Raw genomic sequence first — 142,604 nt, 5'->3', positions numbered from 1 at the left:
AGAAAAAAAGAAAAGAGAGGTATGTTGTTCTGTGGTCTCTCTTCTCTCTCTCTCTCTCTCTCTCTCTCTCTCTCTCTCTCTCTCTCTCTCTCTCTCTCTCTGTGTGTGTGTGTGTGTATGTGTGTGTGTGTGTACAATGTATGCATGTACAATGTGTGTGTATGAGTGTATATAGCAGGCAAACTGACCCACAAACTTCAAGGGCTTCTCCTGTCACTGCCTCCCATTTCCCCATAGAAGCATTGGATGACAGATGCTCACATTACACATCCAGCTTTTACATGAGTTCTGGGGAATTAAAGTCAGGTCCTCATACTTGTACAGAAAGTTTCTACCCAGTGATCCATCCCCTCAGTCAGTCCCTTTTGAACTCTAGTGTTACGCAACTTTAATTTTTTTCTAATTTATTTATTTTTATTTTATGTGTATGAGTGTTTTGCCTACATGTATGTAAGTGCACCTATGTCACCCAATGCCTGCAGAGGCCAGAAGAGGGTGCCAGATCCTCTGGGACTGGAGTTATGAATGGTTCTTCGCTGCCATGTGGGTGCTGCGAATTGAACCCAGGTTCTCTGCAAGAGCAGCCAGTGCTCTGAACTGCTGAGTCATCTCTCTAGCCCCAGTGCTGTATGACTTTTCTGTGGAGATGTGAACAAACATCTGTTCACTCCACATAGAGCACTGTCAACAAACCAAAGAAACAACTTCTCCTAAGTCTAGCTTAATGAGCCAGTGAGTTTATTGGGATTGTTTACACGTGTTTCATGGGAGTATGGATAACTCAAAGGCAGCGCATCACCAAAAGACCCACGCAGCCCTCATCCAGTGAGGACTCACAAAAGCTTCATCCCCAGAGCTCTCTGGACAGCTTGCAGGCAACTCAACCTGTCAGAAAGTCTGCTCTCCCCAGCAACTGCTACCACTTATATATCCTCAGAGGGCTGAGGTGCTTCAGGTTCCTGAGTCTTGTGAGTGTCCCTGTGCCCGACCCCCTGAGAAAGGAACGTTTTAACTTGGCACATATAGGCGTGAGGAAGTCAATGAATGAGCCAGGTTTGGCCTATGAACAGTAGCTTGCCAACCCCTGCCTTATAGAATCATGGTAAAAATAGAAGTGGCTCACACAACATAAGTAAAGCACCGAGTAGATAACGGATGCATACTTTATTATGTGCTAGGCCTGTGAGGAAACACAATATCAAAACCAACATGACACCTCAAATCAGGTAGTGTGGGGAGATGGATCATAAATGATCACAGACTCTGTATAAATAAAGCCACCTACGCCTCTGCCATGTGCTCTGAGGTGAGGTAATCACTGTGATCACTGGTCCACACATGGCTGTTCTAATGTCTTTTTTTTGAGACAGGGTCTCTCTGTAGCCCCAGGTATCCTGGAACTCACTTTGTAGACCAGGCTGGCCTTGAACTCACAGAGATCCACCTGCCTCTGTCTCCCAAGTGCTGGGATTAAATGCCTGTGCCACCGCGCCCGGCCTAATGTCTTCTTTTATTGTGAGTTTTATGAAGAAAATATAGGTGTGTTGTGAGAATGTGCACTAATGCTCCAACAAAATTACACTGCACTTGAAGAAATAAGTTAACCAAAGAAAGAGAAGAGGGAGGGAAGGCTGTTCCAGGCAGACAGACTAGGAAGAGCCAAGTCTCTACCTACAAAAAACAGTTTGACTGGAATGCAAAACGAAGCAGGCAGAGCTTGGAGAGTGGAGATTCTGAAGGTCAGGTTGCATAGGAACAGAGGGTTGGAACCTTGAAGGACATGTCAAAGGTTTAGAGATTGACTCTACATTACAGAGGAAATGAATACTCTTCAGTGATCTCACGTGCCTACCCAACACAGAAAAAGTGTGATTTATTACTATGTAATTAATACGCATAAGGCCGCAAACATTCAGAAGGAATTTGTTTCCTGAACACTGTGTGGCCCACAAATGTTCTGTGAACTGATGCTGCTACCTCTGGAAACTCCCTCCTTCGAAGTCTCCCCAACTTCCTGGTGCCCCTGCATCCCCTCCCAGAAGCCTATCTGATGCCAGCACTCCGGTGTTGCTTTGGTTTTGGTATGCGGTTCAAGGTGGGGTACAGGGGAGTCTCCCTGTTCCTGAGGAGGACTCCACATGGCAGAAAACATGGGGTTATGTACCATGGGTGCTCACAGCCTCCATGGGTGGCACTGAAAAGCCTGGGACAAGGATGAGAAGGTACTAGATGTGATCTCCCAGGAGACATCACCTGTGCACTCTGATTTATGTTGTGCAGAAATCATTGGCTTGATAAGGAAGCTAGAGGTCATATGAAAGCAAGTGAAATGCGAGCTATGAAGCCATGATAACAATACCAAGAATACTTCAGTTGTATTAATGGGAAAAGACAATTAAATGTTGGAGATAAAGGATAGAGGAAGACAACGGATGAAAACAGATAAAGGGGAGGAGGGGGAAACTAGCAGGGAGCCCAAAAGAAAAGAGTGTAATTACACTAGGAGAGACTGTCACAGGAGCCCAGACAGTGACATGCAAACCCAGAAACCAAAACCAAAGAAAGGGCAAAAACAAATGAAAGGACAGATGAAGATGGACAGAGAACCTGAGGGAGACAAAATAAGCTCAACAGATTTCTAAAGCACATTTATCAAGATAAATTGCTTTTGTCACATCCTGCTGTTTTTAAACATGAGTAAGTTGTTGCCTGTTATCACTGACCTTTACAATTCTGATTAGCTGCTCAGCAATTAACCAGGATTCCCCAGACAATCTTAACTCTGCACCAGAAGATATAGCCACAACAGGTCCCTCGGACGGAGGAAGAAGGGAAGAGAGCCTGTGGAGAAGGAAATTACTGCAAGGCCTGCAGAACTATGGCACTTCACAGGGCCCTTGCCTCTGACCTGAAAAAGTAATAATCATGCCATGCAATTTTTAATTCAAAAAGTGCTTTTTATCATTTGCAACATAGCAAATGACCTAAGGCAGAGCTGTGGGGAGCTCCACACCAAACATCAAGACTGTAAGACACAGACTGGGATGTGGACATCAATGGTTGACACCAACTCTAGTCTCCTCCTCATCTGCCTTCTTTTCTCAGAAACGAGAGAAAAGGCCAAGCTTTGCCCCGACATCAGCCCAAATAAGCTTGTTCTTCTCAGGGATACCTTTTCTGATTCTGATTTCAGAAAGAGATCAGATGATTGCTCTACCACAAAGTTAAAACCCTAGTAACCCCTTCAGGCATGACTTTTTAGGTTATCTTATAAGAAGAAAAGGAATTAGAAGGAGAGAGCATAGACTTACACAAACAACTTCAGGGCCAGGATGAACGAAGAGCCCTTAAATGTCTCAGCACACTTCTGCGCCATCATACTCAAAACACCTGTAGGCCATACTGTTCTTCCAATCGCCAATGAGGCATGGTGATCCACAAAAATTAAGGCTACAGTCAATCATGCCAAGCGACAGTGCTAATATAATGGCTCTGACACTGGGACGGTTTTAGGATGGAGTATCATGAACTGCTGTACAAACTGGAATGGAGTTTCGGCCCAAAAGAGAGAGGTGTGTCAATGTAAGGTGTTAAGCTCCCTACTAGTCTACTGTCTCTTTCTACAACCAAGTACAGTCTTTGAATGCAGCTCTGATCAGTGTTCAGTCTGAAAGCTGTTTTCAACATTCAGAAAAGGACAATTTTTTTAATGTGATTGGTTACTGTCTAACATTCTTGAAAAGCCATGATACTCTTTTTATGCCTTGATCTCCCCCCACTATGGGGGTGGGCATGGAAATGACTGGCTGTGCAAAAGTGCTGAAGTCAGTAAGATCAGGTTGAGCCACAAGGCTGCGTCACGGACTTTTGAGGCCAAGCCAAAGGCTGCTTCTCAGCAAAAGCAAAGGTCCCAGAGACACCACCGTGCATTTCCCTGGCCCTCTTTACCTGTTTTCAAGTAGTAAAGGCCAAGAAGACATGTAAGATCCTCAAGATATATCACAAGGGAGGGATGGGTAGACTTAGTTCTCCTTACACACCTGTTAACTTACACAGGGCATGGGAAATCACCTGGATCCCTAGAGTTCAGAAAAGTGGTCAAGCCACTTGGGTATAAACACCTGAATGAATAGGAGCCAGCATGTATGGCAGAATACATAGGTTTTGGTGAGGGGAAAGAGGTAAGCATGGATGGGGAGGGGTCTGGATTTGAGTGGGAAATGTATGAAATTTAAAAAGCTCAATAAAAAAATATTTTACTAAAAAAAAAAAAAAAGCAAGAAAAAAAAAGTGGTCAAGGAGATCATTCTGCCCTGGGCCCAGTCACAGAAATGAGTGATGTCCCTCTGCATCAGGGAACTCTGGGTTTTACATGCTAGCCCCTTTCCACATAACAGTTGCATGAAGCCAGCACTGTTAACAACCCCGTGGCACAGAAAGGAAGGCTTGGGCTTGGAGAGCTTAAGCAGCTTACCCAGGAAGCAGATAACAGAACAGAATGCGCCTGCTCCCAGAGTCACGTTTCTTCATTTCTGCCCACATTGCCACACGGTGGCTGTTCCCCACCGTGGAACATCTATGTTTACTGGGGTGCATTTGATTTCTGAATTTTGGTCAACTTGACACTCAGTGTGTTTCCTGATTGCAATGAAAGGTTAGATTCTCTTGTAGCAAAGAACAACTGTCTGAAAACACATTTTATTAACTGTGATACCTAAATAGCTTAGTCTTATCATTACATAAATTACATTTCCACAAAGAGCATTTCTATGTGGGTCCTCTTGTGTAATAGAAGATTATTTTTGTTCGTGTCTGTTTTGTAGAAAAACCACAGTGCTGGTCTAAGTTAATTCATATTAAACTGTTTCTAAAAAAATAAGTCCTTGACCTAAGAGAGAGCCTCATGCTAAACACACAGTGGGCTTAGTCTATATGTGGCGTTCATCTCTGAGATTCATTCCCTTTGCAGGACACTGAGTCTAAAGACAGAAGTGACTTCCAGCAAAAGTCACACTGTGAACAATCCTATGAAGCCTTTGAAAATGGTCAAGTTAATTTACAGGATACAGATTTGCCAGATAGCTGCTCCTGGCAATGCACAATTCTGTTCAAGTGAGGCACGACAGGAACCACTAGAAACACTGTTTGTGGGAATGAAATTTGTTTAATGGACAAGGCCAACTTATTTAGGTAGCACAGTTAATAAAATGCACTTTCAGGCAGTTGCACCCTGTTATACTCTATTAGAAAGCAAATTGTTACCATTACCAGACAAACTCCAAAGGAAAAAGTGTGTTCTCACAGAACCATTGACACAACTTTAGCTTTAGCAGTCTGGGTAATGGTTTCTATTCACAATTACAGACTCTCAAGAGTCAGCCATGTACTCCACATCTATGTTTCTGGAAGGAAAAGCCTCTTCTTAAATTGATTTGCCCTTTGTCACTGTCACAGATATATTTTCCCTGTTTTGACAGGTAGTTGTAATTCTATTAGCAGCCCATCGACTTCCCTGTGAAATCGATCTGTGTTGGACTGGCTGGGTCTTCTTAAACTGGCTGATTTATTGCTTCTGCATGTCTTCAGAAAGGGAGAGCACGTGCATGGTCCGAAGTGAACTCAAGAGTCAGTGTTGGGGAGAAGAAATGAGACACTCAGTCTGTTGCCACAAAGTATCTTAACAACATTAGAAAATAAATTATTTTTAGCTTCCCTTGCTGTTTACTGTCTCTGTGGCAGGTGAGCTGTAACCTGCCAGCAACCTAGCACAGATGCTTGCTAATGTCCACAGTATAAATGACTGTCAGATCCTCTTAATTTATCCCATTGTCTCACGTATAAGCTAGAATTTGCATGACCCAAATGTCTTCAACATCAATCCATCATTTGCCTAATTTTGTTCTTGTACGTCACATCTGAGAGTAACCCAGACATGAGTGACTGCCTCCGGGTGCCCTGTTTCTGTCTGTGCTCCGGTCCACTGAATGGAGAGCATGCAAGTCAATTTACAGGAAGCCACAGTCTACCAGAGGTCAGAGACAGAAATCACCATTGAAAGAAAGACAGAGAAGGCCACGGAAGGGAAACAAGAAACACCGAGGTCTTCAAGTTCCATCCGAAGATTTATCATAAGCACAAACAAAGATAAATTATGTATGAGAACCGGGAAATCTGAATTTCAGTTGATTTTCTTGATACCAAAGAACAAATCACTGCACAGTTATATACCTTTTCCAACGGAAAATGACTCCAGTGCTAACTTCATAAACATAGATAGTAACTTCTCACACATACCATTTGTAACTTCATTGATATAAAGAAAATTACTTTTATTAGCTTACAAAATAGGTTTTATTATACCATTTTTCAACCAAAATATAATGTTCTTGTTTCTCCAGCCCCCTTTTCCCCAAACCTTCCCCCATCCTTTATGCCCTCCCACCCCCAGTAGCCTTCTTTCTACTTATATGGCTATGTGACCTTTAGCACCCCCTAGCCCTTTTACAGCACCCCCATTTTGTACTTTAGTCTTCTGCACATGCCCTCAATATCTTTAGGCCCTTCCATCAAGGTAGTCAACTCAACCTCATCCTCTGAAGCTCCTCTGGAGCTCTCACTTCTACACTTCACTCTTTGCTGTTAGACCATTGAAGTAATAATGTATTTAAAGAAATAACAAGCTAACCAGATTTAACATGCTGACTCTTTCAGTAAGAGTTTGCATTTTAACTAGAAATTTTTTATACATGTAATGCTTTAACTCAAAATAGATACTAGTGGTGTGAGCCTTGGACATCAACAAAGACTGGGTGGCAGATAGAGGAGATGTTGGTCAGAAGGTGACCACGTAACACCACTCAAATGACACTCCTGTAATGCTGCTGTTTCTAACCATAAACACTGTAGTGGTTTGAATGAGAATGTCCTCCATAGACTCCAAGTATTTGGACATTTATTTTGTCCCCAGTTGGTGGTGCTGTTTTGGGACGTCTTAGAAGGTGTGCCTATGCTGGAGGAAGCACATAACTGGGGGTGAGCTTAGAATGTTCTTAAGCCTTGCCACATCTCCAGTTGCTCTCTGCTTCCTGTGCCTGCTTGAATATGTGAGTGCTTAGCTTCTGCTCCTTATCCAGCCACCTCTGCCTCCATGCCTCCTGCCATGATGGACTTTTACCCCTCCGGAACCATAAGCTAAATAAATTCTTCCTTTTATAAGTTCTCCTGTCATGGTGTTTAATCACAGCAACAGAAAAGTAACTAATGCACACACTAACTTCTTTTTCTAGTTCCTGTTGGGAACTAATAATTCAGTGTTCTCCTGTGCTCTACCCATTTAGTTGAGGACTTAGAAGGTTTGGTGTTAGAGTTGAGCAAAAGAGAAACTAGTGCATATGTACTGCATTAAAGCAGCAGCCCTTGTTCCAGGAAGGCAGTCACAGTCAGACACGTAGCACAGTCAGAGATGCTGGTAGATCCTCAGTGGTCCACAGTCTGCTGTGCCTTCAGCTTGTTTTCCCAACTGCTGGCTCTGCTGGCCGACAGTAGCCCAGACACTACCTGCTGCTCAAGTGGCCACAGAGAGGCATCCTAGAGAAGCTTCACAGAGGTTCACCTGTGGTTCCACTTTAGCAGCTGGGGGTACGTGGCATCTCAAATAAGGCAATGCAGAACTCTCTCACCCGTTCTAACTTGCACAGCACAGACATCGCTTCAGCTACACAGGTTGACAGCTCTTTCCCTGCTCCTCCCACTTTTGCTTCAGCTCCTGCTTCCCAGTTCCCTCCACACTTGGGGGTTTAGGAAAGTACAATTGCTATAAGAAATCTTCTGCTCCCATAATGCTCAGAGTAGCTCTACTTCCTAACTGACAGTTGGCTCCAGAGTATGCTGCTAGGGGCCTTATCAGTGTATACGGAAAGTGTACATGTGCATGATTCACAACCACAAGCTGTTGCCTTTTATCGGGGGCTATAATTAAAACTTAAACCTATGGTAGCTGTGTGAGCTTCTGATTTGTGTTGTATACAAGATGTCATTTATAGTTCGTTTTAAAAGCTGAGTCTGATTTTCAGTATGTGTTCTCTATTACCAGGTAAAGTATTCAGATTACAGACTCAAGTTTAAAGAACAAGTCGTCAGTGCTCGCAGAGACTGAGGCACAGCTCACACTGTCACCCGCAGCAGCCTGAGGGGCTCCCTTAACTTCATGGAATCTTGATTCTGGGAGAACTGAACCCTTGGCCTTGTCACAGAGAAGAATTTCAAGAGTAGACAATATAAAGCAACGTTGGAGCTTATTTTAAAAGGTTCTAACATAGATTATAAGCATGAAAACTAATAGAGAGGCACTTGAAAGTAAGGCATGCCTAAGAACGCCGGTGAGGCTTCTCCAAGGAGCATGCACAGTGGTCTCAGCATGAGCCATATAGACAATTTTGGTGGCTCTCAAGTTACATCACAAAAGGTTGCTAAGGAGCTTTTTGTTCTTTTTCTCCCTCTTTGTTTTGTAAATTCTTAATTGAATTTTTGTGTATTTCATACAGAACATCATAATCAATCTTAATCATCATTATAACACCTTCCCCATTGATGCCCTCCCATAGTCCCCCACTCCCCTAGAATTCATACAGTCTGTCTTTTGTGTTAACACCTATCAGGTCAAGTTAGTGTTCCCAGACTTCCCTCAATGCACGTTCATCCACTGGTGTCTAGGCAGCCTGTCTAGTGTCCCTCCCTTTTAAGAAGATCAGCTTTTACTCACCCAGCAGTAATCAGGTGTCAATAATTCAATAAAGATTGGGGCCTGCTGCCCATTTCCACTGTTCTGGGCTGCAGTTTTGTCTGCTTGAGTTTTCATAGGCCTTATGCATCCCGACACCACTGCTGTAGGTGCATATGAGCAAAGTCCCAGGAGCCTGTACTACTCTATTTCAAAATGGTCATGCCCAGTCTCCCTGCCTCTTACCATCTTTCCACCCCCTTTTCTACAATGGTTCCTGAGCACTGAATGGGTGGGGTTTAATACAAGAGTCCTGTCCAAGGGCTACACTCTGCAGAATCTTACTCTACACACCTTGGATATTTGTGGCCTTCTATGTTCCTGGCCCACTGTTGTATGAGGAAGGTTCATTGATGAAAATTGAGAGGTTCATTAGTGTCCTCTTTACTATTTGTTCTATGTTCCATGAGCCCTAGGTGTAGAGTTTACACTGTAGATGTGCTACTTAGATTTGGGCAATTCACAGACAATGTCTGTGTGTAACCAGTTTCAGAACTCTGTAACAGTCTCCATCTGTTGCAAAAGAATCTTCTTTGATGAGTGGTGATTGGATACCTTGTCTGTAACTATAAGGATCCATATTTTGCACATAGTAAGAAAAAAAAGAAGTTTCTTTGATGAGTGGTGACTGGGATACTTGTCTGTAAACATAAGGATTCATATTTTGCACACAGTAAGAAGTTACATTTGTCCAGGGATGTGGTTTTCTCTAAGATCTAAGAACTCTTCAGTCATGTGTATTTGGCTGTGTTTATAGTACTATACATGAGTTTCCTCCCATTGATTGGACCTTAAATACAATTAGGTAGATGTTGATTACTCCCAAGATAAAAGATACTGCACCAGTGCTGTTTTCTGTGCCAGTGAATGATGTGGTTTTTAGGCATTGAAGCTGGGTTTGGACCATCGTTGATGTTCTCCCTTAGCAGTTTACATAGTATTCTCCAAAGCTATGAGAGCTAGCCCTCAGGGGAGGTGGTTTTCAGGCTAGTTCCAGCTCCATTGCTTCAAATCCTGTGTCCAAAGGATGTTCTGTCTTCAGCAATAGGGTCTTACCTTCAAGATCTGAGAGGCAACCAAGGGATGTGGCAATAGCCTGTGTAATTTTGGGAGTCTCTATAACTATCCTGGCCAACAACTCAAAGGAAGGTTTCTCCTGTCTGGCACTGTTTGTTGTTATGTAGTCTTGAGCTATGCACATGGAGTCATGTAGAGATACTGTATGTGTAATTTTTCAGTAGGTTTTTTCAGTAAGATGATTCCTTCTGGTTTTTTATACTAGCTAAGCATTATTTATCTCTCTTCTTTCTCTCCCTGGTTAACCCTCCCTCCAGACCCTCCCCATTTAAAATATCCCCATTTTCCCCATTTCACCTTTGATAATTACTGTCTCCCATGATCCCACCTCTCTTGAGCTATTTCTTCCCCTTTATCCCCATAGTTCCTTGTATAGCCCTCCCTCACTGCCTCCCATTTAACTATCCCCATTTTACACATTTCTCCCTCAGTAACACCTGTCTCCTACTGTTCTTCACTCTCGGGTTCCTTCTTTCCCCTTACCTCCCTGGTTCCCTTCCATTTTCCTGATTCCTGCAGTTACATCAGGATATATACTCACACATAAGGATTTAGTGCTAAGATCCACAAATGAGGGAGAACATACATCATTTGTTTTTCTGAGTCTGTGTTACTTCACTTAGTATAACAGTTTCTAGTTCTGTCCATTTACCTACATATTTCATGATTTTGTCTTACTTTACCCCTGAGTAGAACTTCATTGTGTGTACCACATTTTCATTATCAACTTGTCAGTTGAGGGACACTTAGGTTGCTTCCATCTCTTAGTTATTGTGAAAAGAGCAGCAACAAACATGGTTGTACAAGTGTCTCTGCAATAGGATGAGTCCTTTGGGTATATGCCAAGGGGTGGTATAACTGGGTCAAATGGTAGGTCCATTTTGCATTTTTTAAGATTTCTCCACACTGCTTTCCATAAGGGTTGCACCAGTTTGCAACCCCTCCAGCAGTGGATGAGTGTTCCCCTTTCTCCACATCCTCTCCAGAATTTGGTATCATTTGTTCTCTTGATCTTAGCCAGCCTGACTGGGGTAAGATGAAATCTTAAAGTGGTTTTAATTTCCATTTCCCTAATTACTAATGATTTAAACACCTTTTAAGATGTTTCTTAGCCATCTCTATTTCTTCTTTTGACAACTATCTGTTTAGTTCCTTAGCCCATCTTTTCATTGGGTCACTTGCATTCTGTCTCTCCGATTTTTGGAGTTCTTCATATATTCTGGATGTTAAACCTCTGTCAGATGTGTCACTGGTGAAAATTTTCTTCCACTGTGTGGGATTTCTCTTCACTTCCTTGGTTCTTTCTTTTGCTGCACAAAAGCTTTTAAGTTTAATGAGGTCCCACTTGTTGATTGTTGACCTTAATTCCTGAGCAAATGATGCCCAATTTAGATGGTCATTTCTTACACCTATATCTTGTAGGTTACTGCCATTGTTTCCTTCTAAGAATTTCAGAGTTTTGGGTTTCACATTGAGGTCTTTGATCCATTTGGAGTTGACTTTTGTGCAAGGTGAAAGATAAGTTTCATTCTTCTATAGGTGGAGATCCAGTTTTGCTGAAGATACTGTTTTTCCTCTAGTGAATGATCTTAGCCCCTTTGTTAAATATCAGGTGGCTGGAATTGTGTATGTTCATGCTCAGGTTTTCAGTTATGTTCCACTGACCTATGTGCCCATTTTTGTTCCAGTATCATGCTGTTTTTATGACATATGAATTTCAGGATTTTTTTTTCTAATTCTGTGAAGAATGTCATAGGGAGTTTGATTGGAATTGCATTGACTCTATATATTGCTTTTTGTAGGATGGTCATTTTCACAATATTAATTCTTCCAATCTATGAGCATGGGAGGTCCTTCCATCTTCTTATGTCTTCCTCAATCTCTTTCTTTAATGATTTAAATTTTTTATCATAGAGATCTTTAATCATATTTATTCCAAGATTTTTTTTGAGGCTATTGTGAATGGGAGGGCTTCTACTTACTTTTTCTCTGGCTGCTTATTGGTAGAAAGGGCTACTAATTTTTGTAGATTAATTTTGTAACCTGCCACTTTACTGAAAGTGATACAGGCTTTATAGAAGGAATTTGGGAGTTCTCCCTCTGTTTCTACCTTTTTGAATAATTTAAGTAGCTTTGGTTGTAGATCTTTAAATGTCTGGTGGAATTCTGCTGTAAATCTATCAGCTCCTGGGCTTTTTTTAGTCAGGTGGTTTCGGTATTACTGTTTCAATTACCTTATATGTTATAGGTCTGTTCAAACTATTGATCTCTTGGTTTAGCTTTGGTGAGTCCCATGATTTTAGATATACATCTATTTCTTTTAGGTTTTAAATTTAATGGAGTATAGGTTTTTAAGGTATTCCCTTATAATGTTCTGGATCTTTGGGGTGTCTGTTGTGATGTTTCCCCCTTTCATCTCTGATTTGTTGATTTGGAGTCGCTCTTTCTTTTGTTTAGCTGGGATAAAGGTCTGTCTATCTTGTTTAACTTTTCAAAGAAACAGCTGTTAGATTCATTGATTCTTTGTGTTGTTTTCTTTATTTCTATTTCATTAATTTCTGCTCTGGTTTTGTTACTTATTCTCCTCTGCTGGGTTTGGATTTCATTTTCTCTTGCCTTTCCAGAGTCTTGAGTTACAAAGTTAAGTCATTTATTTGTGTTCTTTCTGTTGTTTGTTTTTTTTTATGTAAACATGATAAGTTTAGAACTATAAACTTCCCTCTAAGGTCTGATTTTAAAGTGTCCCAGAGGCTTTGTTGTGTTGTGTTATCATTTTCATTTAGTTCCGGTAATACTTTCATTTCTTTCTTAATTTCTTCTTTGACCCATTCATCATTGAGGAGTGTATTGTTTAATCTCCATGATTTCTTGTCGTTATTAGGGCATCTTCATTGTTGTTTTTAAGCTCTGTTGCATTGTGGTCTGATAGAATGCATGGAATTATTTCAAGTTCTTTTTTATTTGTTGAGGTTTGTTTTGTGCCCCAGTATGTGGCCAATTTTAGAGAAAGTTCCATGGGGTGCAGAATAGAAAGTGTACTCTTTGGTGCTTTGGTAGAATATTCAGTAGATGTCATGTCTGTTAGGTCCATTTGATGTATGCTATAATTTAATTCCAATGTCTCTCTGTTTATTCTTTGTCTGGTTGACCTGTCTAATGGAGACAGTGAGATATTGAAGTCCCCTACTATTACTGTGTTTGGTATATGTGTCTTGAAGTCCTGTAGTGCTGTTTTTATGAAGTTGGGTGCACCAGTTTGGTGCATATATGTTCATGATTATAATATCTTCTTGGTCAATTGTTCCTTTGATCAGCATGAAATCACCCTCTTTATCTCTTCTGATTAGTTTTAGTTTGAAGTCTATTTTGTTGGATATTAGAATTGCAACCCCTGCTTCTTTCTTAGTACCACTTTCTTGGAATATTTTTTCCATCCTTTTATCTTAAAGTGATAGTGCCTGTCTTTGAAGGTGAGACAGGTTTCTTACAAACAACAAAAATATGGACTTTGTTTCTTAATACATCCAACTAGCCTGTATCTTTTGACTATGGAGTTCAGTCCATTGATATTTAAAGTTATTATTGAAAGATGTACATTGGTTGCCATCATTTTAATTTCTGTTTGCATTCTTTGTCTAACATTGTGTTTCCACAATTATACCTTCATTTAGTTTCTTTCTGTTGCCCCTGGGGTATAGTTGTTCCTTTCTTCAGCTCTTTGTATTGCTTCAAGTATTCTCTGAAGGGTTGCTTTTGTGGACATGATTTCTTTCAGCCTATATAATTTTTCTTTCCCTTTCAACTATAATAGACATTTTTTGCTGGGTAAAGCATTCTGGGTTGGCATCTGTGGTCATTTAGAGCTGGGAATACTTTGGTCCAGGCTCTTCTGGCTTTCATAGTTTGCATTGAAAAGTCAGATGTAATTCTGATGGGTTTCCTTTACATGTGATGTCTTATTTTTCTTTTGCAGCTTTCAATATTCTTTCTTTGTTCTCATTGTTAAACCACATTTAGTGGTTTTACAATGATATGCCATGGGGTTTCTCCCTCTTTTTCAATAAATGATATCAGAGGATGCTCCAGAAGTACCTTGAAGTGGATTACAATCAGACAGAAGTAGAAGCCAGTATGGCTGCACAAAGGGGTTGGGATGTGTCCTTTTACTGGAAATGGAGTGTCTTCATTTATTTTCCTGTTGCTGTGAACTGTTAAGTTCCCTGACAAAAGAAACTTAAAGGATAAAGGTTTATTTGGTTCACAATTCCAGGTTATAGTCTGTTGTTCTTTGAATGAAAAATGTGCCCCTTAAGCTCATGTGTTTGAACAGGTGGGCCCTAGCTGGGGGTGCTGTTTTTGAAAGTTATGGAACCTTTAGGAGGTATAGCCTTGCTGGAGGAAGTAAGTCACTGGAGTCCATATAAGCTGGCCCCACTTCCTGCCCCCCCTCTCTCTCTCTCCCTCCCTCCTTCTCTGCCCTCCTCCCTTTGTATGTGCTAGATGAATATGATCAGGCTGCTTCCTGACTGCCAGGCCAGCCTCATGCTTCTGCCACCATGTGCCTTCCTCTCCGTGATGGACTGTGTCCCCTTTGGAACTATAAGCCAAAATAAACCCTTTCTCTCCTAAGTTGTTTTACATGGAAGTATTCTCTCACAACAACAGAAAAGTATAAAGGGTCTGATTCCATCTTGGCAGGGAAGTCATAGCAGCAGGAGCTTGAAAGAACTGATCACATGACATCCACGGTAAAGAGCAGAGAGCAATGAATTAATGCCTGCTAAGGCTCAGCTTAACCTCTCCATTTCATATTGTATTGTCCAGGAAGGATCCTGTGCCTGGGAATCATTTCATCCACAATTAAGATGGGTCTTCCCACTTCAGTTAACTTAAGACAATCCTTCATAGGCATTTTCAGAGGCTAACCTAATCTAGACAATCCCTCACAGGTATGACTACAGACTTTCCTCCTAGATGTGGAGTTGGCAATTAATACTAACCTTGACAGGGGATTTCTACTGAGAGTCATAGACAATTACAGGTTTACAGCTGGGAGGGAGAAAGGCCTTGAACAAACATAATTATGTTGGAATTCTTGATACTCGGACTCTGAGATGAGGGGCTCCTCTCTGTTCCCATTTCCCTATAGTTTTCCCTATCTTTCTATCCTGCCTCAAAGTTACTGATGGAATGATCATTAACAACAACCTTGAAACTTCAGGCAGTATCAACCTGTTTTACCATGTATACTCTTAAGTAAGGCAACCCAGTTTATGAAGAGTTACAATTTCTGATTAAAGTCAATCCTGTGTCAAAAGCTGAAATGTTCTAGATCTCAGAACAAATGCAAACCCAGTGTGTCCTTGCTAAGATTTAGAACCAATGTTTTTAACTTAACTCCCTAGCACATATGAACTATAAGACAAAGGTATAATCATATTCCAACTAAAGCCAGTGTGTACCTTACAGCCCCTAGGTGTCATGACAGTATTTTGGATCTATTGTAATCTTGATGATGTTGATTAGAATTAACTAAATAATTTTGAGTTGTTCAAATCTAATTTGGCTAATGTGGTATCTGGAAACTCAAGTCTGATATAAGTTTATTAGTGTGCTATAGCCACCACCATAAAACACTACAGATTGGGTAGCTTAAACAACTGAAAGTTTTTATCACAGTTCTGGAGACTGAAAGTCCAAGGTCAGCATGACAGCATGGTGGTTTTCTTAAAGTCCCTGTCCATCCCCACCCTCATTCCCACCCCACCCCCAACCGCTGCTTTTAAATGACTTCCTTCCTGCTGTGTCCCCACATAGCCTTTTGTCTCTGTGTGCCTCTGATGGCTCGTGCATCTCTTATAATCCCAGTCCTGATGGACTAGGGATTCACCCTAATGGCTTCATTTGACCTAAATTATTTCTTGAATGATGCTTTCTATCTCCATGACTGACATCTGAGTGATATCTAGCATATGTATGCCAAGCAAAAGCATGCTCCTGTTACAAGTACTATTGAGCTTTGAGGTGACATACACACACTAATTTCTAATAATTTTTACAAAGCTTGCTTATCATGATCATATCAAAGATATGCTTATCATGGGTGGAAGAAGGAAATTGTGGGGGAGAGGGGGTCAAATGCAACAGGAGCCAAATGGAAGACTGACGAAGAAAAGAAGGAAATTAGTCACTGGATAATGAGTAGAGGATAAAGTTGTAAACAGGTGATAAGGAAAACCAAGACATGCAAAGAAATCGTTTGCTGCTTGTGTGTGTATGCGTGTGCATGAGTGTGTACATATGTCTACGTGTGTGTGCATGAGTGTACATGTATGTCTTTGTGCATGTGTGTACATGCATAGGAGTGTGTGAATAGGTACACATACATGCTGCTTATAAAGCATACTGATGTGGGGAATTTTGAGGTAAGCATTAAAAGGTATAGACTGGTCAACTGTACACAGTGCCTTTAGACCTGGTGGTCATAAATGGTCCATTTAGATTTGGTCAGGGGAGGGTCGTATGTACAGCGGGAAGGTAACCAGTCACAAGAAAGATGTGAAAGTGACAGTTCTTGAGGACCTCTCTTAAAACTATATCTGCTTCTCGCACTCAATATGCAGAATAACAAATTGGAATTTCTGCCATAATTTTACCCCATTTACTTTAGGGTTGAAGAAAAATATCATCGAGGAAAAGTACTGGCAGCATACCCCAGGGCACATCTGCTACGCACTTCCTTTACAATAGACTAATTGTTAAAATACTACCCTCAAAATCTTTGAAGCTAGAAAAATAATGCCAATATGCAGAATTTCTCTTGTTTGCTGTTAATATCAAGTGCTTATACAGACGAGCAAAATGTCTGCCTTTAAAACAGCAGAGCTGTGGAGAAGAACCGAATAGCACAAGTACAAGAAGCAACTTCTCCAGGGCAGCACAGGTGTCAGAAACATCTGCAAAGTCTAAATCATACCCTAATATTTTTATCTGATTTTTCATTTGCTTTAAGACAAATAAACATGAGTAATGAGAAAAAAAATCTCAGCCTTGGCATTGATGACATTGCTGACAATATGAAGGACACTTGGTTGATTTCTGTCATAAAATTCCATCATAAAATCACACCTGCATAGGAAAAGGTTTTTTTGCCAGTTTCTATCTTTTCTCCTCAAAATAGCCATGTCTGCCAAAGGACATTCAGTTCACTGTGTGGGACTATCGGTGATTAGGGCTTTTCAGCAGCAGCAATCCCTCAAACACATTTCCTACATTCTTCCAAAGCTACCAACGAAGATCTTACACCAGTACCTCCTGAACAAAGGGTTTGGGCTTAAATGGCAGCAGTTTGGATTTAGGTTAGATAGAAGTAAGTATGTTTGTGATGAGAAAATGAGAGAAGGCACTAGAAAGGATTATATTGAGAAAGACTAAGACACCCGCACATCCATTTGAAAACAAGGAGGTTTTCCCCTCTGGGATCTCATAAATCAAGACCTCAGATAATAGCACATTTGAGGACCTAGGTTTGATTCCCAGTGCAGACAAAGGAGAGAAAGAGAAGGAAGGTAGAGGGAACAGGAGGAGACAAGAGGGAAGAGGCGACAGACAACATATTTGGGTAATTTTGTGACTGTGTCTATAATACAAAAAAAATAAAATAAAATGAAGCTTCCTCAATTGTTTCATTGATTATCAATCCTACCATTCTATAATAAGATCAGAAAATCAACAGAAAGGAGTTCTCAGTCCTCATGTCCATCATTTCATAAAATACAGATCCTTTTACATCTTCATTTCCATTCATCAAAGTCACATACGAATGTCATTATTAACAAATATGACAAAAATTAAAGAATAATAGAAAAATTTCTTAGGTGAAAAGAGTTAGGTTCCACATCCAAGCTATGTGATCTGGGGGGAAACAAATAAATCAACTACTGTGATATGCATAAAATAACTTTTTTCCTACCTCTATCACAGGCTTTACCTCAAGAATCAGATACAATAATGTCTGAAAATGTCTTGTTAACAGAAGACTTTAACACACAATGATGTTATTAGCATTATAAGTGAGCTATACAATATATCCAACTCAGGAAGACGCAGCACGCCCAGTTAATAGGAATGTATAAAGCAGATGCCATGAGCAGTAAGCAAACATCACAAGCTGGGGCAAAGAATGGAAACCAACTAAAACATTTACCCAAGTCTTCTGTGAGCAGATGGGAACCACAAGGTCTCTGCCACATTTTACATTCTCTGGGCCTCCTGTGTTTTAGGAGACAGCTTTTCCCCTCATTTTTCAGTCCTTGATGTGGCTTTCTACCACTTCTGCTACACTGAGAATCGTCATGTTAAAACCTGCTGACATCCAGCTCTCAGGAGCCTAGACACTTGTTCCACCTTAGAGAACATAGAATACAAATCATGATTCTCCTTAGAATCCTGTCGTAAGCCCATGAGGGTATAAATTTAAATTCTGAATATAGGCTGACCTGAGACACAACTTTTAAAAGGTAGCAAAATAAACTTTCTCATATAAGAGATAACCAAAAACCCAGAGATACCAGAAGAAGTCCTACAGAAATTTGTGTGGAATCATATATTTCTGCAACATGTTTGTCATAATAATTAAAATTACTTCAAAGTGCCCATGAAACATGACAGTTCCAAATGATAATTGAAAAAAACAGGTAGGGAGAAAGTGGTACGTAGCAGAGAAGTTTGTTTTCTTGTGAAATCTAATGTAATAGAAATAAATTGTGAAGCCTAGAGACATTCAAATTTCAAAGCTGAACTAAATGTTACCTAGGGACAGAACCAAGTACGTTAAGGCCAACTTTGTGGCTGCTTTCTTCACAGATTCATGGCATCTGTTTTCAAACTTAGACCTGTTAAAACAATTTATGATTTGAAATTGCAGTAAATTTCTCCAGAAGTTAAAAACAGCATCGTTAAAACTGCAATACCTTTGTAATAGCACAGACAATTCAGTTCCTACATGCATAATTTATAATGAATGTTCTTGAACCTATAGTGGCAAATGTCAACTCTGTACAAATTTTCCAAGCATTTCAGAAGAAGTCTCTATTTAACGGACTATTTACACTCCTCAGGTTCCCATATCCATTCTGGGGTATAAACTTTATCCTCGTACACCTAACCCTTCCAACAGAGCATTGCCTCGGCTTTTCTGGTCTTGTTTCCTTCTGCAGACTTCAAATCAATGGGCATTTATACGATTATCTCAGCAATCTTTCTGGATTTCTGTCAGTATCTTTGACTGGGTGATTCTAATTGAAATACTCTTCTCTCCACATCTCTACAACTCATGATGTAGACTCCTAATTAGTGAACCTACATTTCAATACTGAACTTCAATAAATCTTCTTTGGACAATTTTTCCTGATACACATTCACCCGGCAGAGCTGATAAATCCTTGTTTATATATACCCAAGTACACTCGAATGGCCATAATCTCTTCCAAATTGGATGGTCATTGAGACCATATCCTATTGACCACTGTGTCTCCCAAATGAGACACTGTATCTCCAACGAGAACCCAGTTCACAGAAGCCTAAATTTAAAAGGTCAACATTTGGGCTGAGAAGAGGGCTCAGTCAGTAAACCGCTTGTTGCATAAGCATGAGGGCCTGAGCTCAGATTCTCAGCACCCACAGAAAAGTGTAGGAAAATGGAAACACAAAATTCCCACATAAATTGATTCAGAGACCTAGATGGCAGTTAAGATTCAAGGACAGCTAAAGAAGCCACTTAAAAAGACTGAGAACAAATAGTAACTTTTCAAACAATAAAAAGACAATGGGTTGGAAATATGGCACAGTCATTAAAGACTCCAGTTCATAACCAAACAATAAACCAAACAATGGAAAGATGAACAATTTCTTAAGAAGAAAATATTTTTAAACTTATGAAAAGAAGCCAGGTATAGCAGTGACTCTGACCTATAATCCCCATACTCGAGAGGCTAAAATGTAAGGCCCTGTCTCAAAAAAATAATTGCTAAAAAAGTTATATTAGCATGACTATTAACACTGAAAAACCACAAACAATCCAAACCCCTAAATGGATTCTGACTAATGATTTGGTAGACTCTTGGGATGCCAATAAAAAGGCAAATGTGAAATATGGGCAAATGGGTGCTCATATCAAATGATGGCAAACAAAAACAAGTAAAAGAAAAGGCCCAGCGTGGTAACACTGTGTGCAGTCCTAGAAGGAGAAGCAGAAGGCTTGCAAGTTGGTAGCCAGCATGAGCTACACAGAACCAGAACCAAACAATGAACAAAGAGCAGATGAGGACAGGAACTGAAGAAAGCACAGCCCATCTTTCACAGCCATAGAAAGACACAGGAGCTTACATTTGGAATAGATGCTGCCTTAAAGTAAGCAGGTTTTCCCTAAAATAGTTGTGTGTCATTTAAATGCTTGATTTTTGAAGTAAAAATGTTTAGTATTGAATTCAATTAAAAAAAAGTTCAGTAATAGTCATTTCTTACATGGTTTTGGTAGTTACTAGTAACTGACTCCTCTCAGCTCTGATTCCTGTAGTTTATTGGCACTGAGCCATCTGTGAAACACGTTATCAAGACATAACACCTTGCTTTTATAACTGCAGATGTTTATAGCTCTGTGTTTAACATAAGTGTTACTCAAGATTTGAAATAAGTGAGGGGCCTGTCTTCAAAACACAAACCAGACTTCTTTATGAATTTTGTATTCATTTGTTTGTTATGCTTTTGTCTTTTGCTTGTTTGTTTTTGAGACAGGGTCTTTTCATGAATTGTAGGCTGGCCTGGAGTTCACTATGTAGCCGAGCCCTTAAAACTCAGTATCCTCCTGCCTCTGCTTCCCAAGTGCTAGGATTATAGATGTGAGTCACCATGCCTGGCTACTAGTTTTTTATTGTTGTTGTTGTTGTTGTTTTCCTGAACTGAAACGTCCTAAAGTTCTTTGTCAGTCAGTCTCATGCTAAATCATCCCATAAACATAAATGAAACCACTACTTATTAGGAGCAGGTATGGTTAGAAGCCTGTGCTCCTAAGTACCTATCTGACCTGGGACATCAATACTTCCTCAGCCCTTTACCTCACATTAGGATAACATATGAAGATAAGAGGATCAAATTAAAATGTGCCAGGTATGTGCAATAAATTAATGAATTAGATCAAGTAGAGATCACACACCTGTTCACAGGGCACCGGAGCTGCTCAGTTCTGTAATGGGTGGCTCTGAAGAGCGTAGCATCGCAGGACCTACATATTAGGAAAAAGAATGAAAAATCCAGATTGATCCGTAAAAACATTTATTTAATAAATGATGGGCGCATGGAATAATTAGTTGGGCCTAATTACAACAGAGGCCACAGGCTGGCAGTCACAGCTTCGAGAAGCAAAGGTGCATGTGGTATTTTTTAATACTGAGCTTTTTCTGTATTCCACACACTGAGTTACATCAACAGCGAGGGGAGTTAAACACACACTAACCAAAAACTGTATCTCTCTGGTTGCTCTCCAGAGTAAAGTTCACAAGATAAAAATGGGGAGACCCAGTCAGAAAACCAAGAGGAAGACTTGTGTATACAATGGTGTAGAAGTCACAGAACCATGAAATTCCAGGGCCATAAGGAAAGAACAATGTCATGAGAATGGGAACTCAGAAATATAAGTGACATGAGGGAGACAAATTTTGATGAGGTCACAAATGCAAGATCAGAGAGTAGAGACATAAATAACTGGAATTAAGGCAGCAGATATGGATCACTCTTTTGAGAAGTTTGAACAAAAAGAGGGATAGATAGATTCGATAGTAGCTATAGGGCAAGGTGGGGGGAGGGTTGTCTAAAAGTCTTTTAAATTTTTTAAGTTTTTTGGGCGTGTGTGTGTGCGTGCGTGCGTGCGTGCGTGCGTGTGTGTGTACATGAGTACAGGGTCCTGTGGAGGCCAGAAGAGGGCATCAGATCCTGTGGAGCTGGAGTTACAGGTAGTTGTGAACCGCCTAAGGTGGGTGCTACGTCCTGTCTTCTGTGAGAGCAGCGAGTGCTCTTAACCACCAAGCCATCTCTTCAGGCCCTTCTGAACAATTTTTAAGGATGATAAAAACAACTTGAGCAGATTTGCAGGCCAAAGGAAAGGAGCCATGAAATGCAGGCAGTTGGTTTACAGTGTATGCTGCCAATTTAGGACAGTGAAGGAAGAGTGAGGAAAGAAGACTGCACGGGATGTAGAGCGGCTCTATTCAGGGCCCAGCTGGAAAGCCCTGGAGGTCAGCAGGAGGTTGGCATTGCTGTCTTCTAAGAAAAGAGGGAAACAGAGCTAACTGAGCAAGATGAAGACAAGCGTCTGCGGGGTCGCGGCAGCTGAGCAGAGCCGGAAAAGGGCCCGAAGTTTCTCTACACAAATTTCTTCTCCATGAGCCGATGGACCACATATGAGCCTCATAGACTCCTCTTCTCACCGCACTGAAGGCCAGTGCAAGTGGAGCCAGGCACGTGCACTCCTCCCCGACAAGCCCTCACTTACAGCTCACAATTTCTTCAGCAGAAGGAAAAAGAAAAGTAACAAATTTTCATTTCCTCTGATCCTAAAGTATAGTTCACACAAGATCGTGAGGCTGGGTTTTTTTATCTCATTTTCTGTCCGTGAGTCCTGACATCAGTGCAAGTCATTCCCAGATCCCCTATGCTGAATGCAATAGAAAACACAGAACACTTCCAGAAGAAAGTTTCCAAAGAGATCTAAAAGCTAAAGAAATATCCAATTCTAACTTCGCACAGCCTCTATATTACTTCTACTAAATAAAATCAGTAGTTCAGTAACAATTCAATAAACCCTCCTCCTCCCCCTCCTCCCTCTCCTCTTCCATCTTTTATTTTTTCCAGGCTAGCCTTGAACTTGTGATCCATCTGACTCAGGCTCACATGCGGAGATGACAGGTGTGTGCCACTCTATCTACCTAAAACATTAGAACAGATTTTTGTTTGGGGACCCTCTCCCCCGACACACATCCAAGCACTGGGGATTGAACCAGCTCGGCACATTCTAGGCAAGCACTCAACCACTGCAGCTACATCCCCAGCTAAAACCCAAGCTTCCAATGAAGTCTTACCAGAATTTTAATTTCTCTCTCATCCACCATCACAGCCCTGGGGAGGGGATGAGAAACACGGCCTAAGCATTTGAATTACTTAAGTTCAAAATATCTTCTGAGAGAAAAGTTTGCCAGATCTGGAGAATACAGTCACCCACACCCAAATATCTGTACATATGCTTCTTAAATATATAAAAATATTAAAATCAGCAAGGAACACGAGTAAAACCACCTATGACCTCCAACACTACTATGGACACGGAACTTAAAACCACCATAAATAAAAAACTAACTGCATTCCACTGCCACAGTCACCATGATCTTACACACTTGAAGAGTGAAGAGTGGTGGCATAAATCACCCAGTGAAAGAAAGAAGAGAGGAACAGAGGCCTTAAACCAAGCACAGGCAGGACTATCTCCTAGACAGAATCACTCCAGTACTAAGTGTGAAAATTTTGGAAACAAAACTTGGTAATTCATTGCACCAGCTAGAGGAAAGGGGCTGAAAAGTGCCTGGAATAAAAATGACATTCTCTAAGCCAGGCATGGTGGTGCACACCTTTAATTCCAGCACTCAAGAGTCAGAGGCATGGGGATGTCTATGAGATCAAGGCCAGCCTTGTCTACATAGTGAGTTCCAGGCCAGCTGAAGCTACAAAAAGACCCTGTCTCAAAAAGACTGCCCCCCCAAAAGACACTGCCCGATAACACTTGCTTCTAGGAAAGAATCACATGTAGAGAGAGAGAATGGAGCCTCTGGGAGATGTAGCACCTTATTTCTTGAGGGGAAATAAAGGAGGAAGCAGTACATACCGATCTCTCTCTCTCTCTCTCTCTCTCTCTCTCTCTCTCTCTCTCTTGCTTGCTCACTCTAGAAGAGAATTATTAAAAAGTCCTCTCAGCTAGATTTTTTAAAATTTTATTAACCTCAAAAAAGTAAAAAGATGGGCGGCATTAATTGGATTCAGTGAGACTGAAAAAAAACCAAACCATAGAATAAGACTGAAGCTGGGGGAGGAGGGGGGGCTGGAGAGATGGCTCACTGATTAAGAGCACTGGCTGCTCTTGCTAAGGACTCAGGTTCGATTCCCAGCACCCACGTGGCAGCTAACAACAGTCTGTAACCCCAGTTCCAGGGGATCCAGTGCCCTCTTCTGACCTTTGTGGGCATTGCACAACACAGGTGCACTTACATACAGACAGGCAATACACTCATACACATAAAATAAAGTATTTCTTTAAAAAAACATGAAGTTGGGAGAAGGACACGAGGAGGTAAGAGTTGGAGAGAGGAAATGTGGTGTAAATAAGACGAAAATAAGTTGCATACATGTGTGAGTCTCAAAAATAAATTAAAACATTATTTTTAAGAGGTAAAAAGAAATATAAACAGAAGATATGACTGTTTGAATAATGTTAATAACAAATATCAGGTGGTAATCAAAGGCAAATTCATAACCTTAAACATTTATATTGATTAAGGTAAAGGGATGGAAATGAGTAAACTGAAATCCCAGTTCAAAATCTTACCCAAAAAAAGCCACAAAGCAATCAGAAATAAGCACTAGAAAAGAAAATAATCATGAAAGGAAAATTAAATGTCAGCAAAAACTGAAAAAAAAAAAAAAACAGAACTTGAGGTTATTTGGTAAAAATCTATTAATAGTGGTATGTCTTCAGGTCATGGCCCTGTGATGGTTTACTTTGATTGCCAACTTGACACAACCTAGAATCATCTGGGAAGAGCATTTCTATGAGGGATTGTCTGTCTTAGGTTGGCCTGTGGGTGTATCTGTTGGGTATTGTCTTAAGTTAAAATTGGTGCGGGAAGACCTGTGGGGTCTTGAGCTGGGGGTGCCAAACTATATAAGAATCCAGAAATGGAGCTGAGCACAAGCAAGCACGCATGTATGCATTTGTTTCTCTGCTCTTGATGGTGGCTATCAGTAGCTTCTTCAAGCCCCACCACTGACTTCTCTGATCTGATGACCATAACCTGGAATTGTAAGCTAAATAAACCCTTTCTCCCCAGGCTTGCTTTTTGTCAGGGTATATATCCCATTAACAGAAATGAAACTTAGACAGACCCTGAACAAAAAATTTGTTCTACATACATCTAATAATACAGCATGAAGATAATTTTATACAATACTTTTAAAGTATTTGTATTTTTACTGCAGTGATTGTTATATGAGTTTAGTTGTGGGACTGCTATGGCATACTGGTACTCAAAAGTTTTGGAACCCTTGGAATTTCACATTTGCAGATTACAGATGCTTAACCTGTATACAGTACATAAAACAAAATGTTAATTTGTTCATAGCATAAAATAATACAAGCAAAAATAAAAAAGACAAATGACAAATTGGGAGGAAAATCTATAACTTACCACAGGTGGTTAATATCTGATATAAAAAAGATTTTAAAATGAACACATACCCTGTAGAAAAGCAAGAAGTAGTCATGAACAGTCAACCCGCCTAGCATAAGGCTTAAGAATTACTATAGCCATATGAAAAACTGTCCGATTTCACTCAAAGTAGATAAAGGAAGATTGAAAGTGTATTTAGATACCATTTTTCACCTACCAAATTGGAGATTCAAAGCTTGACAACATATTCTGCTGAGGAGGTTTGGAGAGAAAAACCACTCTCATATAATAACAATGAAATGCAAAATGAAACAACTCATATGGAGAGAACTTCACAGTATTTAACAAAAGGACAGACACGAATTCCTTTCAATTCAGCCGTTCTGGCTCTAAGAATTTACCCAATAGTTACATTCAACAATAAGACTTATTCATTGGCAAATTGCCACTGAAAAACACAGAAAGGCATCGAAGACACCCAAGAAGAGGCTGAATGAATAAACTACTGTACAAACAAGATGAAGTTTAACATAGCACAGAAAACGTTGAGGGAAATCTCTTCAGGGTGATAGCATAAAATAATACAAACAGAATAAAAAACATCCATGTCAGTGCTAAATGTATATGGTGTGGTCAGAGAAAGTAGGAAACGCGGCAACATGCTTGTTCTCTTAAAAAGCAATTGGTTGCATGTGTCAGAAAAGTGGAAAGGGGGAGAAAGGCACAAGTGGAGGTTGGAGGAGGAATGCAGGAGAAAAGTGGAGGAGGAACATTCAAAAAATGTATGGGAATGTCAACAATGGGGCTGGAGAGATGGCTCAGCAGTTAAGAATTTGTTCTTCTTGCAGAGTACCCAGGTTCAGTTCCCAGCACCACATATGGCAGTTCACAACCAACTGTAACTCCAGTTCCAGGGGACCTGATGCCTTCTTCTAGCCTCCATGGGCACTGCATGCTCGTGGTGCACATACACATGTAGGCAAACACTCATACACACAAAATGGAAATAAATAAAATCTTTTTTTAAAAAAAGAGAATTTCAATAATGAAGCCTATTATTTTTCTAATTAAAATACAAACAAAAATAAACTCAGTTGGTTACCTACAAAGGGGCAGAAGTATTGAGAATGGGATGGAAAGGATAAAGGAAGGATCAAAGCCAGGATACTGGAAAGTCAAAGTTGTGGGGAACTCATAAAATCTACAACTGAGTACAAGCAAAAACAAGTGAGTCGGACTGTATTTTAAGTAAGTAATGTATGCACGGTGTGGGGAGAAATAAAGACCTAACTCAAGTTACTTTGAAGCACTAGCTAAGAAATTACAGAATTGCAAATAAATCTTGAACTTGTCATAGCAGGTTTGCTTTTGTAGTGATAGAGGCATATGAATTCTGAAACTACTTTATGCACACTGGAGGGATAGACGGGATAAGCAAATTGAATAAATACACTAGTCTTGCCAGAAATCAGACTCCTCACTACAGAGAAGGGGACATGCAGATATGTAATGGAGAAAGACATTTGTGAATTTGGATTAAAATTAGAGGTACTAACATGAGTCGTGATTTCTAGTACACATTTATATGCACGTACACAAAAATTCTACTAAAAGGACCTCATCACAATACATACATGTAACATGCCCATTTTCATTTTTAAACACTGCTCTCTGCTAAAAGGGACAAGAGCTTCCCATAGCAATGTTGATTGCAAGTGTAAAGCAGACTTAATACCACAAAGTAAGAAGGTCCTCAAAACTGATGAAAGTATGTCAAAAATATACTGTCTTGGGTTGTGTGTTAAGTTCAGTGTCATGCTCAAGTTTGATCCCTGGTTTTGCAAGCTCCTGGGGGAAAAAAGTCATCAACAGTCTTAACTAGCTGTGTGTCCTGTGCGCTACAATACCAACCTGCCAGGCAAGATGTACCCACTGGTGTGATAGTGGCATGACTGGGAAGTAACCAAGTATTTTCTGATTGGATTTGAGGCCCACTCAATGAGAAGGAATACAAACCTGGTACTATAAACCTGATCAAAAAGCCATGGTTGGGGAGGTCTCAGATCCTAGTGAGGAACCCACTACTGATGTTTTGCCAAATGGACATGTAGTCAAACTGCCTTCTACATATTTGCATGGGTACATAGACTCCTACTGCTTTCAGCCTTGTTTTTTAAAGCAGGACATGGATAATGCAGAGATTCATACTAATCAGTACTTTTTTTTAACAAAAGAATTTTTTTTAATTCTTAAGTACTCTCCATAGCAGGTGCACAATAAGAAAACAATCTTAACTCAGGAATACGGGCTTACACATGTAACCCCAGCATTTGGGAGACTAAGGCAGGAGAGTTGCCATAAGCTCTGAGGCTAGCATAGGCTCTCAAAATAATGGATGAATTAAGGAAAGAAAGCCGGGAAGCAGGAGAGAGAGAGAGAAAGGGAGGGAAGAGAAAGACCACCACTTAACTGCAAATTACATCTTTAAAAAAACATGGTCCTTAGATTTTCTTACAAAAAAATAAATAAAACATCCCTCTCCCAAATCCTTAGAAGGCACCACTCACGTCAAAATGAAAGGAAGAAAAGCGAGAGAAATGAAGGAGACACATTGAGAGGGTTAATGAGAGGAGCTGAATTCCCTCTGCGATACCTAAAACCATTCGGTTGAAACAGGGAAGGACACCAGAAGAGAAAAGTGATCTTCTTCCACAGAGAAATTAATTACTTTCTTAGATTTGAAACCTTTCTAATGAAACATTTCCTGTTGCCCAGCAGCACCTTCCTAATTAATGATTTTTAGTTTCTTAGGTAAGCATATGCTGCATAATTCTCTTCCCTGCTCTTTATGAGGGAAGAGGAATCTGTGATGTGAACTATAGGCAAAAGAATATAAGATCTTACTAGGAGAAATGAGCTGGCAGTTGGAGTCTGAGCACCCCACTCTTCTGTGTGCAGCCATTAGATGGGGGCTACAAGGCTCTTTGCCATCTGGCTCACTGGGGAGGCATTATGTGCTGACTCAAGACTCCAATACACTCGGAAAAAATAATCACTGCACAGTTAACTACCGAATTACTGAGAACAATGGTAAAGATCAATAGAAAACACGGAGCCCTAAAGGTGTTTCCTATAGCATCATTTGAAGGAGTAGAATTCAGGAAGCAGTGAGCCACAGAAATCAAGTCTACTAATCAGAAAACTTTCTGAGCTTTCTCTCTCAAGAAAATCAGTTCATCAGTTAAAGGGATAATGTGAAGCATGGTTGGTTTACAAATTTTCATTTGGACTGAAATAAATTACAGTCAGATATTTGAACCAACCCTCTAAATAAAATTGAAAGACTAATTAATTACTTACTGTTAATAAAATTGTAATGAAAAATTGATTATTTGCCAGTAGTTAAAAGCTGTTTTCCACCTGTCAGAGTGAAGACAATATAGGAAGCAGCCCACCCACCCAAGTATCTTCTTTAACCAGAAAGTGGAGAAAGAAACAACACTATGTCCCCAGAAATATCACTTCCTCCCTTAACTGATTTTAAAACATTTCCTTTCAGCACATAGTAAATGCTTACCTTTATTTAGCTATTAATCCTGACTAGCAAAGCAATCTTTTTCTTTTATAGCTTGACCCTGCTTGGTCCAAAATAGAGATGTCACAAAGAGCTATGATATGAACGTCTATATGTGATTGTAGTTTAGTTTTTTCCAAGTGAAAGTTTAGGAACACTTTTGCCCTTCCTAACAACGGAAAGACCATGCTTAATCTTTTACTCAAATCCACCCAACTCATTCGATTTTTCTAAATGTAGGTGAGCTGCTCACACAGTGATGTCTGAGACATAAGCTCCCTGAGAACACATCTGCCAAAAGCTAGTTTCTTCAATAAAAATAGGAAAATAAACTGCTCAAGCAGAACAACAGGGCCAAGCGTTGTCCTCACTGGAAGAAATGCAACCTTATACAATAGACTCCTGGGGTTTTCTCAGACTCACCATCTCTCTTCAGATGAGTGTTACACCTTTTGCCCTGACCAGCTTGACCAGTCACTACCCAGCTTCTGCCCCTGCTACACCCTCCAGAGTAGGCCAGTCTGGACTCCTTTCCTTTCCTTTCATTCCTCTTCTATGCCCCGGTCATATCCTGCACATAGTTCCTTTATAGTAAATGAAATACCCCTCCTGTAATTGCAAAGCTCAAACACTGATCCATTGTTCCATTGGCCTTTGGTTTCTGTTTCTGAATTCACTAATGCTCTCATTTGTAGAAGATAAATTAAGTACTAACTTTGTTATATTTCAATATACTTTAACATGTGTTACAAGGAATATGTAAATATAAATGGAGAAGACATGTGAATAAAAAGGAATTATAAGCATACATAGAAGCCCATTCAGTATCCGCAGGAGTATAATGTGTATTCTAAGATCATATGAATACTTTTCTGCTAACTTTTGGGTATAATATAATACATTAAGATACTAATACATTCTTTTTGTTACATAATTAAATATAATTGATGTAGAAAAACTAGGAAAATACTTATGAGCTTGAAGAAAAGGAAAATCTTCCTGATACTGTGCTCAAGACGACAGTGGTAACATCTGGCAGATGTCTGTTCTGATTTTTGCCATGCGTGTATATGTTGGGGGTTTTTTTTCTCACAATCCCAGGACTCGTACTGCATGCTCTATCTTGTGATTTGTTTTCTGAGTCAATAAATATAAATTAAAGAATCATTCTTTAAGGCTAAATTTTTCAATTTTATGAAGATCTTAGTTTGGTCATCTAAACCTTAAAATACCTTTAATGCTACACCTATATCCATTTACTTCACGACTGTTTTTTGACAGTTACTGCATACTGACCAGGCTCCCATTCAAGCCTAGTGTCATATGTAAACATTGGCACACATGTTTTGCTCTTCTAGAAGCCATGTATCCTTAGGTAAAATCAGGCTACATGCATCTTTTTGTTAACATTTCATTTAGATCTTTGGGTTCATCTGCTATCAATTGAGGTGATAAGCAGATACTCAAAAGCCAGATTTTCAGTTATATTTTCTACATTCCACTGAAATGCTCCTGCCATTGCATATTGTGTAGTAACTTTGAAAAGGTTTCATCTTTGCAATCAAGTGATAACTTTAAAATCAAGAATCTGAACCAATTAATTCCTAACATTAATTACTTCTTTTAAAACAAAAGACACTTTAAAGTGATTGCAAACATACTTTTTATCCCACTAACAGTCCTTATCTCTTTTTCCCCCAGCTCACAGTTCTGTTGACAACTCATGCTCAGACTCAAATCATCATTCAAATCATAATTAAAACGTAATTCTGAGCTCTCTTTGTACATGCTAATTCTACTACCACCAGATGTAAAAGCCACACAGAAATTCCTATAGAGTATTATTAGCTTGCAAGGAGCAGAATTAAGATGCATGAAAGTGTCTTCTATAGCAAGTAAATATTTTGGTTTTAATTACATTATTACCTTGTTTTATGCTACTAATTACCACAATTTATTGTATAATTGACTCTCAGAGAAAAATACTACCAGAGCAGTTCTGCAGTCTTAAACCGAAGATAGTATATACAAGTAGTTTTTCCTAACTTCTCAGTTGCCTTAAAAATATGTGAAATATTTTTGTAATGGCATTGATAAATCTCTTTCCTGTTTTCCCACTAATATATGAAGTTATTGTATACTACTGTTATTTGCTGATTTATCCTTCTATAAATCACAGGCTAATAAAAAATTGTATTCTCAAGCCAAGAACGATATATAATGTTTTTATTCCCTAGCACCCAGTTCAGAATGTGAACTTCTTAGTAGGTACTCAATAAATTTTATTAAATAAATTAGTGAATTAATCATTTGAAGGATTCTTTTAACTTGACATCATAGAGATATTATTGTCAAATGCTAGCTAGTATCAATTTCAGCCTTTACAGATTAACAACCTGCAGCCTTTAGAGCAAAAGACTGAACATTAGAAATAATAATAGTTTGCCATAGATTGGAAACAAATGAACTCATTCTGAGACTCCACAGTCATTCATAAGCCACTTGAGCTGCCGGCCCTCTCACAGTTTACGACCTCAGTCAAGCCTTTCTGGTGAAATAAAGCCTGTGTTCACTCTGGGGCCATCTATTGTTCTCTCTGTAATTTGTACCGAATTTTAAAGGTTATAAATACTTTCCATGAAGCCGAGCTGCTGAGCTGCATTTATTCACTTGTAGGTGCCTTTTCTTTATTAACTACACAACCGAGGACTGGCCTTTACTTATTTTATACTACCCTGATCATGAGCATCTTTGAACTCAGGATGTTCCTCAAATGCCATGATTTATTATGTCCTCTTGGTCACATAACAACCAACTTCAGCAAATTCAACTACGGCAGCCTCATTTTCCTAGGAGGAGGAGCTGGTCAAAAAAAGTAGAGTTACTTTTTACATGAAACTATATATATTTGAAATTCTTCTTCAGATTACAGAAATTCTAATAAATTACATTTCAAATAACAATGAAATGAATGAAAATGAACACAATTAAATACAGAAGTTTCCTCTACAACTTCTCAGCTTATTTCCATCTTATTGCTCTGCTTTTCCTTTAATTTCTCTTGAACTAATATGCCCTCTAATGGTTAAAATTAAAATATAATGAGAACCACGAAATAAGTGTCAACATATTAATTGCAAGAAATACTTCCACTTAAAAGTAACTTCTTTGTTTTGAAGCTTTGCCTTCAAGATTAAAAGAGATGTCTTTAAATAAATAACCAGAAGACAAAAAAATTATTCAATCTATACAACACAAAATGCAAATGAGTATAGCAAACAGAATTTCGCCAAACAAATTTAGCTGCCATTTTTAAAAAGGCATCAAGTATTTCTACTGATGTCTATGTTTTGCATATGCTAATGATGAAATGCAGATTGGGGCATGCCTGCTCCAGTGTTATAATTTAAGCATTTAGTTTAGGGGAAATATTATTCCAAAAATAGATGATTTGGGTTCATCACTTTCATTTCTCTAACTTGAAATGGATATCTGTCCCCATCACCTACAAAAAATATAAATATACACACAAGGTAAATAGCTGTGCTTTTGTGTTCATAATTTACCTTCAGTGTTGAAGATCTTATACTTGGGTTCCGCTGTAATATCAGGAAGTAATAAAGATTAAGAAATTAGCCTGTTAATGTACCTAATAGCTATTGAGATAAGACAGGAATTAGGGGAGAAATGTTTAAATGGTTTAGTTTGGTTTAGTAGATTCAGGAAAGTTGTATTTTTATAATGTAATTTATTTCCAACAGAAGCTTTATTGTGATAGGAAAGAATACACAGAAAATATATTTGCATGTCTAAAAATGTAGAATTAAAACCAAGTATGTAAACAGAACATATCATGCTTAAAGGCTTTCTGCTCTATTGAACCACCATGCTGAGCACTTTAGTTAATTTGCTTCTTATCAGAATGAGATAGACGGGCCAGAACCAGGAATATTCACATCCTTCCAGTTGGTGGAAACCAAGAGAAGCCCAGCCTTGCCCCTGCTTCAGAAAGCAAACACATCATTTTTTCCCATTCTGTATTTAGAGGGACTGTCATTAAATGACACAGAACTCCACAAAATCTGTCATGAAACAAGATGAGGATTTGGAATTATTTTTATAATTTTCTACTTTTAGCTGGCATTCTGTAAACATCATCTGAATGTGTTATTTTATTTGAGGAAAAAACCCAACTTCTTCCTGGATTACATTTTTGCCTTTATCTTTAAGCATTAGTTTTATAGGCATACAAACTATATTACCTACCTATGTAACATTAATGTTTTAAGAAATACAAAAAATAGAGAGAATTGTAGGCTACAGGACAAGGCCTATAGTTCTGTCTATGCAACAAGTGACCTCAAGTAAAGGAATTGAAGCATCCGACTGTCATTACTTACCAGAAAAGAAGGTGGATTAACACATAGCTTCTGAGCCCCTTTTATAATTCGATTTTTAAAGACTGATAAAAAATATAAGCATTTTGTATATAGTCTAAAATTATGAGATTTTTAGGTTTCTAAATTCATGTATTTGTTTCATTTTGATTTATTCATTATTTTGATCAAAAATACATGAGTAAAACAAAATCTAAGATAAAATGTCTACCGAAACTACTTTTAAGTTGCAACAACTGAGAATTAAGGTTGTTCAGATGTGGGTGCTGGGATTTGAACCCAGGTCTTCTGCAAGAGCAGCCAGTGCTCTTAATCACTGAGCCATCTCTTCAGCCCTATTTACATTGTTTTTAAGTAACTTATCACTTGTTTGGTTTGGTATACATTCCTACATCCATACTTTGAAGGCAGAAATTATTTCCTCTATATCAGCTCCTCAAGTACCACTATTTGGTTAAAAGTGTACTCAGTAAAATTTACCAACATTGTCGAGATTTAAGTTTGCCAAATTTAATGAATAGAATACAACTAGGATCCAGGAGTGAACTGCCAGTAAAAGGCAAATATGTATGCTCCTATATTTGTAAAGGACAACTTAGATACAATATACCAGAAGGTTTTACAGTACATGTAGAGTCCAACAAGACGGCTAAGCGGATAAAGCTTCTTGCTGCAAAGCCTGAAAACGTGAGTTTGATCTCAAAACTCACATAGTAGAAGGAGAAAACCAGCCAACTCCAGCAAATTATCTTCTAACCACCACACATGCGCACACGCGCATGCACATACACACACACACACACACACACAGATACACACTCATATTAAGATTAATGTAATAAAAAATTTAAGTATATGTACTGAACATGTTTGCATCAAATTCTACATAATGATAAGTGATTGGAACTAGAGATGTCTTGGAGCTAGGATAAAAATGAGCATAACTCACATTCCACAGAATTGGAAGTGGTAGTATACTGCTCTGCGTTCTTCAATCTCATAATTTCCCACTATGAAGACAGCTGGACTCAAGAGATACCGTCTTCTGTAATTTCTCACCACAGCATTAGCTTAGTGGACTTCTGTCGAGGTCTTCAGCAGCTTAGCGGTAGGCAGGATTGCAGGCTGCGCACCCCCACTCCCCCATCTCCACCCTCACTTCATGGCATTGGTTAGAAAACCTCCCCTGTCCCTGTTACACTAGGTCCCTTTCATCCTTTCATTTCTGGGACTAAGGTGAATTCTTTCCCTAAATAAAACTGAAACCAAGATTGTGCACTACATCTTGTATAGACAATCCGTGTCCAACAACCTCTACTCCCTACTTTTACCCCTCACTTGTCAGATGCTAATTTTGCAAGGCTAGGCTTGTAATTTTAGGCTAGGTGTAATTTTACACCTAGGCTCACCATGCAATCATTATTCCTGTTTTCATAATACCCACATATCAGAAGCACATTGCATAAAACCCACAGGTCAAAAGCACACTGAAGGTCATCCATAACTGTAGCCTGATTCTGTAATTTCTGATCCCTGACACCAGATGATTTGTCTTGGGCTCTGATCATTTACTCTACAACTTCACACTCTGGGCTTCTTCTTTTATGGCCCCTAGGACTGCAAAACTTTGAGATTTGCTGTTTCAGATCTACCCCTCAAGTCATCAGTGCTAGAGACTTGAAAGTCAGGTAAGACTTAGACCCTGGAGATAAAATACCTGGGCTTAAATCCCAGATCTTTTATCTGCTGGGTCTATGACCATGGACAAGGAACATAATCTCTCAAGGTCTCTATTTCCTCACCCATAAAATAGGGACAAGTTTAACAACCTTACAGGGTTATCCTACAGATTAATCATGTTCTATAAATATAGTGCTCAGAATGTCTGAAGCATGATAAGTGATCAAAAATGTTAACTGTTATTAGAATAGCTACTTTAGCTTTTTACTTTAGTCAGAATGGTAGAACTCTTAAAAATAATTAAATTAATTTTAATGCCTCAGCCATCTGGAAATCTTTTCATTTTTACTTTCTGTAGTCAAGGTGATCATATATTCTAGCTTTCCATTTTATATCTGTTGTCTTGGAGTGATTATTAACAGCAATTCCTTTTATTCTCAAATAAATCTAGCTTTAAACAGAAAAGTACACAATCATTCAGCTATAATATAAAGTTATTCTTTCCTGCACAATTAAGAGAATGAATTAGGGAACCTCTGAGACCATGTAAAACATAAGAGTTTGTGAAAATATATAGGAAATGAATGGAAAAAAATATCTGGCTACTTTATAAATAAAGCCTAAAAATCTTATGAAATTCCATCAGCTTGGGTTAAGATAACATAATCTGATACCTTTAATTTTTTAGATAGAGCATGAACTAATAAGCAGGTAAACGAGGGCTAGTTTTATTCTGTTTGTTCAACATAGATGATGGGTTCTGCAGAGTACTTCCTGCTCCTCCTTCTCTTTCTCATTGGCTGACATTCTCCTGCGTTCTGGTCTTGAGTCTGGGAAAGAATAGGCAAAAATAGAGAGAGCGTCTAAACTCATCCGAAACCCCTATGTATTAAGTCAAGATTCCCAAAAGGCTAGGTATTTTCTTATCCAAACCTAGTGAACAAATCACTTCCCAACAAATACTAAGGTTTTAATGTGAAGAAGAAGAAAAAAATGATTATGAGTTCTCTGTCACAATGTAATGCTATAGAGTGACAACATTGACTCTGGGAAGGAATGGTACCTTCATTTAGGTCATTACTGAATATTTTAAGGTATGGAAAGCCAGAAATAGCTTCTGGAAGGTGACAGAAAGTTTTAGAGATTGACTATTTCAAATCAAGCTAGGCATGGTGGTATACACCTTTAACCCCAGCATTCAGGAGGTAGAGGCATGCAGATCTCTGTGAGACTGAGGTCAACTTGGTTGATACAGTAAATTCCAGGCCCACTGGGCCTTTTTCGCTGTCTCAAAAAAGCATATGTATATATATTTTCTTTAGTTTTTATATCTTTTTCACTACACAAAATAGTTTTTCCAATTTGAATGTCATGTTGCTATGTTTATGTCCATCTTTCAATTAATCACAGTGCTCTTTTTTTACAGCGTTAGAGATCAACCCAGGGCCTTGGGCATGCCAGAAAAATGCTGTGACCACTGAGTTACAATCTGGCTCCACTTTGCTCTATTGTAAGTCACTAATTGACAAAACTCACAAAATTGAATGTCTCAATCAATACTACTTACATTAAAAGTAGATTGATTACGTAAACATAGCTTACAATTATGAAAATAGAGATTTATGCACCTTAGTAGACATGCAAAATTTAATCTTCAATATGAATCATACTGTAATTGCTTGATTGTTGCAATGAACTGAAAGAAACAACACCAACAACAAAAAACCAAAACAAGGATCCTGCAGCGAAAAAGAAATTGTAAGAGCAATCACAGAGGAAAATAATTGTTTCCATTTATGATTCTTTCAATTATGGATTATGGAGACGACTGCATGCAACCTCTTCAGTTTCAAGACAGCATGGTGTTTTCTATAATAAGCCTCTGAATAAAGGAGCTATTATCAATAGAGTTTGCAACTTAATTGGCTACCTTTGAAACTAAAGAAGTCTTTTTGCTTCCCAGCTTTGATTCCCAAGTATATTTAAAGCACCGGCATTCTGTGGACTGTTTAACCTCCATTTATGCTCATAGACTCTCCAGAGGATAGTGTGTATATGTTTTACTAGAACTAAGCAACATTTTCACAAGGGAGAAATAAACTTTACAATAAACGCAGAAATCAGTTAAGTAACTGCAAGTTTATGTGTTTAACCAACAGCATGCCTACATTGCACCTCTACCTTATCATAATTACATTTAATACTAAAAGGAATATCACCTCAAACCACAAGCACAATTTATTTGTTAAGCCCTCAAACAAAGCTAGCCTCGGAATCTGGTTCATTTGTCCAAACGAGTAAGAATGGAATATTCCTTGCTAAATAGTTGTTCTAGAAGCTTTGCTTTAAATATGCTTTGGTTTGGTAAAAACTGACGTTCTCTGAGATATCCGTCCACAGAAATGTCAAGCAGCAAGGACGGCAGCTTCCAAGATGATCATTTCTCTGCCCTAGCTTTGTGTAGACAGAAAGGAGGTGGCCCTGTTACAGAGACAGGAAAGAGGGTATACATGTCACTATTTTAAGGGAGATGGAGAATTCTAATGACCTCAATATCTTGTAAAGAAAATTGGAGGAAAGAAAACACTCATCTCAACCTAATGGCAACGATCTGTCCCTTCAATTTTCCTATACTGAAGTCTCAGCTGTGGCAGTGTCTGTTTAATCCCCACCAGAGAAGTCTTTTTTGAATATTTGTTGTGTCATTTGATCAGAAATACCAACACTGAAAGTGTCCAAGAGAGTGGATTATTATAAACAATATTTAAAGAATAATACACTGATCCAGAGAGTGAAGTGAACATTGTTATCAGAAACTGGGTATTTGGACTGCTGTGTTTAGACAGTTTGTTTTCTTGAATTATCAGCATTTATCTAAAGACACGTGGAAGGTCGCAAAAGCTCTTCTGAGCAGTAAGGCACCCAGCAGTCACACTGCCCAGTTGTCCGCCAAGTGATTAGTTCCTCCAAGGGGCAGGGCCTGACGTGGAGAAGGGACTACCTGGGGTGCTGCTGGGAGCCATCTTGGGACAGAAGCCCTGAGCCCCGAATGCACCTGGTGGCGGGTGTGGCAAGAGAGATGGTCCCTGCTGGGCATCTGACATTGCAGGCTCTGAGCCGCTGCGGAGGAGTGCTTGTCTCCGTGTAAGTTCCCCAATTTACTCCCTCCCTACCCGAGGGCATAAACCATAATAAATTCACATAAAAATATACGATTGACATCTACCCGATGACTTTATAGAGATACACAGGCACCAAGGATCTGAGTGCAACCGATTATGACTAGTAATAATCAGATACAAACTGATTAAGAGCCGCATGTGCCAACATCTCAGTGTTAGTAGAAAAAAAAAAAAAAAAAGAGTCTTTCTGTAAGAAACAGTATATTTTAAAATGAAATGGAGATCTTTTTTAAAGGTTAAAAACTCATCCAATTTTATATCTTACAGGGATTATACTGAGTTCAATAGTGTATAACTGTATTAATTCAAACAACAAACCTACTGTCCCACCAACAGTTTCATCTATTGCTGTCCTTAAGCCCTGCTGGCTCTAAATAAAGCTATGTTATAATTTCAGGGATGTTGAAAGACTCTAAAAATACCATCTCATGAGATCCAATACTGGCAAACTCCCACTTTTATAGCTTGTCCTATACCTCAAAGGATTGATTCTAGAAAGTCCTTATTAAAAAAACAAAAGTGCTAGCTGGGAACCTCAGCACTCAGGAGGCAGAAGCAAGCAGATCAGGCCAGCCTGATCTACACAGGCGAGTTCCAGGCCAGCTGGGGGTACAGGGAGAACCTGTTTCAAACAAAAACAACAACAAAAACCTAGTAGTTTATAATTTGTTATTGCAGCAATACCAGTCCATAACTTCTTAAATACTACATTTTTAAAAAGACATTGAAAAATGGGGTCTATCTTCATATATGCAAATATAATTTGTCAATCAGTCATAGCTGATCTAGCTATACAGAACTCAAAATGTAGTTTTAAATGTCCCTGCCCTTAAGGGGTTTACTGTTTAATGAGGAAAATAAACATACATATAAATAATTTGGGGTGTGCAAGAAGGCTCAGCAGATAGTGGCTCCTGCTGCCAAGCCTGACGACCTGAGTTCAATCCCCAGGGTCCACACAGTAGAAGGATAAACCTGACTCCTGCAAGTTGTCTTCTCATTGCCACATGTGCACATTCACACACACGTATGTGCACACAATAAATAAATGGGTAAATAAATAATTATATTGTAGATAATAAATGAACCTTAATAAGGAATAATTTGATGACAAAAAAAAATTCATTTGGATGAGTTAAAGATATTAGCATAAAGAGCTAAAGTATCCAACAGGTAATTGCAGTCTTAAGGACTCAAACAGGAACGGATAAGCCAACAGAAATGAAACCAGGAGAAAGCGCTACTCCTCTCCTACATCCCCTAGGATCTCACACACATCCTATGTCCCCTAGGATCTCACACGCATGTTTTCTTCCAGAATTCTGTTCCATTTGCCTACCTTTTCCTCCAGAGCAGCTTTTGGCTTATACATACGGCCACATTAGCCTTGCAGACCATAAGTTCTCACTCCTTATTATCCATAGCCAATTAATTCATTCTGTCTGAATCTCCATGTCAATACCTTGGAAAGAGAATCTGACTTAATTCACCCCTAGCCTAAGGACAGAGTCACTTAAAGACAGTAACCTGAGGAGGAGGATATCATTTCCTACCCAGCATAGTAATTTCACAAAAAGACTTGAAGGAAAAGTACTTGTCTTCTAGGGAAACACAGAAGAGGCCCTCTAAACACACAGAATGCCATATTCAAGGGTAGGATAGAACAAAGCTTCCCATATAAAGAAAACCCCCCTGGGCTAGAGAGAAGATGGCTCAGTGGTTAAGAGCACTGACTGCTCTTGCAGAGGACCCGGGTTCGATTCCCAGCACCCACACGGTGGCTACGAACCATCCTTAACTCCAGTTCCAGGGGAATCCAAAGCCCTCTTCTGACCTCCATGGCATTTCACGACACAGGTGCACTCACATACATGTGGGCAATACACTATACACATAAAATAAAAATAATAAAATATTTTTAAAAAATAATTTTCAAGAAAAAGAAAGACCCCTATATAAAGATCCACAGTCAGGAAGCAGCTGATAAAGCTAAGAAGATAGCCCAGGACCAGGAGACGGTAGAATGTTTATACTCTGCTCAGGGGTACTTTTTTCTATAGAGCTGACAGAAGGGAATGTTTAAGCAGAGGAGAGAGAGAAAAGCAGCCCTGAATTTTAGCAAGAAGACTCTTCACAGCAGAATGCAGGATGGACTGTCAGGAAGTCACGCAAATACACCACTAAAGAATCGACTGCAGTGATTCAGGTAAGAGATGGTGCAGACTCTGAAGAGGTCTGTGGCAAAGAGGATGCCACTCCAGAGAAGGATTCAAGAATGTTAAGAAGGATGGCCAAGTGGTCTGAGTCACTACGTTAAGAATATTAAGAAAGTAGACTCTAAAACCGAATGGTACGAAGTCAGGAAAGCAGAGTCATATGCTTTGGAATGGAGACAGGGAAAGTTTTAACCAAATCCAAGGCAGGTGGGAGGTGGGGGTGCTCCAGACAGGGATGAACACGCTGGAAGTGATGCCTATAGTAGACAGAGCGTGCCTTCTTCCCAGTTTTGCTATGGTCTCTGAATAATTTCACCCAAATAAATAATGGCAGATCCAGCTCTTCAGAGCATGAGCATAAGGGGCAAGAAAATAATTGGTAATTAAGCCTCAATCAAAGGCATACTCCGCTTTTCCTGGTTTTTTATTAAACCTATCAATTCAGTCAGTGACACAATAGGACAAGAATCTTTTCCTTATGAAACTTTGACTTGTCGGTCCCGGGTCTTCTTTTATTGTGTATTTAATTAGAAATTTTTCAAAAAATATTTTCTTTATTATTTTTATGTGTGTGAGTAGATTGCCTGTAGGTATGTGAGTGCGCCCATGTCCTGCAGTGCCATGGAGGTCAGAAGAAGGCTTCAGATTCCCCTGGACCTGGAGTTAAGGATGGTTCGTAGCCACCATGTAGGTGCTGGGAATCAAACCCGGGTCCTCTGCAAGAGCAGTCAGTGCTCTTAACCACTGAGCCATCTCTCCAGCCCCTTAATTAGAAATTTTTACAGTATTGTTCTCCTTTCCGTTCCAAAAATAAAAGGTAAAAAATGAGGACTGTGAACTTCTCAGATGATCCTGTAGCTTTGAAGCTACATATCTGAATACATGATCGTTTGCTTTCACATTTAGAAGCCTTGGGGAGCAACACTATCTGACTGATTATAAACGCATATGTATATTTTTTAAGAATATGCAATCTTAGCTCAGCACCGGACACTGAAGTGACTAAGCATCAAATTAAAGATTATTCTTTTTTATGTGGAATATACTTCAGCTAGAAACTGAACGAGGAGATTTGAAATCCAGAAACAGCAGACCACCTCATGAGACATTATTAATTATTAGTGGGGCCCAGTCTTTGAGTTTCTTATCTCCCTATATCCCATTGCTTGAAATTATCATTATTTGTTAAACGCCTTCAGTGTGTTTGATACCCTCACAAGCACAGGTACCATACCTGCCCAGGGGCTTTCTACCTGAATTGCACAACTATAATTTAACTTTGAAAATGAGTCATAGTTGTCAGCTACAGCCTTTTCGATGGGCTTGAAGCAATAGGGGAAAATGTTAAGGATAGGTGTTAGAGGAGACGACTCAGTTGGTAAAGTGCAGCAAGCATGAGAATTTGAGTTTGGATCCCAAATATGCACATGAAAAATCACAGCATGTGCCAGGGAGGCAGAGACAGGAGGATCCCTAGGGCTTGCTGGTCAGCCAGTCTAGCTGAATCTGGTGGGCTCCAGGTTCAGTGAGAGACCCTGCCTAATTAAAAACAAAAGCAAGACAGAGAGCAATTAAGGAAGATACCAGGCATCAGCCTCTTCCACATGCAGGCATACAAGTGCCCACATGTACACACACACACACACACACACACACACACACACACACACACACTCTTTTTAAAAATGTATAGTTTCATGTCTCTTTCATTCCCTCGTGTATCTTCTTTCAGTTCTACAGCTGCTCTGCTCATCCAGACAAGAATATCATATAAATATGTCAGGAGACAGAAGAAAGGGGCCATCAACAGTTCAGAGAAACAGTCCTGAGTGTGTGGCATCCTTCTACCCTGCTCCTGTAAGGAGAGTTGACTGGAAGACAAAGCCGCCTTCCCTGTTCCACCTTGGCCACCCTCGATGTGACCAGCAGTGTCTATATTCTGTTTAAATCTTCACCATTCTTTCAAAGGATCTTATCCCAGATTCTTCCTCCAGTTCCTGTGACAGCTGTCTGGAAATGCTTCAGTCCCGTGGTCTTAGTCCTTTATATACCTGAGAAGTGCGTCTCACTTAATGTGCTTCTGTGAAAGTCTAAGCATATTTGAGAAGGAACAATGGAGGTACCCTTTCACTTATATTCCTTCATCCCACTCTCCATCATTGCTAATAAACAACAACTCCACCAGAGACAGAAATGGAAAGCTAGAAGGTGGCCTACCAACTCTAGGCTTATGGAGGACACAGCAGTAGGGGACCAGGCAAGGGATGGAGTATTAGAACATGGTACCACAACCTCATTTTGCAACTATTACCAAGCCAATCACACTCCTAGAGTCTGCCCCCAAATTTTCCAATGGTTTGTCTGTCAGTGGTGACTCCACCACCAATGGTTTATCATTATCTGCCCAGCAGGAAGAAAACTCCTTTCCAGTTGCATGGAAGGGAGTCTATGCAATCAATCCAGAAATTTCATCACTGAAAGCCATGTCCTGGCCCAACATTATTATGTGCAATGATGTGAGTTCTACTTCTCTTAAGGGTTGAACTGAGAACTTCCACATATAAACCTTTCTATGAGAGGATGTTTGAATTACGTAAATTTGAACACACAAGTTTTTCCTTTAAAACACACGCTCCACCAGGCATGGTGATATATGCCTTTAATCCCAGCACTTGGGAGGCAGAGGCAGGAGGATCTCTGTGAGTTCCAGGCCAGCCTGATTTCCACAGCAAATCCAGGCCAGCTGGGGCTACAGGGAGACCCTGTCTCAAAAAGACCAAAATAATAATAAATAATAATAATAATAATAATAATAATAATAATAATAATAATGATAATAATAAAATACATGTTCCTCAAAGGAAAAGCTCTTGCCTTCCCATGAATATAGTGAGCAGTATATATTTCTGAATAGTAAGTATTTACATACCCACTGGATCAGTACCTACTGGCCATATCCTCTACTTGATTCACATAAGACCCACACTTTGGTCATTTCAACCCAGAAACATATCACCAACTATGAATACTTCTTCAATTAACCATGTCCAACTTTACTACCTTCTCTAGCTATCTTTTGCTTCCTATCATTCTATGCTATGCTGCATTCCCTCCTGTGTGTAACACACACACACACACACACACACACACACACATTGGTTTTAAAGCTGTTTACTAAGTGCCTAATTTGCACAATATACCATGCTGAATACAAGGAATGATTAAATTTGGAGTCCCTGGAGCTTTAGCATTCCATTCACATATACTCTAACCCACCAGTCTCTAGAATGTCCACTGGGCCTTAAGTCCACTGCTGCAATTTGAATCTAAGTTCTTATTCCTGACTCCTGGCATTTTTCTGGGGAATCTGTTGCACGCATAGTTCTCTTCTTACTGATCTTATAAAAATCTTAGTGTTCAGACTACATTTTCTGAGTGAAACTCATTTGTTCAATCATTGTAATAAATGAAATAATCTTTAATAGATGGCTACGAAATGTATTTCGCAGAGATTGTAGAAAAGTAACTTCAAGCTGGGCATGGTAGTACATACCTGTAATACTAGAACTCTGAAAGCCAAGACAGAAAGATCATGAGTTTGAGGCCGCCCTAAGCTATATAGTGAGACCCTGTCTTTAAAAAAAAAAAAAAAAAAAAAAAAGTTACTTCAAAGTGGTTTATCCAGATAGGGTTCAGAACTTGCTACCACAAATACAGAGCTGGGCATATTTTAAGATGACAGTATGTTTTTGTTTTTCCCATGCTTTCCTATGGTCAGAGAGCTTCTCTGACCCTCTCTGACCCTCCTCCCCTGAAAACAGGTAATAAAACCTAGAAAGGATTTTCCAATCTTTCTCTGAAACAGGTCATAAGACTCTCATGTGACGGGTGCCTTCCTTGTACTCAGAGCAGAGGAGCATCTCTATCTCTAAAGCTGGGAAGAGTCCAGGCTCCCCGACCCTGCTGTGTTCCCAATTTACTACCTTTAGCTCACACCATCTTTGTCCCATCATGTCTCTCCACAAATGAACACTCCTCCTCAAACTTCCTATTAAATTAAAAAATTCAAATTAAGCCAGGCATAGTGGCCACACATGGGAGACTGAGGCAGTAAGATCATGAGCTGGAGACCCACCCGGGTTGTATGTCAGCATCCCTCCACAAAACCAAACTAAAACAAAACAAAAAACATTCAAATTTAACTGTTTTCTTCAGGTCTCCTATGTCATTTAAATTTTATATCAAATAAATATGCATGTTTTTCTCTTGTTGGTCTACCTTTTGTTGTAGTGTTCCCAAGCTTGAACCTAGCATGAGTGAAACGGAAGGTATTTTTCCTCCTCTGCACCCCAGAGGTGACTCTTCGGACAGAAGAGGAGCAAATGGAAATTGAAACTATAATAAAAGTAAAGTAAAATTAAAAGGCCTAAAACATAAAAGAGGTACAACTGTACTGTTTACTTGAAAATACAGATTTTCATGAGGAGAAATTGGGACAAAGATGAGTTTATGCTTGCTTTTCTAACATCTATACACTGATCACTCAGTATAAGCTTGTTAAATAATTTATGGTCATTTCTCAATTTTTAACTCCCATTCTGCCTTCCAAACATGGCCAAATATCCAGGAAAATAAAAATAACCAGGTGGGAAGCATATTTTAACAAGTTAAATGATTTAAGGTTGACTCAATCCTCTGCTTTTTCTTAGCTCCCAAACAAAGACTAATAAATGATCGTCAGGTCTGGAATTCATAAATGCCATAAGCACAAAGCTGGGTAATCCTCATCCTGTGGGGGGATGGGGGCAGGTGGAAGAGAGGAAAGAAAACCCTTTATAGTCATGGTTTATGAATATCGGTTAATTTTTTCTAATGTCTGCACTGCCTGGATTCTTTCCATCTGAATTACTGTCTGGATTTCCAGGAAGTCTCCCCTTCTCTCCTATAGATCCTTAATCAGTGTATTTTTTCCAAGTTTTCTCATCCCTGCCTCTTTCCCCTTCTCTTTCATTGGTTTATGTAATTTATTCCCCTCTCAACCATTTTTTTTCTAATTCACCTTAAATCTGGTTTGTGCAAAATCAAGTCTCCAGATAGATAACAGTGGTAGCTAATAAAGGATCCTAAAAGTAACAGATTGTAGCAACATCATCTTATTTTTAGTTTTTTTAATCAGCTGATTTTCCCCTTAAGAGAGATTGTTCATTTCTTCTTATTGTTAATAGTATCTTTACTCAAAGTGGTAAATGAGCATCAACTCAATATTTCCAACAAGAACTCAGACCCTAAACCTAGAAGTCCAAAGAATCCCTGACCTGTAAAATCTCGAGGTTACTCTACTTTTTGAAGGAAATATTCCTGGGTCTGGGTGAAGTCACCGGCGTGTCTCTGAAGAAACAATGTCAGCGCGACCTATTAAAGTCAACCCTGAGCTAGGGTAGCAACAATGAGCTGGGGATTGGCATTGACAGCTCCCTTAATGTGATTCTTTTGGACAGGGATTAATTTAATGTGTTGCTGTCAAATGAAACAAAAAACGAGATGGATTTACTAATGACTCTATTCTATACCACACACTTTTCCACTCCTGATCTATGTCAGAATGAATCTGACAGCAAGAGAAAATAATTTTTAAAATGAAAAGAAGGAAGACATTCCCTTCTTGACAAACTTTCAAGACAGGAGGCTTTACTGGGCTCCTAAAACGGACAATGAGTGTTACATCCTACCGAACCACCGAACCACCGCAAGCCCCTTCTGCAAGGAGCACACAGTGGACCAGGCCCCGGACCTGGTGACTGGCCTCGGCTTGGGCGCAAACTTGCAAGATGGCCTTAGCTTCCCTAGGCCTCAATTGACTCCGTGTAAATGTGGAAAGCTGTATTACAAGGTTTCTAAATTTCTTAACCCCAAATTACTAATCTCTAGAAGAGGGTCCCCAGCCCACCTGGAGCACCAGCCTAATTTCACAGACAACTCTACTGTGGCTGTGACAGGGAGGGGGGCGAGTCAAAGAGCACTGATCTTTGGGGGGGGGGGAGGTTTGCCGAGTCAAATGCTAAAGCCTCCTTAAAATAGTTTGGATTCTTCTTTGTTCTCCCTAACAAAGAAACTTTAATTCGCAGTTCTCTGCCAAGAAAGACAATTTAGACAAGCCATTTTCAGGTGAAAGGTGTCTCGTCAATTAATAATCATTAAATACTCACTAAGATTGGCAAGAGCTATCGCTGAACCGAGTGCTTATGACTGAACAGGCATCTATTTACCATGTAGACTCGGCACTATGGTTCTCTGTGGTTGTTTTGTTTTTCCCTCCCTCCAGGAACACGCTTTCCTCATCTGGGGTACTTGTGCTTGTTCACCAAAGTTAGGTGAGGTTTGTAAATACCTCGCGGCTGGCGCCGGAACCGGCCCCCTGGCAAGGATGCCCCGGGTAGCGCGGGAGCTCAGCGCCGGAGACGTCCAGCAGAATGCCTGCGTCCGGGAGCTGAGCTCGCTGGACCCGCGCGGCGTTAGCGCAGCTGGAGGTGTGCGCCTGGAAGCCCAGGACCAAAGGAGCCTGGTCAGGCCTCTCCCTCGCTCCAGGTGGACCTGCGCCAGCGACCCAGCTTCTCCCCGGGAGACTGGCCTCCAGCACCGAGTCCGCCGACCTAGCCCTAGCGCAGATGTGGTTCCCGCTCGGGAGGGATGGAAGGCGAAGCCTGGTGGGCCGGCGGTACACCGGCCGGTGCTCGCCCAGCCTCGGCTCCTACTGCCGGCTCCGCTCCCTCCTCCCCTCTCTCGGCCTCCTCTGTTCTCTGGCTCTTGCTAGGATTACAATCTTGTGTTTCTCCCTGGTTGTGTCTCCCCAGTCTCTCGCAGAATCTTTTATTTCACCTTTTCTTCTTTTGCTCACTATTGTGACCAACAGATTAATCATATTTGCTTCTTCTCTCCAAACCCTGCTCTGGCTGTGTCCCCCATCACCCACCACCAGCCTCCGCGGCTCTCCAAACAAACCGCAGCCTGGACTGCTGATTATGTGAACATGGGCTGAAGACGCACGATTCCTCGTCCCACTTCCAACCGTTAAATTTCTGCTGCGGTGCGGGGGAACCCAGGAGTTCCCCTCTGCCCCCAAGGCAGCAGCCACCAGGGTGGCTATGTGGCCCTGTCCCTGTCTGGTTAGAAATCTACGCAGGCCTGCGGTTGGCGGGCAGAGTGGGGTTAGCTGAGCCCAAATTGCCATGGTCCTTGATACTCAAAACAACAGATTTATATAGACGTTCATGTTCAAACACATTTTTAAAAATCTTCCAGTGCGCTGTAGAATATTGATGTGTGTGTGCACACATGCATAGATAAAGGCTACTCAAAAATTAGACATGTTCTTTAATTTTTACCCACAGAAATGAAGCATAGGTCAACTTATTAAGCATAAAAGTTGGCTAGAAAAGAAAAAATTAAAACACCACAAAATTGATTTGTCCAAAGGTGATGAGTTGCATTCACACTTATTTACAGAAACATTTTAAAGATGCCACTGTATTTCTTCCTAACAAACTACTATATACATCATCATAGTATATATAATACAAAAAGTACAAATAAAATGCCATAAACCAAAATCAAAGTTGGTAAGTTGGTGCAAGAACTTTTTAAAGAAAAACTGAGTAGGGGGAACTCATAAAGAAGGACAAATAGAGAAATTTCAGTTTCTTGTCGGGTTACCTCAAACTTATATCAAGTTTCCTTTGAAATTATTTCTCATTTTTATGAGAATCTAATTGAAGATCACCTGGGAAAAGTGGGGGGAGGAAAGCAAGTAGAGAATATCAGTTATGTGCACAGTTTTTTTAAAAAGACTAAAAGAACCACAGTACCACCTTGTGGGGAAAAGGGTATTTGTTTTCTTCATCAACATTATGGTTTTTATTTCTTTCTGCTACGCACCCACACACAAACACACACGTTAAAAACAAAAATAGATTAAGCCACCTAAGAGACAAGCAGAAATTAAGGTTTATGTAGATAAATAGTGGAATTGTGCTTTCTGTGTTATTTTAAACACACTAACCTGTTTATATCAAACTTTTAAGATTATAATAAGCGAAAGATAACACCATGTGATACTGAGAAATGTCCTTCTAATATGACAAATAATCTCAAAATTCAAGTGTCTGCATGAAACAGTAAATATAAAGCTATGTGTATACCCTAAAGGAATGATTTTTTTCGCTTGTTTCACTATTAAATATTTAGGCTTTTAAAAATTGCTGTTTCTTTGTTCTGTCACTTGGGCCTGGAAAAGAAATATTCTTAAACGCAAAACAGTTTCACTTTTAAAAGCTGCTTATCTCATTATAAGTAAGAAAGGTAGAGCAACCATTGTGGAACCTAAAAGCATTGCCTTAACAAAAGGGTTCTACTTAGCTTTTAAATAGAAAGAGGACATACATCATAAGCCTGAAATTCAAGAACTAAATCTAAAATTCCAAAGCCAAGAAATGCAAAATAAAAAGTGGTCCTCTTCTATTGTACATCTGGAAACATCTTACATGACATGAATGTTCCCTGCTCTAAGTGTGTTTTCTGTAATTCTGTAAGGCAGGAGGGAATTCAGGGGTTACCTGTAGGCATTCTTTATTCTTTGTGCTTTAGAATCACAGGGCTGGTATATCCCTCTGACCTTCAGGAAGGACTAAATCAAAAGCATCCCAGGAAGAGACCAGTGTATTTCAAACTGTGTTCAGCGAGCCCTAGGGGCTGTGAAAAGATTATGCGGGAAGGGAAAGGGAAAAGCCCCTCACTGCCATCTTCCACCCAGCAGTTCTGCTTTCATCGTCTTCAGACACAGGAATTCTACCTACAACTGAATGCAGACAGCAGTCTGTGGCTGTGAAAACATTAAAAAATTACTAATCTAGTTAACCTAGTTTATGTCTAGCAAAGAATTACTGTAACAAATTTTCTTGAAGTTTCTTCCAAGATGATTAACAAATGCACTTTAACAGCAGCCTACTGTGCTTTCACATATTGTGCCATTTTCTTTAAAAATTATTCATTGCAAGATGTGTGTGTGCATGTGTGTGCATGCCTGTGTGTGTGTGTGCGTGTGTGTGTTTGTGTGTGTCTGTGTGTGTTTTCAATAAATTGAACCTAAATGTATTAAATAAAAACCCTCACCTCACAGCCCCAACCCATTCACTCCCAGGAGCGGCAAGGATAACAAGTGGATTTGTATCCTCTCACTTTTTCTGTGTGCATCCATAGGTACATATACAAGTACCTACAGACTTTAGTTTCAAGAAAACAGGATTATATGCCTATGCTTTTTCCTCCTCCATTGCATGAGAGCATCTTTCACTCATTCCTTGGAGAAATTCCATAGTTCTCAAGGGACAGACATGTATTCATTCAATTAATCTCATCTCTATTTGTTGTTCAGCATTCAGATTGTTGCTATTATATTTGCACTTGCTCTTCCCTTTATCTAAAACACATTTACTATACTTTTTGCCTGGCCAACATTTAATGCAAATGTTTTGATTTTTAATGTTACTCAGAGAAAGCACACCATCAATCAACTTTATGGGGTTTTGTTTTGTTTGTTTGCTTGTCTATTTGTTTTGGTTTGTTTTGAGGGAAAGACTATGTAGCCCAGGCTAGATTATTTAGCCCAGGCTAGACTCAAATTCTTAGCAGTCTTCCTCCCACAACCTCCCAAGTGCTGGGATTATAAATGGTTAGCCACCACACCTAACTGCTATCAACTTTTAAGGAACAATAATTTAAAAATCTTAAGACAAGCTGAGCGTGGTGGCACACACCTTTAATCCCAGCACTCAGGAGGCAGAGTCAGGTGGCTCTCTGTGAGTTCAAGGCCAGCCTGGTCTATATTACATAGGAAGTTCCCGGCCAACTGGGGATATAGGAAAACCCTGTCCCAAAAAGACCAAAAAAAAATGAAAAAAATCTTAAAACATAATTTCTCAAAACAATATATTTTTCCTCTCTCTGAACATTTAAAATACAATATACATACATATATCTATATCATTCAAGTAGCTCCAAATTAATTTCTTCACAAGAAAACACCCCTTTTAGGTATTTATAATACCACAAAAATGGGATTTATGCCTTTTTGAAGAACTATTTGGAACATCTGTAAATATTTAAAATTTGCTTGTCTCTCAACCCAATATCAAAATACCTTTAGAAGTTTTGTTGTTGTTGTTTGTTTGCTTGTTTTTGAGACAGAGCTTCACTATGCAGCCCCAACAGGCCTAGAACTCACTATGTAGACCAGGCTGGCCTCAGTTTCACAGTTATCTGCCTGCCTCTAACTCCCAAATGCTGGAGTAGAAGGTGTGTGCCACCACGCCTGGCCCTGAAGGGTTTTTGTTTTGTTCTGTTTTTTTTTTAAATAGCATTTTTATTGCTGCTTTCAGAATTTCATATAATTTATTTTGAACATAATCAGACCCTCTCCCTCATCTCCACTCTGATCCACCCCAAACTCCCTACCCATTTACTTCAAGTCCTCTGTAATTTTTTTAGAGGCCTATTGATTCTAATTTGTGTCCCCAAATGCTCTTGGTTGTGGGTCCATCCCCAGAGCCTGGTCAGCATACCAAGTATTCATACCCTTAAAGAAAACTGACTCTCCCTCTCCCAGCAGCTATTTGACTGTCATCTAGGGCTGGCTCTTCTTGCCCACCTCCTGCTGCATGCTGGGATATTTTCTGGCTTGGGCTGTGTCCTCTAGGTTCCTCTGACATAAACTACTATTTTCACTAGGTGTGGTCCAAACAACAGGGGATGGTGGTGAGGCCCTATCTACTGCAGAGAAAAGTATTACAGATCTGTAAACGTATTTTTAAACTACTACATTTATTAATAGGTTTAATAGGACTTTGGTTTTTTGCCAGGTCTGGCAAGGAACCTCTTTAATTCCAGCACTTGGAAGCTCTCTGTAAAATTTAGGCCAGCCTGGTCTACATGACTAGTTCCAGGTCAGTTGGGGATACAGTTGACAAACAGGTAGACCCTGCTTCAAAAAACATGATATAATAGAAAAAAATACTTTGAAGGTATGAAAATATCCTGTTTCTCAAAGGTTCTAATATATTTGAATTTCTTGTATATATAATGTCTGGTAAAATGACAGTTTATTTTCCATCACTCCACGTGAACATTTGTTTCTTTTGGCGTGATTGTAATTGATGAAACTTCAATAAAAAATGGTATGTTGACAAAGTAGACATTTCTGCCTTGTTCTTCACCTTCAGGAAAAAGCACCCAGTTTCTCACATTTGTTTTATGAGACCTTCAAAATTTCCTTCTTGATGTCTTTTATTAGGTTACAACAATTCCCATTTGTCCCTCATTTTCTGAAAGATTTTATCAAAAATGGATCATGAATTTTGAGAAATGTTGTTTTCTGCACAAACACCTGTGACGTTACGTTTATTTGGCAGTTCCTGTAATGAATTATACCGATATTCAACAATGGACCGGCTTTGCATTCTTTGGTTAAGTAGCATTTGGTCTCACCACCTTGAATTTTGTTTTCCTCAGTGTTTTTGATATTATATATACTACTGCAAAAAGTCATACAATGCAATTAAAACATTTTCTTTAATTTCTAGAATGTTTGATGATAGAAAGGCTTTCAGATTACATATTTCCTTGAGTGATACTTTCTGTTCTTCAAATTTTGAATTCATGCATTTGAACTAAATTTTTGAATTTGTAATCACAGAGTTATTTGTGGTATTTATTTTTTATATATTTCTCCTTGAGATTAATGACAATTCCCCCTTGAAGGTTTTTTTTTTTAATTACATTTATTTATTTTGTGTGGATGAGTAGGAGGTGTTCCAGGACAACTTATAGAAATTGATTGTCTCCTTGCACCGTATGGGTCCTGAAAAACAAACTCAGGTCATGAAGCTTGATGGCAAGTACCTTATCCCACTGAGCCACCTCCCTGGCCCCAGAGTAGCTTTTTACAGGAATATTCGAACAAGTTCATTAATTAGGTCATTAAGTATATTTATTGAACACACTTCAGTTCCGGTCATTTAAAATTTTTCTCATGAGCCGGGCGTGGTGGCACATGCCTTTAATCCCAGCACTCAGGAGGCAGAAGCAGGCGGATCTCTGTGAGTTCAAGGCCAGCCTGGTCAACATAGTGAGTTCCAGGACAGCTGGGGCCACAGGGAGACCCAGTCTCAAAAAGACCAAAAATAAAGAATAAAAATTTTCATGAAAGACTGATTTTAAAAAAAAAAAAAGAAAGAAACGTAGAAGAGATTATAGTATGAGCTAATTCTATGCAGGGTAAACTGTAACATAGCAAATGTCATTACAAATTGTAACAAACTACAATAGGAAAATTACAATAAGTCATTTTAATACTGGGCTTTCTCCCCAAAAAGACAAAATTTGTAATATTTTTCACCATATTTGACCTTTGGACTCAGTCTTGGACAATATATTTCTAAAACATCATACATGCTTTTTCTTTTTTCGCTTTCTTCTTTTCTTTTTCTTTCTTCCTTTCTCTTTGTTCTGTTTTTAAATCTACCTCAACAAACAAACAAGCTACGTAAGTCTTTGAGCCTTTGAGACTGACAAGTCACTACTCTCAGTTAACTTTAGTCTTTGCCCAAATTTTATTGTTAAAATATTTAAGTATTTGTATCTTACCAGATCTTTTATTTTCAAGCAAGAATAAAATGCAATGGGGCTGAGAGATGGTTCAGTGGTTAAGAACACAGCTGTTCTTCCAGGGGACCCAGGTTCAATTCCCAGCCCCCACATGGTAGCTAACAATCGTCCATAACTCCAGTCCCAGAGAAACAGACACCCTCTGTGGGATACTGCATGCACACGGTGCACTTATATACATGCAGGAAAAACACTCATTCACATAAAATAAAAATACAAATTAAAAAAAATTTGAAAGAATAAAATGTAACAAGTTATTCAAACATATAGATACCAAAAACGTAAAGTCAAACTCTGATAGGCCATCAATTCTAGCTCAACATTATTTCTAAGTTACTGCTACTAAGGTAGTTTAGAAGACTTCACATTCAATATGCAGAAGGCATTTTGTGTGTCAACGTTTGATGCATTAAAGTTTACACTGAAAGGACGCATACAAAACCTAAAAGTTGAAACAAAATGTTTTCCATTGTATTGGAGGAGTAAGGCTAGATAAAATGCATTGCTCAGATCAATGGGTTATGGCCAGATAATATGAGTTGTAATTGTAGTTAGACACCAAGAATAAGCCAAGTTGTGAACACAGAAAATTCAGACATGTCTGAGCATGTCTGAAAGAGAAGACTTAACCACCAAAGTTCTATTTATAAAAGAGACCAAGGATACTGCAAGAAACTTACTCATCTTCAGATATAGACTTCTAAAGTGCCAGTTAAACCCTATGAACTGTAATAAGCCAGTGCCAGTGCAGAGGGGTGATTTGGATTCTTAGTAAGCTCATGTGAGAACATGGAGAGTTCCAGAAAGCACTGGTAAGAATTTAAAAGGCCAGAAAGCCCTTGTGGGGTCGGGGGGTGGGGGTACGTGGAAGGGAAGCAAGAACTACAGAAATACTGTTCTGTTTCTGTTAGCATAGCCTGTATACAATCCTGCTTTTATGCTGTACCTGGTACTCAGAAAAAACATGAGTTAGATAATGTGACACTAGGCCCTAACTGAAAATGACTAGGAAGCAAAGACCGACTTCGTTGTGCCTAATTCTTTCCTTCAAGTTTTGATTCAGTTTGAACTTTTGAAGCAGAGTTCTTTCTACTTGAACCATGACAGCATAACTACCGAAGAAAGAGTATTCAAAGGTTCATTAATGACATCAATGATACGTATGAATCAGGATCTCAAAACTATGTTAGAAAAAAAAAAACTGAAGAAAAGCATAAAAACCCTGGACTCTAGAGGTTGTGGAAGGGATTAACTGGGAAAAGGTACAGGGGAATTTACGGGAATGATGGATATTTTTATATCATGATAGAGTTTGGAATGTATACTAAACATTTGGCCATTCCTAAATGGCCAAAATTATATCAAAAATACTGAATTTTGTTGATTATATGAGTTCTGAGGTATTAAGGGAAATACACCGATTTATGTAATTTGTTTTCACAATAAGTGTATGAAAAACTTGGATGTAAGGGCAGGCACCAAGAGGCTAAGGCAGAATTGTTTGAGCCTAGGACTTTAGGATTAGTCCTGAGGAATACAGTGAAGCCTGCTTTTAAAACCAAGTGAAGATGTCGTACTAGGTAGATCAAGGATTTCATAGGTGGATAGAAATGTGACAAAAATAAGCACAGTGAAATGTTAGTGATATCTACCATCTATCCCGGTGGTAGATATTTGGGTGTTCACAGTAAGATTTTTTGAAGTTGAGTAATATTTGAAACTTTCAAAATAAGATATTGGGGAGAAAAATTGATTCCTAAAGTCTAAGAAGGTTTGACATTTCAAAGAACCAGCAAGCTACATCGGGAACAGCTTGTACAGCATCTGGGACCAAACTGAGGACTAGCGGGGTGGGGAGGGTTAGCATGTCAGTGAATCTCCCTTGCCCTACCACTGCCTCTCCTAGCACCACACAGTTGGTTATGAGGAGGTCTCTCTCTCTTGCCCTCATCTTCCAGCTACCCTGTATGTTGTGCAGTCAAGATGTCAGTAAACACAGCTGCTCACTCTACAATCACCACCAATTCACATGCATCCCACTTTAAACAGTTTCTAAGCAGACACTTCCCTGCATTCTTAGTCTCACCATTCGATTTCATGTTGTTGGCTTGAGTCTCTTCAGGCCACACTCAGGCTTTGGATTCAATACACCCGTGAGGACCAATGGGATTCTAGAATTATGCTGCCCCTTCCAGTTCCAGCTCTGGAAAGCTCCAGCTGTAAGGAAGGTGTTTCTGTTTTGGTTCTTGTTATCTCATCAGGTCCCTGCAGTCACTTTCCTACTTTGGTGCCTGAAGCCTAGCCTACTACATAAATAGATGATGACTGATGTACCAGCATGACCCTAGGATAGGCATCGAAAGAAGCTGGAGAGGGCCTTTGACTTGAAAGGCCTGAGGCTCATAAAAAGAATTGAGGCGACTTCTAAAGACCCTGAGGTCAAGCCACATAGTTTTTCAACAAGTATATTTAAGTCTTGATACTGTCCTAGGCACTTTGCCAGGCACTGAATAATTTGGTAGTGAAGTGAACAAATATAGTATTTGAGCTCACAGAGCTTACAATTGTTAGAAGGGTGGTAAATGCACACTGAAAACCAAGTATATGCACATCTATAATAATTATTGTATTTTAATGAAAAACAAGGTTCTTTCTTTAATAGAATATTGAGGAGACATACTTTAGGTGGGATGGGTAGAGAATATCTCTCTGAAGAAGTACCATGTGAGCTCTGACCACATGAAGGGAATTGTGGGGTAGGGAGCAGAGGAAAGATAATGAAGACAGAAGAGGTGAACATTTCTGAGAGGGAGTAATGTTAAAAGAAACAGAAACATGCTGAAGTGATTAGTGTAAACCAGGGGCTGTAGATCCCAAGGTAAAGTTTGGGACAAGTAAGCATGAGTCAGATCTTATGCACACCTGATTGGCATGTTACGGCTTATAAATTTTAAGTACGATGGAATACCACTGACAGCTTTTAAACAGAGAAATTAAATCTTCCTGAGTTCCACCTGGCCCAGAATTTGTGTATCAAGCCTTCCAGAATACTACAAGAATATTAACTCTCATGGTTCAAGGACTTTTATCTGTATGGCTCATACACTACTCCCTATGTTCACAGGAACACGGTAAACATCTATTGACTAAATGGTATTCTCTCTAAGGACAATAGTTCTACTTTATGATAGCAGATTTAGATAATGCTCAGACTTTTATGGCTATGTTCTCATTTAAGTATCTAACTAGAGATTCAACACCATGGGGCACTTATTGCTCCACAGCAAGGAAAAATTGAACTTCCTCATGCATAGGTCAAGAGCCAAAGGTTCTTAAAATAGAAATCTATTTCTCTGGTGCTTAAATCACAAAGTCTTGAGGAGGGAGGACAATGGACTCTTATGTTCATGTTAGAGCTATTAGAAACCTAGACTTGCAAGTGAAAATGAAACAGATTGTGAAGGGCTTTTATTAGCTACTTTTGCATTACTGTGCCAAAATGCACAGCAGAAACTGTGGGAGGAAAGATTTGGCTCAGAGTTTTAGAGGGTCTCTCCACCAGGGTCGGGAAGGCATGGCAGAGTTCATGGCAACAAGGACATGTGGGAGAGTTTTCACATCATGGAAGACCAGGATGCAGAGAGTGTCCAGCAACAGGGGCCAGGCTAAAAATTTAAAGACCTGTCCCCAATGACCTACTTTCAGCCCCTTAAAGTTTCCATAGCCTTCCAAAATCGCACTACCAGGTGGAGAACCCATATTCAAAACATAAATCTGGGGGGGGGGGTGTTCAGATTCACACCATGGCAGGAAGAGTTGGTAGAACAGCTCGAACTTAAAGGTTCAAATAAGGAAGCATGTAGCAGTGGCTGTCCCAGCACCATTGAACCAAGTGCTCAGGCTTCATCATTAGCATTCTGTCTCTCCATCCATGCACTAGTTCCCTTTACAGGTTTTGTTCTCAAGCAAGCTCTTCACCAGTAGTCACAAATATAAGTACTAGTAGCTTCAGGTATACAGATTGCCTAGCAATCCTAGAAGGAAGGGCATGCCTCTCCCTGTAATTCTAGCTGGTCCACTGGTTCTGATTGGCTTGCTTTGTTTTACACCAAGGCTTCCTAAACGACCCCTTTTGGCCTAAGAAATTTTTATGTGACCCCAGGTACATAGGTATATAAAATAAGCACGCAAATCTAAATTTACTAATAATAAATCATAAAGAATTTTATTTTAACAAAATATAATTTTACCATTTATTAAAGATGAAAGAAAATTGGTTGGTTATTTTTACATGAAAAATTAAATCTCCACTGAATATTTGACGCTGTAAGACATAGAGCTGCTTCAATGTTCATCAGAGTTGATTGATAGTTTGGCTCTATAATAGTCAATACTGAAGCCAGGCATGGTGGCACACGCCTTTAATTCCAGTACTCAGGAGGCAGAGGCAGGCAGATCTCTGTGAGTTCAAGGCAGCCTGGTCTACATAGTGAGTTCCAGGACAGCTGGGGCTAAGGGAGACCCTGTCTCAAAAAAAAAAAAAAAGAGATACATTCAAGTAGAAAACGTTGGGGTCATGATTCATAGTTTAAGAAGCTGTTTCCATATCCAGCCCTGAACAATCGGCAAAGGGTTGCTGGTGACAAACTTGCTGCTTACTCCCCAGGCTACTCTCAGGGAAGGACGACTGGTCCATCTCTTCTGAAACACAAGCACTGAGAGGACTCATTGTCCAAAGCAAAACAAAAACGTGGGCCCCGAAAGAAAAGTCGATTACAGAAAAGTCAATAACAAGCAGTACTGAAGACAGAAAAGGAAAAAGAATTTTTTCCCCACGAAGGATACAATATATGAATCCAAACCTTCACAACACACACACACATACACACACACACACACACACACACACACACACACACTCTCACACACACACAGGGTCCGTCAAGGTGAAAATTTCAGATGAGCACCCCAAACAATGAATACACAGGAATCTCCTGACTAGGACAAGACCACAGCTTTTCATCTTTAATGGAGTATTAACTTGATTTTAAATGAGCTGAAAATACTGTTTTAAAATATAATTGGCACTTATGTCAAACCTATATATAATATCCTGCATAGTAGTAAGAATTATTTATCCTAGGGGATGGCAGGACAACTCAGTAGGCAAAGGCACTTACCGCCAAATCTGATGACCTGGGTTGCGTCCCCAGAACCCATATGGTAGAAGGAGAGAATTGACCGCCTCAGGCTGTCCTCTGACCTGCAACACACACACACACACACACACACACACACACACACACACACACATTAAATAAATAAATGCTAAAGTTTTGAAAGAATTTTATTAATCCTAGCCCTTGGAAGCCTGAGGCAGGAGGATCTCTGTAAGTTTGAAGCCAGCCTGGAATACATAGTGCGTTCAAGGCCTGCCCAGGCTATACAGTGAGACTTTGGGGGCGGGGAGGGTTGTTATTGTTTTTGTTTTGTTTTGTTTTGTTTTTGTCTTTTTGAAGCAGGGTCTCCCTGTAGCCCCAGCTGTCCTAGAACTCACTATGTAGACCAGGCTAGCCTTGAACTCACAGAGCTCTGCCTGCTTCTGCCTACCAAGTTCTGGGACTACAGGCGTGTGCCACCACGCCCGGCTCTTTTTTTTTTTTTTTTTTTTTTTTTTTTTAAGTTATGTTTCAGGTCTTGTCTTTTCTTTTTTCTTTTTTACTACATTCTTGTTTATTTATTTGTGTGTGTGTGTGTGTGTGTTTGTGTGTGTGTGTTGTGGCATACAAGTGAAAGTCAGAGGACAGCTTATACGAGTTTGGTTCTCTCTTTCCACCATGTGGGTTCAGGGAATTCAATTATGGTCATCGGGTTTGGTTGCAGGCACCTTTGTCCACTGAGCCATGTCACTTCTCTTATTTTCTTAATAAAATATGTATCTAGTTTTGAAGACATTTTTATTCTTAATCAAATCTAAGAAAATCTTCTGTGTAAATAGAGCTAAATGAAACTGAAACACCAAAAAATGCTATTCTTGGTGAGATATTAGTAAGATAATGAGCTAAAATTTGAAATAAAATTCTACAATAAAAAGTCAGTCTTGAAAGAGTGGAAGTAAGGAAAAAGCCTATTTAAGTAGACTTCTCAAATATGCAGAGTAAACAAGCTGCAATCATAAAAACATAACAGAGAAAATGCACTACTACCTTGAGCCTTGCAGTGCAAGTACTAGGAAAAAAATTAAGCACGATAAGTGAAACCAGTAGCCTCTTACTAACAACTAGTAAGATTTTCAAAACTATGCTGTAAAGACAACATATTTTTGCATGAATATCATGTAAATATATCTGTATGCAACAAAATGAGCTCAAATTTAAGTTTCCAGGAAAGCAGAAAGTTAAGACCAAGTAATCATTATCGCCAGCCATTGAAGTAGCTCTAAAGGCAAGTAAAGTACCTGACACACCACAATTGTTCAATAAGTGTATGTGTTAATTTTCTGTTGCTGTGATAAAACACCGTGACCAAGGAAACTTACAGAAAGAAGAGTTTATTTGGCTTGCCGTTCCAGAGGGAGAGTCCATAATTGCAGGGGAAGCATGGTGCAGGAGGTAGCAATCACATCTTCAAGCAGGTACAGAAAGCAGCATAAGCCAGACTGGAAGGGGGCAAGCCATATATTCTCCAAGCCCACCCCCAATGATGCGCATCCTCCAGCATGGCCACCTCTCCTAAAGACCATGTATGTTCCTCCCCAAACAGTATTTCAAACTGGAACCAAGTGTCCAAATACTTGGAGCCTATGGAGGACACTAATTCAAATCAAAATTCTGTTCAAATAAGGATGACACATAAATCACTCCATCCAGTTTTTTTTTGTTTTGGGGTATTATTTGTTTGTTCTGTTTGTTTGCTTGCTTTGAGGCCAGATCTTACTCCCAGACTGAACTACGGGGTGCTATGTAGTTCTGGATGGCTTTGAAATCTCAGTTTTTCTGCTGGATCAACCTGAGTGTTAGGATTTCATATGTATACCACCATGCCCAACTATTTCCATGGTCTAGAAGTGACAATTTACAGGATTATTTAGTGATTTCAAAGTGAAATAAATAGATGGAATACAAAATTCATGTGAATGTGAATTGTGTGGATGTGAATTTACATATACCAATACTTATGTGGCTATAATCTAAGAACAAATATATTCAGTCACACAGTAAGGAGTTTTCAGAACTCAAAGGGAAACAAACTCCTACCCACTATCCATATTTAGTAGAAGTGTATTGACACAACCAAAATTCTACTTGGATTGTTTGGACAATACGCAGTTCTTAGCTGTTTTTCCTAAAAGAAATTCCTAAGACAAGAATTTCAGAAAAAATTAAGTCAGCAAATATAGAGTGAATTATTAAGCCAACTACTGAGGTAGATACCACAAAGAAGCCATAAAATTATTCTAGCAAAGGGAGTGAAGAACTTGGGTATTTCTTTATACCTCTATGCCACACGTCACTAGGTTAAGGCTCATCACTTGGGGAACTTTAATTCCCATGCAGTTCCAGCCTGTGTATGTGGACAAAGGGAGCTTTGGTAACCCAAGGGTGGCCCCCAAACAAAGATGTCATTTCTGGCCCTAGAAAGTCAAACTAACATGTAAAAATAATAAGAAAATCTAAGGAGATAAATGTTGGGCACTTGAAATATCTCCTATACCAGATAAGTAATGACACTTATTACATATGGGAAAGATATTTTAAAGTAAAAAGAGAATATATGAAAATAAAATACAACTGCAAACATTTCAGCTCCAACCTAAAAGAGACAGTTATATAGTGGCTATTCCTATGTACATATCAGTAAGTCATTCTTTTGTTTTGTTTCACTTTTTGAGACAGGATTTCACTATGCAGCCCTGGCTGGCCTGGAAATATGTAGATGAGGCTGGTATTGAACTCACAGAAATATACTTACCTCTTCCTCCCAAGTGCTGGAGTTAAAGGTATGTGCCACAATGCCTATGTAGTAAATCATTCTTTTTTTAAAAAATGTGTTTGTATTTTAGGTGTATGTTTTGCCTGCACATATGTAAGTACACCATGAGCATGTAATGCCCACAGAGGCCAGAAGAAGACATCAAATGCCCTGGAACTGGAATTACATGATGGTTGTTAGCCCCCATGTGGGTGCTGCAAGGATAATCAGTGCTTTTCACCACTGATCCATCTCTCCAGTCTCTAGTAAACCATTCTCTTTTTGGGGTGGGGGGTGTTTTTGAGACAAGGTCTCTTTGTAGCCCCAACTGGCCTAGAGTTTGATATGTAGACCATGCTGGCCTCGATCTCATAGAGATCCATCTGCCTCTGCCTCCTAAATGCTGGGATTAAAGGTATGCACAATCATGCCTGGCTCTAACAAATCATTCTGTATGAAGAAATGAAGAAATGATTTAGGACTGAGCTATCCAGAAACAGATACATCAGAACAAGAGCCATAGCACCCCACTTGCTCTGACCTCTGCATAGTTTTCTTTCTTTTTCTTTATTTATTTTATCTGTATGAGTGTTTTGCCTACATGTGTGTAAGTGCACCCATGTCATACAATACTCCCGGAGGCCAGAAGAAGGGTGTCAGATCCTCTGGAACTGTAGTTATGAATGGTTTTAAGGAATCATGTGGGTGCTGGGAACCGAACCTGGATCCTCTGAAAGAGTGGCCAGGGCTCTTAACTGCTGAGCCATCTCTCCAGACCTATATAGTTATTTTTTAAAGTTCATTTTGGTTAACTAGTTATAAGAATATAGTTTTGATGCAAGACTTTTCTTCAATAAGAGATGGCCACAAACTTCATTTTAGTCACAAAGAACCAAAAATAAAAATAATAGCTTAAGCCGGGCGTGGTGGTGCACACCTTTAATTCCAGCACTTGGGAGGCAGAGGCAGGTGGATCTTTTTGAGTTCGAGGCCAGCCTGGTCTACATAGTGTGTTCCAGGACAGCTGGGGCTACAGGGAGACGCTGTCTCAAAAAGACAAAAAAAAATAGCTTAAACCTTAACAGTTTTCTTTAATATAAAGTTATATAAACAATTAAAATCTAAAGTAGAAATGTATCTTAAATTTAAGAAACAGAGGCATCTTTCTTTAACATACTGACTCTCACATTCTTGAGATTCAACAGCATCTTGAGGCTAAATTTCTAATGTTGATTCCACATCTTATGAAAGTCTTGCAGGCAACTTTAGTTTCTTTGAGAAGTCTTTTTTAGGTCAATTCAATATATGTCAATGAAAGTGAATTATCAATTCTGATAGGCTCTATTTCTTTATAAATTAAGTTGGAGATATGGGATATATAATTTGTTTTCCAAAAATGATCAATCCCTGGCTTATTAAAACTGACTGAGTCCTTTAGAAAAAGACAGAAATCAATTCTATGCAGGAGAAGGTAAGCAACATCATGAAATTAAGAACAAAGATAATTCTTTTTTTGTTAGTTTAATAAAGGTTATATATCATTTCTCATTAAGTAACTTTTAATAAATTAATGTAACATGTAACTAAGTGTACAAAGTTACTCATGTGGTAAGGAATACAATAAATATGTATGACTTTAACAACCATGTATATGTTTTTGAAAAAAGATCATGTCAATTAAAATATGGTATTTTTCTTTTAATGAAGATGGCTTATATTGATTGATAAACTTTTGAGTTGTCTGAATGTAGTAGGAGATGCAGAATTTATTTTAACTGATCAAGAATTGACTAATTTCATTTAAATTTGCAGGTAAATGAAAGGATCCAGAAACTTTTGTACTAAGTGAAGTAACGCAGATGCAGAAAAACAAAAGATGTATGTTCTCCCTTATTTGTGGATCCTAGCACCATATCCTTATAAATGAATGCATATCCTTGTGTGATTGCAGGAATCAGGAATATGGAAGGAAACCAGGAAGGTAAAGGGAAAGAAGGAACCTGAGAGAGAAGAACAGTAGGAGAAAGGTTTTACTAAGGGAGAAATATGCAAAAAGTGGGTAGTTAAAGGGGAAGAGTGGGAAGGAAGGCTATACAAAGAACTATGAATAAAGGGGGAAAAATTCTCCTGATACAATAAAAAAAAGCCTTAAACACAGAAGAAACCCTACAGGGATGGAAGAAAGCCCCTACCAGAAGCCACACAGTTGTTAAATGAAAATTCCAGTGCCAGAGCTGGGTTGCCCCCTATGAACTGTTGTTGAGAGGGGCCTTAGAGGTCCTCAAAACAATAAAGGCCATTGCAAATAAAGTTGGTTACACACAAGAACTGGATAGTAAAACCCTATTGCTGAAGACACCACACGATGTAAGCATGAGAGAGGGAGAAACCAAACTTGGACTAAGCTCAAAACTCCCTGCCACTGGAAAGGTGACTTTCATAGTGCCAGAAGGCAATATGCAGATGGCTGGGACAGAACTGTCCCTCATAATTTTGCTAAGCAATGGACTCTGCATGCTGCACTATCAACATGACAAACAAGATGTTCCAGCTGGTGCATAGTGGTGCGTCTTGTGTATGTACAACCAACAATTTTTGATTGGCTATAAGGCCTGCTCCTAGAGGTGGAACACATATCTGGTACTGTAGACCAGGCCAACCCCGTGGCAGGGGAGGATATAGGCCCCAGTAGGGAAGCCACTGCAATTGTCTTGTTAGATGGATGTGATATACCCGCTGAAGTACCATCCAAGCATTTGTGCTTACACCCATAGGTTATTACAGCACTCTTTAGATGTTCTTGCTTCTTACTCTTTGTGTTTTTATAGTAGATGGAATCCCACTGAAATGGGCCAACAGCCCATGGAAAACAAATGATGTAGAGAAAGTTCAGTGCCTTGCCACAATGGGAGGAAGATCATCCCACACCTATCACCCCCTTCAAGGTTCAGGGACTTTTGCAGAAGAGGTTGACAGAAAGAATGTAAGAGCCAGAGGAAGGGGTGGAGTGTGACCTGGAAGTGTCCTCCAACCACTATGCCAGCAAGCTATAGTCATGCCTCCTTCCCATGCTCATCAAGGAGTTGATGGGGGAGTCAGTTACCCCTCCCACCCAATCAGTTGGTCTATTCTTCATGTGGGGGAGAGGCTAAGAATGTATAAGCCAAGAATGTTATGAGGCACCTCTCACCATTTTGTGTGACTGTCAGGACATCACAAGATCTGTATTTTAGTGTGGACTTTCCAGCACAGCACACTCTTCTGTAAATAAACCCCCACCCTATGCTCTGTTAGCAAGTACAATAAACTCATAAGGATTTTTAAAAAATGGAAACCTCATTATTCCACCAAAGTTGACCCCCCATGTTGGCAAATCCTTTGGTATTTGATTTCTTATTCCTGTTTTTCCTCCCTTAAACTTCATTGCATATAATTTTTTATGTAACCTGCTTCAAGTTATTTCTGGAAAAATGTGTTAAAAATTGCCTCTCTTTGGAATAATAAAAAAAATTAATATTAAACACTTTAAAAAAGAATTGCCTAAATTAATCTCAAAATTAAATTTCCCTTTAGACTGTGAACTTCATCCAATATTGATCAAGATAACAACAGACTAATCTTAAGAAACTGTCATTTATCGAGAAAGTCAGAAGTATTTATTAGGAAAGTTCAAGAAATTGAAACATTTTAAGTCTTGCCATAAAATGGTATTATTTGTATCATTCATCCTCCCAAAATTACCTACTTATGCAATATAGCAACAGTATATTTGATCTACTCTGTACAGTAAGGATCACTTTCCTAAACATCCCTGAGGAGTCATCACTGGTATTAACTAACGTTGCACTCTTTAACATGTTTTAGTCTGCTTACATTTCAACTTCAATTCCATCTCCCCAGAACCAAAGAGTCTCCCTACCCTGTTTCACAAGTTGTCTTAAATAGTACAACATAAAGTATAGTTAATGACTTATTAAGTAGATGTAAAACTCTCATGCTTTTTCCCTGGGGAAGAACCATATTCAGAGTAACTCTTAAAACAAAAAAGCTTACAATTAATCATTTGTCTTAAGGGAGTCCAATCTGCCCCCAGAGAAATATGATTATCTAACAGCTCAATTGAAGACCAGAACCTGAAATCTTCAGCTTTCAGGGAAGTAGGTTTGGAAACTTTAGGAGAACCCTCTAGTGATCAATAAAATGAAATATCTTCCTATGCATATAGAGGTGTTTTCAAACAGTGAACTTCTCAATTTGATTCAACAATTTTATAGGTCACCAATGAATTCACCTACATCTGGACCAGTATCTTGACACATTTTTCAAGGCTTCTTTTGTTCATTTACCCATTAATAACTTTTCCCAGCTTAACAGAATTCCCTTCCTCCAGTCCCTTTCTCAAGTGTAGTAAATGGTGGGGTCTGGAGAGATGGCTCAGTGGGTAGAGGTGCTTGCCACAAAGTCTGACAGCCTGAGTTTGAGCCACAGGACCTACATGGTGGAAGGACAAAACCAGCTCTCACAGATTACCTCTGCCTTCCATTCATGAACTGTGGGATGCATGCATGCACGCACGTGCACGCGCGCACGCACGCGCACATACACACACACACATGCCCAAATAAGCAAAAGTGTGTAGAATTTTAGGTAGGTAGGTGGTCAACTCTTCCATGTATGAGAACATTGGCCCACATATGTACTTCTTCATTTTTTCATTTGCTCATTTAAACACAAGCATTTTCTTTATACAGAACACTTTGCTGGAGACCCTATGTGTACATGGAAGGCACAGGAGCCTCTGCTAAGTTCTAACTGCTAAGGTTTATTTTCAATATTTTAAAACATATTTAAAAATTTTTTACTTTTATTATATATGTATGAGTGTTTTGCCTGCATGTATGTAAGTTCACTCATATCATGCAGTGCCCAAAGAGGTCAGAAGAGAGCGTTGCATTTCCCTGGGACTGGAGTTACAGATGGTTGTTAGCTGTCACATAGGTGCTGGGAACTGAACCTGAGTCCTCTGCAAGAGCAGCCAGTGTTCTTAACTGCTAACCCAGCTCTCCAGTCTCGACTGCTAAGGTTTTATTATATGCTGTGGTTCTTCCACTGAGCTGTTCCTTTCCTTCCTTCTTTACTGACGTTTAATTGTCAAATAAAATTTTATATATTTAATGTAAATTTTTTAATTTTTTTATCTATATAAGTGTATTGCCTACATGTGTGTAAGTGTACCCATGTCATGCAATGCGCACAGAAGTCAGAAGAGGGAATCAGATCCCCTGGAACTGGAGTTGTTAGCCACCATGTCGTTGCTGGGATTCGAACCCAGGTCCGCTGTAAGAGAAGTCAATGCTCTTAACTGCTGAGTCATCTCTCCAGCCCCTGATGTAAAAAATTTATTTTAATATTTTATTTATTATTTTTATGTGTATGCGTGTATTGCCTACCTGTAGGTAAGTGCACCCGTGTCGCGCAATGCCCGCAGAGGACAGAAGACGCTGTTGGATGCCCTGGAACTGGAATTATGGACAATTATTTTCTTCCATGTGGGTGCTGGGAAAAAATTTTTAAGAAAAATACTAGTAAATAGTATTGACCCTTTGCTTCATATGATCCTTAGGAGTTTTAGAAAATAGAAAACGGGGCTGGAGAGATGGCTCAGTGGTTAAGAGCACTGACTGCTCTTGCAGAGGACCTGGGTTCGATTCCCAGCACCGACATGGTGGCTATGGACCGTCTTTAACTCCAGTTCCAGCAGATCCCAAGCCCTCTTCTGACCTCCGCGGCATTGCACGACACGGGTGCACTGACATACATGCAGACAATACACTCATACACATAAAATATTTTTTTTAAAAAAAGGAAAGTAGAAATCAAAAACATAATTATCCTTTGAATGAATCAATAAAAATTGAGTTACTAAAATGGAGTTATGGATGTTTGTTAAAAAACCAAAGATAGTAGCCAAGATTACTGGAAAGGAGTCTTCAACATTAGCCAGAAGAAACACATTGCAAATCAAAACAGAATTGCTAACACCAACTTTCTTTCTTTAGACAAAAGAAAAATGGGCCTAAGATTACAATGTGATCATTTTTTTCCTTGACAATCATACTCAAATTATTTATAATAAAAAACTATGGCTACTGTTACTTCTCTGTGACCTGAGAGTTTCTTAGTTCTGATCAGACTGTGAAATTGAATCAAAAGCTGCCTGGGTCACATCTGAGACTTACTGGATCAGAATCTGTAAGAATAATACTGAGGGGGCTGGAGAGATGGCTCAGTGGTTAAGAACACTGACTGTTCTTGCAGAAGACCTGGGTTTGAATCCCAGCACCCACATGGCAGCTAACAACTGTCCTTAACTCCAGTTCTAGAGGATCTGAAGGCCTCTTCTGTCCTCTGCGGGCATTGCACGACACGGGTGCACTTACCTACATGCAGGCATAACAACTCATACACATAAAATAAAAATAATGAATTTTTAAAATTTAATGAAAAAAAAGAATAATACTGAGTAACTCACCTGGGGAATGTGACCAGCTTTTTCTGTTCCTTCTTGTCACCTGTCTCTGCTTCTCTCTATATAACACTTTTATTGGCATTTTTGAATGTCACAAATTTTTGAGGTAATATACTCAATTTTATATACATAATGTAATTCTATATACACTAAAATATTTAGACTGATGTCTAATATTTATCATAATTGATATAATTCAAATGTCTTAAAATTTTGCAAAATTTATTATTTTTAGTTTTTGGTCTTTTTTTTAAAGCAAATGAAGTGCATGCTTTTATTTTAAAGGCAATGTTAAGCATTTCCTTATAGGTAGTGTGAGCATAGCTAAATAGCACACAGTAAGTTCTATGCTAACTCATATGGACCTCACAGTCTATGATGAGGTACAATCTATAGTTGGGAAAGCTGGGCCACAGCTTTATCCAAGTCACACAGCAAGCAAATGGTGGAACTCAAATCCAGGCATCTAGCTCCAGAATCTGTGTTCTTCCTCCTGGGGTGAGCTGTTTCTCCTTAACATGCAACTGTGTAGATACTGTGTGCATGTTGTGACCCACATATAAAAGAAAAATTAAGAGGTGACATGAATTAATACAATATTCATTATGAAGAGCTTTTTTCAGTAAAAGCATTGTTAATGACAATATTTTAGGATAAAATGATTGAATGTCTTATTGTTTTAAAAAATTGACTTTAACCTTTATGAAACGGCTATTCCAAACTCTGGTACTAAATTTGTCATGGCTAAAGATGCTTCCCCACAGAGGCATACCCCATAGGAAGGACTGCCCTGGGCATTGTCACTAAAACATGGTACTCGTTTTTAAGTTCCTAAATCCTAATTAATCCTAATTAATTCCTAATTAATCAAAGTCTTTTCTTAAATTTTGGCTCACAGATATCCATTTTCCAGTGTAACGTCCTTACAAAGTAATCAGAACTGCCCCCCCTTTTTTTTCTAGGAAATTGGAGTTTAAAGTTTGGTGGCCGCTGTTGCCAAGATAACCACAGTTCACAACATCAGCCAATGGAAAGATGGATCTGTTTTGTTCCTTTGAACCACAGCTGGCCCGTCACTGCTTCAATCAGTAGAATATTATAAAACTGATACCGCCTGACCTTAGACTCAGTCACAGGACGCTTTTTGGCTTTGTCTTAGACAAAGGGTATTTATATTAGACAGCATTTTCCAGAGGAACAGAACCACTAGGATATAAAGAAGTTCCCCAGTCTCTATCAGATAGCTAGGAAAACAGTGCGAGAAGGCCAGTGGAATAGATTCCAGGGGCGACCAAAGGCCTGAGATCCTCAAGCACTGAAGACAAAAGAAGACCCAAGGCCAGCTCAGGTGGAGAGTAAACACAACTCTCTCTCATTCTAAGCAGGCCCTCAACAGATTGGGAGGTCTGTACTCCTACTAGGAACGGCCATCTGCTTTACTTAGTTCACCAACTACATGCTAATATCCTCCAAAAACTCCCTCATGGATGCACCCTGCGGTGATATTCAACCAGATGCTGAGTGTCTGAGGCTGTCCTGGAACTCACTATGTAGACCAGACCGGCCTTGAACTCACAGAGATCCACCTGCCTCTGCCTCCTGAGTGCTGGGACTAAAGGCATGTGCTACCATGCCTGGCAAAATTTATTTATTTTTATTTTATGTGTATGAGTGTTTTGCCTGCTTGTACATCAGTACACCAGTGTCATGCAAAACTCACAGAGGCCAGCCCTTGGAACTGGAGTTATGGATGGTTGTTAGCCACCATGTGTGTGCAGGGAATCAAATTCAGGTCCTCTGGAGGAGCAGCCAGTGCTCTTAAGCACTGAGTCATCTCTTCAGCCTCCTAACAAAATATCTTAATATTGATAAGAATTTAGCATAGCTGATATAGTGTGATACAGACAGCATAGTTTCAAATAGTAAAAGTTTATTTGATTAAGCCAGGAATGGTAGCACACACCTTTAATCCCAGTCCTTGGGGCAGTGGCAGGTGTATCTCTGTGAATTCTAGGCCAACCTGGTCTTCATAGTGAGTTCCAGGCCAGCCAAAGCTACATAGTGATACCCTATCTCAAAGAAAAGAAAAGTTTATCAGATTAATTCTTCATTTATCAGTTCAAACTAAAGCTCTCAGCAGTTTTCATAATCCATACTGAGACTGTCTTCTGCAATCAGTGAAGGAATACAATGTCAGAGTTCTATTTCCAGTGTTTCTTCTCTTTCGAATACATCTTTAAACATCTCAACAGTCGTATTTATTTCCCAAATTTATCAAGTGTGCCAGAACAAGTGAATGTTGACCATCAAACTAAAACTATTTAGGGATGATGCTTCCATTAGGTTTTTTTCCTTTAACTATTTGAATGCCTCTGGACATAATTGAAAGAGCCTCCTACTTTTTGTATACTGTGTGTTAAGTATGTTACAGAATTGATTTGATTAACAATTTTTAGAAGATTAATTGGCAGCCCAACAGAAATTTAACAGAACTTTTTATTAATACTTTAGTCTCCATACTTCCAATTTCCCTCCCAGAGCACTTTGAATTCCCAGAGATGACTTCTAAATCGGAACCTCTGTTTACTTAATGGAGTTTTTACCACCAAGAATAGCTCTGTGGAGTGCTAGGGAACCAGACGAAGATGTGGGCTGGCTACTTATGAACACGAATGCAAAGTAGACTCTCTCAATCTTGCAGGTCACAAACAGGCCCTTACTCTGATTACAACTTCAGCAGAGTCAAGTGCTTTGTCTGTTGAAATAATGAATAGTAGGTGGCATTCAGTTAAGTGGAAAGTTTTAATTTGTGATTCCCTGAGGCTGTGTGAAATGAAACACCCTTATTTATTCCTGAAAATGAAGCCAAATTGCTTCTGGAATTTATTCTGAGAAAGACCGACTAAAACTGTTGACTTGACATATTAGTCTGTGAAATAAAACATTTAATGAATTCACTTTTGTAGTAAAGAGCACTATTTCCTTAAAGATTATTTTTATTTCCAAAATATGTTTTATCTGAGTAGCTTTCAGCTTTTATAAAATGATGTTGAGCTACATAACGATGGTTGAACTTGCCTGAAAAGCTCAGAAACTAAAAAAATCTTCTGCTTAGTTTTATGTAATTATTTGTGAAAATACCAGTTATTTCTGAAAGTGATCATTAATGTCACAATAATACATTATTATTAAATTTTAGCAAGTAATCTATCAAATGGGCTAAATATTGATAGGTATTTTAAAAAAAGATCTACTTTAAACCTTGGGAAATCTAGGAAGAGATAGTATCCTAAAAACTAATTATATTAACATAGGGGAGCTATTTAAATTGACTAGGCAAAGTATTTTTAAAATCCTCAAATACTTTGTAGAAACAAGTATCTATTACAATTGATATGCTGACTATAAATCAATTTACCTATTTATTAAACTTCCCAATGAAAATATCTGGCTTCCTCAGCCTTTAGACATGAAATAAACAGCATTTACTTAAAACTGTACTCATTTGCTTTCTAAAATATTAAGTGCACTGCATTTCAGGTGCTGTTCTAAATCCTGATCAGCACAATCCCTCACCAGCAAGTCCTTGGACTAAGCTGATACAATTTCTCAACTGAGATTTTCTTCAGGTGATTCTAGGCTGTGTCAAGTTGTTAGAGTAGCAAATAGCCCCATAAGTATAACTGGTCAAGACTATAAAATCTCTAATCTATTTGTTGGAAGATCCACCTTTCCAATGTCACTGGTCAATCATCTGGTCATAGGACCATCCCCAGAAAGGCAGGTTTACCTTAAGTTATGCAAAATGGGTGGCATACGTAGTGTGTTAATGAAGTAGTGAATTTTTCCTGCTTGGAATCCTGGCTCCTAGTGCAGAACCTCTGGACCCAGAAACAGACATGTAAGTCTGCCTGCTTTTCTGAATCTTTCTGAAAAGCATAATCTCTTCTTCATATCCTTTTCTTTTTAATATTTTATTATTTTTATTTTATGTGTACAAGTGTTATGCCTGCATGTAGGTAAGTGCACCTGTGTGGTGCAATGCCTGTGGAGGACAGAAGGGGCTGTCAGATCCCCTGGAACTGGAGTTACGGACAGTCGTTAGATGCCATGTGGGTGCTGGGATTCAAACCCGGGTCTTCTGCAAGAATAGTCAGTGTTCTTAACCACTGATCCATCTCTCCAGCCCCCATATCCCTTTTCTAAACATGCTTTCTTTAATGCATTGGGATGCCCTAGCATCTTGTATTTCTTTACTTTTTCTCTCAAGCTTCCTCCTCCCACTATGTGGCTGCCAGTCAGCCAAGTGTCTGACCTCCTTGCAGGCTCTAAACCTACATTACTCCATGGCTTTCTTTCCTTCTCCCCTCCATTGTACTCCTCAAGGCAGCTGATTACCAGCTCCCCACCCTGAGGACTTTCTTTAAAGTTCTAATAAAATTGTCCTGAAAGTTTCTGTTTGGGTCCATTCTTAATTGAGACTAAGAACCCTCTACAGGGCATTCTTTCTCCGCGTTTCAAAGTGGACAGTTAGAGCTAACTAGGACAGCAGGGTTAAAGAGAGTAGGGAAGAATATAAACAAGGAATGAAATAATTAAAGATGGTGTCCAATAGATAAAGGTGCAGAAATGAAAGAGTAATGGACAGAAAGTGAGAGGGTAAGGAAACTTAACATCACAGTCTCTGAAGTAGTGATTAAGCTGAGACCCAAGTGATAAAATAGAGGAATTTCTGGGTAATTTAGAAAATAGGAAACCCAAGAAGTTGGGAATACCTGGCCTGTAAACTGCCAGCACATGAAAACAAAAATCAGACAACAAAACCAAAACCAAAACCAACAACAAAAAAGAAAAAACAACATAGTCCTCCTGACATTTGAGGAGCCCAGGACAAGAGCACAAGGAAGCCTACATGCAAAATGCCGAAACATTTATATGTCCAAATCAAGATAACAAATTGGCTAAAGAAAAATATTCCATCCTCCTACCTTGACATATCCTCCAGCATAATATGATGATCTGAGCAAAACTGGCTTCTAACTCCTGATTGATCCCTTATTCTCCTATTCTGGGTTCAAAGTACATTGCAAGGGACTTTACATACCCTACATGTAGGAACCTCAGTGTGTCCATCCAAGCTCATTCACACATTTTTTTTCCATGTAACTACCTAAGCCAGCATCCCTTCCAAGTGCATGCCAGTCAGGAATTACACTACCCAAAACAAGTCTCCTAGTCTCCATGACAGAGAACTCTTTACCCCATCATTATACTTCAAGGAAGGAAAACAGAAAAACTAACAATCATTTCACAATTAATCTTATGTATCAGCCACTCTTTTTAATTTGTACCTAAATAGTTGATAGGTATTAGATATATATAGTAAGTTTATATTAAGTTGAAAATGTAATTTTAACTAATTCAAATTTACTAATTTGTTCAAGATATGTGGCAAAACTGGGATAAGAACTCATTAGCATTCTGAAGCCCGTGCTTTGAAGACAAGAACATGTAAATTATAAGTACAGTTAGTTGTCACCGCCTATCAAACCATGGACAAACTAGAAGTGTTCCAGAAAAAAAGTAAAAGATAATCAGAAAAACAGATTAGTGTTTGTGTTAGATACCCAACATGTACTCAATGATCATCCCAGTAATATTTATAACAGAATTTGCAGTACATCTATTAATAGGTCCAAACTTCAGGAAAAATCTGAGTATTGAGAAGGCATTGGAAGTCATTGTCATGTTACGGAAAGTCAAGATCCTCAGGTAAGGTTAATCAGAGTATGTATAGCAAGAAGAAATTATTCCTTCTTTCAACAATTTACCAAATTCCTCTCACATCCTCCTTCTCAGGATTATTTTCAGTCTCTTACTGAGTCTTAGAATTTGACATTCACAAGTAACCCATCTTTAGTCGCTAAATCATTTTGTAGCAGCAATCTGAACAGAAAGACAGGACCCCAAGGTCTGCAGGAAGCAGTTTATTTGCACCAGTACAGTCCCAGAGACAGATTATTTCTCTAAAGCAGGTCCCCCAAATAAATAATATCTTATCCTTTATATCCCATGTACAGTTAATTTATCTCCCGTATATAGTAGCACACATATCCTGACTGGGTGCTCTGTGCTACAAGGTCATGACAGGCAGAGCTGTGTATGTGCACTCAGGCACAGAAAATGCTGCATTTCTTTTTCCTGTGTTGGAGGGTTGTTCCTGCCAGATTTGTTTTGCTTTTTTTTAAATGTGTATTTGTGTGTGTGTGTGTGTGTGTGTTTGTATGCTGTGTATGTGTGACTGTCAAGACCAGAAGAGGGTGTGTGGAGCTGGAATTACAGGAAGTTATGAGTTCTACAACATCAGATATGAGAACTGAACTCTGGTTCTCTGGAAGAGCAGTAAGCATGTTCTTACACGGAGCCCTCTCTCCAACCCCACTAAACCATTTTTAAAATAATTTATTTTTATTTTTGTGTACGAATGTATTGCCTGCATCTATGTAAGTGCACCCAAGTAATGCAATGCCCTCAGAAGAGGTTGACCAACGCCCCTGGAACTGGAATTACAGATGGTTTTTAGCTACCATGTGGGTACTGGGAACCAAACCCTGGTCTTTTGCAAGATTAGCCGGTACTCTTAACTGCTGAACCATCTTTCCAGCCCCATTAAGTCATTTTTTATCTCAATGTTCCCACTGGTTTTAAGCCAAACTGAGTAAAATGCTAGCTGAAAACTAAAACTTGTGTTGGTAGTACAACAATGGGCAATACCATCTGTCCTGGAGACACTCTGATCTAGCTTGTGAGACTCAAATTTGATTTGCAAAGCTATTGATGAGTACTTTATATACATATAGCACTAGTGCTGAGGTAGGATGGAGAGGAAAAATTACATGAAAAGTGAAGGAGCTCTTCACATGGAGTCTGATTGAAGCTTCTCACCAGCTGAGAACTTCAGTACAATTAACAGCATTTGCTGTGAAGAGCGCCAAAATAAAGACAATATTCCTTTATGTAAAGATAATCTGTGTTCAAGTAGCAATGAATCATGCTCAAGGACCTATCTGTCCTTCAGGTATAGCCTGACTGCTTTCCTAAGTATTTTCTCCGAATCTTACAAACAACTTTGCTTATATCAACTTTGCTTATAGCTAAGACATCCTGATTTCCTGCAACTTTGAGATCTGGTGTTTCATCAGATTATAATCTTAGTCCTCCAAAACTGCCCTGTGATCTCACTTACAACGCCTTGGCAACCCTTTAAAGATAACTTCGAAGTCGCCAAAATCCTGCCTATAAATAGCGTAATGATAATGAAATGTGACCCTTCACCCAACTCTGCTTTGTATAGGCTTGTCCTAAAATTCTTTTCTGTGGTGTTTCCAAAGATTCAACTCCCCCTGCTTGGAAGTCTCTGAAAGCAATCTCTTTATTGCTGCAGTGTCAGTAACTCGATGAATTCCACGAAGTATGCCAAATTATAATTACTTTATCCACATGATTTATGCACAGTTCTAACACCCAAGTGTTAGCTTGTGTCGGTGAGCACTCATCTTTCATTATGTGACTCAGGGGCAGGCACTAACTGCTCTTTTACAATCCTTCACAGCCTCAGAAGACCTGTTGCAAATACACTGCGGAAACATTTTGTACCGCTTCTTCACAGCTTGGCTTGGGAGGTTACTCGGAATGGAAATGAAGCTTCGCCACAAAAGTGCAATCCAAACACCGCCGATCTGCAGATCGCTGACAACCAAGGAACGGTACTAAATATTGTCCAGCGGAGGCCACACACACGTTTGTCTTTCCCGCGAGTACTCCAAGGACCAACCCCACCGGCTTTCCGTGGAGTTCCGCATCAGGTTCGTCGGCGCACTTTCATTACGTCACCGCGCCAGATCTCGCGGCGTCACCCCTAGCCTAGGACTTAACAAAGGTATCGCGAAGTTTGTCCCGCAGATCCACGGCGAGCCTCTCATCCTCCGCCACCCCACCCCCAAGCCGTCTGGCCGTTCTCGGTCTCTGCCTCAAAAATTCTCGCCCCCCCCTCCCCCGCCCTTCCTCAAGCGGCCGCCGTCCTCCCAGTTCCGGAACCGGAAGCGTGGTGGGCGGGGCCCGGCAGCGGAAGGCTGCGGAGCCGGAGCCGGGAGTCGGCGGTGGCCGTCGGTCCCGCCACGGAGCGCTGGGCAGCGCTGCGTGGCCCCAGGCGGAAGGTCGGCCCGCAGTGGGTGCGCGGCGCGGTGCCCGCTAGGGATCATGTCGACAGCCTCCGCCGCCTCCTCCTCCTCCTCGTCTTCTGCCAGTGAGATGATCGAAGCTCCTTCCCAGGTCCTCAACTTTGAAGAGATCGACTATAAGGAGATCGAAGTGGAAGAGGTGAGCCGCGCCGGGCAGGGCCCCGCGAAGCGCGCTTATAATAATACTATTTGATGCTCCAGTGCCTGCTAGACAGCCTGGTCCACCAGTACTTCCAGCCAAAAGTAGTAAATTCAGCAGGGACTAGCGGCTGTGATGTTTGAATTCTCTGGACGTGGTGTTAAAGGCAGAATTTTGTATGTTTTTCTAGCTCGGAGTGTGATGTCAAAGGATGCTCATACATGCTTGTAAAACTAAGAGATCAAGTCTAGTGGTCTTTTCTGGTACCGGATTCATCTTTCTCCTATACCTTAAGTAGTCCTGGTAATCTTACGTGTTCTGCCTTCAGTTGGGCTAATTTAGATGAATTTCGCCATTAGCAACATGAGTCTATTACGAAAATATGTTTAAAGTAGCACATTCTAAAGAGGCAACTAATGATTATAGTGGCTAGCAGAATATAATACCACACCAGACATCGCTATTAGAGGCAGAATACGTTTTATCTTCTGTTGTAATTTTAGAGCAAACCGTTAAACTTAGAGCAACCTTTACTACATCATTTCTTTTCACATTCACAGTGGGATAAATTAAAGTAAAATTTACAAAAGAGAAATTGCACATATATTTAAAACACAGTTTAGAACCTGTTAAAACTTTAGTTAGAAATACCTCCATACAGTTACTATGTGAACCAGGTTGTCCTTTTTTAAATTAAGGACTTTACATTGCCTGTACCCTAATGCTGTGGAATCTAGCGAAATATGATAGGCTGGAAAATTTTGTTTTTAAAAATCTAAAATGACTTGCAATAACAGCAAGTTAAAAGTAGCAAGGTTATTAACACTCGGGTACCTTTTTTTCTTAATGGATTATTAAAGCATAATTTTTATCACATGAAGTAACTTTAGAGGGCATTGCGTTTATCGTGAACATCCTCATTTTACAAGATAATGTGGTGGGAAGAGCAAGATTTGAGAGTTGGAGGAAGAGCTGATGTATCAGATATACTCTATATGTGACTTAGTTTCCTACTCTGTGCTACTGAGTTCCTCTCCTTAACTATAAGGTGGGAATAATTACCATTTTGTGGGTAAACAGATCCAGGTAAACAGTATATGCAGAAAGCCCAACATAGTGTCTGACACCTATTAGGAAAGTTAATCCTAAAGAGGAGTGACCAGCTTTAAAAGGTTACATGCTAAACGAAGGCCTGCATGTTGAAGAAGAGGAAATTTTCTGGGGTTTTGCTTTGTTTTTTCTCGTTAAGGCTGAAATAACCTCCTTTTTTCAGAAGTAGGTAGTTGATCCAGCTTTCTTGGCTAACATTCTTTTTTAAGGCTAAAAATTCAGTGAGTCAGTATACAAGAATTGTAGTTTTTAAATACTCATTTACGTCTGCTCTGCTGAATTGCTGTGCTTGTGGACCACAGATTGTTAACAGTAGCTTGTTCTTCGTGGTCTACCACATGGTTTCACAAACTTGCTTCATTTGGTTCTTCAGCCTTAGTTTTTACACACTGCTTTTCAAAGCTTTCCCATTCTTGCTTCACTGAAGAATGCCAGTTACTAAAAAGCCAGAACAGTACCAGTTTGATGCTCTTTTCCCATAGCTGGTTCCCTTCTGATTGGGTTCTTGTGTTTCTGAGACCCTCCTTTCAGTCTTGCTTCAGTGCTCTTCCGCCTTTAGGACTACTGGTGGAAAGTAAATTTTTGGTTTTCAATGAAAATTTCTATAGATAACCATTTAGGGTTTTTGTTTGTTTGGTCTGTTCTTTTTCATTTTAGTACATAATTTATTTTCACATTAAAAATTTCATTCAAACCTTTCTGATTTTGAAAACATTACATAATTTGTTAACATTTTTCATTTGAACACATGGAACAGTATTATTAATCTGTGATACACCCGAACACTCAAGCTGTTTTTCAACTTACACGCCACTTGTAGTTTAAATCATAAATAGAAAACCAGATAGATGACCCAACACAAAAGCTATTTTACATTGCTTTCAATATTTTATATGGACGAGCATGTCACTTTTAAATTTAAAAACTCATAGGTTGTGGTGTAGCTCAGTATTAGAGTGCTTGCCTGCCATGCTTGAGGCTCTGTGTGCAATCCCCTTTAGTTAGGAGAATCATATTATTTATTTCTCAAATAACAATATAATTTAATCAGCATTATATAAATATAATTAGAAGCTATGTAAAAAAAAAAAAAAGTGTCCAGCCACAGACCAAATATGGAATCATTTAGTAGATGTAATCTCTGTTTCCATGATAGTTCAGAAGTTCTTAGATTATGATAGGGCATGATTTCCCATTGACTGTAGTTGATGACCAAACTAATTTTGGGTAGACAGGGTAAATGATATCCCATTTTCCAGATACTGAGAAGTGGTCATAGAGTTTGATTTGCCAGAAGCCACATGTAAGTGGTAGAGCTGGGAATTTGAAATTTCTCATTCATGAGTCATTTGCTCTTTCCATTGGATCTACAATGTCACTTTAGTACTCCATAATGGAATCTTATTCTGGAAATGGGGATATAAAATACTGATCTCCTTTATAGTAGCTGGTCTTCAGCATTTCACATTTTCCACTGCATATTGTACAACTAAGGTTCAATGGAAAATTAATAAAAGAATCCTTTCCTCAAAGTTTATGTTCGGAATCATGATCTCGAAGTATAAATTGAGCACGTAAGCCATAACTTGAAAATTGAGTAAACCTCAACAGCCTGAGTCAGTAGACAAGATTTAAACTAGGCTTTGAATAAAGTGAGTGTCATTGGTTCAGAACATCACTAAGATAATTATCTTTGCATTTATTCCTATTCCTAATGTGTTATCCCTCCAGAATATCACATGAATAGTTCCTGCTTACCATTCAGGTCCCACTTCAAATGTTCCTTCATTAAAGAAGCTTTCCCCAAGCAACCCAGGACTTTGTTGTTTCTGTTGTCCTTCACAACAGGTAACCAGAACTGAAACTGTAACCCTCAGCCAGACGTAATCCCAGTGCCTAGCACTAGGAGGCTTGTTAAGAATTTGTTGAAGCGATAAATGAAATTATCACAGCATAATTATGAGAATTAAATGCACGTCTAATTCTCTTATATCACATGTGATAAACCACGAGTTAAGTTGTGTGATTTGGCTTAGGCAGTGCTTACACTCAGAAATGAGCTCTGGCTCTTATTCCAGTCTAGGTTCCCCTCTGCTCCATTAGACTCATCAAATACTTTCATGTAGCAGGAGGAAAGATGCTATGAAAAGCCAGGTACTCTGAGTGGACCTTCATTTAAGTAACTACCAAGACTATATTTATAGTGCTTACTTTGCAAAAGAGTCCCAGAATCCTGACCACAACTAAGCATATTGGATGCATTTAATCACTCTTTTACATGTGTGCTTAGATTTCATTAAAAAAAACATAGAAAAGGTTTTGTGTTTAAAAGCTAAAATATGCTAGGTAGGGAACAATAGAAAGAACTTGAGCTGGTGTTTTGAGATTTAGGTTATAAATGATTGGGCAAAGCAACATTAGTGAAAAACCTAAAATTATAAGAATCTGAATAAACTGAGTCAATAGATTTGTTTGTCGTAACTTAGTTACGGATATTCAAAAATAACCATAAACTCTCATATGTGAAACTGAGTGACCGCTGATTTCAGTAGAAATCTGGAATGATAATGAGGTGGCTACGGAGATTGTTTATATATTGTGTATATGTAGCTTGATGGATAATCTGAGAGTGTTATTTAAAGGAAAGGCTTATTAAGTGGGTCACATGTTTCATGACAGATTTAAAGGAGTGCGGAAGAACAAGTAATCAAAGCTTTACTTTTATGTTACCAAATTTGTCTTGTCAGCAGTTTATTAATAGATACTAAGGTTCTGAGTAGTTGGAGGCCCCGAGACCTCACTAATAAATTTAGGATCTATGCTTGTTTTGTCGTGTTCCAGATTTCTAACCGGAATGATGGCAGCATAGCTAGAGGTCTTTTCACACAACCGGTAGAACCGAGCCAAGCCAGTCTGACAGCTACAGTTACTAAACAAACAAAAATGAGCTGGAGACAACATAAATTATAGTAAATTAAGATAGTACAAGAACATATAAACCTTTTCCATTAGTTTAGGTGTTTGGTAGTTATTTTTTTAACCTTACTTGGGTGAAGGAAGGGAGTAATCTTTTATACTAAAGAAATTGGGCTCATTTTTGTGTGTGCGTGTGTGTGCGCGCGCACATGCACGTTCATGTCTTTGCAGGTACATGTATGCACATGTGTGGAGTCCAGAGAATATCCTCCTGTGTTCTTCCTCGGGTGGCATCTACCTTCTTTTAAGATGGGCCTCGTCCTGGCCCGAAATTTGCCCAGTATGCTAGGCTGGTCAGGCAATGAGCCCCAGAATTCTACCTTCCTCTGCCTTCCCAGTGCTGGAATTAAAAGTGTGTGCTTTTTAAAATGTGGTTTCTGGGATTGAACTCAAGTCCTCATGCTCGTGCAGCAAGCACTGACTGACCGAGCTGTCTCCCCAGCCAAATAAATTAGTTTTTTAAAGTTCTTTGCGCTTTTCAATATTTTCATCATGTTATTCTGCATACCTTCTTTGACTTGCTAAGAAAGTAAATTTAAATCTCTTGTGAAACTAAATTTGTAAGCTTATAACCAGAAGACCTACACCATAGGAGGAGAAATGCGTATCACAAGAAATACAAAACATTGTAATTTAGAAAACAACTTTAGAAGGAAATATTTCCACATTGACGTCTTTTAAAACCAATGTCTTTGTATTTCTCTCTTTTGTTTTTTAAAGATGAGATTATTTTTAAAAATCTAAAATTGGGGCTGGAGAGATGGCTTAGCAGTTAAGAGCACTGACTGCTTTTGCAGAGGACCTGGGTTCAGTGCCTAGCATGGTGGCTGACAGCTGTCCATAACTCCAGTTCCAGGGGATCTATCGCCCTCTTCTGACCTCCACAGGCATTGTACAACATGGGTATACTTACACATGCAAGCAATACATTCATTTATACATGTAAAATAATAAAATATTTTTAATCTAAAATTTGTAGTTAGCCAGTTTTTAATAAATGTGTATGACAACATAAATATTTGAAATTTAGGTATGTACTACATTCTTGAATTTTTTTTGTGTGGAAAATAGTCATTCAAAGTAAGTTTTAATGACAGTATATCATAGAAACTGTTATATTATTCAGATGTAAATTCGGTCCACAAAACTTCTTATTTTATTTGTTAACTTGGATTAGAAATGTAGCAAATATGAGTTTAATGTTTTGTAACTTGGACATTAAGCTTTTCTGTTGTCTACTTCAGTTTATCAGAGTGACTCCAGAGTTGCCATTTGTGCCACTATGGTTGCTGTCTGCAGTTTGTGACATCGACTTATTCCTTTTTTAACAACAGGCATGATTTCTTCTCCTATGTATTGGAGTTGGCTTTGTAGTCCAGACATACGAGTTACTTCAGGAAGATCTCTGACATTTATATTCTCAGTTAATACAATATAAAATTTGATGCCAAGCTACTGACATTTAAAACATTTTTTAAAGATTTAGCTTTTTTTTAAGTCCTTGTATTTCTAATATTTTCCTCCATCAGCAAAATGTTTAATATTGTTGGCCCGAGAGCCAGAGACAGTAGTGGACTTTCTTAACCAGTGAGTTCTATAATGACAGTGGCCTGGACATTATTTTGATTATTTCCCCATAGTAAAACAAAACATTTTCTATTTTGTGTGGTGGATGTGTGTGCAAAATGTGTAAATTATAAAATATACAAGGATAGATACAGTGTTCTGAAACAATGAATCATGGAATAATGGTTAACTAAAGTTGAGTTATAGTTCCTTACTATCATTTTTGAGGCAGGGTTGCTCTTAATTATTTCTAGTGCTCTGCTGTGCTATACTCTGGCTGGCCCCTGAGCTTCCAGAGAGTTCTCTTCCTGCCTCCTGTCTCACTGTAGGAGTGCTGGGATTACAAATATGTGCCACTGCATCCAGCTTTTTACATGGGTTCTAAGATTGAACTTGGTTTGACCAGAGAAATGGCTCAGCAGATAAAAGCACTAGCCATGCGAGGCTGGAGTCAGTTGGACGTGTTAAACTTTTGCAATGCTTGTAGAACCTTCAGCTTGTGAAGGCAGTTTTCAGTATATCTTGAGCTTGACAAAACATGAGCTTAGAAAGCAAATAAAAAAAAGAGCCAAAGACAGAACCTAAAGAGGAGCAGGATCTAAGAGCTAAGTAGAAGAGTGAGGGAGCTAAGATTAAATTGTTTCTTAGTCCTCTGTTGACAGTATTGTAGTTGTTTTAAGTTTTGTTACTACAGACACATAGGAGCTGTCTTTTCATACCCGTCTGATTTCTTTGAATTCATTCCAGGAGTAGAATAACTGGTCAAAGTGAGCATAAATGTTTACAAGTAGATAGATAGGTAGGTAGGTAGTAGGTAGATAGATAGATAACTGCTGTCATATGGGACTCACTTGGACTAGAGCATCCAAGATGGCTCTCTCACACCTGGAAGAGCAATGTCTCCCAGGGCCTCACTTGAACTCTTGACCACTTGTTCTACATGTGACCTTTCTGTATCAGTTGGGTTTTGAGCTCATGATGGCTGGGAAGGGGGGGGGGGCATCTAAGAGGAAAAAGCTACTAAACCTCTTAAGCCCTGATTTTGAAAGTCCCTGAACAGCCACTCTACTACTGACTAGAGAAATTCCTGGCAGACTTGACTCAGGGGAAGAAGATAAAAACACCTTGATGGGGCAATGGTAAGGACACCCAGGGAGGAAGAGTGATGGCAGCTATCTTTGGAGACCATCTTACCCTTTATGTGCAAGCCTCTGCCAGCTCAAAATCACTGTCTTTTTTTTAACTTTAAAAATTTTTTTTATTTATTATTTTTATTTTGTGTGTATGGGTGTATTGCCTGCCTTTAGGTAAGTGTGCCCATGTCGTGCAGTGCCTATGAAGGTCAGAAGAAGCTGTCGGATCCCCTGGGACTGGAGTTATGGACAGTTGTTAGCTGCCGTATGGGTGCCGAGATTTGAACCCAGATCTTCTGCAAGAACAACCTGTGTTCTTAACCACTGAGCCATCTCTCCAGCCCCAATCACTGTCTTTTTTAAAAAGCTCTTTTTAAAAAAAAAAAAAAAAAAAAAAAAAAAAAAAAAAACTTTCTACACAGTTAACAAACGTGTTGAATGTAGTCTTTCAAAATCAGTTGGTGGTTACTAGTAGTAGCATATATTCTACTTCCAACTGGCTTTTCCCAGTGCTTCCTCCTTATAGAGCACAGGACCAAGTGCTACATCCACAGGGCTCTGCTGTCTGTGGCACTGTGAGACCTATCTGAAAATTAGAAAGCTGATTTCTGATTTACCATCAGCAAGCCCTGTGACTGCTCCTCTAATATGTATTCCAGCTCTGCCCAGTTTTCTGCACTAACAACTTCACCCTCAAAGCTGTTACTTTTTGTTCATGCTGTTAAAATAGCCTTCTAATGGGTCTATTTATATATTCCTTATGCTGTAGCTTCCCTATGTTTCATTCTTCACCTAAATCTGTAGTGATTTTTTTTTTCATGTCAATCATGTCATATCTTTCCCTTTGTAAATTTCTCCAGTTGCTTCTCAGTGCACTTAGACCAAACTCTTGCCAGGTACATAGAGCCATTGAAGGTCCAGCCTCTGCTTATCCATCCAGCTTTCTCCTGCATCACTTCCCTTCTCCACTGTGTACCAGCCATACCAAACACTAAACGTTTCTCGAGGTTCTCATTAAAGTATCACTTTTCTCAGTGAGGCCTTGCCTGAGTACCTTATCTAAAACTGAAGTGAGGAAGAGTGGATGCATGTATGTATGCATACACAGTTCTGCTCCTTCTTAGCACGCTTATTTTCTAAGCTGTTAGCTATCTTATGTGGGAATACAAAACAGCAAGGAGAAGGATTTGGGTTTGGGTTTGCTGCCCTATCTTCAGTGTGTGGAACAGTGCCAACCCCTTTGATGTTATCCAAATATTACTGCATAAGGAAGTGGGAGTTGTTTCTTCTCTCTCGTTCCTTTGAATAGCAGATGAGCAGCTTCTTCAGATGACCTTCCTGTAATACTAGGGGTTAATCTTGACTGTCAACTTGGTTAGACTGAAAAGCGCAAGGAGATTCGTAAAACACACCTCTAGGTCTAGCTCTCCGTGATGGTATTCCCAGAGAGGCAGGGTCTGTCCTGAGTGATGGCACTATCCCTTCCCTGATCAGATGGAAATGGTTTTCTAACACAGGAAATCTTTCTACTGGCCTTCATGATGAGCCACTGTACTTTACCACACCCATGTGGCTGTGATGAACTAAAATTGTTAATCAAAATAAATCCTTTCTCCCTTTAAGTTGTTTCCTCAGGATCTTGATCACAGTGAAACTGACTAACGTATCACCCGACTTGAAGCTGTCACTAGTCTCTTTGTTATACTATCCTTTTTTTCCCTTTATTTATTTGGTAATTTCATTTAATGCATGTTTTAAATATTTTATTATTTTTATTTTATGTGTATGAGTGTATTGCCTGCATGTATGTGAGTGTACCCATGTCCTGCAGTGCCGCGGAGGCCAGAAGAGGGCTTTCAATTCCCCTGGAACTGGAGTTAAGGACTGTTCGTAGCCACCATGTGGGTGCTGGGAATCAAATCCGGGTCCTCTGCAAGAGCAGTCAGTGCTCTTAACCACTGAGCCATCTTTCCAGCCCCCATAATATCCTTTTTTTAAACATTCTCTAGCATTTATAAAAAAAATGACATTTTGCCTATTGGTTGTTTTTTCAATGTCTTTTCTTCCTTTTTTATTGAGTACATATTTTTTTTAACTAGAAATGATCAGCAATACATAATTTTCTACTTTTTAATTATTGTTTGCTCTTTGACAATTTTATATGTGTCTATGATGCATTCTGATTTCTCTGTTTACACCTTCCTCATCTCCCTCTCATCCCTATCAACCTTCTCTCTACTAGTCCTTTTCCAAGATTCATGACTTTTTGTTTTGTTTTGTGACCTGTTTATTCTAACCACAGCTATCTGTGACCACTGGATTGGAACTATCCCTTGGAGTCTAGTGGGGTCACCACTGGGTATGTAACTGAAGGCACTGACTCTCCCTTTCCCTGAATCTTATCAGTAGCAAATAGTTAGGAGTAGGGTCCTCTGAGCCCTCCCTTCACCTATGCCTGATGCTTGACAGATCCATTCTCAAGGAGGCATTTACCACTGCTGTGAGTTCATGATTGTAGTGGTTGTGTTTTGCCCAGAAGATGGCATTTCCCAGCCTCCTCCCAATTTTCTGGCTCTTCCATTCTTTCCACCCCGTTCCTAATGTTTCCCGAGCTCTCGACACCACCTTTCACTGCAAAGAGAGGCTTCCCTGATAAATGCTGGGAATATAAGGCAGTTTGACGTTATGTGAGTTTAGCTAAAGGACAATCTTCTGCTCCTCCCTAAGGCCTAGGACCTCTCCCGCCCTAGGTTTTTCAGTCTGTGCTTTGATTGTCTTTTCTCCTTCTCCCTTCCCTCCATACATCAGGAAGTGTGTTCCATGTAGATCAAACCGTCTTTGCTTCTTTATATTTCTATATAAAACAGTAGCTGGATCTAGTAGGCATTCAGGAAGTCTTGGTTTGAGCAGTAAAGAAATGTAGTTTACCATTCTTTTGGCATAAAGTCTCACTTTTGCCAGTAGACAAAGGAGCCCTTTCTCCCTGCTTTCTGACTAGGCCTTCCTCTTGACTTTCACTGAGTCTCAAAAATTCAGCTGAGCTCTGCAATAGGGCCTGTCTTTGAGCAGCTGTCATTCCACTTCAGGTCCCAACCTCTGCCCTGCAGTAGCCTCCTTGTGGTCAAAGTCTTTCATCTTACTTACCTTGCTCTTCTTGTTGCAAGAATGTTTTGAAATCACTTCCATGTTCTACTAGGGCCAGAGAAGGTGGGGGAGTGTTCCTTGCCACTCTTCTTACGCTTTTGTAGCTGCCAGTGCTTTTGAAACACATTCTGTGAGGAGGCAGCCTGCTCCTGGTACTCTATGTGAGAAGTGTTGACGAGGAAGGTGTAGTCTTTTCTGCCATTGAATTCCTAAGCCTGTCCTGGAAAGGGAGGCTAGTGGGGTCTTTAGATTCCTTTATGAGTGCTTACTTTTGACATCTTAAGCTACTTAAAAAAAAAAAAAAATTGTTAAGGGGCTGGAGAGATGGCTCAGTGGTTAAGAGCAGTGGCTGTTCTTGCAGAGTGCAGTTCAGTTCCCAGCACCCACATGGCAGCTAACAACAGTCTGTGATTCCAGTTCAGGGATCTGACACCTTCTTCTAGCCCCATAGCCATATACATGCAGGCAAAATGCTTGTACACATAAAATAAAAATGAATTTAAAAAATCTTCTTAAAATTGTTAGATAAAATAAAAGTAATATTATTGTGTGGTCTTGGATTTCTTTCCTACCTCACTTTCATCTCACAAAAGTAAAGGTCAAGTCTGTGTATAATTTTTTTATTCCCATCTCTCTGTATTAATGCCTTATGAAAAAAATGAAGTCTTTATTTTATAAAGTCTTTAAGCACTGATTACATGCTTATAAACTTGCTGCTGTGAAGTCACAGCATTTATTTCTGTTATATATTTTAATGTATACACCCTTAATTCTTGCCTTTCTCTGTTACCATTTTAGATCCTGTTATTCACTATAAGATAAAGTGTCTTGATTCTAATGAGAATGAAGACTATTTGAGGCCATGGGTTCTCAGCTGTGAATGTGACTCTTATTTCAGATTTTTCTGAAAAGTTGCTTTCTCACAGCAAAAGAGAGGTTTATCCTGTCTTCATTTGCCCACATTTTGTTCCCGTGGTTTTGAATTGGACGCTCAGTCAGTCATCATCTATCTCATCACTAGGTGGCACTTGTGGATCACAGATAGTCACGAATACTCAACACGGTTTTTGTGGCATCCGCATGATCCACAAATACAGATAATATTTGCTATCCGACATTCTTCAGAATACAGAGATCAAATAGGAAGCCCTACTAAAGTCCTAGTCACTTTGATACATTTGTAGGTACGTGGTTGCAGAATGTCTTAAATTGCTTTACAGTCATTCATTCATGGTTAATAATGATATCAGTAGATAGGCTGGTTTATATATATTTTCTAGTTTAATGTGACCTTAAAGTTCAAAGTTTTTCGCTGTTTGCTTCTAATTTACTGTGAGAAATGAGTGCTACAAGCGCCTTTACATTGATTTCAACCCAGCTGCAAGCATTTAGTGTTTTGTAGTATTTACAGAAATAGCTGATTTATGAACCCTATAAATACACTTAATGAACTTATTAACTGTAGATGTCCACTAAGAAAAATGAAAGCATCTCTGGTTTACTGTTGAGAAGAAAGCTTAAACATTAATTTGCCTAGCAATAAGAGCTTGTAGGTAGACAGACTATGTTCAAAACTCAAGCCAATAGCCTATTCCTATTAAAGTAACTGGATGACAAGTATAAATAACTAATGTTGGCTTCTTGTTCTTGTGGAGGTGTGGAGAACAAGAGTATAGACATCAGACTAGCTCTGAGTGTCCAGAGCTAGGAAGCATAAAAGAAAAAGTCAGCAAAGGAAAGCTTATTACCAGAGAATAGTGGCCTACTTGGAATTGTGCCTGGTGAAGCCTAGTTTCCTTTAAGGCAAATGCAAACAAGCTGAGTGTATCATATGTTCATAATTATCAGTTCTGCCTTCTCTGAAGACTTTCTTACTGTGTGATTTTGGGTAAGTAGCAACCCTGTGACTGTTTGCTTACCTTTAAAATGGAGAAGGAGTAAATGTGGTAATGCATAAAAAATACACAGAACAGTATCTTGCACATGGTAAATATTCAATATGAGAAGTATTCACACTGTTTTATATGACTTATGAAATAGAATTGGAGCCACGACCAGAATGACCATACAGCCAAGATAACAATTACTGTCTTGCTGTAGTTATTAGGTAGTTCCCCCCTTTTTTACCCTGAAATGTCCCAATGTAGATTTTTTTTTTAAATCATTTGATAACTTTAGCTACAGTCAACTTCATTTTATATCAGTTTGTCTAAAGTGTGGTTTCTTCCAGGAGACCACATAACTGATTTCTGGTATTTGAAAGGCGTTACGTGTGTTAAAAATTAGACCCACAAGCATTCTGTTGTTAGACTGCTTACCATTAAACTGTACTCTACTGTTTGTTTCCTGTGTGCCTATGAGAAAGTTAGTTTGCTTCTTTAAAGCTAAATGCTTCATCTGTAAAATAAGAATAGCATTAGTGCCTTCTTCCTAAAGCTGTGTAATGAGGCAGTATGTGTAAAGCACTGAACTCAGCACCTAATAGTAAAAAGTGCATAAAAGTGTAGTAAGTGGAAATAGATTTTTGTTTAAGTAACGGCCCTTGACATAGCACTTGGCAGTTGGGAGATTGGAGTAGACAATGCTTAATTAAGGCCTTCACAGTAATATAGTCTAATGACTTTGTTCTAATAGGTATCAAACTAATTTTTTTGTTCTATTGTTATTTTATAGCATGGAAATTTCAAATATTTATAAAAATAGAGCCACTTGACAGAGCAGTGGACATGTGATAGCCATTAGTTTCAGCAATAATCTGTATTTTTCTAACTTCTTAAAGGTAATATTTTTTACCTATGATAAAAATCACTCATTTAAAGTGTGATTCAGGGGCTGGAGAGATGGCTCATCGGTTAAGAGCATGGTTGTTCTTGCAGATGTGGGTTTGAATACAATAGGTACATGGCCACTAACAGCCATCTGTAACTCCAGTTCCAGGAGATCCAACGCCCTCTTCTGTCCTCTGCAAGCATTGCATGCAAGTGCACACAGGTGCACTTGCATACATGCAGGCAATGCACACATATACATAAAATAGAAAATAATAATAAATAAAATACTAAATAATACATAATAAATAAAATACTAAAGTGTGACTCAGTGACTTTTGCTAGGTCATCATCCAGCACAGCCAGTCAGCTTTCAGACGTGTAAGTAAGATACCTGTGACCCATTTACACTAATTGTCGTCCTCAGCACTCGACAGCCACTCATCTGCTTACTGTCTCTGTGGATGTTTCTTTCCTAAGCACGTGTAAACAAACCATATAATCTGTGGTATCAAGAGTCTGACCTCTTTTACTTAGCATAATATTTTTGAGATTTATCTGTATTGTTAATGTGTATCCATAAGTTTTCTTTTTCTTGCTGAACAGTGTTCTTTTCTACAGATAATGCCACCTTTTATCTGTCCTACTTTTGACAGCCTTTTATCACATATATTCTTTATCTTAAAAAAAATATATAAGCCTGCATATAAGTGTACCATATGCATGCATTGTATGTGGAGGCCAGAAGACGGCAGAGCTGGAGTTGTTAGCCTCCATGTAGGTATTGGAAACCAAATCCAAGTCCTCTGCAAGAACAAGTGCTCTCTCCTGCCTCTATCATGTATATTTTTAACCTTTCCCCTTCTTTTTCCTATTAGCTTTTACTTTCTTAAATATGATAGCTTAAAATGTCATCTATGTTCCCTACTTTTTCTGAGCGATCTTCTCTACTCATCCATCTTGCTTTAATTTTTTTCTTTGATTAAGAAGTTGCTTTATGTCTCCAGTATCTTTTCTGTTTCTGATTTTACTGGGGAATGTAAAGGTTTATTTCAAAAACAGTGCAGTCATTATCTCCTGTTAATGAAAAAATCCATTCTTAGTAGCAAATTCTGGTAATAATAATTTCTAAATCTTCTTTAATAAGACTTCAAGCGTGGCTTCAGGGTTATATGCTGTATGGTATCTGTTTGCTTCTGATTCTTGTGGGTTTCTCTTTAACTCAGGTTGTTGGAAGAGGAGCCTTTGGAGTAGTTTGCAAAGCTAAGTGGAGAGCAAAAGATGTCGCTATTAAACAGATAGAGAGTGAATCTGAGAGGAAAGCTTTCATTGTAGAGGTAAGTTGAGATGTCCATTAATTCTTTACCTGAGATACCCTGAATTTAAGATTATAAAAGATGTTGTTTCCCAATTTTCATTTTTCTATGTACAAGAGCCTCGACAATTTGGTTGAACTATAGGTAGTACCATAGGGACATTTTTTTCCTCTTTCATTTTTAATTCTGTTTAAAAATTAGGGGAAAAGAAACTATGTTTACACAGAATTATCCCTGAATTAAAGTGCACTATCCTTCATGGGCTCCAAATCTATTTTAAGATATTGTGTTTTCATTTTGAAATGGAGATGGTATTCTCTCCCATGATCTAAAATGAAGAAGTGAACTCTTATTCATTGTGTGCATGTGTGTGTGTATAAGTGTACACATGTGCAAATGTCTATGTGGGTGTGCTTACCCTGTGAGCATACAGAAGCCAGAGGTACAATGTCTTTAACTCAGATTCTCTTTAACTTGGTCACGTTGCCATATTTTTGAGACAGGGTCTCTCATTGAACCGGGAGTTCGCTGTTTTAGCTAGACTAGCTGGCTACTAAGCCTCTGAATCTTCCTGTGTCTCTCCTACCTTCCAACCCCATTAAAGAGATATTTGCTTTTTATGCAGATGTAGAGGTCTAAACTCAAGTCCTCATGCTTGCTCAGCAGGTACTATACTGTCAGAGACATCTCTTTAGCCCTTATACATTCATTTTTAACTAAATATCAGTAGAAGTTCAAATGAGATTATGTTAAGGAAAAATAATTCCAAATTTGGTTTTTCTCATTTAACATACAAATTTACAATTTGATTCTTTAACAAATTGGATGATAAATGAAAACAATATAATAATTATTACATCATATTATTAGGTTTATTCTTTACTATTTTATATATGAAGTCACAATGGTTGATTAAATTGATGTTTTTATACCTTTTGATCTCTTTGGTCAATGGATAAGCCTGTGGTTTATGAACCTCAATTTATATCTGTTTTCATTTAGTCAAAACTCCGGCTGTACTTCACTGATATTTTTTAAATGTTTAACATGGAGAAATGAAAACTTAATTGTGAAATGGTGGTGTGATTTGTAATTGGCTGAATTAGTTGAGGAACAGTGATGAATATAATGTCATGATAAAGGAAGATAATTTTTAGTAGTACACCCTAGAAGTTTGGTCTCAGTCTTGATTTAGTCACAATTTCTGTTGATGGTTCTGTGGAGTTATTAAAGAGTCAGTGTGAAGCTGGGAATATGGGTCAGTGGTAGAGTGCTTTACTACATACAGATGACCCTGACCAGTGGCAGAGTGTTTTCCTAGCATACAGGTGACCCTGGGTTTAACGCCTATCGAGGGTTAGATGACTTGCCTAGACTAATGAGTATGGAACTTGAATCCCCGTACCTCCTCCCGTCTGCTCTTCTGCTTGTCAGAGGTCACTTCTTAGAGCTTATCCCTTCATTAATGTTTGGTGCCCCTCAGTTCAGTTACTGATTCTATGTCCTTTCTAAAGAATTGACCATGTTTTCTTTTGGGATGTGAGGAGGTGGTTGTTGCTGTTGGATTCTGGGAAGGAATCTTTGGGTGTGACTTAGAACTTCCATTCCATCCCTGTTTATTAGCTCATTTACATAGGTTCCTGGTACTACTCAGTCCTTGGGGTTTTGAGCACTGAATGTTGTTGCTTCTCAGTTGTGTCATTGCTAGCTTACGATTCAGCTCTTAGAGGGCTACTGGGTTGTTAATGATAGTCACTAGCTTGTCAGCTTCCAAAAATGCATTGTCTCATTTCAAACCTCTTCATCTTCTGAGTTTATGCTAAATAAATAAATAAATAAATAAATAAATAATAAATAATAAATAAATAAATAAACTTCACCACCTTAATGAGGCTCAAAGAAGGAGCAGGAGTAAACGCTTCAGTAATCTCTATGAAACTTAATACTGAGTCTTACCAAGGTGAAATATTACAGTATATTTATACATAATAAATAAATAATAGCAAAGAGTTGTGCTAGTTTTTGGTTAGGACCAAAAATCCATAAATATTGACTAGAGGAACAGACTCTGTAATGGCATCTAGTAAAGAGGTTGAAGAGACCCTAGTGAGCTTCATATGCGCCAACAGCATGATGACTTGTAGAGGAGAGGAAGATAAAGAGCAGGGAAAGGCAGAAAAAGGGAAAGCAAGAAGCTGTTTGTGGGAAAGATGCATTAATAGGAATTTGACACGTAGAGCAAGGGAAGTGCGTACAGCCAAAACCTCTGCTGGCCTCAGTGTAAGTTATCGGATCAGGGAAGATTAAAACTGAAAGTCAAAGTGTTAGTCTGAATCTGTCTGTCTGTCTCTCCTACCTCTTCCCCCTCTTTCATATTAAAGATTGACCTGGGTTGTTCTATGGCTTCAACCTAGGGCCTCAGGCATGCTAAGCAAGTGCTCCACCACTGAACTGTACTCCCTGGACTTAAGACACTGAGAATGAGAGGAGGAAATTACAAAAGACACAATGGAATTGGAAGCAACTATTCAGAAAAAGTGTGCAGTTCCAAGTTGGATAAACCAAGTTCATGGCTGTAGGATTTTTATTAGTAATTTAATCCTCTCTAGGGCAAAACTTTAAAATCTCATATTTAAAAATAGAAGTAACAATATCTACCATTCAGAATTGTGATAATTAGATAATATTTATAAAGCAAAACTAGGGCCATATGCAGAAATGGTCTTTTTTTTTTTTTTTTTTTTTTTTTTTTTTTTGGCTATGGCTCTGAAGATGACACAAATAGGATGGTTTCTGGTGTAGAGAACTCAGTTCAGAGCCCTCTCTGAGATAATGCCCTGTTTGGCAACTAGAGTCTTCTATGTACTTACCCTGGCTTGTTCATAAATCCTGTTAGAACATTTTTGTACATTGCTTTAATTATTTCTGTATTCTGAATTTGTTTAATCATGTCTGTATTCTCACTTGAACTGTTGGAAAACTGCAGTTTGGGGCAGGTACAGAATGTGTCTGTTGCTTATGACCATAGTACTTGCTACCTGGTAGATAATAATCGTTGAATGTTATAAACAAATGTTTTGTATGACCATAAGATTTTAGCAACATGGTAAAATTAGTACCTAAAAGACTAGCACTTTTTTTAAGACTCCTTAATTTCTTACAGCTCCGGCAGTTATCCCGTGTGAACCATCCTAATATTGTAAAGTTGTATGGAGCCTGCTTGAATCCAGTGAGTGTTCCCTTTCCCATCTTCATTATTTCTGATCTTTTAGCAAAGCACTATATTGGTGGAGTTATCTTAGATACTCTTACCTGTTAGCCATGGCCACCCCATTTGTAAAGCTCCTCCTTCTTAAACAATGACAGTTCCCAAAACTAAAATAATTCGGTTTCCAGAACTGAAATAACTTGTTTTTCTAGATTCTTGCCCTCCCTACCCTGTGGACCCCCAGTAATGGCTGGCAGGAGAGATCACCTGACATTTTTTATGTTACCACTCACTTTATTTCCTTAGCTACCCCCAACAGTGTGTCAACTGGGGACCCTAAAAGGAAACTTTTCATCTCCTTCCGCCTTCCCTTTTTCTGCTCGATAACTATCCCAGCCTGTAAGCAGACAGCCAGCTCTGGTTCCTAGACTAGAAACCCTCCTCTGCAGGTTTTTATTCTAATTAAAAACCTTTACTGTCATCCAGTATCTCCTTTCTCTGTCTGTCTTTCCTTCTTGCTGACCTTGAATTACATAGTAACTTACCTTGTTATAAGACTTGATATTGATAGTACTGGAGAAGGTCCCCAAAAGGTCTTGTGATTCTGATTTGATATATATCCATACTCTTAGCAAGCTCCTAGAAGACAGGGTCTTAGATCATAGATATCTCTTTAGTGTCATTCACACAGTAGTGACCAAAAGAACAATTTTTAATGTATCTAGAAATCAGACAGTTGAACTAACTTATCTTTGCAGGGCCCTAATATGTTATGGCTCTGGTTAATTCTGGCATATTTTTCCTTTAGGTGTGTCTTGTGATGGAATATGCTGAAGGAGGCTCTTTATATAATGGTTAGTATCATTTAGACCTGTCTTTAGCTAATAGATTAAACTAATTCAAAAGCTTATGGTAGAACTTTAGTATTCTTCACAGTTTATCAGCAGAGTTCCTAAAGGAAGTCTTTTTTATTCTTATGCTATTAAAAACTTAAGGCAAGAAAGATGCTACAACATTAGTGTGCAAAACATAATGTTTTAATTAATAATTGTATTGTTAAAAAGCCTTTGAAGTAACATGTACTTTTTAAGTAGATTTTAAAATATGTTGACATTTTTCCTGCTGTTCTCTTTTAGCCTCCTCATTTTAGAACTCTGACCGTTCTTCATTTCACCATGCTTTATTTTGCATTCTTTTCAAAAAATAAAATGGTGGGCCAGACATGGCAGAGCATGCTTTTGTTCCAGAGCTCAGGAGGCAGAGGCAGGTGGATCTCTGTGAGATTGAGGCCAGCCTGGTCTACATAGTGAATTCCAGGCCATTTAATTAAGTTAAAATAAAATAAGTGAAAACTCCCTTCACAGAACATGTTAAATTGTTACTATGAAAGAAAACTTTGTGTACTGATTATTAATTTTGTAGAGCAAAGCTGTCTCGCCCTAAAAGTGCCGATCTCATAAATACATGAATTTTCTCTTACAGTTTTATGAAATTTGTTGCGTTTATTTTTAACATTATTTTACATAAAGATTTAGTTATATTCAATGCACATATATTTCTCATTGTTAATGGGTATATAGTAACTCCCTTGTTATTTGGGAAAACTAGTAGTGTTGAGCGGTAATACACAGAATAGTTGTGAACATCTTGATATGCCCATCTTCTTTCACTGCTGTTCCTCTGTATCTTCCTTATCATAGAGTGAATAGGACTACTTGCAGTTTATGTTACTGTGTGAAAGATAGCACAGTTTCTTAAAAGTATGGTAGTGTGTATTAATTTTATTTGAATGACTATATGGCAGTTAATCTACTAAAAAATTACTGAGAAATTCATTGTTTTTTTATCTAGAAAAAAATTAAAAGCAGGACTAATTAGAATGTTTGTGGAAAAACACCCAATCCTGTGTTCTGATATTGTAATTGTTCTCTTTTCTCTTCCCTTCTGACCAAGAGAACTATCTATTTTTACTCAGTTTTATCATTTAGTTATTTATCTAAACATATTTTAGAATGTTGCATTCCTATTGTGTCTTGTTATATGCAATAAAGTTCTTTTTAGTTTGTGCCTTTTTTTTGCAGTGCTGCATGGTGCTGAACCGTTGCCATATTACACTGCTGCCCATGCGATGAGTTGGTGTTTACAGTGTTCTCAAGGAGTGGCTTATCTGCACAGCATGCAGCCCAAAGCTCTAATTCACAGGGACCTAAAGCCACCAAAGTAAGTTCTGATAGCATGATCCTCCCTCCCTGTCTTGCCATCCCATACCCAGCCCTAACTCAAGATAATTGTTGCTCTCTTTTCTCTTCCCTTCTGACTGAGAGAACTATTTTTACTCAGTTTTATCATTCAAGCATTATCTAAACATATTTTAGAATGTTGCATTTAGTAGCCCCTATCTTAGATTAGCCGATAGGTCCCATTTATAACTACAGTATATAATGTTGCTCCTCCACAGTTTTCTGAGAGCAAAGACAAGCCTGATTTATTGCTTCTAGGTCCCTAAGAAGTAGAACAGTGTTCACACATCAAAGACATTATACAGAAAAATTGCTCAATGGCATTACTTGATCTTAGAGAGGAAAGCGGTAGATGTGGATAGAAATTAAAAGTAGTTCAGATTTCTCCATATTGAAATTCCTGATGCTTCAGAAAAACTTATATTCTTTAGGAAAGTGCTTTTAAAAGATAGACCTGTTAGAGATAGAGCATGTGTGTGTTGCTCAGCTAGACAAGATGCATGCGTGTCTGCTTTTTACAGTAGAAGTCTCCATGTAGCTTTTCTGTCTGCCTCCCTGGGACGTCAGTCACAAAGGAGCAGCATAGTCTTAAATTCCATTCTCTCGGTGATGGTTTCTGGGGAAGCTTCTGATTCTCATGCCTAACCCCATTTGCTGTAGGTTTGATGTCTTGGAGTCTCTGTTGAGGCCAGTGTTCCTTGTCTCTACTCTAGACTTGGAATGATTTCTGTTTCCCTAGGTCCTAGATAAAGTAATAGTTAAGTTTTTGGATTTATGACATTTTCTTTTTTAAAATATTTTTAAATTTATTTTTATTTTCTGTCTATGAGTGTTTAGTCAGCATGTACATAAGTACACCCGTGTAGTGCCTATGGAGGCCAGAATAGAGTATCAGATTCCCTAGAAATGGAATTACAGACGGTTGTTAGCTACCATGTGGGAGCTGAGAACTGAACTCAGGACTCTTAATCAGTGAGTCATCTCTCTAGCCCCTGACTTTTTTTTTAAACCTGATCATTTTGTCTTGGCTACCTGCCTTGGCTAATAAAGTAGAAATAAATCCCACAGCCTTTTGTTTATGAATATTCCCCTGTATTAAAACAGTTGAATTCTTAAAGCAGAATAATGAGAATCATAGTTGTTGACCAATGGCACATTGACTAATGATTGAAAGAATATAAGTAAGCCTCAGGCACAAAGCAGTTTCTTCCCGGAGGAGCTGAAGCCTTCAGATGCAGCATCCAAAGGTATCCCTTTTCATTTACTGTAGGGTATGTTTTAGTTTTGGATGAGTGACTATAGAGAGAAAGGGATGCCACTTCCATTTTCTGGCATCTTTTATATTGCATTAGTTACACAGTTTAAACTCTTCCTAGTCTCCATTCAGCCATACCCCTGAAGTTTCAGGTTTAGTCAATCTAACTAGATAAACCAATACCTTTTACTAAAATTAAAAGGATTCAAAATCAAGCTGGGCATGGTTGTTTATACCTGTAATCAGTACTCAGGAGGCTAAGGTAGGAGGGTTGTTGTAAGTTCAAGTCCAGCCTCGTATACATACATAGTGATTTAAAGGCAACTTTTAAAAGGGAAGTGGATTCAAAATCAAGAGAAAAAAAATTTTAAATATTTTATTATTATTTTTATTTTATGTGTATGAGTATATTACCTGCCTGTATATAAATGCACCCATGTTTTGCAGTGCCCATGGAGGTCAAAACAGGGTGTCAGATTCTCCTGGAACTGGAGTTGCAGACGGTTGTTAGCTGCCATGTGGATGCTGGTCATTGAACCTGGGTCCTCTGTAAAAGCAACTAGTGCTCTTAACTGCTGAGCCATCTCTCCAGCCCAAAGAAAAAAATTTATAACAATACTTTCTATGTACAATTGAGTATATGTACCTGCTGTATCTTACTGTAAATGGGAGACCTCCAGATTATGTAATCCATCAAGAGTTCCCAAAAGTAGCTAAGCTGAGCCTGATAATACAGGCCTGTAGTCTTAGCTACTCAAAAGTATAAGGCAGGAGGATCACAAGTTCAAGACCAACTTGGGCTACAAAGTAGGTTAAGTGACAGTCTGGGCAAGTTGGTGACATCCTATCTTAAAACGAAAAGTAGAGGGCTCAGAATGTCTAGTTCACATGCCTAACATGCACAGTGTTCAGTCTCCTCAACCTTAAAAAAAAAGTCAATTGACGATATGGTGAAGGATTTTATACTTAGGTATGTATGTGTGTATATATGTCTGCAAGATGTTGCAGCCTGTCTTATTCTATTTTTTGTAAATGTTCATGCCATGTTTGAATGTGAATGGGTTCCCCCATCACCATATTCTGGTTTGCTTCTTCTCTGCTGAAATAAAACACTGACCAAAACCAGTTTGGGGAGGAAAGGGTTTATTTCACTTTCAGCTTACTGCCAGGGCAGGAGCTCAGGGCAGGAACTGAAGCACGGACCATGGAGGTGCATTGCTTACCGGCTTGCTTCTTGGCCCATGCTTAGCCTGCTTTCTTATATGACGTAGGACCACCTGCCCAAGGGTGGTGCCTCCCACAGTGGGCTGGGCCCTCCCACTTCACTCAGCTATCAAAAAAGTATCCCACAGACATGGCCACAGGCCAGTCCAATGAAGGAAATTCCTCAGTTGAGTTTCCCTCCACTCAGGTGGAGGTGTGTCAGGTTGACAGCTAAAGCTATCCAGCACATACCCACGTGGGTTCCAAGAAGCAAACTCAAGTCAAGCCTGAGCCATCGTACCAGCCCAGGTTTTATAGTATCAAACTGTGTTCTCATTTACCTATTGGAAGTTCATTCATATGTATATCAGAAATTAACATATTTTTAGACTTTATGAAAATAAGCCTGCAAAGATAATTTAGATTTCAGTAAGCCTTAAAGACATGTTATGGGCTGGCGAATTATTAAAATCCTTTCAGTGACGGAATACTAATATGAAAGTCATTAAGAAGGATTATTGGAATGTATCGAATGTAAGAGAATGAAACAGTGAAGCCAGGCACAGCCTTTTCAGTTGTCTTGAGTAAAGAGCACCAGAGTTTGAGCTGGTGGCATAGTCTTGTGCAGGCATTTGGGAGGCAGAGGCAGGCAGATCTCTGTGCGATTGAGGCCAGCTTGATCTACATAGTGAAACCTCATTTCCAAAAATAAGTAAGTAAATGAACAAAAGACAAATGGACAAGTGTGGAACAAAAACAGTGAAATGGGAATTTTGCCGTTCCGTTGCATAATAGAGGACTGCTTCATATGGAAGGAAGGTGCATTATGCCCTTTTTGCACTTGAATGATATCAGAAATATTTTTGGTAGTATAATAATGTGAATAGGAGGTTGTCTGTCTTATTGTAATCACATTGAATTAAAAGAGAATTTTCTAAACCTCTCTAGCTAAAGTAGAAAATTGTATACAGTTTTAATAAAGTTTATAATTAAAATGAGTTTCCATTATTTTGTAGGTGATTATGCATATTTTGTGAACTATTTCCATTTTTTCTGTTTATTATCAAAAGCAAAACATTCTAAGTAAAGGCATACTGTTTAGTAATTATTGTTGAGTAATAGCTCCTAGAAATGTGAAATTGAGAAAATTTTCTAACACTCTTTTATTCTTAGTCATAGTAGATTGACTCATCCCACGCATACACATTCTAAATTCAGAAGTGGTTTGGAGGCACTGGAGAGGTGACTCAGTGGTTAAGAGCACTAGGACTCAGATTTGGTTCCCAGCACTCATGGTAGCTAACAACCATCAGTAACTTCAGTTCTGACAACCTCTTCTCACTTCTCTAGGCACTGCACATACATCATGCACTTGTATACATGCAGGCAAAAACATTCATAAATTTTCATTTAAGTGGTTTTGAGTTTGAACAGGTTTTGAAGTACCATCAAAATTAAATAAGAACCATTGGTCTGGAAATGTAGCTCAGCCAGTAGAGCACTATACTCTCGGTTCAGTTTCCAACACTACGAAAGTAGTGGGTGGGTGGATGGGTGGATGGATGGATGGATGGATGGATGGATGGATGGATGGATGGATGGATGGATGATACCATAATTTTCCTTCTATATTGGTGTTACTTTATTTTCAATTAAACTGTATGTTATTTTTTTAGTTGTGTTTATGGTTAACCTCCCATTTCAGGACACATTAATGTTGAACTATAGGAGGGTTTTTAAACTGCATACTCAGTTTGGCTAGAGGGAAATTCAGCTATCAGGACACACTATGGAGCTAGAGCTTGAGACATCAAAATACGGGTCTGGTCATTTAATTTTTGCTGATGTTCCTCTGAATTAGTAGGCCATTACAGTGATCAGGTAACCTTTTATGAAATTTAATGATAACATTCATTTTTGCCTAACATTGCCCATTTCCATAAATGCTTCTTTTATTGTAAAATCAAATATTGACTTTATAACTTCTGATTTTTTTTTTTAACAGCTTGCTGCTGGTTGCAGGGGGGACAGTTCTAAAAATCTGTGATTTTGGTACAGCTTGTGACATTCAGACACACATGACCAATAACAAAGGGAGTGCTGCGTGGATGGCACCCGAAGTGTTTGAAGGTATAGTGGCAGAAACACAACGCAGCTGTAATCCACCTTCGTGTAACTCCAGCACGTGTTTGTAGATTTCCTCCATCTCCGTGGTTTTGTTTCTTCACAGTGTATAAAATATATAGCTTAAGATCCCAAGTTTTAAGGCAAAGTTTAAATTAACATCTGTGCAGTACAAAGATGTGCATTCATAGTTCCATTGAGTCAACATTGATGAATTAGTGGAATGTGTTAAACAAAGTGTCTTTAAACACACACAAAACAAGGGTCATGTAATGACTAATTGACAAAAAAAAATTGTGAACAAAGACACATGAGAACTTGTTCCCGTATTGCCTTTAGGAGCAGCGAGTCCCTGGTTATGGAGACAGACATCTTAGTAGAATACAAGTGCCAGCTGAGGAGAGTCAGCAGTGCTTCTGCACTGGTTTGATAGCAGTTAAGAGCTAATAGCCCTGGCTGGAAAGATGGTTCAGTGGTTAAGAGCATTAGCTGTTCTTGCCGAGGACTCAGGTTTGTTTCCCAACACTCACATCAAGGCTAACAACCATCCCTAACTCCATTTCCAAGGGATCTGATGCCCTCTTATGATCTCCATGGACATTGCACAGCATGGGTACACTTACAGGCAGTACATTTATACACATCGAAAAATGATAATATATAAAATATTTTACTGGAGGGATCGCTCAGTGGTTAAGAACACTGGTTACTCTTGCAGAGAACCAGGATTCCATTCCCAGCACCCACTTGGCAGCTAACAGTCATCCATAGCTCCAGTTCCAGGGGGATCCAACATTCTGTTCTGACCTGCATGGCACTGCATCACATGGGTGCACTTACATGCAAGCAATACACTCATACACATAAAACAAAAGTAATAAATAAAATTTAAAAAAGGATAACCCTAAATTTTAAACCAGCATGCCTTAAAAAGAATGCAAGTCAAAAAATTTTTTAATTAAAAAAATAAAAAAATTTTAAAAATCAATGCAAGTCATTGGGCACAGATAAGACATGAAGAACTACAAATAAAGGATCAGCTTACATTTTCTCTTTCTAGCTCTACTGTTCATTTGGTAGAATTTGAAAGAATAGTTCATGAATTACATACTAAAGTTTCTGTATAAAAACATCAAATTCTTTTTTAAAAGAGAGACATTGAGCTGAGGTAGGTGACTACTATGAATTCCCATTTGTGCAAATGCCTGGAATGCCCATAATACTTAAAAACATTCAGGTATCAGACTCTGGTGAGGGCTTATTTCTTTTATTGTTGATAAATGTGCTGGATAGCTTTAGTGTCATCTTGACACACCTGGGTTGAGGGACCCTCAGTTGGGGAATTTCCTGCATAGGACTGGCCTGTGACCATGTCTGTGGGGCACCTTCTTGACTGTTGAGTGATGTGGGAGGGCCCAGCCCACTGTGAGTGGTGCCACCCCTGGGCAGGTAGGCCTGTGTTGTATAAGAAAGCAGGCTGAGCAGGGGCCAGAGGAGCAAGCCAGTAAGCAGCATTCCTCCATGGCCTGCACTCCAGCTCCCACCTCCGGGTTCCTGCCCCGAGTTCCTACCTTGGGCTCCCTGATAAACTGTGACCTGGGAGATGTAAGCTAAATAAACCCTCTCCTCCCCAAGTTGGTAATGGTCAGAATGTTTGGTCACAGCAATGAAGAAACATACTAGGACAGTGAATTTTAAAGTTTTTTTTGTTTCTTTGTTTATAGGCACCCCAGAGAAAGAGCAAATGCTATGCAGCCAGTCACCTGATTAGAACTGTTTTTCCTAAAGTCCAGTTAAAAACAGATGAACTATAGATGTTTACTTGCATAAATTTAAATGACTTCTGTTTCGTATCCATCATGCATATGCCATCTCTTAAAGTCCTTCACTTATTTAATGTAACTTTCTGTGCCTTGCATGTTATTGTAATTAGAAAAGAAAGAAGTTTGTTTTTGCAAAGTAATAGTATTTTGAGGGCATCAAAACCCAGACTATTAGGCTATGTAAATTTCTGTAAGGTTTCATCAAGAAACACCTATAGCCTAAGCATGTAAATCTATCACTGTAATAATTGGGGTGTAGGTTTGTTTTGTTTTTTTTTCTTTTTTTGGTTGATGATAGTAGTGATGGTTTTAGATCTGTTTATTATGCTGATTTATCTGCCATGTTAGTACTATGAATATTCTTCAGAATTTGCTTGAATTTTCTTTTTAGTTTTTAAATTAAGAATTTTAACTGTATATTAAGGAGGAAGTCAGTAATTAGAACTATCCTTTACTTCAGTAGCAGAAAGTGCTGTCATCTATCAGAGAGTGGAAAAATAAGATTAACAAATGTGGGGCTGATAATACAGTTCAGTGGTAGAACACCTGCTTTGTGTAAACAAAACCCTAGGATCAGTCCCCAAACCTGCACTGTTAAAAATTTTTTTTGAAAAATTGCAGAAAGAAATATAAAGACATTTATAATCTGCCCCATACTCTGCCCAGTGAAAGTATCAGTCTGTGAGTCTACACAAACAAAATGTCTGTACCTCTTGATGAAAAAGGCAGATAATAACTGACTTTCTGGGGTATTTTTTTAGTGTATTATTTTTATTTAATATACTAAAATGTATTTGTTGAAAGCATTTAAGTTACATTAGAAAGAGTAATTGTTTGATAGTCTCTTGTTTCTGTTCAAGATACCATCCTTAAAATTTGTGAAGCCATTTTTTGTAATTTATTTGGGGAAAAAAAGGTCTCGATTATAATACTCTTTTTTGTAGGTAGCAATTACAGTGAAAAATGTGACGTCTTCAGCTGGGGGATTATCCTTTGGGAGGTGATAACACGGCGGAAACCCTTTGATGAGATTGGTGGCCCAGCTTTCCGAATCATGTGGGCTGTTCACAATGGTTTGTAAAAAGAAAATTTTTCAGTGTATTTTGTATATTTCCCATTTAGAATATTGTTCCTGTCCTCCTGCCCAGAGAAGACCATATATCTCTTAACATTAGACTGTATAATTGTTTCCAGACTGACTGCCTTTTACAAAACACTCTTTGTCCTTTCCTCCAGTTCCAGCAGGGTGGCATTAGAGCAGGGTAGTACTGAGAGCAGTCCAGACTACATGGGGCTGCTGATATTTGCTGGCTGCACTAATTAGAGATAGGCTATCAATACTTAGCCAAAGCCTGCAGTCTCTCTCTCAGGAATATAGATGCATTGGGAAAAAAGTACATAAAATATCTGTTAAGATAATTGAGAAACTATCTCCTTGGGAGCAAATATCTTACCAAGGAGAGAAAAAAAAAAACTACTCATAAGAGTTGCTACATGTATTAGTTACTTTTCTCTTGCTGTGATAGAAACACTGACCAACTTATAGAAGGAAGAATTTATTTGAGCTTAGGGTTCCAGAGGAATTACAATCCATCATGGCAAGGAGGCATGGTGGCAGGAGGTGGCTGGAACAGGAACAGAAAGTAGTTCACATCTTCAAGCAGGCACAGGAAGCAAGAGAGCAGATCTGACAAGGCTTATGAACTCTCTAAGCCCGCCCCCAGTGATGTGCTTCCTCCAGCATGGCCACACCTTCTAAGACCTCCCAAAACAGCACCACCAAATGGGGATAAAATGTCCAAATACTTGGAGCCTATGGGGGACATTCTCATTCAAACAATGACATTCCACTCCCTGGCCCCCATAGGCTCATGATATAAAATGCAAAATGCATTTAGTCCAACCTTAAAAGTCCTCAGTCTTTACCAGTCTCAATGCTACTCAAAAGTCCACTCTCTTCTGAGACTCAGGGAAATTGCTTAACTGTAAGCTCCTGTAAAATCAAAAGACAAATTACATACTCCCAACATACAGTGGAACTGAATACACATTCTTATTCTAAAAAGGGAGGAATAGAGGCATAGTGAGGAGATACTGGTTGGACCAAAACAAAACCAAAAGCTAGCAGGACAAACACCAAATCCAGTAGCTCCATGTCTGACTTCTGGGACTTTTCTCCAAAGGGCTTAGATGGCTCAGCCTCTCTCTTGGGCTAGTACCATTCCCTGTATGCAGGTCTTCTTGGCAGATGCCTCACAGCTCTGGCATCATGAACATCTTCCTGGGGTCTCCATTGCCAAGAGGCTTCACCCTCACAGCTTCACGATATGGCCTTCCAGGGCTATGCAGAAGCACCCCTGCTGCACGCTGCCTTGACTCGGTGGCACTCAGAAACCTTGAGGAAGACCCAATGACCCTTCACTGTTACATTTTTCATGCCTCTAAAGCCAGCACCTGGTGAACAAAATTGCCAAGTTTGGCTACAAGTTTGGGATGGACCCCAGCCTGCTTTATCTATTTTAGAAGCTTTTCTCTTCAGTGGCCCCTACAGCATTTTCCTTTCACAAGTTGGAGGCTTAGCTGGATGTGGTCTTGCCCTGGAGGCACCCTCTCCATTGTTTAAGTACAAATCTGTGGGCCTCTCCTTAATCACTTTGATCTCCTTATCAAAGGGATCCTCTCCAGCACATGCCTTGAACGCCAATATTAATCTTCCTAATGCTCTTTTTTGATCCAAACTATACATTCTGTATTTCTTTCTGCCCCATTTGCTCTTTTTCACTGTAGATCTACATAATATTCATTATTAATAGCCACACCACCATTTCTACATTAGGCTGTCTTGAAATTTCTTCTACCAGAGAAATTAGTCCATTGCTTTTCAGCTTATCCTCAGGCAAGCTTTTTGGCTGTGGGCAGACTCCAGCTAGACTCTTTGCCAAAATATTCCAATTGCTGCTTAAGTTCTTATTTCCCTCTGGAACAGCATTGTTCTCAGCACTATTTTCTTCTAGGCACCTACTAGCACGACCTGTTGTTGGCTCTGCTTACAGCAATCAACTGCTTTTCTAGCCCAAGCTTCCAAAGTCTTCCAAGTCTTCCACATTCCTCCAACACCCCACATGGTCAGATTCTTCACAGCAAACAGCCCACTCTCCAGTACCAATTAATTACTGTATTAGTTACTTTTTTCTGTTGCTATGATAGAAACACTGACCAAAGCAACTTATAGAAGGGAGCATTTATACGGTTCCAGAGGAATTACAGCCTATCGCAGTGGGGAGGCATGGTGGCAGGAGGTGGCTGGAGGAGGAGTGGAAGCTAAGCTCACACCTTCAAAGTAGGCACAGGATGCAAGAGATGACTCTAGATCCAGCAAGGCTTAAGAACTCTCTAAGCCCTCAGTGATGTGCTTCCTCCAGTATATCCACACCTTCTAAGACCTCCCAAAACAGCCCCACCAACTGAGGACAAAATGTCCAAATACTTAGAGCCTATGGGGAGTGTTCTCATTCAAACCATCACACTGCATAAGCTCAGAAAGACAAAACACAAAATACTTTATGTTGCTTTATTTTATATTTTCAACATACTTAATGGGGCAAGCTCTATCTCCTGATGGTACACATTAGGAGACTAAGACTGAGAAAGGTTAAAGAACTTGCCCAATGTCATGATTAGTAAGAGATGGAGTTGCAATTCAAATTTGGATCTTTCTGACTCAAATACTCCGAATTAGGTATTGGACTCAGCGTTCTGTGACCTTTATGTGCCTCGTGTACCTCTGATGAAGTGGACTTAGCCGTCCATATATGTGTTAGAATATATCTTCTTTACTAAGTTACTTCACATTTTTTTTTTTGGATTAAAAAACTCTTTATGAAGAAAAATTAAGTCATCTTCCTAAGTGCAGCAGCACTGTTATTTCATTTTTCTTTCTTGACTGTGGTCATTTTGATTAGTGAATTTTTGAATACTATTCTACAGATGATTAAAAACAAATGCCTAACTTAACATCATTCATAGACTGGCCAAACAAAACCAACACTGGAGTAATCTTAGCTGTTTTGTCAGCTTCCTGTACCACCTTTAATGATACAACCTGTAGTGTCCTTGTAGAAGGTACAAGAGCCTTGGCCAAGAGTCACTTGTCAGCAAAAAACAGAGTAAAAGAACACACTTGCTGACTGATTAAACCACCAAGGTCTCATTTGTATTTGAAGCCACTCTTAAGTGGGGGCCTTATCAGTACTGTTAGGAACTTGTTAAATTATACCATGTTGGCAGTCTTCAGTGTGCGAAATGATTAATTAATGGCAACTGAAAGGGAAGTCAGTGTGTCACCACAGTTAATCACCTTTTATGCTTGGAAAATGAATTTTGAAACACATTTGAAAATTTTGCAGTCTGAAAATTGAGATAAGGTTTTCCTCAGCCACTATTTTGTTTTTCTCAATAAAAAACACATTAAACCTTTGCTTCTTGTTAAAAGAATGTTTATAACAAGTCAAATATTACTAGCTGTCAGTGTTACTATTACCAAAATGTGTTAAAAATTTCAGTGTAGCTTGAATAGTTTGTCCTTTATGAAAAAATATGTAGATAGGATAAATGGTAACTAGAAAGCAAAAAAAAATAAGTTTTTACTAACCCAGTATTGCTTAAGAAATACCTACACAAAGCCTGCACCATTCTTTGGGTAATTTTTTCATTTCTCTGATTTTCAATTATAGGTACTCGACCACCACTGATCAAAAATTTACCTAAGCCCATTGAGAGCCTGATGACTCGTTGCTGGTCTAAAGATCCTTCTCAGCGCCCTTCGATGGAGGAAATTGTGAAAATTATGACTCACTTGATGCGGGTATAATCCTTCTTTTGAGGGGCTTTGGGTTTAGAGGAATTTAATATATGCTGAGGTTTGATGGGCTTTTAAAATAAAGTAGATACTGACTTTTTTGCATTATTCTTTTTTGTATTTTTAAACTTAAAATAGGCGTTCATAAAATCAGAAGAGGGAACATTAGAAAAAGAATCTAGCTCTTTCTCATAGAAATGATTAGATTAGGTTTCTGGACTTCATATTTTATACTAGCATTTATAGACAAATCTATCTGTCTCTGGGCCTGTTACTCAGTGATAGTAAGAGAAACTGACCCATGCAACAGCTAAAGCTTTTGCAGGGCTTACATATAGCATGGCTAATAACATGCTAACACAAACTTTTAAGTGCTCATCATATTGTCATCAAAATTTAGTCATTTATACAGGGAACCTGGGCATTCTATTCTAAGACATTTATTTGAATAATTTTTACTGTATTCACTTTTGATTGCTTTTTTTTTAAGGTTTTCACATGCCAATAAAAACTGAGTTTTTTTTTCTAGGACTAATGAAATATTTTAATTTAAAAGAACACTTTTTAAGAGATAATCAAATTTTTCTATGTTGGAAATTAAGCACTTTCAGATTATTTCAAATACTTTATGCTTTTAGTTTTTAGAACACTAATAAAAACCATCAGGTGCTAACTTTGACTTAAGTTCATACACTTAAAATTTGGGGCTGTATAGATTATTCAGTGGATAAATATGCTCACCTGTGCTTTGAGAATTTCTTTCCCCCTAAATTTTCAGTTTTTTGTCCAGAAAATAATTTCAGTATTATGTCTTAGATTCACGAAAGGCATCCATATCTTACCTGCTTGATGTTTAAAATGTTAGACCATCTATAGCTGAATCCTGAAAGATAATCAGAAAGTCTCTGCTCTAATTGAAATTGATTTCCTGCATACCCAGCTCTCACTCCTGCCTGCTTAGTATCTCTCTAAAATGAATTCAGATTTGAATTTTCTATGAAATCTGCAAACTCCTTATCCCCATGGAACTGTTTGTTTTCTGTTTTTTTCAAAAATGGAGATTTTCCTATATCTTAAACAAATCTCAATTTCACAAGTATACAAAAAAAAAAATTAGATCTAACAACGGTTCAGTGGTATGCCAGTTCCAGTTGTCAAGCTAACAGTCACTGTAGTGATTTGAAAGTGTCTGTTACTGTTACGAAAACATAAATGTGTTTCATGAAATTCTGAGAAATGTTACTATTCTATTCCATATACTTCTCTAGAGGATTTTTTTCTTCAAGACTCTCTTGACCCTATAATCTAGGTGCTTAGGTAGGTAAATGATACTGTTCACAGCTAGTGTTCCAAAAGGAGTGTGTGTCACCACTTTGTAAAATTGAAAACAAGCCTCCAAATTCAGACTACACATTAGGGAAAATAAAGCAGCATCTGCTTGGTAAAAATAAGGAAATAGTGCAGATGTGTTCTTCAGTTAATTTGAAAAGGGTTTAATCTGTGTTAAAGAAATTTTAAATTTTGATTTGTTTTTTTATATATATATAGTACTTTCCAGGAGCAGATGAGCCATTACAGTACCCTTGTCAGTATTCTGATGAAGGACAGAGCAACTCGGCCACCAGTACAGGTAAATGGATGGATTGAAGAATAACATTCAGAGCCAGGCGTGGTGGTAAAGGCCTTTAATCCCAGCACTTCGGAGGCAGAGGCAGGCAGATCTCTTGAGTTCAAGGCCAGCCTGGTATACATAATGAGTTCCATACCGGCTGGGGCTACAGGGAGACCCTGTCTCAAAAAGACCAAAAAAAGAGAAGAATAACATCTCAATTTTTAATTCTGTTTAAGCTTTTTTTTTTGGGGGGGGGGCGGTCTGTTCCCCTGAAGTTACAGTCAAGTAGCAATGAGTGATGTCCCCATTTGCATCTTAATTCCTCATTTCTTATGACTGACTGCAATTTGAGTTTCCAGGTGCCTCCCTCTTCGTGAAGGTACCCTACTAGATTAAAGAATTATTTAAGACCTGCTTTCAAGTCTTAGAATTCTTACATAGTTAAGTCTAAAAAGATTGAGTATTGTACTGCTGTAAATATCATTCTTAATTTCATTCTTAATTTTGGTTCCTTAAGGCAAGGTCTTTCTTTATAGTCCGAGCTCACATAGAACTCATCCCTGTTACCCAGGGTAGCCTCAAACTCCTGGTCCCCCTGCCTTAGATTCTTGAGTTCTCTGATTAAAGATAATATGTCACCACACCCAAGTGTTTTTATCTGGACGTTGTTAGGTCAAATTGTACTACAAACTAAATGTTAAATTCCTTGATTACTAACATCATACTTTTTGGTTTTCTTATAAAGAGATTTATTTATGTAAGAAGCTGTGTTTTAGTTACAACTTTAGTTTTCTAAAATATGAAGTAGAAATAAATGGTAGTTGGAAGCCATCAAAAAATAGTAGAAATAGTACTCTAAAATAGTAGAGTTAATACCCTAACTCTGTAACTTAGAAAAATACTTCTCAAAATAAGTGTCCTGCCAATTTAATTACATCTAGAGATAATTAATTACACACACACACACTGTACTTTGTTTTTTCATTTGTTACTAACATTTTCACTGGTCTATTTCCCCCTTTGAGAATGGCTTTACTTGTTTGTTTCCAGCTGCTTACTGTTGGGCTAGATATTCAGATTCCTATTTCCTGAAACATGCTCTGAATTGTACAGTGAGCCCATCCAGAATGACATCATTGCATCTTTCTTTCTCTCCATCCTGGGCCTTCAGCTGTTGGTCCTGCTGCCTTGTCACTGACTCCCAGCCCTCCTCCAAGGCACTTCTTTCCTTTCTCCCTCACTTAAGTCTGGTCTACAGTTCTGATCCCTTGGGAATCATTCCAGCAATGGATCTTTCTCAGACTTGCCTAACTAAGTCATGGGCCTGATTGGCTCTGACACTGAGCTTGCTCCTTGACTGTTTCAGTGCAGCTAAGTGTGGCCAGAAACAGCACATGTTGACGGTCCTCAAATATGTGCTTAGTGTTGCTGACAGTTGTACAATATTTTTCTCCAGCTCCTCTTTTCTAGATTATTTAGTTTTATACTTTAGCCCCTTTCCTTAAACTCTCCTGTCCACACTGTCAGCTGACCTTGTTTGCTCATTAAGAAAATTTGACTGATCAGAAGACAACTTCCACAAAGTACCCGTGTGTCTGTGTACCTACTCACATTCATGCTTATCAACTCTGTTTTCTATTATTATATGGCTGAACTAGCAAGACTTTTTACTTGTGCATTATACTCATCTGCCCTTCCTGGCAATGATCTTTCTCTTTTTTTTCATGAATTTTAGCCTTTCTACTGGGAGCATTCCAAGAACAGACATTCGCTAACTTCTCTCCCCTCCTGTTCTCTTGCACCAGCTCCACTTAGCCTTCATTACACTGCTGCTCCAGAATTGTTCTTAAGTCACCAGTTATCTCTGTATTACTAGATCTAAGTGGGATTCTGTGTTCCCATGTGGCCCTAAGCAGTGTCTGACACAGTTCATTCCTCTCTCCTTACAGCTCCTTCTTCAGTTGCTGACCAGGATCCGGTAGTAGTTTTGAGTTTCATGTTACATTTCTCATCAGATTTTTTTAGGTTTCGTTACTATTTCATGTTTTGTTTTGTTGTTTTGTTTTGTTTTGTGTGTGCTCATAAGCAGGCATTCTACTACCGAGCCACATCTCCATCTTGTTCTTGGTTTTCTTTGCTGGACTTGTCTCATTTCCTAAACTAAAAATGGCAGAGTGCAGAGGGCTCAGAGCAGTTGACTTCTTTGCATATTTACCCAGGTCTGTTTTCTTGGTTACGTCTACAGGCACCAGGTTTTCTGTCTACCTAGTTTACTGGTATTTGTCTTCAACTTATACCTGACCTCACCCTTATAGGTCTGACTACTTTCTTGATATCTAGTAAGAACTCAAACTTGGTGCTTTCCTATTTGAGTTCTAGGAACACTCTTTAAACTACTCATCCTCTGTTTCTCCATCTCTGTTCTTCTGCTTCAGGGCAGGAACCTTAAGTTATTCGTGATTATTTAGTTGGTTATTTTTTGTAGTCTTTGTAATTTTCATTTAAAATGACTTTATTAGTATGAAAGTCTTGTTTTGTTTTTATTTAGGTCTTGCCAATTTCACAACAAATTTAAGTGATATATTATCCAAATAAGGCATTTGTATTATTCGCAACCTGTAGTCACAAATGTTTCTGCTTTCCTAGGCTCATTCATGGACATTGCTTCTACAAATACCAGTAATAAAAGTGACACTAATATGGAGCAAGTTCCTGCCACAAATGATACTATTAAACGCTTAGAGTCAAAATTGCTGAAAAATCAGGCAAAGCAACAGGTTTGTTATTATTAAAAGTAAAATTGCATGGCTGTCTTACCAGAAGTCAGAACATTAAGCTAACTGAATTAATTATTTGTCTCCTTCTATTGTATAATCCTGACTCTTCTTCCTGACCCAGATGAGCTTAAGATGAGAGACATGAAATTTTCCTGCTGTTTATTATCAAACAAAATGTTTTCCTTTCTTTTGACTTCTGTTGCCAACTTTGCAGCGTCCTCCCTGTGATACGTCCCTAGTTAGTGGTTCTATTAAAAATGTAAAATGGGTACGTTTTGGCTATGTCCCCAGTTTAAGAAGTTCTTTTAAATCTATCATTTCATCCTGTTCAAGTTTGTTGTATTGTGGCCGTTGTTGATCTAAATTTTTTAAGCTTTATTTTTATTTTATGTGTTTGTGTGAGTGCCTGTGTCCATATATATGCATTACATTCGTGTCTGATGTCCTCAGGGGCAAGAAGAGGGCATTGAATCTCCTGGAATTGGAGTTACAGGGGTTGTTTGTGAGCTGCCATGTGGGGGCTAGGACCCAAATCCAGGTCTTCTGAGAGTAAAGCAAGTGCTCGCAACTGTAGGGCCATCTCTCCAGCCCCTTAAAATTGTTTTGAGTAGCTTGTATCTGAGCTTACTCCCCCTTACCTCCCTCTCACTGTAAAGGTCCCTCTTTCAGAGCCACACAGTAGCCATAAGAATCCCACTTGCATCTTTCTCTTTCTCAGCTGCCCAGATTTCTAAATGTAATTCAGACTAACCTGATTTTTGACAGAGTGAATCTGGACGACTGAGCTTGGGAGCCTCCCGTGGGAGCAGCGTGGAGAGTTTGCCCCCAGCCTCAGAGGGCAAGAGGATGAGTGCTGACATGTCTGAAATAGAAGCGAGGATTGCTGCGACCACAGGTAAAAAGGACCTGCAGATACACAGGAGTGAGAGCAGGTGCCATCCTCCGCTCGGCCTGGGAGTTGTTGTCCTTAGTGGGGATATGGGGGCGGGGGGAGTCGTATATTTTTTCAAACAGCAGTTTTATAGTATTATTTCTAAGCAATCAACATTAGATTCAAAATAAGAGAAGTATGGCTTGAGATTTTATGTAGATTATAAAGTATATCTTCTAGTAACAGATTTTATCAAAAGTAATTCCACTCAAACATGAGCTCAAAGTCTAAGAAACTAAAATTTGGTAAACGCCAGAATATTTGCCAGGTTTTTGAATGATTCTACTAGGTTTTGATACTGAACTCAAAAAAAAAAAGTTAATTGGCAGGAAATTGTACTCCAGATCACATTATGATTCAGCCTTACTGTCTGCTCCATCCTTTCAGTGACAAAAACACCTAAGCAGGTTGTAGATAATTCACTTAATGATGAAATAAGAGAGTAAATCTCATTCTGTCAGTTCCTAAAATTCTTACTAATAGGTGTGCTACTTAGCATAAAAACAGTGACATGTTTTGTTACCTTGCTGAACTGACCACACTTTCTAGCCAGACTTCATTTTAGTAATGCCAATTTAGTTTGGGCTTTATTTTGTTGTTTCTAATTCTTCCAAGGGTAGAAAAAAAAGATTATAAAAGTAAACACGTTGTTAAGGAGAATGTGGAAGTGTAAACAAACAAAATCGCATAATTCTCCTGAGAGATAAATACCTAACATTTTGGTGTATTGGCTTCTACTTTTAATTACATATGCATTTAAGTATGTAATTCTAGTATTTTTTACTTAGTTGTTTGTTTTCTAAATAAAATATTGTATGTGTTGCTCTTTCAGACGGTAGTAGTTCACATGAACTGACACACTGTATTTGTCTTAACTAATCACAATCGCTGATTTTTATCAACTAGCACTTTCTTTGTCTTGCATAGACAAATCTAGGTAAGCTCCAAGTGTTTTCCTGTACTTTTGTGTCTTCAAGATTACTTTGTGGTTCAAAGTGGCTGCTACAGTTCAGCTCATTGCTTCCACATTCCAGGTAGCAGGAAAGAAGAAATAAGGAAGAATAAAAGAGCAGCCAAGCTCCTTCAAGGAGCTTTCCATAACAACTTCCACATAGATATCATTGGCCAGAGTAACGTGGTCAGATGACTTACACATACCTTACAACATTACTGTCTGCTAAATAAAGTCAGAGTTCATTGCAAAGAAGAAAGGGATAGAGATTAGCAGGGAGCTAGCAGTCTCTGCCCCAAGGAGATCTACAGGAAGAATCAAATTGAGTAGAGGTCAACAGCCATGCATTCAGGGATGTTACTCAAGGTGGACACTTAAAATAATGATTCCACCCTAAAATGGAAAGTAGTGTTACAATCATAGTTCTATACTTTTGCTAATATTATTTTTCTAATCAGATACAGGTTTATGATTACTCTTTATAGCAATGACATTTTACTAGTTTAAGGATAGATAACCATACACATATAAATTACCTTTTTCTCTGTACCTAAATGGAGGACAAATGCTATTGTACGTCCTTTGAATTTTACATAATTTGAATTTTTAATGATTTGTCTTATTTTAAAAGATATCCAGCTTTTTACAGCCTTAATGTTTGCTAGTTATATACCCTAGACTTTGAAAACTATAGTAAATATCCAGTTTATTAGAAATAATGTAGAAGTACTTAGGAAAACATGCATTTTGTGATTTGATTTGGTATCTATTGTGTAATCACTGAATTTTACTTTATAGCACACTCCAAGAAGCACCTAACTTTAAGATCTCTTCCTATGTTTGTGTGATTAGAACAAATACGACAACTTATGTAACTAACCCCTCTCTACCCTCCGTCCCTCCCTTTCCTACCCTCACCAAACATCATTCACTTCACTTAGATAGAGGATTTCTTTGAACACATCTGAAACCTAGCTTTCTCATTACCCTGCAGCTTTGTCTGTCTTTTGTTGTTGTTTTCCCTGTTAATTAAAACCAGTATGTGAAACTTGTACTGTTAGTTGTTTGCTCTTCAGTTGCACCTCTCTGAGCATGGTGGAAAAGTTAGATAGTCCTGCATGACCGTCTGCATGAGACGTTATTAACATGACTATTGAGAACTCTCCTGTTTTGTAGTCGTTTTCCATGTTACTATTTGTGGTTGTTTGCATGTATACTGTATGTATGTGTTTTTGCAGCCTATTCCAAGCCTAAACGGGGCCACCGTAAAACCGCTTCCTTTGGCAACATTCTGGATGTCCCTGAGATCGTCATATCAGGTATCATAGGCCACCTGCCTTGGTCTAACAGCTGTGGAACTGGAATAATGATCCCTGGTACCTTTAAATGCTTCTTGCTCCAATTTTTATAGGCCATGAAAATGGATACCTTGCGTACAGTATCTAGGGAGACAGAACGAAGACTGTATACTATTTTACTGAAACAGATTTGGAAGACAGCTTCAAATCTCTAACAATGGGGATGCAGTAGAAAGGAAAGAAAACCTCACAGGAGGGAGAACATAACCCCAAGCCTTACCAACGTCTTCTTACCTTGGAAGGACACATAGGCTAAACCAAGACCTTTTTGCACGCAGCAGAAAGAGGACACAGCTCTAAACTGTGTGTTGTCCTTGACTCCTTTCTTCCCCCAGTTACCACTTTGTGGGGTTCCTGTAGCCAGCCTGTTTCTGTTGGGAGCAAGTAAATGTGAAGTTGATAGAGACTTATTAAGTACCATTTTGCCCTAAACTAGGAAGAAGGACAAAGTAAAACCAAATGAGGCTTGCTGTGATTTGCAGGTTATCCTCCCAAAAATAAAAGCATGCAAAACAAGTGGTTAAATTCTGTTTCTTATGTGTTATAAGGAGGACCTGTTTTTATACCTTATTCATACATGGTGTGTATTTCTTTTAGTGATCATTTCATAGGTAAATAAAGACTTTCATTTTAAATAAAAACTTAAATGACATAATGACCTTCAGTATTGAACAATATGTGTGAATTGTATTAAAATGATCATTTGGACCAGTGAGATAACTCGCAGGTAAGAGCACTTGCTGCCAAGCCTGATGACTTGAGTTTGATCCCTAGAATCCACAGGGTAGAAGAAGAGAACCAGCTCCCAAAAGTTGTCCTCTGAGCTGTATACTCATGCTGTAGCGCACACACGTGCACGCACGTGCACACACACACACACAATAAAATAATAAGTAAATGTAAAATTTTAGAAGTAATCATTTCTCCGTCTGCCAAAAAAATATTTTCCTGCATCTCAGACTCCAAAATTTTGATAAAGTACTAGGTACTTTATACATGTATTCGGCATTCTGTACTTTGCCTAGGATAGTAGTTACTTAGCATTGTGTTTATACTGTAATTGGATGCCCATTTTTTCCTTCTAAAATTAAAACTCTAAATATAAAGACTGCGTTTGTTAATTATTATTAATTATATTAGTAGTAGCTGGCTCAGTACTTCACATATTGAACATACTGTAATAAATAGGTGTTTATTTACCTATTTGTTTATTTTGGATTTTTAACAGGGTCTCACTACATAACCCTGGCTGTTCTGGAACCCACCATATAGACCAGAATGGCCTGACCTCACAGAGATCTGTCTGTCTCTGCCTCCTGAGTACTGGGATTAAAAGGGTGGATCATCATGCCCAACATAAATAGTTGTTTATTAAATTAATTAATTAGCCCTGTTGAGCATATCTAATGGCTAGGAACTAGGGTACAAAATATAAATTATACAATTTTATGGGTCATTTTGTCTATAGAAAATTATTTCATGGTAATTTTTCACTAATTGTCAAAGTGATGGCCTATTTACAACATTTCCACCAGTGCTCTTCAAAGCAAAGCATTAACCCATTTCTCAGGGAGTAAATTTTATGTATTAAGGACTGCTTTAGAAATTAACAAAGTATTTGTGATTATTTTACTTCCATGCTGATAGATATATAAGGGAATAATTTACTGCCTAAAGAAGTGGCAACTTTTAAACTTACCTAGGGCTCGTGATTACCTTAAATATTTGAGAGGATCGGGCAAATTAAACAAACAGCAGTATAACCTTAAGGTAGATCTAAAGGATAAACGTCAAGAGCAGGTGTGTGTGTGTGTGTGTGTGTGTGTGTGTGTGTGTGTTATTAGAACTTTAATAGTTTTTAACATATTTTCATTGAATTTTTGTGCATTTCACACAATACAGCTTAATCATATTTAGACCCCCTCTCCTATATGCACACCCCCTATAGCCCACCCATTGAAGTTCATGCATTTTGTCATATATGTTAAGGCCTGTTGAGTTAAGTTTGTGTACCCAGATGTCCCTCAATGTGAGTTCATCTACTGGAGCCTGGGGAAAGGTTAGGGGATAGAGTAATAGTTTACAAGTGGCAAAAGCTAGTGTTCAGTGAACAGAGGACAGGATGCTACTTAGCTACCTGTAGTGAGTGGTACTACACAGCCTCTCAAATGAGGAATTAGTACAAAAAGTTAGTGGTGCTGAAGCTGAGAAATCCTGGTTAGAGGCTCTTTGTGAACTACACAGTAGTTGAAAGTGCAGCATATCTTAATACTGGGACTTCCATTGCACACTTGTACCTGTTACATCAGGTGAAACTGTAGCCATTTTACAGATAACTAAGATCTAATGGTGCTGAGTAATTTTTTTTTTTTTTTCTTCTTTGCCAGAGCCACCCAGGGAAGACTCCAGCCTAGGTCTTCTGATTCCAAATCACATGCATGTTTTGCTCTTTTTAAGTCACAGAAGGTAGAGCAGTTCTACCTTGCCCTTTAGGGTTTTCATTCAGGAGAGCTCTTAACTTGGGGAGACAAGGATGGTAGATCCTTATGAAATCAACAAACCTTAATTCTGCTGTTAATTGCCAAAGCAGCAATGCTGTTTAAATGAAAATATTTTTCAGTAATACATTTTAAAAAATATTCTTGTTTTCCCTCAGATTTCCAAACATTAATCATTTTTACTCTCTTTAATAAGAATAAATGCAAGATCTGGAATTGAAATGAATATACATAAAACTAAAACATTAATAAGCCCTAAGTTGTATTTTTAAATTAAATATAATGCTAGAACCCAACCTTTGGGGCTACCTTAAGTTTCCTCTTGATGTTTCAATTAAGAGAGAAGATGGCATTTATTTTCTCAGATTTCTTAGTACTTACAGAACTTGTTCCTTTAAGTAGATTTCTCATAAGTTCTTTGCTATAGATCTTTATTGGCTCCTATTAACTGGCACTGGAACCCAATTATAAGTATTTTTTAATAATTTTTAATCTGCTAATAAATACTTGCCATAATACTTCCATTTGGCTACGTGCGGTCTACTGAGTTCGGTGTAGTTGAAATGAACTCCTCCTAATGGCAGCGTTCCTTCAAGCTTCAGGTAGACTTGACATGTACACCTCTTTTCTCATCTTTGATTCTTTGACAGTTTCATACATGTATGTTATACATTTTAGCCATTTTCACTCCCCATCCCCTCTGTCATCCTCTTTCCTCTCCTGCTGAAGCCGTTCTTCCAAATAAGCCCCTTCCTGTTTTCATTCGACATGTACATCGTTGTAATGACTATAACCAGGTAAAATGTCTAACGCAGGCACACAGAGACCCTAATTTTCTAATAGTATTCTTTACTTGCTGTTCAAAAGTATTAAATATTAGTACCACCATTCATATAAGAAAGATAAAGCTACTTCGGCTACCATCACTTTAATACTCTTAGATCGTGTAGGACCCCTGTTGGTAAGACTTCAGATTTCATACCTCTTCACCATTATTCCTGGTGCTCATGTATTGACAAACTTTGGTATAGGAACCCTCCCTTGTATTTTCTACTGTCCATCTGCTCTTGGACAGTTGTCCTCATCACCAAGCAGGACATCTACTTAGGAATAGAGTGTATATGACACCTTGCTGATTCGGCTGTTGTGGAGAAGGTACTGTACGCCAAGTGTTAGCAGTAGCAGTACTGTCTAAGCGAAGTCAATGCAAATATTCTGGCCCAAGATTTAGGGCACTTATCCTATAATTTCTGATACATTTGCTTATTAAATTATAAATTGATAAAGTGGGCTTTGAGCAAAGAAAATCGACTTTTAATTGCCTTCCCTTAAAACTTCTTGAGTTTTAAAAGCATAATCCTTTTTTCCTTTTCAACCAGTAAATTGTAATATATTATTCTTTTGTTTGAAGAAACAGAAATGCGTAAGAGGTTATTTGATTGTTTCAATTTTTTCTGTTTTTCTTCCAGAACTTGCGTAAGGACATTAAAATACAAATCTTTTCTTGAGTTTTCTTATGTCACCCACATTTTGATTGTTACTGCCCAAGCTTCCAACTCTTTTTTACTCTTCATTTCAAATATTCATCTCAAATATGGGATTATGACAGCAGGACTATTCTGGAAGTGGCAGTTCATCTATTTTATCTGGTGCTAAAATATCTAAGTTTTACATTTATTTTAAAATTTCTGTTGTCAAAGATGAGCACTAAATGTTATACAAAAGGAACAACCTTTTTTCAGTTTAAAACAGTAAGAGACTGAGAAAGCAAATGCTTAAAAAAAAAAAAAAAGCAAATGCTGTTCCTAATTCTAAAATCAGTGATCAAGAAGATCATTTGTGCCCTGCACTTTCTCCCACACTAGTATAAAATTGGTTGTATGTAGCTGGTACCAGCATGGTGGCTATTATAAAATTAAATGAATACTCAGAATGTGACTTACAAGGTCACTTTGCAAATACTCATACTGCAATTATAAATATATCTTAAGGGAACTAGTTAAACTGGAAATCAGCATAGTATATTTGTATTTAAAGTTTTTATTATCAAGCCATTACTAATTCTGTATTCCTTAGCTCTGACCAAATTACAGTGCTTGATTGCATTTTTTTTAGGGTTTCTGATAATGCTGCATTCTAAACATATAAAGGGTACAAAAATGAAATTTTTCCAGAATATTTCAAGGCACTTGAAGAACCTCTGATCCATTATGATATATATTCCCATAAAGTGCTACAATTTGAGGACAGTGAACAGTAGCTATACCTTTGTGATTTTTAGGTCTATAATAATGTACATAATGCAGACGTGTTAACATGCCTTGATCAAAGATGATATTCTGCTTTAAGTACTTTCTTTAAGGATATAATAAAGGAAATTGGATAGTAAAATTTGGATAGTAAGCCTTACTGATACATATAAATTTTTGTTTTGTTTGTTTTGATTGAAACAGTCTTTCTGTAGCCCTGGCTGGCCTTGAACTCAGAGAGATCCACGTGCCTTTACATCCTGCATGCTGGGATTATAGTATCATTCTTAAAATTCAAAGGAAACCTAACATGTCCCTTTGTTTTTAGCACCATTTAGGTCTATTGACAGTCAAAATATTAATGAGTATTCATTTTTAGTTTTAGAAAGGACGTTGGCTGTGTTGTATATTGACTTTTTTATCAGGAGTATGATAAAATCGGGCTGTGAGGTAGCTCAGTGGGTAGGGGCACTTGCTTGATTGACAAACTTCTTGACAGAGTTCAGTCTCTAGAACCCATATGATGGAAGGAGAGAATTGGTTGCCTTCTAACCTCCACACACCACTGTGGTACATACACCACCCCCTACAAATGTGAATAAAAATAAGTGTAAAATGTGAAAAAATATAAAAATAAATGTGAAAAAAAAATTTAAGGAGTATGATAAAGTGGAAAGGTGGAAAAAGTAGGCCATGGAGAGAGCCACATATTAAACAGAAAAATAGATGGATTGTTAGGTCTTCTTGCTCTCCTTTGAGAATTTCAGGTGTTGGCAAACATATTAACCATATTACCAGGTAGAGACAGAGATAGCTTTCAGAGACACCAGGATGTTTCTTTGCTTTGTTTACCAGTATGGTAATAAATTTTTTTGATGCTGTTTTTTGTTCAAGAACTAGTAGATGCAGATGTTTGTAAATATTTATTTAGCCAGAATTGTGTAAATTATTAAATATTTACTTTTAAATAGTTCGGCCCCAATTTGAAATGACAATGAAATAGGAATATTTGAGGTTTTTTATTTTATTTATTTTTATTTTGTATTTATGAGTGTTTTGCCTGCATGTGTGTAAATGTATCTGTGTTGTACAATACACACAGAGGATCCCCTGAAACTGGAGTTACAGACAGTTGTTAAACACTATGAACCCCAGTCTTCTGCAAGGGTAGCCAGTGCTCTTAATCTCTGAGCCATCTCCAACCCATTTTATTTATTAAATTTTATTTTATGTGTATGAGTGTATTTCCTACTTGTGTGTAAGTGCCTCTGTGTTCTGCAGTGCCCACGGAGGTCAGAAGAGAGGGCTCGTTTCCCGTGGAACTGGAGTTATTGGGCAGTTGTTAGCCATCATGTGGGTGCTGGGAATCGAACCCCAGTCCTCTGCAAGAGCAGCCAGTGCTTATAACCGCTGAGCCATCTCTCCAGCCCCAGATTTGAGTTTTTCTGCTGATGAAAAGTTCATGCCTTACAAACAGCATCATTAACAACTACAAATCTTTGGGGATTCTGGTTCCCACAAGGAATTACAGGAAGGTAGATCTGTTTTGTTTCTAGTAAAATTTTGTATTGGTGACAAATAGAGTAGTTAACTTAATTTTACATATTACCAAGGTCACATTTTATAATCCAAAAAGTAAACCCTAACAGCCAGGAGTAGTGGTGATACATACCTTTAACCCTAGCCGTTAGTCACACGAATCTTTGTGAGTTTGAGGCCAGGCTGGTCTGCATGGGGAGTTCCAGGCCAGCCAAGGCTACATAGACCTTGTTTCAGAAAGAGAAAAGTAAAAAACCAAACTCCAAGCATTTGGCACACATCTTTAGTCCCAGCACTGGGAAGCAGAGGCAGGTAGATCTCTGTGAGATCGAGGCCAGCCTAGTCTACATAGTGACTTCCAGGCCAACTGGGCCTGCAGGGAGACCCTGTCTCAAAAAGATCAAAAAAAAAAAACTCCAACCTAATAAAGCTAGTCTATTACAAGGCAAAAATCATCAGTAATCAACCATTGCTTTTCTTTGATAGGACTTTGAAAAACCTATCTGAAGGGACTTTCTAAGGGAAAAGTCAGAATTTGTTGAAATTAATAAGAAATTGTGATAAACTAACTAAACATATTTTTAAATTACTTCAGTTTATCATTAAGCAATAATTTAATACTGCAGTATATATAGTGTACAAAGTTTTCAGTCATTTTATACATAGGAACAATACCCCACAATTTTTATTATTATTCAGAACTTATAAATCTCAGATCTTCCAACAATTTGTGTAAGAGAAGTCTCTAGGATACATAGTATTTTTTAAGTGAAGGGAGTCAGGAACTTTGAAAACAGGTAACGGCAATAAAAACTGGATTTACTTTAACCAGTAGAAAGCCTGGTTGAGGCCTAAGCCAGTAATCTCTGGAAATAATTGTAATGACTTTTGAAATGCTTGCTTAGGAAATCAGTTGTACTTTAAAGAGCAGCTTCTTTAAAGAGTAGATTCAGTCTTTCTGACATACTTCAAAGAGAACTGAACCAACAGCAGTTTTTTTTGCTTCCCTTTCTCCTTTGGAGGCTGGAGGCAGGTATGCAACATGGGCTGGGAGTATGAAATATTCTTTCTGTTGCTCTTAGAAAAAGACAGTCTTTAAAAATTGATTTTTCTCTATTGTAAAGTCATGAAAGTATCAGAATTATTACAGAATGAAACACTCAGGATATCATTTGCAGGCGTGTGGGTACATTATGTTGCCCTAGATTCTTCTACTTTTACTGTTGGCTAGAACATGTGTAATATAGGTGTGTCTATATCAAATAACTTTAAAAAGTATAAAATAAGGGCCAGTGGGATGGTAGTCAGTAAGGACACTTGCTCCCTAACCTGATAATGGAAGTTCAGCCCCCAAAACTCATGGTGGAAGGAGAAAACTGACTCAGACAAATTGTCCTCAGACCTCCACACCCATTGCCATAGCACACACAGTAAGTAAATAAATGAATAAATGTAAAGAAATGTGTAAAATGAGTACATTTCTACATTGGTTTTCAGTGCAAAAAATTGAGAATCGAAATTTTCTAGGAACACACCCAGTGATTTCCATTTGCAATAAGAGATTGATTTATTTTACATCCATGTTTCTAAATTACGAGTTTTGGACTTAATATTGGAGCAACGAGCATTTGTTGATTGCAGCCCTGCTTTGCTTTGAGCTGTTTGCAGATGGTTTCTGCCGGGTTCTGCTCGGTGGAAGGCACTTGCCTAATACTGCTTGGAGTAGCATGATGGTTTCTCATTTTGTGGCCTTTATTAACTGTCAGCTCTTATTTACCCTACTTCCTTACAAATTTTTACTCCCCTCTTCTCTGTTCCCCAACTAGACTTGAACTCAACTCTGGTGTTATTGTATGGTGATGCCATGGTTTATAGACAAATGTGCTGGGTTGTTCCTCAGATTCACAAATGTTGCCGAATTTGTTGCTGACTTGAAAAGAGAATTCCAGACACTTTTATAGCCTGTCTCATCTGTGCTAATTTTAGAATGAGTGTGTTGAATGAAATGTGCCTAAAATTGCTTATTAGTCATAGAAGGGAAAATCCTTTTTGTTTGGGGGAAACAGAAATGGTTAAAAGTATTCATAAAAGTGTCTGGTTCAATAAATAAAAGTTTGTTCTTTTGCTTTGTAATAGAAAGTTGGGACATTTTAAAGTTGAAATTTGAAATAAAAGTAAATTGAATTCTGAATATATAAAGAATTTTAAAACAATCTAAAATGGGAAAAGTCACTTTCAAGAGTGATTATAAATTTGAGTTTTGTATTCACTGTTTAATAAACATTTTTAACTGTTTAATAAACATTTTTAATAAACATAATTTTTAAATTTTTTAAAAACATAAAAATGTTTAATAAACATTGCATGTTTATTTCATTAAACATTCTTAATTCTGTTTAAAGTCATTTCGTTTTTGTGTAAAACAATGAGGTCACGTGGAGTAAGATGGGAAATGGTACTGGCTCATTTAAGATAACTCTTTGTAGAACCAGGATCATGGAAATATATAAAAGTTTTTTAAGTGGTTTATCTGCTCATCAGAACACGTTAGGGCACATGTTCCAAGTACTGCCCACTGGTTGCAGAGTTACATAATAAGCTTTCAAAGAATGTTGAGTATTGTGTCAGCTGTTTTTCATAGTATTTTGGTGTTTCCTTTTAGACAGCTGACCCCTCATGTTAAAAGATACTTTGCAAACAACCCTATTACCAAGTAAAGGTGCTAAGTGAAGCTGTTGCTTCATTCATCTGTTCTGCTCAAGACTTGTTCATAGAATCCTTTTTTTTAAAGTTAAAGACTTACTAACATAGAAGCAGGGTATACATATTAGTCTATTTCAACAAGCTGTTTATTTGAGAATGGAATCAAAGTCATTCAGCTACAAGAGGAGATTGAGCTGTTACTACTGATGAATTACTGTATTCTGACAAAGACTAATAGGATTAAATGTGACTTGGTACTATAAATTTAAGCATCCTCTTGGGCCCTGAAAGGAGATGCTGCTGCCAGTTAAAGTCAGACGTGTCTTATAACCTGGTAGCTGTCTTGCTGTGAAAACTGTAACGTAAGGCCCTTGAAATAGATGCCGTCATCAGCCACAGCCCCCACCCCCAGGCATTCCTCTGTTTAAAACACATGACAGAAGATGGTGGAAGACAGTTCAGCTGCTGTTCATGTGGTAGGAGTGTCATTGTGTAGGACATGCTCTGTTGTAGGCCAGCAATTTGGGAGTTAAAGCACTGCAACCTTTTTCAGTAGTTTGTTTGCCTCTCTCTCTCTCTCTCTCTCTCTCTCTCTCTCTCTCTCTCTCGTCAGTTTTTGGAGTTTTTGTATAATAAACTTAATCTTTTTCCCACAATTTATATAGATCCAAGGAACAACAAATTACCACTTCCTCTGCAACAGTTACACTCTTAACTACCTCTTTGAATAGAGTTCAGTTTTAGTTTTTTTTGTTTTTTGTTTTAAGGCAACGGGCAACCAAGGCGTAGATCCATCCAAGACTTAACTGTTACTGGGACAGAACCTGGTCAGGTAAGACTTAACATTCGGATTGTCTGTCTTTGAAAACTAATGATAGGCAGAAATTAAGAATTAACCAGATGTACTCTGCAAAATTTATTACTTGACCTGAAAATATGGTAAAGAAATTTCTCGCTACTGAATTTAAGTACTTAAGGAAAAAGGAAAAGCATTGATGTTATTATTCATTTAGTTTGAACTGTGTGGGAAAGTAAGTTATTCAGAAGTGCTCTATGTATATTTGTCATATGTTTCGTGTATTTTAAGAAAAGTATTTGATTTTGTAACTTAATAATCTCTCTTTACCTTTTGTACCCAAAGAAATAATTACCTCCCCACTAAGCTACACCTCTGGGGTCACAGGGCATTGGCGCACCCAGAGAACGCTAATATCTTTTAGTTTGATGTACCCACTGGATTTATATTTTTCTTAAATATCCTTAAGAAAATATATACTAAGCAGATGGGTAAACTCAAGAAAGGCATCTCTCCTGGCTGTTAAGAGTTTTTATTGTTTATACTTCTGAATCCTCTTCAAAATTCCCACTGTCTAAATCCTAGCCTTTTTCTAAACGGTCCAGAAAGTGCTGTAACCCAAGCCATTCCTGACTCTACTACAGAGTTCTAATCTAATAGGTGTATAAAAGTAGCTCAGTCATTGTTTTTTGTTTTGTTTTGTTTTTCTTCTGTTTTTTGAGGTAAAATTTTTGTCATATTTTCTAAAATGATTGAGGACTAATTATGAGATGTTTTGTTTTCATGTGAGTACAGCATTCATACAAATAATAAAATTATTGTATAATTGTCCATATACATGTAAAATGCTAATATCATATACTATTAACAGTGGGTTTAATTAGTACATTGGTACTTTTCATCTTAGAGAATTATTTTATTTCATTTTTGCAAAATGTTTGCAAATCTTTGTAGTTAATGATAAAAGTTAGAATGCTTGAGCCCGTTTAACTTATCAAAAAATTCTTAATATTTAAGTGATAGATGTCTTTCATTCTTTTAAAATATGGTAATATTTTATAACAGCATATAATGCTTACACATATGTGTACACAAATAATCTTAAAATACAGAATTATAGATACATAATATAGAGCCACAATAGTGAATCTAAACCTTTTTTTCTCACTTCTTCAAGAGCAGTTTTTTCAGTATAATGTTTTTTAGGAAACCCCAAAACTTTTCACTTTTGACTGATATTTACCCTTTTTTCTCTCAGTATTAAAGGCTTTAGTCAGTCAGTCAGTCAGCCCACAGTCTGACATCTGGTGTTTGCTTTGGTTTCATAGAGACTTGGTGAGCACAGGCTTTTGAGCTGTGTTTACTTTTGCCATTGATACTGATACTCCAATTAGAACTTGCTCTGAACCATCAGTAGTAGGTGCCAGCGTGAGTGCAGCTCTGAACTCTAAAGTAAAGTTCAGGATTGATCGTCTGGTACTGAACCTTGCTTATTTCCTCCCTGGTCGTATGCAACTTAGATCTGTGATTATTGAACCTTAAGTGTAGTAAGGTCCAAGTCTGACATGAACTTCATTTGATTTTCCTGTATACGTCATAATACATAACTAACAGGTAATTTTATGTAATATTTCAGTGTACTTGTATTTTGACCATGACCTGTTGCAGGAGGTCAAGTATAGAATTTTCTACTTGTGGCATCTTGTGAGCACTCAATGTTTCAGGTCTAGAAGAATTTCTCATTTCACATTTGTTGGAATGGCTTAACCTATAATCTGTCAGGTCTCTCACATCATTTCTATCTTCAATTTGTCTGTTTTCTGGAATTTGACTATAAGATCTTATTTTTTACACTTTTCATTTAGTTATGCTTTATTCTGTCTTCTGTTGAGTCTGAAAATGTTTTTGGAGTACAGTGAATAGTTTTTTCCCCCTTCATTTAGAGCCTCTGCAGAACCAGATTTACTTTTGATCCTCCTGCCTCAGCCTCCAAATGCTGATTACAGGGGTGTGCCACTATGCTGGGCTTGTTACCTGCCTTTGTTGGTAGATTTTTCTTGTCCTGATTCTCTAGCCAGAGAACAAAGCCTTCCCTGAGTCTTAGCTTTAAGCAGAGTTTTGTCCAGTCTCTTTCATCCTGCAAAAACCCATGACTTTGTTGTGAGTTCCTCTCCATATAGCAGACAATCAAACAAAAACTCTAGGCCCCTGGTGCTGGGTTGGAATCCCTAGGACTAGCAGCTTAAGCCCTTCTTGGCCCCCTCTGGCTTCATTGACATTTATATTTATAGGTAATATACTTAGAGAACTGATTTTTTTTCAAGAGTGTTTCATTTTCTACTAGGAAAAATAAGTCTTTCATTTTTTTAATGGAAATGAAAATGTGTCTCGTCATTCTGTTTAAATTTTTTAAATCCCATCTTTTCCTCCTGCTGTTCCTTATAGGTAAGCAGCAGGTCATCCAGTCCCAGTATCAGAATGATCACTACCTCAGGACCAACCTCAGAGAAGCCAGCTCGTAGTCATCCATGGACCCCTGATGATTCCACAGGTGACCCCTCTAGTTCTTCATTGAAATACAAAATTGAATGTATTTAGCCCTGCCATGACTTTTATCTTTGCAAAGACAAGCATTGTATGGTAATTTAGCTTTTCATGTTTATAAAATCAACTAGCATTATATTTTTTAAATGTCCTTTTGAGCATTGTGGCCGAGACTGCCTTAACTGCTGTTTATTTTTTTCTTCCAAATACTAAACATATATTTTGAAGATAGTTTAGGATTTTTTTATCCAAGAAACACTGTATTCTTAGTGCTTCAGTCTAAGATTTTCATATATTGGTCCTTCATATCAGGTGAGAGTTGTAGAGTCATCTTTTCAGTAATTAAGATCAGCAAAATGGCAAAAATAACCATCCTCATCTTCATTGCAGTTTGTCTTTTTTTAATTATATATTATTTGGTAATTTCACACATGAATACAGTGCATTTAGATCATTTCCACCCTCTGACCCCACCTAAACTCCTCGAACCCCCTCCATCTCAGTTTTTGTTTCTCAATTTCCACTGTGTCGTTGTGCGTGATGCTGTGTTGCATAAGGATGTTTCACACAGATACAGGGTGCACATTAGCATGCCCCCCCCCCCGCATTTCCGTTAGTCCCTTTGTTCCCCTGCCCTGAGTTCATGAGTACAATGGCCATGACCATGTCATGTCTAGAGATGGCATTTCATAGCACTCCTCCACATCTGGGCCCCTACATTCTTCTCTACCCTCTTCTATGATGTTTGTTCCTTAAGCCTTGAGGGAGTTTGATAAAGATGTCCCGTTTAGGGCTGAGCACTCAGCAGTCACTTATTCACAATGCTTTTCAGCCAGTTCTGAGTCTCTGTTAACCACTGCCCACTGCAGAAAAAAAATTCTCTGACCACGGCTGAGAACAGCACTAATCTATGGATATAAGCATAAATATTTAAAAGGCGGGTTGACAGCCTGTCCCTTTAGCAAAACAACATTCCCCCTCCTGAGTCCTGTGGTCTAACCAGTCATAGGTTCTGACCAGGTCATTTTTTTCACATGTGTATTGGTCATTTTGTTTCACTTTTTGAGAAATGACTGTTCATTAGCCTATTTATTATTGGCTGTTTGATTTCTTACTTGTTTTTTTTTTTTTTTTTGCATTGTTTTGTATATTCTCTTCCATTCTGTAGGCTCTGTTCACTTAACTGTTTCTTTTGCTATGAAGACGCTTTTTAATTTTGTGAGGTCCCATTTCTCAATTGTTGGCATTATTTCCAGTTTATCAACCTTCAGTGTTTAAGGAAACAAGAGAGGAGAAAAGACACTGGTGTTTGGCAACGTTTTGAATCATTCTTAACACATGTTGAGACTTCATTTTGGTTACATAGACTTTTGAAAGCCTTTAAAACTCCCCAGCAGGATGCCCATGCCTTTAAAGTCCCAGCACGCAGGAGGCCAGCCTGATGTATATATAGCAAGTTCCAGGCCAGCTGGGGCTATAGGGAGACCCTGCCTCAAGAAAACAAAACAGCAACAACAATAAAAACTCCCCAGCATGTTCCAATGATAGTATTAAAAAATCTGCCTCTCTAACACTAGGCGTGGTAGTACATGCCTTTAATCCCAACACTCAGGAGGCAGAGGCAGGTGGATCTCTGAGATGAAGGCCAACCTGGTCTACATAGTGAGTTCCAAGTGGTAGGGAGACCCTGTCAACCCCCCCCCAAAAAAAAACCCTCTGCCTGTCTGAAGGTAATGAAGAAATAGTCTTTTCTTTATGAGCAAGCAGGAAATGGTATGAATGCCTTAATAAATATTTAGGGAATATTTTTATTTATATTTTTAAGTCTGAAAGGGAAAGATGATCTCTTAAGCCTTGGAAAATTAAACTATTTGAAAACTGTATATAGTATCAACTGTTATTAATAGTAGCAGTTAGGCTGAATTAAGCTGAAGTTCTGTCTTCACAAACTGAAATGATTGAAGTATTTGTAGATACTTGGCATGGTTAAGTTTATAATTCAATTTAAAAAATTAAATGGGTGACTTTTCTCTGTCATGTAATTTAGAACTATGTTTCATGAGACCTGTACTCCCTAGTTTTAGTAAGCTTAAATTTAGTAATGGGAAAAACTCCTAAGTTTTCTCCCCAGCACACTCAGCACTGCTCAGCACATGTGTGGAAATGGCCAGAGACCAGCCCCTCATCCAAGTAGACAGGGAACTGGTCTGACCATTCCAGTGATGTTCTTTTGGTTCCCAATCTAAGGAGGCATTCTCCCTGACATGATAGCACTTACCAAGGTCTGGGACTCAGTATGGCAGTTTCCCGTCTTTTGTTTTTTTACTTCATGTATGCTCCTACTCCTCAACCCCTGTCTCATTTCTTTTTGGAAACCTAATACTGGAAGTACCTAAAAATACTATAACATATCAGTAGCACAAAGACTTTACCTGGGCCCAGGTTACCAGATTAGCTGAACTTTGTCTTTCCTTTGAAATGTATTGCAGTGATGCCTCACTACGTTGAATAAATTATAAGAAAAGATAAGTCTTCCTTTTCCGTGATTCAGGAAATAATTATGAATATAAATTAAGGTAAAATAGCATAATTATTAAGATTTTTTATTTACATTTTTCCTGTATCCTTTCAGAAAAAACTAAAGAACTTAACAATTTAATAATTTTCCCAGAGTGCTCTTTCTGTTTATGATATAAATATAATGAGTGTGAAGATAGACATACATTGCCTAAGGACCTAGTTGAGAGCTATACCTAGACACAGTGGAGGAGATGTTGCTGGGAGACTCATTAATAGTTTTTTCTGTGCCTTGAACCTTGCAAAGACAGACATAAGACATGGACCACATTCATTACATTAACAGTGAACTCACTGCGTGGTATGATACGCTGCTGACTTTATAGTATAAGCTGACTGTCTCAGTGGTTAAGACACAAGTCAGGTAACTAAGAAAGCATCCACATCAAAGAAATGCATCCTTAAAATATGTAAGGTACTAGAAAGTATTCTGTTGGAGGAACAGAAAAAAAATTTTCCCCCACTGGACTTAATATTTTGTGAGAAGAGGTTATATTTGATTATAAGTGAAACATTATAAAAATAATCTTTCAGGGAGTAACTATGCTATCTTGTGACCAGTTATTAATATTAGAAACTAGAAGCTCTATTTCAGTTTGGGTACAAATGGAAAAAGTGGAATGCTACTTTTCCCTTCATGGAAAGACTTTATTTAATTGAATCGACACAGTGAAACCCAGTGCTTGTGAAATCAATGAATTATACTTAATTCTAGATAAGATATCAGAAGCAAAATGCTGATAGAGTAAAACATAGAGGTATCAGTGATTTAGGTTAAAAAAAAAATAAGGAAGAAATGTTTGGAGCTGAAGAGATGGCTCCATATTTAAAAGCACTAGCTGCTATTGAAGAAGACCCAGGCTTGGTTCCCAGCACTCACATAGCAACTAGCAGGCATTTGCATGCATGGGTGCACTTATATACATGCAGGCAAAACACTCAAGAAAATAAATCAAGAGGGGTGGGGGGCAGAGAAGAAAGGAAGACCTAAAAGCTGGGGAAGTGATAGGAGGCTCTAGGTTCAATCCCCAACATTACAAAAGTTTTATGGAGAATACCAGTCATCAGGAAATCAGGTTACTGAGCCACCAGCCCTCCTCCTCAGCTTTCCCTTGGATTCTCTGCAGACCCTCATCATGGTCTTCATGGTCTTGCCTTAATCCTTACCAGTCTTTCCAGTGACAGGGTAATTCTACCTCTTTTGAAAAAAGCCTGCACATTCACACACTCTGATAAGATTGGCTGGTAGTTTGAATTAACCAGTATAACCATTTAAAGCATCATGGCATTTTTGAGCCATGGTCTTAAATACCTTTTATTTTTATTGTTTTGAGATTTTGTTTGTTTTTGTTGGGGCAGTATATGTGTTAATATTTTCTCACCAGTAGGGTCTCATTAGGGGTAGACCGAGGAGCTCATATTAGCATCTGTATAAGCTGCAGATGAACCTCTGGAGATGTGAAAGTGCTGGTTTTCCCTTTCCTTCTCCTGTGTACTGACGCTAACAGAGCTGATCCAGCCTCTTGGTCAACTCAGCATAAGAAAGAGATGTGGGCTTGGATTGCATAGGATCAGTTAGGACTGAATTTAAAATATACAGGCTATATTTTTGTGTTTTTAATTAAACAAGGGCCTATAATCATTAATACACAGCGTTCTCTTCAGTTTATAATCAACTTAAATTGTAGAATAGGATTGCTTTTTAATATCTGTGATCAGATGTCCACCTTTTTTACTTTAGAATTCAGAAATAGAACCTTTAATTACCAATACAAGCAATTTATCTAGGGGAAAAACAATATCTCACGTTTTCTTATTTATCATTATGACAAATAAGTGCATATTCAAATTTTAAAAAAGTACATGCTTGAATTCCAGATACAAATGGATCTGATAACTCCATCCCCATGGCATATCTTACACTGGATCACCAGCTGCAGGTAAAGGAACTCTTTCTGAGTGGCTTACTTTTTCCTCCTTACGGACTCTATGAAATTCACAGTTGTATTCCTATTCATCATGGTATAGTCATTATTTATGCTTTGAGTTGGCCACCTTAAACTTTAAAATAAATGGCTTTGTCAGGATGTCAGCATGTGCCTAAAATCTCAGCACTTTGGAAGTGGAAACAAGGTGATCATGAGTTCAAGGTCAGCTTAGCTCAATGAGTTTGAAACCAGCATGAACTACATGAGAGCCTGTCTCAAAAAACAAAAAAAAAAGATTATGTTTTTTAGTTAATTTGACTTAAGTTTGACAGAATTGTATGTTCTTATTATCCTAACAGTCAACTTAAAGTAGCTCCATGTCTTTGACTAAGACTGCCAAGTGTAGCATTTTTGCTCCTTAATTTTAGTGATAATTATCTTTTTTATTTTTTTTTTAATTTTATGTGTAGCATGTATTGCCTGTGTGTAGGTAAGTGCACCCGTGCATGCGGTGCAATGCCCACAGAGGACAGAAGAGGCTGTCGGATCCCCTGGAACTGGAATTAGGGACAGTTGTTAGCTGCCATGTGGATGCTGAGATTTGAACCCCCCGGGTCTTCTGGAAACAACCAGTGTTCTTAACAGCAGAGCCATCTCTCCAGCCCTGATAAAAATTATCTTAATTTTAAAATAAAACTCATATGAGCTTATTTCTATTTAAGACATTTTGTGATGCATTCTTAGGTTCATAATGACTGAAAGTGTAATACACTTGGGTTTCATCATAAGTATAGGAACTATAAATCTTGGCAGTCTGGCATGGTGGCATATACCCTTAATCCTGACTATTTCAGAACACTGAAGTAGGACTGAAAGTTCGAGATCAACCTGAGCAACACAGCCCTGTCTTTTAAAAAAGAAAAAAGAAAACACCTCAGTCCACTACAGTTTTGTCACATGAAGTGCCACCTCAGAGCCCTACACTTTCTGTCAGGAGCTCTGAGTTGACAGGAGGAAAGCACTGAGCTCTCCGGAGCGTGGCACAACACTGTTTAAATATATAGCTTGTGATGAGTTTGTTCTTTGACAGTTTAGATGTGTGTAAAGTACATTCTGATTGTTGTAACTTGCCCCTCTTTAGTCACTCTCTAACCCCTCCACCTCTAATACTTCCTCCCTTCAAGTTCTGTCCCACATTCATGTGTTTTGTTTTGTTTCATTGTGTTTCATTTCTGTCTGATTTGGTTTGAGACCCACTGAATTTAACCAGCATCACTTTTGTGACCATGGGGTTGGAATTATCCACTGGAGCCTGGTGGGCCCCGCAACATAACACTTCTTTTTTAGGATGCCATTGCTTTAGTGCCATAAAAATATATCAGTCACAGTCTCATCTTAGATAGGTACTGAGATTTCATTTAGTTATGGCTTAACATTCCTGATTTGTTTCCAGCCTCTAGCACCGTGCCCAAACTCCAAAGAATCCATGGCAGTGTTTGAACAACATTGTAAAATGGCACAAGAATATATGAAAGTCCAAACTGAAATTGCATTGTTACTACAGAGAAAGTAAGTCTTTTTTACAAATAAAAGCAAAAAATTAGTAGTATTTGGTTTTAAAATACAGAGGTAGCAACATTATTCTTAAAGAGTAAGAAATACTTACTTTTTAAGAAAATATTTTATCTATTTTTATTTTTTGTGTAATAATGTATTCCCTGCATGCATATAAGTACACCTGTATCATACAGTGCTGGCAGAGGTCAGAAGAGGGTATCAGATCCCCCTGGAACAGTACTGTTGTTAGCTGCCATGTGGGTTCTGGGAATCGAGCCTGGGTCCTCTGTAAGATCAGCTGAGCTGTTTCTCCAGCCTCAGAAATTTTCACTTTTAAATTAGTTACTAAGCATATTTCCTTGTACTAGAGAGATGACTCCGGTGGATAAGAGCATAAACTGCTCTTGGAGAGGACCTGAGTTCAATTCTCACCACCCTCATCTGGCCTCTGTGGGCATTGCACATATGTGCACACACACACACACCCACAAATACACCTATAATAAAATAAAAGTAAATCTTTTTTAAAAACATAAGTTCCAGGTAGATTTATGTTGTTATAAGCACCTTTTTACTATTTTTCATGCAAAATTCAAATTAACCCTTTTGATGATACTGTATTAGTACTAAAGAAAATAAACTGGTATTATAAATTACAGAGTTTTTAATGTTCTCGGAATTTTAGAATTAAAAGCTTTTTAGATTTATTATTCTAAAATTTGTTTCTTAGACAAAAGTAAAATTTTTTTACTAACATTCATTTGAGCTGTGTCTTTGAGACATTTTCATGGCTTTGATTGTGTTTAGGAGAATAGGAGTATCTGTCACAGGGCTTTATTTCATGTGTGTGTTTTCTGGGGAATTTTAGGCTCATGTGTTTTTCTGAGAGTTGTAGAAACTGTCTTGCTTCTGTTTTTAAAAAACTCTCGTCTATTTCTATGCAGGTTTCAGTTTTCTTAAGCATGACTCTTGTGAAATCATAGACTTATAAAGGGTAGTAACTGAATCTTGTAAAAAAAAAAAATGAACTATGTAAATAAAACTGTAGGTTTCCAAAGTAATTTTTGAGAAGTAATTTGCGTTTGTGCTTCAAGAAGAGGAAAATAGGGCCAGCAAGGTTGCTCAGGAGGTAGATGAACTTGCCACCAAGCCTGAGGTCCTCAATTTGGTCCCCTGGACCCACATGGTGGAATGATAGAACCAGTCCTCTCAAGGTGTCCTATGAGCTTCGCACACACACAGAGTGAATAGATAAATATAATAATAAAATGACCTTTAAAAGATAGAAAAGTACTATGATAATTTAAATGAAACTTAAGTTGATATCGTGAAGATAAGCATAAGGAGGAAATTGAATATGATGGTCTGAAATTTGTAGAAGTAATTGTGGAATTGCTGGCATTTGGTTTTGAGGGGATGGAGATTCCTGCATTTATTTCTGTATTTAACCGATGTTTTTGTTATACTTAAATCATTTGAAAGAGTTCTGTGGTAGAAAAAAACAAATGTTCAATGTAAGGGAATGTAAGAACTCTGACAGTTTTAATCAATTTTAAGTACTTTAAATTTTTTAATTACGTTTATTTAGTGTTGTTGGTGGGGGGAATGTTCACATAGCAGAGGATGCCTTAAAGGAGTCCGTTTTCTTCTTTCTACCATGTGGGTCCCAGGGATTGGACTCAGTTCATCAGACTTGGCGGCAAGTGCCTCCTACCTGCTGAGCCATCTCATCAACCCAAGTATGTTTTTTAGTGAGAAAGATTAGGAAATTATTTTGCTTGAAGAATTTATTACTCATTTATACCCACTAACCTCATTTTGAAAGCTAGTACTTAATATCTTCAAAATAAAAGATACTTGGAGAGTTACCTGACCAAAAAAGACTCTGAGAATCTTTCCTGGTAATGTTTGCAAATACCAGTCTTGCTGTTTTAAAATAGAAAAGGACTGTAAGTAGTTAGCATCTCTTTATTAGCTCACAAATGTTTTGTTAGCTACCACTTAGTGCTGTAGTGACATAGGATTGTGATTTCAGCATATGAATGTAAAAGCAGAATGTGAATTACAAGACTTCGAATGTTAATTCCTGTATCCAGATAGTCTTTTCTCTTCCTTTCTACCACAAAGAGAGACTATCAGATGAAATTCTTTGAAACATTAATTTTGTATACTTACAGTAGAAGGGTGAGCCTTGTCTCCATTCTGCCCTCTATATGTTTGAATAGTGTACTTGCAATGCAGAACGACAGGGTGAAAGCTCTCATTAACTGAGTTTCTAGCATCGGCTAGCTAAATGTATCTTTTTCTGTCATGTATACTATTTCTCATGTAATACTTGTTTTAGGCAAGAACTAGTTGCAGAATTGGACCAGGATGAAAAGGACCAGCAAAATACATCTCGTCTGGTACAGGAACATAAAAAGCTTTTAGATGAAAACAAAAGCCTTTCTACTTATTACCAGCAATGCAAAAAACAGCTAGAGGTCATCAGAAGTCAACAGCAGAAGAGACAAGGCACTTCATGATTCTGTGGGACCGTTAGATTTTAAAATATGCAAAGAAAAGACTTTTTTTTAAGAAAAGAAAAACCCTTATGATAATTCATGAGTGTTAGCTTTTTGGCGTGTTCTGAATGCCAAATGCCTATATTTGCTGCGTTTGTTAATGTCGTTTATTTTCTTCTTGTGGTGGACATAAAATCCACTGCCTTGATGCATAAGATGATGGATGGCATCGATGGCTTGGAAAAGCACCAGTTCTCCACTTCAGAACACAAGGTGAACTCTGGCTGTACATGCATGCTCATGGTGTGAGACTAGCCTGATAGAACGTGGGATCATACTAGCTGCTGTGTACACGCATCGTCCTTCTCTAGTAAAGGTGGAACCTCCAGAATGATTTTTTTCTTAGATCTCGTCTCAAAAATCTAGTATTTTTTTTCCCAAAAGATGGTATACACCAAGTTAAAGACAGGGTATTATAAATCTACAATAATTGGTGGTACAGTTCAGTGATAGAGAGTTTTGGGTGTGAGTTCAAAGAGAGGGCTATGGTGCCAGCACTTCCTGGATCAGCACTGAGCATAGTTCCACCTGTTGCATACTTGCAGGTAAGTGGTGGCTGCTGTCCTCAGTGAAAGCAATTTTAGCAGTTTTCAGTAGTCTAAAAACTGTTTATGACATATTGAATAAAATGGAACTCTTTTTTAAGCTGTAAGGATTTGTAATTGTGTGTGTGTTGAAACTATAGTTTTTATGATTCAAATATTAGTATCAAATTAATTAAAAGATAAAAATGATTTCGCTTAAATGATCCTTTGGGCAATGATTATTGGATTATTTTGTGATATATTTGAAAAAACTGAAGAGAAATAATGGAAAACAGAAAGAATTGCTCCAGCTTAGATGCTCTGGCTTAGATGTCTGTTCATGATGCCAAATAAGGAGTAAAGCAGACGGAGCAAAGTTAGTAAGGAAGACAAGAGGTAAAGAGAAATTCAAGCTTCCTGCTTCTCCAAGATACTTGGATAATTGATTTTTTTCATCAAAGTCGATTCTGGAATGCCTCCTGCTTTCCATGCTTTTAAGAAAATTTCAACACATATAAAGAGAATATTTATATTGTTAACAATAATTTTGCTACCAGCCTTCAAGAAAATTTAAAAATAAGAAATTGTAGTTGAAAAAATAAATTACATAAGCTCTATTTTTCAGTCAATATTAAGTCATGTTTTGATACCAGTACAAGACTGTCTTTTAAATAAGGATGCCGTTAGCCTCACTTCTACAGCATTCATGTTTAAAGAGAAAATATTAAAAATGAAAGCATGATTGCTGCAATCCGTAGATTCTGTCATGGTTCTATTGTAGTTTCTCCTGTTTCAGATAAGCAACTTGATCTAAGAAGTTATCAGAACTATTCTTAAAAATGCTAAAGCAGGTAACTTTTCTTCTATTATTTTTTCTTCTCCTTGAGTTTATAATAGATTCGGTCTATATTCAAGCAATAAAGGTAAAGAACACTTTATACTAAACTGTGTCATTTTTAGCATATTCAAAATCTGATAGTAGCTTCTAGGAATTAGGATCTTTTTTCATTGAAATAAAGAAAAAGTTATCATTCCCAAGTTCTATTACCTAGGTGAAATTAGTATTGGGCTCAGCGTTAGTAACAAAATAAAATTGGCACAGAAGATAGCTGTAGACTCAGACAGAGCTAAACTCCCGCCTGACATAGTTGTCTGTACACCTGCACTCCACCAGAGAGACCTCATGTCTGTTACACAGCACTTCGAATGGTCTCAGACTTGAATGCCAAGTTTGACTTCCCATTAAGATTCAGAATCAGAGGATTCTGACATCATGTCTAGTCATCACCATACAGCTAAGAGGAAATTTTATCATCATTTGTAGTCACTTGATAAGGATATCCTGACAGGTTAATGGAAGAAAATACTAGATTCAGTCATGGTACCAACTTGAGTTGTTTGTTTACAGTCAGTTCTTTGGCATTTTCAGTACTGTCGTGGTCTGGACATTAAATGCAGTTCAGCCTTACTCCATTTTTAAGTAGTAGCATTGCCAAGCTCATACTTCCTTCCACCTCTCCCTAAAGGTGAGGAGGCGATCATGCACACTTAAGGTCTCAGCCACTTTATCATTGCCTCTGCCCATCAGACCTTCAAAAAATATGTGGTGGCGGAGCCAGACACTATTAGCTTTGGTTCTACAGTTTATTCTGAACCTCAGTGTGAGGTGGAAATAGCAAACAGCAAGTTGTTAAAATCATGTCCAAGAAATTCAAACAGTCCCTGAACAAACACTAATTGCGTTTTGTTCTTACCTTCAGGGAAAGAAAGCAAAGTTTGTCTAATCTAGAGCGAATACTCCTCCACAGCAAAAATTATTTATTGAATTGGAAAAAAAGTCAGTTAAGAATGTTTACCCTATAGCAACACAACATACTGAAAAGATTTAAAGTTATTTACAAATGTTTGACTTCTTTTTGCTGAAGTAGTTTTAAAAATTATTGAATATCTTTGTTTCCTTCAAATTTCTGTTGTGTTCCTAATCTCACTTCTTGCCTTTAGCCAGGGATTACAGGTTTTCCCTATGAAACTTTTGTTTCTTTGTATAAATGTGTGATTTCTAGCACCTAGCTCCTCTTCAAATGGTAGTAAATTCTACTTTTACTAATGTCATTCAGACATTTCATGTAAAATGATGTAATGCAGAAACGCTTGTGCATATGATGTAACTGAAAGAAGCTTTTTAGATTTATTTTTGTTTTTAATAAAATTCAGATTGTTGTTCTAAACTGATATCTAAAATGGTGAATGACGTCTGTGGGCACCCGAGCTGTGAGATATGCTCTAGTGGTGTTTACCTAATGCAAACTAATAAAACCGAAACTCCAGTATTCTCAGCCAACACTCTTGTACCATAATCATGACACTTTGAGAGGTCAGTTAACATATCTTCCAATTCAAAATGGAAAATTAAATTACTCTCATTGTTTCATGAATATTCATTTGTATGATGCACAGCGTAATGTTTCTTTTCATTGGAAGTCTTAATTCTTAGTTTTTCTAAATTACATTAAGTATTTCATTTCTTTATCAACTCACCCTCCATCTTTCAGATATGTACACATAAACCCTACCTTCATCTTTAAAAATCCATTCATTATTTTGCTTGTTTCTTCAGAATTTATTGATAAGTTGAACTGTTGCACTAAATCAAGTACTGTGTTCAGTTCATTTATTCCTTGTGCCTCTTGGGTGTGTTAATCCTCTTCAGACCACAGTGTTCCTTCTAGTATTCTCTGTAGAGCCACCTTAGTGCACATAAAGTCTTGAAGTTTGTTTTTATTATAGAAAACTTTTCGTTCTCCTTCAATCACAGCTGATAATTCTGCTGGATACCATAGTCTGGCTGGCATCTGTGTTCTTTCATGGTTTGTAGGACATGGGTTCAGGTCCTATCTTTTCTTGGTTCTATACATTTAGCGTTTTGAAGGTTATGCGACATGGGGAGTTTCTTTTTCTAGTGCTATTTGGTGTTCTTTATGCCTCTTGAACCTTCATAGGTGGCATCTTTTTACTTAGATTTGGGGAGCTTTTTTCTATCTTTTTGTTGAAAATATTTTCTTTACCTTTGGCCTGGGTTTCTTCTCCTATACCTGTGATATATAGGTTTGATCTTTTTATAGAGTCCCAGAGCTGTTGGATGTTCTTTTCCTGGGTAATTTATATTAACATTTCTATTTCCTCTACCCTGTCCTCGAGACCGGATATTCTCCTTTCCAGTTGATCCAGTCTGTTGGTGAAACTCTCCCCTAAACTTTTTGTGTGGCTTTCTGAGTTTTTCATTATGAATTTTATTTCAATTTGTCTTTTCTTCAGATATTCTCTATGTGTGTTTCTAATTTCATATCTGGAATTGTTTTACTTATTTTATTCATGTTGTCATTGAATTACTTGAATTTGGGGGGATGTTTGGGTTTGGGGGGTTGTTTTGGTTTTTGTTTGTTGTTTTTTACGGGGGGCATTGAAACGTGGTCTCTCTGTAGCCCCAGCTGACATAAAAACTCACTGTGTAGGCCAGGCTACCCTTGATCTCACAGAAATCTGTACTCTTCTGCCTCTGACGTGCTGGTATTAAAGGCCTGTGCTACCACACCTGGCTATAATCGCTATTGTGAAGTCATTGTCTTATGCATCAACTGAGGTGCTTTTCTCAGGAAACATTGCAGTGGGAGTGCTGGTTTCTGGGGAAGATATACTGTCTTGGTTATTCATGTTTGCATTTTTGTGATGGGACCAGGCATCTGGAGTTAAATCTTTGGTGGTGTTTTTTTGGTATGGATAGCTTATCTTGCCTTTGTTGAATGAACATTTGGATCTTTGTTTGCTCTTACCCAACATGTCAGGTTCTAGACCAGCCTAGTGATGCTTGGTGTTCAGTCTTGGGGTCATTCTGTGTTGATGTTTGAATGAGGTTTTAAAGGTGTTCTCAGTTCAGCTAGGGATAGGTGCTACAGCTTCTGGGCCTAGGAGCAAACTCTGTGAACTGAGAAGACACTTGCTATTGATCTTCTGGCATAAGTAGAGGGCTGACCAGGTTCTGTTGATGGTCGTTGCATGGCAGGGGCCAGGGTCACAGTGTAAATAGGTGTCACTCAGTGGGGGTGGGGTGTAGGACACCAAACCATCCTCAGATGAAAGTGGATAGGAGTCCTTACTTGGGATCAGAAACATCAGACACACATAGTTCAGGAGTGTTTTGGTAGATGGGGTGGTGGGCTCATTCTGGGTGTCTGTACCTGGGATGAACTGGATGCCACATGATCTCCAGGCTGAGCTGTGGGTAAGGTGGCTGTTGGATAGGTGGACTGGATCTAGGGGTCCCTACCTGTGGTTCTGGGTCAAACTGCTTCCTGGAGTGGCAGACTAGACAAGGTGACTGCCAAGCTAGCAGCTAGATAGACTCAACTCCAGGTCTTTTTAGATTTCCTCTGATTTCTTGGATGACTCACCAGTCATTTAAAAATGAATTGCTTGGTCTCCGTGTATTTTTGTAGTTTTTCTAGTTTCTCTTACGGATTTCTACTATTATTCCAGTGTGGTCTGAGAGGATTCAAGGAATTATTTCAGGATTTTGTTTTGTTTTGTTTTGTTTCTGTATTTGTTGAGATTTGATTTGTGTCCTATGATACCAGTTTTGGAAAAGATTCCGTGTGCTGTTGAGAAAAAAGTGAAATATTCAGTATATACCTGTTAAGTTCAGTTGATCCATAGTACATTTTAGCTCTGAAATTTCATTATTTGTGTTTGGTAGACCTATCTAAATATGAGAGTGGGTCTATAGCCAGACCACCCTGAACATGCCCAGTCTCATCTGAGTATGATTGTGGGGTATTGAATTGCCACACTGTTACTGCATACCAGGACCTCTGTAGCCTTTTATGTCTTCTAGTGTTTGCTTTTATGAAATAAGCAGCTTCAGTATTCAGTTCATAAATGTTTAGAAATTGTTATTCCTTGTTGAATTGTTCCTTTATTAATAGGTACTGTCCCTCATCATCTCTTCTAATTAGTTTTAGTTTGAAATCTACTTAGTCTGTTATAAGGATAGCTGTACCTGCTTGTTTATGGTTTCCATTTGCATGGTAGTTTCTCATCCTTTGATACTGAACTTTTTTTATATCTTTGTTTGTTTTTGATATCTTTAATTGTGTTTCTTGGAAAAAGCATATAGATGGTTCTTGTTTTTAATCCGGTCCATTAGTCTGTGTCTTTTTAGTGGTGAGTTGAGGCCATTTACATTTAAGGTTATTATAGAAAAGAGTTTGCTATTTCCTGTAAATTTGTTAGGTAATGTTTTGTTTTGCTGGATTATTGGTATTTCTTTTCATTCCCTCAGTTTTAGGAGTTTGCGGGTATGTTGTGTTAGATGTGGTTGTTTCTTTTCCAGATCTGCTCGGTTACCTGGTCCTTTCATCAAGTGTACACTTTTGTGTGTTCTTGAGGATGAAGATATATTTCTTCTTTCTCCTTGTGTAATATTACTTTAAAATTTTTCTGCAGTGCTGATTTGGTAGTCATGAATTGCCTTCATTTGATTTGTTATGAAATATTTTTATTTCTCAATTAATTTTGAAAAGTAACCTTGCTGGACATAGCATTCTTGGTTCACAGTTACCTACTTCCAGAACTTGAAATATCTCATCCCCAGGCTTTTCTGGTTGCTGGAAAAGTCTGAGGTAATTCTGACATTTCTGCCATTGGGGCTTTTCTCGTGCTGCTTGTATCCTTTCTCCACTCTGTATTTTTGACACCCCGACTGTGACGTGTCATGGGGAATTTCTCTGGTCATGTCTATTTGGCATTCTATGTGTGTACCTCTTGTGTTTGGATATGTGTTAATTTGCTCTTTCAGTTTGCTTCATGTTTTGGTTAAAGGTGTGAGGTCTCAGCTTCCTGCTGTGACCACCTGCTGCCATACCTCTCCATCCATTATGGATTTCCTCACTAGAACCATAAGCCAAAATAAACTCCTTCTTTCATAATTTGCTTTTGATTGTGGTGTTCTGGAAAAAATTAACTAATACAAAAGTTGGTACTGAGAATGAGGTGTTACTGTTAAGGACCTGACCATGTTGGAGGAATGTGGAAGACTAGAATTTTGGACTATAAAAGCAGTTGTATGCTGTATACAGAACTTAGTGGGGCATTCTAGTAGGAGCCTGGAAGATTGTGTTGTTGAGAGTAATGTGGACTATAAAGGAATAGTTCTAAAGGTTTCAGAGGAAAGCAAGGACAAATTATCTGGCCGTTTTCTACCCTTGTCTTAAGAACTTGCCTAAAACTAAAGTTAATTTTTTTGTCAGAGGAAATGTCAAGACAACATAATATTGAGTCTGTGGATTCATTATTACTGCTAATGCTTATGCAGGTCTATAACAAGTGAGGCAGAAAGAACTGCAAAATGTTGAGGGCTGGAGAGATGGCTCAGTGGTTAAGAGCATTGTCTGTTCTTGCAGAGGACCTGGGTTCAATTCCCAGCACCCACATGGCAGCTAACAACCCTCTGTAACTCTAGTTCCAGGGAATCCAACACCCTCTTTTGACCTCTGCAGGCATTGCAAGGCACAGATGCACTTACATACATGCAGGCAATACAGTCATACATATAAAATTTAAAAAATGATAATAAATAAAATATTTTTTTAAAGAAATGCAAAATGGCCGGGCCTGGTGGCACACGCCTTTAATCCCAGCACTCGGGAGGCAGAAGCAGGTGGATCTCTGTGAGTTCAAGGCCAGCCTGGTCTACATAGTGAGTTCCAGGCCAGCTTGGGACAGACCCTGTC

At 38.5% G+C, this 142,604-nt stretch overlaps 1 protein-coding gene across 2 annotated transcripts; it reads left to right on the top strand.

Annotated features, from left to right (window-relative positions):
• The first annotated feature begins 75,627 nt into the window (after positions 1-75,627).
• Positions 75,628-138,051, top strand: Map3k7 (mitogen-activated protein kinase kinase kinase 7). Of its 2 annotated transcripts, XM_008839957.3 has the most exons (17): positions 75,628-75,986; positions 89,910-90,020; positions 93,163-93,228; positions 94,016-94,061; positions 95,289-95,427; positions 99,911-100,035; positions 102,797-102,925; positions 106,586-106,716; positions 108,259-108,340; positions 110,969-111,099; positions 111,865-111,994; positions 114,221-114,301; positions 124,097-124,161; positions 126,571-126,676; positions 131,125-131,186; positions 132,628-132,743; positions 135,076-138,051. In XM_008839957.3, the coding sequence occupies exons 1-17, from the start codon at positions 75,867-75,869 to the stop codon at positions 135,254-135,256; spliced, it is 1,821 nt and encodes a 606-aa protein (XP_008838179.1). In that variant the 5' UTR covers positions 75,628-75,866; the 3' UTR covers positions 135,257-138,051. The 2 variants fall into 2 exon arrangements, with proteins under 2 accessions (XP_008838179.1, XP_008838180.1); XM_008839958.3 differs by lacking the exon at positions 114,221-114,301 and having other exon boundaries at positions 75,632-75,986.
• Positions 138,052-142,604: the final 4,553 nt, after the last annotated feature.

The sequence above is a fragment of the Nannospalax galili genome, unplaced genomic scaffold (assembly GCF_000622305.1).
Source record: "Nannospalax galili isolate Female #2095 unplaced genomic scaffold, S.galili_v1.0 scaffold1299, whole genome shotgun sequence".
Lineage (NCBI taxonomy): Eukaryota > Metazoa > Chordata > Mammalia > Rodentia > Spalacidae > Nannospalax > Nannospalax galili.
This window is presented reverse-complemented; position numbering and strand designations above follow the sequence as displayed.

Excerpts from the sequence above, each read along its gene's own strand:
- Map3k7 (XM_008839957.3), top strand. The coding sequence starts at position 75,867 with ATGTCGACAGCCTCCGCCGCCTCCTCCTCCTCCTCGTCTTCTGCCAGT. Across the intron at positions 100,036-102,796 it reads GGCACCCGAAGTGTTTGAAG|GTAGCAATTACAGTGAAAAA; the intron begins GTATAGTGGCAG and ends TCTTTTTTGTAG. Across the intron at positions 126,677-131,124 it reads GACCCCTGATGATTCCACAG|ATACAAATGGATCTGATAAC; the intron begins GTGACCCCTCTA and ends CTTGAATTCCAG.